The sequence below is a fragment of the Panthera onca genome, chromosome E1 (assembly GCF_046562875.1).
Source record: "Panthera onca isolate mPanOnc1 chromosome E1, mPanOnc1 haplotype 2, whole genome shotgun sequence".
NCBI classification, from domain to species: domain Eukaryota; kingdom Metazoa; phylum Chordata; class Mammalia; order Carnivora; family Felidae; genus Panthera; species Panthera onca.
The window spans coordinates 18,797,231-18,927,163 of NC_138352.1; the positions used below are offsets into that span (position 1 = coordinate 18,797,231).

Below are 129,933 nucleotides of genomic sequence, written 5' to 3' on the forward strand. Positions count from 1 at the left end.
CCCATGAACCGTGAGATCACAACCTGAGCCAAAGTCGGACCCTTAACTGAGCCACCCAGGCGCCCCAAAGATGAATAAATATTTAAAAATAAAATAAAAATGCGCAACCTGAATTTAACCGTAAGAGAAAAATGAGGGGACATTCTGTGCTCTTGTGATTTATACTAAATACAGAATTTCACTCTTGTCCTGATCTCTGGCACAGACCTCCTAAAACCCTTGGAACAATAAGGACAACGGGAGCATCTGTTGGGCTCTTCGGGTTTGTCATCCGGGTTCCGGGGAAATCGCTCCGGAGCCAAAAGAGGTGAAAGGCGTGTCGGGTGTCCTAACAGCCCCTGTCAACCGCACCCGACTTTATGTTAATGAATTAGATTAATGGAAGCTCTTAAAGGTGGGCTGGTTGCCAGGAGGATCCTGGCGATGATAGGGTTGGGACTTTCTCCCCCACCTCCCACCTCCGGGGAGGGAAGAGGGACTAAAAGGTTGAGTCCGGTCACCAAGGACTGGGGATTTAACCCACGGGGCCTCGTGTAATGAAGCCTCCATAAAACCCCCAGAGCCCCTGGGGGAGGTGTGGGGAGGGGGGCGCCCCCCCTCCTACATGCACCTCGCCCGGTGCACCTCTCCCTCTGCCTGTCCCGGAGTCGTGCCCTCTGGTAATAAAACCTTGGTAAGTGAACTGCGTTCTTGAGTTCCGTGAGCTGCTGGAACGGATTAATCAAACCCGAGGAGGAAGTCTTGGGAACCTCCGATAGCCCGCCAGCCAGAAGCACAGGGGCCAACTTGGACTTGCTGACTGTGTCTGGAGTGTGTGGGGGCGGGGAGAGCCCCTCCTTCACCTGCAGGCCCCACAGCTGTCTCTCAGAATGGAGTCGGTCATCTGATGAGGGAGCCTCGGGCCAGCCGAGGGCCAAGTGCAAGCTCGCCCCGCCCAGCCCCCCAGATGGATGCGTGTGACATTCCTCAGGCACTCCCGGCCACCCGAGAAGAAAGGAGGGGAAAGAAAACCGAATGGTTAACTGATAGAGATTACAGTAATCGTGCCCATCAGTTTACAAATACCGTAGTAAATACAAGAAAAAGGCAATCTTATCAATGGCCTCATCTCCAGACACCTGTAGACTGAGTTTCCTGGAGCCCCAGCATCACCCTCCCCTCCACAGTGATGTGGGGAACAGAGGCAGGAAAAAATGGCAGTGACGTTAAATGTCCTGATAACCGGCAGCCCATTGAGGCAAATCCAGAGAACATTCCTCCAGGAAGCCCCTACCGTCCTCCTGTCGATGCCTCGCTGGCGGGGAAAACAGCCTTAGCCTGACAATGGCTGGGCCTTGGGTATCTTAGGAGTCCTCTTTGGCGTATCAAAGTCCTTCTGGAAACCTCCCCAACTCCTTAGTATATAAGCAGCCTTCACAGCCCCAGGGCAGCTCTTTCTCCCCAGGGGAGCTTTAATAAAATCACCGTTTTTGCACCAAAGACGTCTCAAGAATTCTTCCTTGGGTCAGCTCAGCTCCGAACCCCCATCTCTCCAAAAACCCGTCACATGGGTGGCTCAGTCGGTGTCGCAGAATCGGTCGATGGGTGGGAAACCCACGTACCTGCCGTCGGAAGTAAAGCCGTGTAGCACGGAGAGTAGAGGAGACACACGCAGAAGTGAGTGGGTCCCTTACACAGTCTAGAAAACAACAGACCCGTATTCAAAAATGTCAACGTCACAGGGGCTGGCTGACTCAGTCGGTTAAGCATCCAACTCTCGGTTTCAGTTCAGGACATGATCTCACGGTTCATGAGATCGAGCCGCGCGTCAGGCTCTGGGCTGAGAGCCGTGAGCCTGCTTGGGATTCTCTCTCTCACTCTCTTTGCCCCTCCCCTGCTTGTGCTCCCTCTCTCTCTCTCCCTCCCTCAAAATAAATAAATAAACCAAAAAAAAAAAAAAAAAAATCAATGTCACAGGGGCACCTGGCTGGCTCAAGCTGGTAGAAGATGGAGTGCTTGATCTTGGGGTTGTGTTGGGAGTTCCAGCCCCATGTTGGGTGTAGAGGTCACCAAAAATAAAAGATAAACTTAAAAAACATTTTAGGGGTGCCCGGGTGACTCAGTGGGTTAAGTGTCTGACTTTTGCTCACGTCGTGATCTCATTGTTCATGGGTTCAAGCCCTGCGTCGGGCTCCGTGCTGACAGCTGAGAGCCTGGAGCCTGCTTCTGATTCTGTGTCTCCCTCCCTCTCTCTCTGCCCCTCCCCTACTTGTGTGCATGCGAACACTCCCTCCCTCTCTCTCTTAAAATAAATAAATTAAAATTTTTTTCTTTTAAAGCATTCCCAGTGTAAAATACTCTAGGGTGAATTCAGCGATCAATTATGGAATGTGTATGTAAACTCTTGTTAAAAAACAAATTTCAACCAAGTAAATTTGAAGAGCTCATTGGCATTATTACTTTTTATTTATTTATCTATTTATTTAATGTTTTATTTATTTTTGAGAGAGAGAGAGAGACAGAGACAGAGTGCAAGCGGGGGAGGGGCAGAGAGCGAGGGACACAGAATCTGAAGCAGGCTCCAGGCTCGGAGCCATCAGCACAGAGCCTGATGCAGGACTCGAACCTGCAAACTATGAGATCGTGACCTGAGCCGAAGTCAGACGCTTAACCGACTGAGCCAACCAGGCACCCCCACTTTTTTTTTTCTTTTTATGTAATCTCTTAGCTCCACGTGGGGCTCGAACCCAGGACTCAGAGATCAAGAGTCACAGCCAGGCGTCCCTCTCGTTGGTTTCATTAAAGAGAAACCATTCACGAATGGGGCAGCAGGACGGGATCCAGCAAGGAGAGAGACACCGGGAAGGGTAGTACAAAACAGAGGCTTTTATAGGAGGAGGGTGGGGCCAGAAAGTTATTGGCAAAAGAAAGGATTGTTCCAGGCAGGCCTGCTTTCTCGGGTGGCGGAGGAGTGGGGAGCAAGGTGTCTCACTGTGCACAGGGCCTCATCCTTCCCTGAACGACAGGGATGAGGAAGGGGGGTGGTGGCCCTCTCCCGCCAGACCCCAAATCCCTGGATGACGTTAGGACTACATTTCTGGGGGAGGTTAAAAGAAATGATGTACAGAACACTGCTTTGGGGACTCTGAGTGATACCATTTGGGGCCTGCGATGTCTTTTTTAACACGTTCAACAAACTTTTGCTGGCACGGAAAACACGAGGCCAGCGGAACGTTCCCAGCCCCCACCCTTACAGACCGTGGGAAATTCCTTCTCTGCACATAAGCGATATCAATCAAACTGGGCCTCTAAAAACAAAACAAAACAAAACAAAAAAGCAAAACGAACAACAACAAAAACCCCCAAACCCCCAAAGCCTTACTTTCTCTCGTGATAATGGTAGAAACTTTGAGAAGAAACGCGTAAAAAGCCAGAGGAAAACAAATCACAGTGACGGATTTCCTTTCGGTATTTTTCCTACGATTCCCTCTTTTCCCCAGTCACTTCCACTTGGTGTCCAAAGAAATGCAAGTTAATTCTCGCATTGGCCACAAACCAAGAGCAAAAAGGTTAAACGTACTGAATGAATTTTTCAAGCCAAAGTTAAAGGCTCAGAGGGCGATGTGCGGTCTCCAAGGGTCCAATCCCTGTTTTTTTCCATTAGCAGGTGTGACCCCAGGCCTGGTGGAGGCCACATGGCTCTCCCCCGCTCAGCAAGATTCCTGCTTTCTTTTGCAATTTTTTTTTTTCTTTCTACAAACTGAAATGCTGCGTTCACTTGATAGCAAATCCAGCAGAACAGAGATTTCCATGGAAAACAACACTGCCTCACGCCTTCCCATCCAGTCTCACCCCGCCCCACCCCTTCGACCTAGACACAAGCACCGTTAACGGTTCCTGCTCCTGCTTCTTCTGGAAGTTATTTCCGAAACCCTAGCTAAAACGAGCGTACTTGGATTTGTTTTCTATATTGCCTTTAGCGAATATTGACTTTCTGACACACAACGTGAGGCCTTTAACTCACCCCTACTTCTTCGTCCCCTTTTTCCAGTGATCACTGCTTGTATAAATATTTTTGTTTTTGTATTACTCATTTCTCTTAAAGAGGTGAGCCTCTGTTCTAATTTTATCAGTGCCTTTGGCGAGAGAAGCCAGCTCGTAACTCCTCTTTCTCCACTTCCACAGGCAAACTTTTCTTGCCTCACAGTTACAAAGTTAAGATTTTGAGTATCAACAGTCTTTCCTGCAACCATAACCAAGTGTTCTGGAATTTTCTACAGGTTGACTCTAAAACACAAGCCGTACATGTCCTACTTCCTGCATGCAATCCTACAGTCCAGGAGAACGTTTCAAGCATTCAGGGTCATTCATTAAAAGTGTATCAGTTAGGGGCACCTGAGTGGCTCAGTCACTTAAGCTCCTAACTCTTGATCTCAGCGTCCTGAGTTCAGGCCCTGCATTCGGCTCTGTGCTGGGCATAAAGCCTACTTTAAAAAAATTAAAAAAAAAAAAGCATATCAATATTATGTAAGGATTTTCTTTTCTTTTTTCTTTTCTTTTCTTTTCTTTTCTTTTCTTTTCTTTTCTTTTCTTTTCAGGTAGGCTCCACACCCCACATGGATCCCTATATTACCTTTCATTTAAATGAAGAATTTCTTGGGGCACCCAGCTGGCTCAGCCAATGGAGCATGTGACTCTTGATCTCTGGGTGGTGAGTTCAAACCTCACATTGGGAGTAGAGATTACTTAAAAATAAAATCTTAGCAGCACTCAGCTGGCTCAGTCAGAAGAACAATTCTTGATCTTGGAGTCGTGAGTTCGAGTCCCATGCTGGGTGTAGAGATTACTAAGAAAATAAATTAAGAAAGAGCTTCTTCTTCAGTTTTGGAATTTTTCTACTAGAGATTCCAATTGTTTTTCTCTCTTCTTGTACTCTTTACCTATATAATATCTTTTTTGTTTGTTTTTTTAAAGTTTATGGGGTGCCTGGGTGGCTCAATCGGTTAAGTGTCTGACTTTGGCTCGGATCATGATCTCACAGTTCGTGGGTTCGAGCCCCGCATCGGGCTCTGTGCTGACAGCTTGGAGCCCGGAGCCTGCTTCGGATTCCGTGTCTCCCTCCCTCTCTGCCCCTCCACCCCTCATGCTCTGTCTCTCAAAAATGAATAAATATTTTTAAAAAATTAAAACAAAATAAAAATAAAGTTTATTTAAAACCTCAGGGCACCTGGGTGACCAGTGGGTTGGGCATGGGACTCTTGATCTCAGCTCAGGTCATGATCTCACGGTTGATGAGTTCGAGCCCCACATTGGGCTTTGCACTGACAGTGCTGAGCCTGTCTGAGATTCTCTCTCTCCCTCTTTCTCTGTCCCTCCCCTGCACATGTGCGCGCGCTCTCTCTCTAAATAAAAATAAACATTTTTAAAAAATAAATAAAGCTATGTAAAACCAGACCAGTTTCAGCCATTCGCTGCTGACGAATCCAAAGGCAGAGAGATCCGTGGTGGTGAAGCAAGAAAGGACTTTATTTCAGGGAGGCCAACACCAAGAGCATACACAGTGTCTCAAAGACTGCACTGAAAAGACTTGTAGGTTTACGGAAGGAAAATCAGGATAAAAGATGGTGTGTGCGGGCAGGTGGCTGGACCACTGTCTTCGGGTCGGTCAGGCAGGGTCATGCGGGCTCAGGGCAGTACTTATGGTTCAAGGGGATGGTTGGGTTCCCATCTGGGGATGCTTTGCCTCCAGGGTCTTTAGGCCGAGTTAAGAGATGCGCTGGAAAGAGGAACTTCATCAATTAGAACATTCGAGGTCATTGTGGAGGTACTCAAGGCCCTCATTCCAAAACTGCAGGAATTTCTCAGGGCACCCAGGTGGTTCAGTCATTAAGCATCTGTCTTGATTTCGGTCATGATCTCATAGTTCGGGGGATCGAGCCCCCGTTGGGCTCTGTGCTGATGGTGTGGAGCCTGCTATGGATTCTCTCTCTCTGCCCCTTCTCATGCTCTCAAGCACTCTCTCCCTCTCTCTTGGCTCCTGTTCCTTTGGAGACGATTTGTTTCTTCTCTTTAGAAACTTTTAACATCTGGGGCGGCCAGGTGGCTCGGTCGGTTAAGCGTCTGACTTCGGCTCAGGTCACGATCTCGCGGTCCGTGAGTTCGAGCCCCGCGTCGGGCTCTGTGCTGACAGCTCAGAGCCTGGAGCCTGTTTCGGATTCTGTGTCTCCCTCTCTCTGACCCTCCCCCGTTCATGCTCTGTCTCAAAAATAAATAAACATTAAAAAAAAGAAAATTTTAACATCTTCCCTTTATTCCTGATGTTGTGAAATTTCACGAGGAAGTATCTACACATGGATAATTTTTCATTCATTAGCTTGAGCACACAACAGACCCGTCCAGAATGAAGACAAGCCTTTCAGTTCTGGAAATTATCTCTTATCGTTTCCTAAGATATTTTTCTTCCCTCCCTTTTATTCAAATTCATTTCCTAGGATTCCTAATAACCGTATAGTCCTCCTGGATTGGTCCTCTGCGTTTGCTATCTTCTCTCCCTGATTTCCCGCTTTTCATCTTTTTTGCTCTCTACAGTTGTTTTCCTCAACTCTGGTTTTGTTTTGTTTTTTTAAGATTTTAATTTTAAGTTATCTCTTCGCCCAATGTGGGGCTCAAACTTACAACAGCAAAAACAAAACAAAAAAAACAAAAAAAAACCCCTTACAACCACGAGATCAAGAGTCACGTGCTCCACTAACTGAGCCAGCCAGGTCTCTGTTTTTAATCTTTCTATGAAACATTTTATTTTTATGGTGCCGCCTGGCTCGCTTAGTCGGAAGAGTGTGCAACTCTTGATCTTGGGGTGTGGGTTTGAGCCCCAGGTTGAGTGTAGAGATTACTAAAAAAAAATAGGGGCGCCTGGGTGGCGCAGTCGGTTGAGCGTCCGACTTCAGCTCAGGTCACGATCTCGCGGTCTGTGAGTTCGAGCCCCGCGTCAGGCTCTGGGCTGATGGCTCGGAGCCTGGAGCCTGTTTCTGATTCTGTGTCTCCCTCTCTCTCTGCCCCTCCCCCGTTCATGCTCTGTCTCTCTCTGTCCCAAAAATAAATAAAAAACGTTGAAAAAAAAATTAAAAAAAATAAATAAATAAAAATTGTAAACAATTAACAAGAGGCACCTGGTGGCTCAGTCGGTTGAGTCCAACTCTTGGTCTCAGCTCAGGTCTTGACTTCAGGGTTGTGAGTTCAAGCCCTGCATTGGGCTCTGCACTGGCATGAAACCTACTTAAAATTATTTTATTTTATTTCATTTTGCAACCATATTTTTAGCCACTGGGAAATATTGCTTTCTGATTGTTCCTTTTTCATGTAGTATCTACTTCTTATGTTATGAATGTTTTGTCTTCTTCAATCTCTTTAAGGGACGCCTGGGGGGCTCAGTCGGTTAAGCATCTCACTTCCGCTCTGGCTCTCTCTCTCTGCCCCTCCCCTGCTCGTGCTCTGTCTCTCTCTCTCTCTCTCTCTCTCTCAAAAATAAATTAAAAAAAAATAATAAAAACATTAAAAACAACAGCAAAAAACAATCAGGGGCACCTGGCTGGCTCGTCGGGTAGAGCATGTAACTCCTGACCTCAAGGACATGAGTTTGAGCCCCGTTTTGGGTGTAGAGATTACCTTAAAAAAAAAAAAAAAAAAAAGGCTAAAACAAATCAGCTGATTATCAACTGACCGTTTACACTTTAAGAGTATTTGAGCCTCTCACCTTGTCGTGTAAATTCTCCATGATTCCACCCTAACCCTTACCTACCTTAATCAACAACCCCTGTTCCTGCCCCTGCATGGGAACACCTGCTTGAAACCAGACTTCAAGGTCTCAATAAATGTCATGGGCTTGCCCATTTCCCTATGAGGTGTCAGACCTTTGAGGGGCAAGCAATCAAGTCTAATTTGTCTTCTCAACAGTTTGTTCTAGTGACGTTTGGGGAACCAGCATCTGACAAGGTGCTGGGAACATAGTGAATAAAGTCCTCATAGAATTTACCTCCTAGAAATAGACGCTTCTTCTAGAAGCAGAAGCCAGAAAAGATATCATTTTATACTTTACAATGTAGATGGGGAGATAGTAGCCAAATCTATCATTATAAATTGTGAGAGCTGAGAAACCGATAAGGGGTACCAGAACAGAGAATGAGGGAAGTTTGGATCCTGTTTAGAAAAGATGATCTGGAAAACCCTCCAAAATGACTTTGAGCTGGGGTGGTCTGAGTGTCCCAAGTATGGGGAATAAAAGTGACGAGACCCTGAAGGAGGAAGGTAGGTCAGCAGGTTCCAGAACAAAAGGGCAGGACGACACCGAGCCTCAAGGCAGAAGGTTCTCCATATACTTCCCTTAGAATCACTGCTTTATCCTATTTAATTATTCCTCTTGCAACAGAATTGTTTGCTAATCCTTTTTGACTGCAAATGTGCAGAAGTGAATGTTAACAGGTGAAATGCATTCTTTTTAGTTTTTTTTTTTTTTATTTATTTTGAGAGCGAGGGAGAGAGACAGTCCTAGTGAGGGGAGGGCAGAGAGAGGAAGAGAGAGAATCCCAAGCAGGCTTTGCACGCTCACCGAGGAGCCCGGCGAGGGGCTCCAACGCAGGAAACCGTGAGATCACGACAGGAGCTGAAACCAAGAATCCGAGGAGCCACCCAGGCGCCCCATGTGTTAAATGCGTTCTTGAGGGTCCGGCTTTTACCAAATTCACTTATAGGGCTCTCGTAGCTCTCCTTGAGCTCATTTAGGCCCTGTGATTACCGGAAGCAGCCCTTGTGTTTCCAGACCCACGCATTTGGGGAACACTTACGGGGCGGAGGATGACGCAACCCACCGCCAGATGCTCACGTTTTTCAACGGACCACCAACTGATCTGCCCAGAGTAGTGAAAACAGGACCCGCGTTAACCATGTCCTCAGGTTCTTTTCCAGTTCCTCGTGATGGGGTTTTGAAGAGGGCAGGGGGTTCAGAGCTGAGCTGACAGCCAAGAAAGAATTCTTGAGACATCATTGGTGCAAAACAAGATGATTTTATTAAAGCACGGGGACAGGACCCCTGGGTAGAAAGAGCTGCCCCGGGGGGTTGTGAAGGCTGCTTATATACTAAGGAGTTGGGGAGGTTTCCAGAAGGACTTTGATACGCCAAAGAGGACTCCTAAGATACCCAAGGCCCAGCCATTGTCAGGCTAAGGCTGTTTTCCCCGCCAGCGAGGCATCGACAGGAGGACGTAGGGGCTTCCTGGAAAAATGTTCTCTGGATTTGCCTCAATGGGCTGCCGGTTATCAGGGCATTTAATGTCACCTGCCATTTCCTTTTTTTTTTTTTTTAATTTTTAATGTTTTATTTTACACTTGAGACAGAGAGAGAGCAGGGGAGGGGAGGGGCAGAGAGACGCAGACAGAATCTGAAGCAGGCTCCAGGCTCGGAGCTGTCAGCACAGAGTTCCAAGCAAGGCTTGAACTCACAGTGAGTTCATGACCTGACCCCAAGTCGGAGGCTTAATCCACGGAGCCACCCAGGCGCCCCATACCTGCTATTTCCTTCTCGCCTGTGTTCCCCACATCACTAGGGAGGGGAGGGTGATGCTGGGGCTCCAGGAAACTGAGTCTACAGGTGTCTGGAGATGAGGCTATCCATAAGATTGCCTTTTTCTTGTATTTTACTAAAATATTTACAGGCTGATGGGAGACTCAGGTCCTGCACGACTGTGATCTCTATCAGTTAACCATTCGTTTTTCTTTCCTCTCCTTTGTTCTCGGGCAGCCGGGAGTGCCTGAGGAATAGCACACACATCCCATGTCGGGGGTGGGGGCAGGGGAGGGCGGGGAGGGGGGGGATCGGGCTGGCTTGCGCTTGGCCCTCAATGGGCCTTAGGCTCTCTCATCACTTGCACGGAAGTACCGGCCTGCGGTGCAGCCGATAAAGCCCCAACTTGCTCTGGCCCCAACCACACCGCGCGGTGACCTCGGGCAGGAGCCTGAAATCAACTAGACCCGTCCGAGGCGCGGGGGTCCCGCCGCCAACGCCGCCGCCGCCGCCCCCGGGCCGGGTGGAGGCCCCGCGCGCCGCGCCCCCGCCGCCCGCGCCGCCCCCCCCCCCCCACCACCCCCAGGCCGGGGCCCCTCCCGCCAACCCCGGCCCCGCGGGCGCACGGGGCCGACGGCGCGGGCCTCCTCCCGGGGTCCGCGCGGTGCACGCGCCCGGCCGCCCGCGCCCCGGCGCACGAGCAGCGTCCGGCTTCCTGAGCGCTCCCCTCCCCGGGCGCGTCCGTCGCCCCTCCCTCTCCGCCGCCCGCTCCGCCCGCTCCCCCTCCCTCGCCCCCGCGGGTCCCGGGAGGGGGGGGCGGCGCGGCAGGCACAGCCCCCCGCCCCCATGGCCGGCCGTCGGAGCCAGAGGCGGAGGGGGCTCCTGGGGGAGCCGGGCACCGCCCTGCTGGCCCCGCTCGCGCTGGGCCTGGGCCTGGCGCTCGCCTGCCTCGGCCTCCTGCTGGCCGCGGTCAGCCTGGGGCGCCGGCCCCCGCCGCCCGCCCAGGTGAGGCCCCTGCGGCGCAGCCCTCCCGGGGCCGGCCCGGAGCCGCGTCTGCGGAGCGGCGGGCGCGGCCGGGTGGGCCGAGGGCTCGGGGCCAGGAAGATGGGTGGAGGGTGAGATGTCAGGTGGAGGAGGGCTGGGTGACGCTGCCTCCTTCCCAGCAGGAGCCTTCCCAGGGGGAGCTGGTGGCAGAGGAGGACCCGGACCCGCCGGTGAGTGGCCGTGGGCGGCGGGCGCGCGCGTCTGGGCGTGGGGAGCGTGTGCGAGCGGAGGGTGCGGGGTGTGCCCTGGCGGCGCCGGCCGCGCGTGTGCGCGGGGGTGTGCACCGCCGTGCACGGGTAAGCGAGGGGGAGAGAGGGTGACGGCTGCGTGCAAGGGGTCTGGGTCACCCGAGTACGGAGTGTTTATTGGCCGCGGGTGAAGTGGGGGTATGAGACGGGGGGGGGGGGGGGAGCCCGCCGCCGGAGGAGGAGGAGGAGGAGGAGGAGGAGGGATGCTCGTGATGTGTGCGTGCGGGGCGTGTGCCCACCGTGCACACTGACTGGGTGTGGGCGCGTGTGCCATGTGCCGATCGCGCCCAAGGGTCTGTGCTCGTTGTGTGTGGTGGGGGGCTCGGGAGGGGGCGCGGTGAGGGCTGGGGCAGGCCTGACCCCCGGACCTTGCCTCCCCTTGGACCCCCCCCCCCCCAAAGGCTTCTGTGCCTGCTGCTGGCTGGTGCCTCTTCTGACGGGGCCCCCTGTCGGTCTCAGTTTACGTCTCTGCTGGTCCCCAGGCAAGACCCTGGTTTAGCCCTGCCCTTAATTCCCTTAGGAACTGAATCTCCAGATAGAGGAAAGCCGAGATGCCGGGCCTTTCCTGAAGCGGCTGGCGCGGCCTCGCAGAAGCGGTGAGCACCCCTTATCCCACCTTCCAGAATAGGAACAGTGACGGGTCTGCCGTGGCTTCTGCACTCATTATTGCGTTTGTTTGCCCTAATAGCCCCACAAAGCGGGCAGAGCCGAAACCACGAACCTCACTGACAGGCGGGATGGAGAAACTGAGGCACAGACAGTGTTGGGGCGGGGCGGGGGGGGGGGTTCACAGTCATGCACAGTCATGCAGTTGAGGCACGCTCAAACCTAGAATTCTGGCCCTCTCTCTGAAGCCTGTTCCATCACTTGGACCTGCTTCTCATTTCAAACCCTACACCAAATAGGAAGGAGGGACGGTCTGGGGTTAGGAGAGCCCCTGGGGTCCTGATGGAGACACAGAGGGGCGTTGGGGAGTCAGGGGCCCGGACCCAAATAAGCTAAGAAACTTCTGAATGGGATGATCGTATGACTACAGGCCCAGGTTTGCACGGGACTGTCCCAGCTTACAAGTGTTTTGTCAGTGCGATTATTAATAGCAAGACTTTTGCTCTCAGAAACAACCCAGTTTGGATGAGAAATCATATAGTCATTCTACTTGTGGAGGGAGATAAGGCCTGAGGTTCTGAGGACAGGAGCCTGGACCAGAAGGGGGATGCTGGGCTTCTGAGAGGGAGAAGGGGCTGGAGAGTGGCTTCTGGGCACTCTTTTGCCCATCTGTCTTTCCTTGATTCTCAGCACCCAAAGGCCGGAAAGCAAGGGCTCGCAGAGCGATCGCAGCTCACTATGAAGGTGAGTGATGGGGGAGCTATGCCCAGGGAGGGCGGGTGGTGGAGGGGCAGGCCAGGTCTCACCCACCCTTTCCTGTGTCTTACAGTTCACCCACGACCGGGACAGGACGGAGCGCAGGCCGGTGAGACCCCATTCCCACCTGCCCCTGCTCTCCCCTGCCCCCCACAGCACTGACCTCCTGGACAAGGAGCCCCTCAAAACCTTTCCCTTCCCACCATCCTCCCTGCCTTCAGCTGGGGAACCCCAGAAGCCAGTTCAAGAAAATCTTCAGGGGCTCGGTTCTCTCAGCCCCCAAACCTGGACTTTGTCTGTGACCCAGGCGTGGGAACCCAGGCAGTCTGCCCCCACCCAACCATTAGGCCTCGCTCTTGTGCAAGAAGCACATTGGATCCTTCCCTCCTCTCCCCCCGCCACCCCCCTCCCGTATTCTATGAATCTTCACCACTCTGATCACTTTTCTCAAAATGTTTCTACTGGGCTCTTCTTTTCCACCTTTACCCGACCTCCCAACTCAGCACTATGACCTCAGAACCTCAAACCCAGTCTCTGGCCCCTTCCCCTCCCAGACTCTCCCCCCCCCCCCCCACTACTCCATCCCACCTGCGTTGCCAAGGCCTCTAAGTGAAGTAGGTAGATTCGGTATGTGGCTTGAGGCTAGCGGCTTGCTTATGAGTCGGCTGTGCGGGGGAAGGGGAAGGAAGGAATCACAAATGACTTCTCGGTTTTGAACTTGGGCATCTTTGGGAATCGTGATGCCATTTATTTTTTTTTTAACGTTTATTTATTATTGAGAGAGAGAGACAGAGCATGAGCAGGGGAGAGGCAGAGAGAGAGGGAGACACAGAATCCGAAGCAGGCTCCAGGCTCCGAGCTGTCAGCGCAGGGCCCGACACGGGGCTCGAACCCAGGAACCGCGAGATCATGACCTGAGCTGAAGTCAGACGCTTAACCGACTGAGCCACCCAGGCGCCCCTAATGATGCCATTTATTGAGGTGGCGTTAACCAGGGGAGAAATGGGTTGGGAGATACGTAAATTAATCATGAAGTGTTTAATAATCAGCCAGTGGCTTCCACAAATAGCTGGCCGGACATCGTGGGCCGGCTCAGGCTAGGTCAGGACGCGAACAGTCAGGAGTCACAGCCACAGACGTGGTATTTAGAGCTGTAGGGTTGGATGAAACACCGCGAGGAAGAAGCACCCCCAGAGTGAGTTCCTGAGGCTCTCGGGACATCCAGAGGGGAGGCCAAAGACAGCCCAGTGGACGCTGAGAAAAGCAGCCGGACAGAAGGGAAGAAACCGGGGAGGGGAGTGTCCTGTGATCTGGGAGAACACTCGGTCTCACCCAGGAGGGTGTGGCCATCTGTGCCCCATGCAGCTGAGTGGTCACATGAGATGACCGCTGGGTTTGGTAACCTTAAAAGTCAGCTGGTGACCTGGACATGGGCGGTTTCAGTGGCCCGTTAGGATGGACGCCAGTGTGGATTGGGTTAAGAGAAAATGGGAACTAGGAATTGGAGACGGTGACAACCCTTTCTAGAAGTTTCTCTGTGACGAGCGGAGCAACAGGCCAGTAGCTGGAGGGAGCTGTGTATGGAGGAAGGGTGCAGTCCTTCTGGTGGTGAGCAACCCTACAGGGGTCTTAGCCAACGGCTACTGAATGGAACATTCATCCAGTCTCTGCAATAGCCCTAAAAGGAAGCTGTCAGCACGGAGCCCGATGCGGGGCTCGATCTCACGAACTGCGAGATCATGACCTAAGCCAAAGCCGAGAGGTGGGCGCTTAACCGACTGAGCCACCCAGGCAGTCCGGTAGATAGAGGCCACTTAACCTGTGTGAGGCCTCGAGGATACCCAGGGGTGGAGCCCGGGTTTGAACCCAGCCAGTGCGGGCTTGTGTCCCGGACATGCCTGGTGCGGGGGTGGGGGGAGCCTGCAGGGCAGCGTCCAGGAAGGGGGCCAGGGGTGGGTTCCAGAACCGAGAGAGGAACACATCATCCCCTGGAGAGTGTGACAACAGGTCAGTTTTTAGTGCTGGTGGGGGGACGTGAGGGAGCCCTTGCGTGATGACTTCTAGGTCCTCGGGAGCATGACGAGGGTGGGGGGGGTGGTGAGCAGAGGTGGTACAAAACGCTTATCTTGAGGACTACAAGAGCGAGCTTCGTGGGGGAGGAGCAGGAAGGCTGCCAGGCTATAAAGAACGTCCATTTGAGGTTTGTGGTGGTGACATTGGCGGACATCGTGGTGCCAGGGACCCCGTGCCCCCTGGCCACAACCAGCCTTCGCCCAGGCTGGTCCCATAGTGGGGCGCGCCCTCCCTCCTCTCCCCCTCCTCTTCAGGCCCCGGGCCAGCCTTCCTCCCCTCCAGATGGGCCATTTATTTTAGCCCAGACATTCATTCGTCCCCTGACGGAACACACACGCACTGAGCACCTGCTGTTGGTAAGGACCGGGCCGGGCGCCCACGGGGGATGATACCCAGACCTGTTCGCGAGAAAAAGTCACCGTCTCGGAGAGGAGACAGGCATAGGGATTTGCAAGTTACGGTAGGCTGGGACAGGAACAAGAATGAAAGTCGCCAGAGGGAGGCGGTGGCGGAGAGGAAGACACCCAGCTTTACAGTGGAGTCGGGATTCCTGTCTCAAAAAGGCGTGGACCCTGCAGCACGAATGTAAGATGGACCGGGGGTCAAGGGCGCGCCAGGTGGAAGGAGCCGCTTGTGCCAAAGCCCCGAGTCTGGCAAGAGGATGATGAGGCCGGGCGACCAGGAGAAGCCCAGCGTGGTCGGAGGGAATTGGTGGCGGAACAGCATGAGACTCGAGGTTGGACGAGAACGTGGAGCCGGGCCACACAGGCGTTCTGGAAGTCGTTCCAAGGTCAAAGCAAGTAGAGGCAGGCTCACATCTGCGTTTTTGAAACCTCACTCCCCATGGCTGTGTGTAGGGAATATACTGGAGCCGGGGACCGGGGAGACCAGGGCGGGGGGGGGGGGGGGGGGGGGGTGGCCAAGGAGGAAGGAGGCTGGGAAGAATCCCGGTGAGAGTGGCGGAGACCACACTGGGGGGCGGGGGGGGAGGGGGCAGAGAGGGGCCTGGGTACCCCGTGGGGGCAAGAACCCGGAGCCAGATGCGGGAACAGAGACAGAAAGCGAGGCCGGGGTGGAGGGGCCGCGCTCAGTTTGGGTCCGGATGATATTACGGTCCGATGGTGACGGCACAGTGAGCGGGGTGGGGAGGACGCAGGAAAGAGCGGGGCTGGAGGCCCACATGGGAGTCTGCAGGGTGACGGGTATCTCGTAGGTGGGCAGGAGAACGCCTGGCAAGCGTTACCACGTCCTTGCGCAAAGTAGCAAGGACAGCGCCCCGGGGCCGGCAGAGGGGGAAGGCCGCCAGCGAGGCCCGGGACAGCAGCCGCCAGAGCCACACGAAGCCAGAGCCGGGGGGCCGCGTTGGCCACCCCCCTCCTTCCTCCCACCAGTGTCCCCTGGGCGCCCACTCCGAGCAGGCCCAGCCCCGGGGGCCACGGCACAGTAGACAGTAAGGCCGGGTGGGACCCCACACTTCCTCCTGTGTAACTAAACCGGATGACTTCCTGCGACGGCGGCTGCTCCGAAGGCGGGGGGCCGTGGCGAGCAGGTGAAAGACAGGCCGGACTGGCCACGCCAGGGTGGCCGGGGAAGGGTTCCCAGCGGAGTCGGGATCTGGCCGAGGGAAGGTGCCAGGTGTGCGGCGGGAACAGGAAGGAGGCGGGAGTCCTGTGAGCTGGCGCAGCCAGAGAGGGGTGACATTGGAGAGGTGGACTGGGGCGGGCCTGGGAGGACCCGGGAAGCCACTTGAGTTGTGCTCTGTCGTTTTAGTATTTACCTTCTTTGCAATTTGTAACTGGTCCAGTTCTAGAGCGGTGTTTTTTCGTTTGTTTGTTTGTTTTGTTTTTCCGGTACATCTTTATGGAGCTATGCTTCAGGGTCCATACAATTCGCCCATTTAAACTCTATTTTTACAAGTTTACTTATTTTGGGGTGGGGGGGCAGAGAGAGAGGGCAAGAGAGAGAATCCCAAGCAGGCCCCACGATCCCAGAGGAGCCCGACAAAGGGCTCAATCCCACGACCCTGGGATCACGATCTGAACCAAAATCAAGAGTTGGACGCTCAATTGGCTGAGCCAGCCAGGCGCCCCCATAGCATTTCTTTTGGGGGTTGAATAATTTCTCATTGCATGGATATACCACGATTTTCCTTACCCATTCATCGTCTGATGGACACTTGGGTACCACTTTTTTTTAAATGTTTACTTTTGAGAGAGAGAGAGAGAGAGAGAGAGAGAGAGCACAAGCAGGGGAGGGGCAGAGAGAGAGGGAGACACAGAATCCAAAGCAGACTCCAGGCTCTGAGCTGCCGGCACAGAGCCCGATGCGGGGCTCGAACTCACGGACCGCGAGATCATGACCTGAGCTGAAGCCGGATGCCCAACCGTCTGAGCCACCCAGGTGCCCCTTGTTATTTTCAATTTTAATAATCCCAGTAATATATGATTCAAGTACCGTATATGGTCTCAAAACAGACAAACAGTAGAGACACAGGGGCTTCCGGGTGGCTCAGTTGGTCAAGCATCTGACCCTTGCTTTCAGCTCAGGTCATGATCTCAGGGTTCGTGGGATCAAGCCCCTCGACAGACTGCGCTGAATATGGAGCCTGCTTGGGATTGGGATTCTCTCTCTCTCTCTCTCTCTCCCTCCCTCCCTCCCTCCCTCTGCTCTCCCCCCACTCGTGCTCACTCCCCCCCCCAAATAAATATTTTAAAAAATATTTAAAAAATTAGAGACACAAAATATCAACCCCCCCCCCCCCACCTCTCCTTCCATCTGGCTCTTCTCCCCAGAAGTGGCTGGTGACGGGTTGCTCCCGACCCCTCTGGTCACACATACGTTGCATTTCTGCACAGAACTTCCTATGGCACTACAGGCTCCGTGGGCCGTGACTCCACCCGGGGCCTGGGGCCACGTGTCTGTCTTCTGGGCCCAGCGGGCCCCCGAGTCTTCTGTACCCGATGGGTCTTTGGGGAGTGTGAGGAAGTCCTGGAGAGGGACTCTCCCCGATCTCTGAACACCCACATTCAGGTGTGGACGGGACGGTGAGTGGCTGGGAGGAGGCCAAAATCAACAGCTCCAACCCACTGCGCTATGACCGCCAGAGCGGGGAATTTACAGTCACTCGGGCTGGGCTCTACTACCTGTACAGTCAGGTAAGCCCCACCTGGCTCCGGGGGGGGGGGGGACGCGGGAACCGGGGGACAAGGGTCCGGGTCACGGGGCGGGGGCAGCTCCAGGTGGGCGGGGAGCTCGGGCTTTGGGCTGGGGTTGGGGGGGGTGGGGGGGGGTGGATCCCTGGGTCACCGAGGACAGGGGACACGGAGACCGTGTCGCCTCCCCGTAGGTGCACTTTGACGAGGGGAAGGCCGTCTACCTGAAGCTTGATTTGCTGGTGGACGACGCGCTGGCCCTGCGCTGCCTGGAAGAATTCTCCGCCACGGCCGCCAGCTCCCCGGGGTCCCAGGTCCGCCTCTGCCACGTGTCTGGGCTGTTGCCCCTCCGGCCAGGGTCCTCCCTGCGGATCCGCACCCTCCCCTGGGCCCATCTCAAGGCCGCCCCCTTCCTCACCTACTTCGGACTCTTTCAGGTTCACTGAGGGGCCCCGGTGGCGCCCCGGGCCCCACCCTCCGCTGCTCCTCGCCCCAGACCCGCCCCCCCCCCCTGCAGGCTGCTTGGACTGTTCACGTGTTGCCACGCCACGTAGACAACCCCCTTCTCCTCTGACACCCACTCCCCCTCCCCCCTGCACCTCACTAGCTCCTGAATCCCTGGTCTTTCGATGCCCCCCCCCCCCATTTATCTCCTGACTCCCTGCCCTGGCCACAACCTCCCCACCCTGCCCCCGGACACTGTGTCTACTCTACCCTGGGTGAGGGTGGGTCCCCACCGCCTGTTCAGGCACTAAGAGGGGCTGGACGCCAGGGAGACTGAGACGGGGCCAGGAGTTCCCAAACGTGAGGGCTAAGAGCAAGACGAGATCCTTCCCGATAATTCCCTGTGGATTTTTAAAACAGATATTATTTTTATTATTATTGTGACAAAATGTTGATAAGTGAATATTAAAGAGAATAAGCCACGGTCTCTCTCTTTTTTTTTTTTTTTTTTAATGTTTTTGAGAGAGAGGGAGAGAGAGAGACAATGCACGAGTAGGGGAGGGGCAGAGAGAGAGAGAGACACACACAGAATGTGAAGCAGGCTGCAGGCTCCGAGCTGTCCGCACAGAGCCGCACGCGGGGCCCGAACCCATGAACCGTGAGATCGTGACCTGAGCCGAAGTCGGAAGCTTAACTGACTGAGCCACCCAGGCGCCCCCACGGTCTCTCTATTGGGACTTAGGGAACAGTTCTCAGGGTAGCCGAGGGCCACGGCAAGGGGGGCCGGGCATCGAAGGGTGGGGTGCGGGACGGCTGGGACTCCAGGGCAATGTACAGGCTCGGGAATGGGGACCCACATGCTTCTGACCCCTGAGGCATGAACAGAGAGTCAAAAGGCAAACTGCCAGGAAAAAAAATCAATCCTCTGCCCAAGGTCCAGCAGAAGCCGCCTCATTTACCTAGGAGGCGGGCTTCCTCCCGAGGGTGATCCCTGGCTGGGAGGAGCGGGAGCCTCTGGACATTCAGCAGGTGCGGGCCCAAGCCCTGGCCTGGATGTGGGGTGGGAGCAGGCTTGCAGGGGAGCTCGGGGTCAGGAAGCAGGACGTGGCCGGGGGAGTGGGGGGGGGGGGCCTGGGTCCAGGGGAGGAACCTTCCAGCGGTAGGGTGCTTGGGGCTGTCTCTTTCTCTCTTTGACCAGAGCCTTATGTAAGAGCTTTTCTCGGGAAACAGGAAGTCCTGCTTGCCAAGTTCAGCACAGGGAGTAGCGCAGGCCTTATTCCAACACACCCGGCCTGGCCCTAACCCCAGAACTCGGCCAGTTTCTGGCTTCCGCGACCCTGGTTCTCCTCCCCATCCGCCCCCTCCCCTCCTTTTGCACGTTCAGTCATTCCCAGCCAACTTGCCCAGAGACCTCTCCCGTGGCTCAGCCAGAGGGTCTCCCGCCCTCACCCCTTGACCCCCAAGCTGCCCAGCTTGTCCCTCCATCCCTGCTCTTGGCACTGTGCCCCGGGGCAGCCGACCTTCCCTCCCCCACTCCTGGGGCCCTCCCAGGGTTCCCGTGCTCGGGCTGCTTCCTGGGTGTCACTGGCAGTCCCGTCCTTCCTAGACAGATTGTCACCAAATTCTCCTGAGGCTGGAGAAGGGTGTGGGGGGGAGGGGGGCGGGGGAGCGTGTCTCAAGACGCCACCGGCCCCGCAGTGGGGTGCCAGGAGCTCCAGCAGTGCCCCTAGCCGGTTTTCCTCCTCCTTCCTTTTTATTCTCAAGTTCCTTTTTATTTCTCCCTTGCGTAACACTCTTCTTCTTCCCTTCTGCACCCCCACCCTCCCCACCACCTCCTCGCCACCCCACTCCTGAGGCCACTGCTCTCTGCAGGGTCCCCAGCTCATGCCAGCCTCGTCTCCTTCCTTGCCAGCCCCCAGAGGGCCACCGGGAGACATGGGGGGCCCGGCCCGAGAGCCGGCGCTCTCAGTCGCCCTCTGGTTGAGTTGGGGGGCGGCTCTAGGGGCTGTGGCGTGTGCCATGGCCCTGCTGACCCAGCAAACAGAGCTGCAAAATCTAAGGAGAGAGGTGACTCGGCTGCAGAGGACTGGAGGGCCCTGCAAGGAGGAAGAAGGGCATCCGTGGCCGAGCCTCCGGGAGCAGGTGAGTGAGGGGAGAAGGGCGTGGGGGAGTAAGGGATGGATGGCGGGGCCATCTCCGGACCTCTTGGTTCTAGCCTCTCGGTCTGTAAAGTTTTGAGTAGGTGCAAGAGAGGGTCCCAGGTTTGGAGGTCAAGGGAGCAGCCATTCCAGGAAAGGAAATTGTTAAAGATTAATGCTTCTCGTACCTAACAGATCCTGGAGGAGAGCCAGCACCGAGACTCAGGTTGCTGGGGAAAAGTGCATGAGAGATGTGAGGCACTCCTGGGGCGGAGGGAGGGGGCAGGCTGGGAAGAGAGGCTGCCTGGGACCCTTGCATCTCAGCCTAACCCCGACCCTCTTTCCGTGAGCAGAGCCCTGACGCCCTGGAAGCCTGGGAGAATGGGGAGAGGTCCCGGAGAAAGAGAGCAGTGCTCACCCATAAACAGAAGAGTGAGGCCTCGGGGGTGCAGCCGGGGAGGGAGGTGATCCAGCCGCATGGGGATCTGGGGACAGTTATCCGCAGCCAGGGTGAGGGTGGAGGGGCTGAGCACAGGGCGGCCGGGGCAGGTGGGCACTGCTCAGATTCCCTTCTCTCCTCAGAGAAGCACTCCGTTCTGCACCTTGTCCCCATCAACATCACCTCCAAGGGTGAGCAGTTTTCTTCGATAACGGCTTTCGGGGAGGGGCCGGATTGGGGAACTGGGGGGCTGGCACCTGGGCCCAAGAGACTCCTGGGGGCGAAGAGTGTCTGAGAATGCAGGGAGATCCTGACTGCCCCACCCCTCACCCCCAGAGGACTCTGATGTGACAGAGGTGATCTGGCAACCAGCTCTTAAGCGTGGGAGAAGCCTGGAGGCCCAAGGATACGTTGTTCGAGTCTGGGACACTGGAGTTTATCTGCTGTATAGCCAGGTAATCCCAAACATACCCTACGCCTCATGTGGGGGGCCGGAGGTCTGTTCTCCCAGGGCCCGTAAGTCCTGCTACTGAGAATTCCCGACCCTTCTGTTCATACCAAACTTAGAAGACCCTCCTTCCTTCCTTGGCTCTCTTGTCCAGGCTCCCGAGGCCTCCCAGCACTGAGCCATCTCGTTTCTCCTCCGTTCCCTGCCAGGTCCTGTTCCACGATGTGACTTTCACCATGGGTCAGGTGGTGTCCCGGGAGGGCCGGGGAAGGCAGGAGACGCTATTCCGTTGTATACGAAGTATGCCTTCCAATCCGGACTGGGCCTACAATAGTTGCTACAGTGCAGGTGGGAGCCCTGTGGGCGGTGGAGGGGGGGGGGGGTCGTGAGAAGAGCAGGGTCTCTCTGACCCCGGGGGGGGGGGGGTGGTGATGAGGAAGCTCCGGCAGGGGGTTGGAAGCCTGGGTGGAGAGGTGGGTCTGGAATGAAGGACAGAAAGCGCAAAAGAGGTTGAGCTGGAGAAGGGAAGGGAGACGTCAGTCTGCGCGACCGTGACCTCACTGAGCATCTCTTCTCTCCTCTCAGGTGTCTTCCACCTACACCAAGGGGATATTCTGAGTGTCACAATCCCCCGGGGAAGGGCGAAGCTTAGCCTCTCGCCATCTGGAACCTTCCTGGGCTTTGTGAAACTGTGATTTTGAGGTGGTCTCAAGCTCGGAAGACTGGGGTGGGGACATACTGGAGGCAGCCAAGAGCTAACAGGAACAGAGGCCTCTTCCAGGGTTGACTGGAACCCGGGGTTTGACGACTCACGAATCTCCGTGCCTCCCTTTTCCCTTTCCGCCCCCATCCCCTGGACTTCGACTTCACGGATATTAAAGAAGTGTAATCTCTTGCTCTCGTCCCCCATCCAGCCCCACATTCTTGGGGGGTGGGGGGAGAAATGGGGGGCAATGCCAGGCCTTGGTGGAGACCTACTTTAAGTCCCACTGGAATGCTTCCAGAACAGCACCACCATCTAGCGGCAGCTTGAGAGAAGCAGCCTGCCTGTTGGCAGAAGCCCACGAAGCCTCCCTCCACTCAGGAAACTCCTGGTTCCCCACGCCACACCTCTCTCCAGGTACCCGCTGCCTCCTCCCTCCACAAGAAGCTCCGCCCTCACCTCCCTCTCCACCAACGGGGCCCCGGGCTCGGCTCCCATCACTATCTCCAGGGGTGTGTTTATTGTGCGCCCGTCTGGGGGGGGGGGGGGGCCCGACGACGACGACGACGACAGTCCCTTTGCAGACACACCACCCTACGGGTGCCAAGTTCCGCCTTTCCTGCCCTCCGCTCCCCTAGCGTGACGGGCCCTCCAAGCCTCTCGGGGCTGGGACGGGTCGCCGGGCAGCCTCGGGTAAATCTTGGCCCGAATGCTGGTCTTCCTTCACTCCTCGAGCTTTCTTTCTGCTCAAGACCCGCTTAAACTTAAATAGGAGAGTAAACGACTTCCACTTCCCCCGCTGCCTTGCCTCAGCCCCGTCCCTGTACCGGGATCTCCCCGCCCTCCCGGCTGTCCTCCGGCGCGCCGCCGGGGACCGAGGTACCAAGGCCCCGGGGTTCGGGCCCCGCCAGCGCGGAGAAGCGCTACGCAGCGGGACACGCAGCGGTGGGGGACGCGCAGGCGCAAAAGGGAGCGCGATGGGCTAGTCGCGCGCGGCCGGGAGCAGCGAGCGTGCGCAGGCGCAGCCCTGCACGGGGCTCGGGGGCGGGACGGTCCCGTGGCGTCTACGTTCGGGGGTAGGCGGGACTAGGCGCGCGCTGGCCGCGCCGGCGCTGTTCGCCGGCTGTGACGTACTAATCGTGCGCCGCCAGCGCCGGTGGGCCTGGGGCTCGCGGGAGGGGAAGGAGGAGAAGGAGGAGGAGGAGGGGGAGGTGGTGGAGGTGGAGGCTGGAGCAGAGCAAGCGGCGGCCGCGGCGGGGCGGCTCGGCGGCGCGGCGCGCGGCCCAGAAGCGTTGGAATCCTGAATTGAGAGGGCTGCGCCTGAAGACAGCAGGAGTGGCGGGGCCGCCGCCGTCGCCGGAGAGATGAGCCGGGAAGCTTGAGGCCGGAGACGCCCGCCCTCGGGCCCGTCCGCCCGGCTTCCCCGCTCCCGGTGAGGACGCCCCCTACCCTTCCCCCAGCCCTGCCGCGGCCTCTCCCATTCCTGGATCTCATTCCCACCAAACCGGGGCCCAGGAGGCCCTCGAAGGGGCTTCTTCAGGCCCTCGGGCGCCGAACTGTCCAGGACCAAACCGGTGTGGGACGCATTCTGGCCCCCGGGAGCGGAGCAGGAGAGGGGGCTGGGCCAACCTGGCTCACGCGGCTCAGTTCTGTCCCAGCGGCTTGATCCGGCTGCCTGAGCACCGGTTGGGTTCTCTTTCAGTTTCCCTTAACATTCTTCCGTTTTCGTTAGATTTTACTACCTGAACCATAGCCCTGGGATCCCCATTCCCTCCTGCGACGACCTGAGCATGCCCGTACCCTCCCCACCCCACCCCATTCATTCCGAGGTGGTAGAGCACTCTCTCCCCACTCTAGACCCCGGTTTCCCCGTGGAAGCTGTGTTCTCAGGTATCTCTTTATCATGTCAGGAGTCTCCTGCTGAGCCATTGCCCTTACTAGGTTCTCAATTAGGATACTCCTGGTGGCATTAAATACTGACAACAGTGGCTTTAACCTGGGGGGTCCGAGAAATAAGATCCTGCCGCTTAGCCATTCTCCCTTGCTCCTCTGTGGTTGGGGGAGAGATGGTGGCATGGACTCTGAAGGGCCCTGCGGATCTTGTTAACCGAAAAGATCGGAAATTCGTAGGGGTTTTGCGCTTTTTCCTCTTTTCTTAGGTCATTTGTATCTGATTCCAGAGGAGGCATGCTGAGGAAGAGAGGCAGGATCTGGGGTGCGGGGTGTTTGCATTCTGACACTCTAACCGTTGTTTTACAGGCTACCGGAAAATGAAAGAGACTATACAAGGGACCGGGTCTTGGGGGCCTGAGCCTCCTGGACCTGGCGTGGCCCCGGCTTACTCAAGTCCCAGGCGGGAGCGTCTTCGTTGGCCCCCACCCCCTAAACCCCGACTTAAATCAGGTGGAGGGTTTGGGCCAGATCCTGGGTCAGGGACCACAGTGCCAGCCAGACGCCTCCCTGTCCCTCGGCCCTCTTTTGATGCATCAGCTAGCGAAGAGGAGGAGGAAGAAGAGGACGATGAGGATGAAGATGAGGAAGAGGAAGGGGCAGCTTGGAGGCTGCCCCCCAGATGGGGTCAGCTGGGAACCTCCCAGCGGCCTCGCCCTCCTCGCCCTACTCATCGGAAAACCTGCTCCCAGCGCCGCCGCAGAGCCATGCGAGCCTTCCGGATGCTGCTGTACTCAAAAAGCACCTCGTTGACATTCCACTGGAAGCTTTGGGGGCGCCACCGGGGCCGGCGGCGGAGCCTCGCACACCCCAAGAACCATCTTTCACCCCAGGAAGGGGGTGCGACACCACAGCTGCCATCCCCCTGCTGTCGTTTTGACTCCCCTCGGGGGCCACCTCCGCCCCGGCTCGGTCTGCTAGGTGCTCTCATGGCTGAGGACGGGGTGAGAGGGTCTCCACCAATGTCCTCTGGGCCCCCAGTGGAGGAAGATGGATTAAGGTGGACTCCAAAGTCTCCTCTGGACCCTGACTCCGGTAAGGTGGGAATGGGGTGTGGGAAGGGTGGGGGCAGGGTTCAGATCCAGGAGGATTGGGAGCCTCTTGCTGTGGTGAGAGCCGGGTCTAAGGACAGTGGGACGGCAGAGCGAGGGGGTCCAGAATAGCTGTGAAATATCTTAAGCCCCACTTTGAGCAAGATCTGAGTCTGGGGAGACGGTCAAGGCTGGGTGACAGAGTCCCCGAGCCGAGTAGGCGTCCTGTGTATAGATGAGAACGGGAGATGAGGTTTAGAAAAGTTAGTCTTATTATCCACGCAAGCTCCCTTTTCGTTTGGCCTTTCCGAATAAAGGGGCCCTTGCCTGTGCATCTGCGAAGGGTGCTACTCTGGTACTGGGATGGGATTTCTCTGCAGTTACCACCTGTATAGCCGTGTGTGACATTCGCACTCGGGATGTTTCTTTCGGGGACGCGAGCAGACAATGTCGGGCTGTGTTTTTATCAGTCCCTGGAGTATTTATCGAGCCTTCGGTGTGCACCGGGTGCCGTACTCGGTGCTAGGTATACGGTGGTGGTAAATGTCTCGGACGCGTGCCTCTCTCCGAGTCTTAGTCTTTTCTTGCTTCTGTCCTATGACGAGCACCTCTTCTCTTCAGTTCCTCTGTAACCTGTTAGACATGCTTCTCTCGCGCGTTACGGTTTCCATCCCCTAGAGTTCCTATCGGGAGATTCCGTTTCGGTTCCTCCCCGTGCTCTTAGAATTTGTATCGTTTGATCTCACCGTTGTTCCTTGATCTTAGCCAATTTCTCATCCCCATCCTGTTTCCCCTGCGCTGTAGGCCTCCTCTCCTGTACTCTTCCCAATGGCTTTGGGGGACCGCCCGGGCCAGAAGGGGAGCGAGGCCCGGCACCCCCTGACGCCAGCATCCTCATCAGCAACGTGTGCAGCATCGGGGACCACGTGGCCCAGGAACTTTTTCAGGGCTCAGACCTGGGCACCGCAGAAGAGGCGGAGCGGCCCGGGGAGAAGGCCGGCCAGCACAGCCCCCTGCGAGAGGAGCATGTGACCTGCGTGCAGAGTAAGGGAGCCCGGACGGCCGGGCCTTCTCTTCTCTCCGCCAGCTCCTGAGTTGGAGTGCGGAGGCCTCACACTCTCCTCTTCCTCTCCGCTCAGGCATCTTGGATGAATTCCTCCAGACTTACGGCAGCCTCATTCCCCTCGGCACTGATGAGGTGGTGGAGAAACTGGAGGACATCTTTCAGCAGGAGTTCTCTACACCTTCCAGGTGAGGCAGGACAGAGGGGTCCTCAGGAGAGGGCCGGGGCCTGAGGGGCCCGAGGGGTCAGGGGTCGGGAGAGAATGCCGCCCAGAGGGACCGACTCAGGGGAGGAGGAGGGAGCAGGGACCGAGGGGGAGGAATCTGCGGGTGAAGCGCGAAGCCCCTGTGAGCAGATGGGGCGGTCCTTCCCCGGGGCCCTGAAATATGCCCGGTGCTCACGTGCCTCCTTCCCAGGAGCGGGCCCTTCAGCAGGCCCTCGGAAGGCTACGCGAGCCCCGGCGGGGACTAGTTGAGACAGATCCCGATTCTGGGCAGCAGAAGGTCCTTCTGTACGCCCTAGCCCCTCGTCTCTTGTGTGACTCCGCCCTTGGCCTACTCAGGAAGGGCCTGGTGCTGCAGCTCATCCAGTCGTACCAGCGCATGCCAGGCAACGCCATGGTGAGGGGCTTCCGAGTGGCCTATAAGCGGCACGTGCTGACGATGGACGACCTGGGGACTTTGTACGGACAGAACTGGCTCAATGACCAGGTGAGGAGGAGGGAGAAACGGGCCCCGGAGGGGGTTTGGGGAGCGGGGTGTCTGGGGCCCTCTGCTCGGGGGAGCCCTGTGCCCATGCCGCACCCTCCATGGCAAGTTGCCGCCCGTCTTCTCCCCAGGTGATGAACATGTACGGAGACCTGGTCATGGACACGGTCCCTGAAAAGGTAGGCCTGACAGGGTACTTCAGTCCCCAGGAGAACCTCTGCAGATCCCAGCAGCTTTTCACTCCCTTTGATCTCTTCCCTTTTCACGGAGGGAGGATCTTTGTTTGGGGGAGAGGTGGTAAAAGGCGGTCTGTTAAATTCAGACCTGTAACCTAGGTCCCGAACTTCTCTGTTCCTTTCCCCCCAGTCGGCAGTGGTTCTCCCCGTGGCTCACCCCACCAGTTGGGAGGGGTAGCAGGAAGAGAATTGGGTTTCTGCCCCCAGTGGAGTGCAGTGGAGGTTGTTGAAACTGGCCCTCGGAGCCCCAGTGACATGGGGCAGGGACTGGGCGGAGGAGACTTGGCAGGGAGGCCTGAAGCTCTTTTGACTCCATCCAGCTCTTTTGTGTCATTGGCACAGGTGCATTTCTTCAACAGTTTCTTCTACGATAAACTCCGTACCAAGGGTTATGATGGGGTGAAAAGGTGGACCAAAAACGTGAGTTGCCAGTTCACGTGTATGTGGGTAACGCCTTCCCTGTAAAGGATTAGAGTTCCGCTTTCTAGGAGTCCCTTCCCCGAGGCTGCTCACTCAGTCTTTCAAGTAACATGGGTCTTCTGTGCGTTCGGTACTGTCGTGGGCAGCAAGGACTTGGTGTTAAGTAAGGAAGACTTCTCGCCTTCGTGGAGTGTGAATAAGTAAGTTAAATTTCAGCTAGTGTTAGGCGCCATGAACAAATTAAAAGGGAGACGTAGTAGCGTGGAATGTGGGTGGCTCCAGGAAGGCCACTCTTCTCTGAGCCTGGAATGACGAGGGCCTGGTCACGTGTGGCTCGGGGGCAAGAGTGGTTTAGGCAAAGGGGACGGCGAGTACATGGGACACAAGGTGAGACTGGGGGGGGCCCAGAAGGCCCACAGGAGTGTCTGCTGTGGTTGGGGCAGGGTGAGCGGGGGGGGAATATGATCAGAAGCTTGGCCAGGGCTGATCGCGTGGGGCGTGGAGGCCGCTGTCACCGTGTGGCTGAGGCGCCGTTGACGAGCCTTAAGCAGGCTGGGAAGAGCCTCCTGTTTTGTTGGAGATTGGAAGTGGGGCAAGAGTGGCAGCAGGCAGACTAACTAGGAGGCGAGCAAAGAAGGCCAGACAGACACTTGACCAGGATGCTGAGGGAGGAGCAGGAGCGCTCTCTAGGATGGGTTTTGCAGGTAGAATCGAAGTACTTTCTGGCGGGTTGGACGAGGTAACGAAGAAAAGCTCAGAATCAGGGTGATGCCTGGGTTTGTAGCAGACGTTACTGGGGAAGACAGGAGAGAGCACGTTTGGCGAGGGGGAAAAGATAGTTCTCGTTAGTTTCCCTGCCCTGCAATTCCAAGGCCAGGAAACTTCTACAGTGAGGTAGGACCATGGGCTGCAGCATTTCTTAGTTTCTGTCCCCGGGCTCAGGAGCTCACACCCTCCCCGACCTGGCAGGCCTACTGCTCCCGATAGAGGTGGGGGGACCTACAGTGAAAGAACTTGGCCTCTGCATACTGCATCTGAGTCCCACCTCTGCCCCTTCCGTGGCCTTCAGCAAGTTGCCTAGTCTTCTAAGCTGCTGTTTCCTCCGTTAGATCGAGGGAGAGGACTTCCTCAGAGGATGGTTGTGGTAACTGACCGACCACTTGCCGGGGACCCAGCGTTGTCCTCGGTGTGACTTAATTCTCAGAACAAACAGAGGAGGTAGCGGCTATCGTTTCCAGCCTTTTACGGTGAAGAGAACTGAGGCATATAGAGTGGCTCGCCCATGGCCACGAGCTAGGAAAGGCAGGAGCTAGATCTAAACCCCCGCAGTCTGGCTCCAGAGTGCTGAGCCTCGGTCCTTCGCTACTGAGCGCCGGTACCTTTAATGTGTGGAAAGTACCCGGGCCATCCTGGGCTCTCAGGTGTGTGCTCTGACACCGCCCCTTCCGGTGGAGGGCTGGGCCTTGTGCCCTCCCATGCGGCTTCCTGCCAGCGCCTCCACTCGTCTCTAGACCCCTCATGACAGTAGGCAGGACTCTCGTGCCCTCTGACCAGACCCCTGGCACTGCCCCCCTTAGGTGGACATCTTCAATAAGGAGCTACTGCTGATCCCCATCCACCTGGAGGTGCATTGGTCCCTCATCTCGGTTGACGTGAGGCGACGCACCATCACCTACTTTGACTCGCAGCGCACCCTGAACCGCCGCTGCCCTAAGGTCTGAGTGGGAAGGAGGGAGGCGGGAAGAGTGGGGAGGAAAGCCAGTGGCGGCACTCGCGGCGGAAGGGTGGGCCTGGGGGCTCTGAGGAGCAAACCTGGGCTCGGTGCCCGTGACCACCATACCCCGGGCTCCTGTGGGAGACACCGGGCATCGCTCCCTCCTTTTCTCCGTCTGCACAGCATATTGCCAAGTACCTACAGGCAGAGGCCGTGAAGAAAGACCGGCTGGATTTCCACCAGGGCTGGAAAGGTTACTTCAAAATGGTAAGTTTCTAGAGGGAGGAGTACGGGGTGGTGACAGAGGTAAGGCAGGAGGCAGAAGTTGAGGCCACGCCCCTAGGAGCCTCTAAATGAAGGGCCTGCCTTCTTCTCCTTTTCTAGAATGTGGCCAGGCAGAATAATGACAGCGACTGCGGTGCCTTCGTGTTACAGGTAAGCAGATGGCAGTTGGATTAAAGGGCTGGGCAAGAGGAGGGAGGCTGTCCTGCAACCCGCCCCCTGCCCCATTGCCCACAGCCCCTTGTGGAGCAGAGGGTAACCTTAGGTGTCAGAGAGCACAAACCTGGATTTCGTTGGCTCTCCTGGCTTCCCCGTCCCACATCGGGACTGGGTCTCTTGCTCCTTGGTTTCTGGCCCTAAGGAGAGTTGCCTCCTAACCGCCAATGCAGAGTATTTTAACACCGGGCATCTCAGGTACCAAGAGCAGTGATGTTAGACTTTGAGCCCCAGGCTGGGGCACCTTGGCTCCCTTTGTGAAATGTGGATGTTCTCTGAAAGTTCCAGGGAGGTGGATCTCACTCACGCGAAGGGGGTAGTACGGGTCCTGACTTGGGGGGCGGGGGAATGCTCACGGCCTGCTTTGTTAACACCCAGTACTGCAAGCACCTGGCGCTGGCCCAGCCGTTCAGCTTCACCCAGCAGGACATGCCCAAACTTCGTCGGCAGATCTACAAGGAGCTGTGTCACTGCAAACTCACTGTGTGAGCCTTGGATCCCAGGCCTCAAGCCCGTTTATGAATGGGCGTGAGGACATGGGGGACCCTTCCTTCCCAAGAAACTCCCATTCCTTTCCTCTCTTGCCTCTCCCCACCCAGTTCCCTTTTGGTTTTTCATATTTAAATGTTTTAATTGATTTCTGTATTTTTTTTTTCCTTTTGAGAGAATACTTGTTGATTTCTGATGTTCAGGGGGTGGCCGTGAAAAAGCCTCTTTTTTCTCTGTGCCCTGGGGGAGCGTGGCCTGGCGGCCTGGGTGGGGCACCCATCCATCCCCCTTCTGTGTGCAGGGGCGGGGGCAGGAAAATCTGTGCTGGGGGTGGAGGGCGGGCAAAGGGATTCCGGCCTGCCAGATCTTCAAACTTTTTTTTATATATATATATAAATGCCACGGTCCTGCTCTGGTCAATAAAGGATCCTTTGGAGATACACAGTGGTGGTCGTCCTTAAGGGGCATCAAACTAGTGCATATGCTCGCTCTCAGGCTTTGATTCAGCAGCCCCTGTTAGCTCCCCTTTTCGTGGTCATGGAGACCTCAGCCTTCCACCCCTGGCTCGCTGGCCAGCACCCTGTCTTCATCATCCCTAAAGAGTCCCGTAAGGGAGCTTGAGAGGTGCTGGAGCTGGGCAACAGGACACTTAAGAGAGCCAGCCAAAGTTCAAGACAGCGACCCCAAATGCTGGGGAAGCCAGGAAGTCGGCTGTTCCATCCCTGTCCCTCCCTGTGGCCCGGGGGGGGGAGGGGGGGGGCCTGTCGCGGGGGCGTCCCGCCTGATCCCATCATCCCCGGCACCTCCGGAACGGGCGGGACGGTGTCCGATCTACCTTTGCTCCGGGAGAGAACGGAACAGAATGTAGGTCCAGAGCAGACTCAGAGCAGAGGCGAAGGGAAGCGGCGGTCTCTGGAGCCCGGAAGTCCCTGGAGGCTGAAGCCTCGCCCCTCTCGCGTGATAGGGCGCGCTGGGCCACATGACCGAGGCGCTCTCGCCTCCGCACGTGTAGGGGCGCTGGGCCCCAAGATGGCTGCCAGGCCTCGAGGCCCGACTCCCATATGTCACTTCCGTACCGGCGAGAAAGGCGGGCCCCAGAGCCAATGGGGCCGCGGGGCGGGTCTTCCCCTTGACAGATGTCCAGGCGGTCCAATGGTGGCCGCGTGCCGGAGCTCCTGCGAGCTGACGTCACGCCGAGTCGCTGAACGCCGGCAGGCGGGGCCGAGGTGGCCAAGCCAATGCGATGGCTGGGGCGGGGTCGGGCGCTCTATAAGTTGTCGATAGGCGGGCACTCCGCCCTAGTTTCTAAGGATCATGTCTGCGAGTCAGGATTCCCGGTAAGAAACCCTTTTGCAAGAGGTCGAGGCTACTTACCCAGCCGCTCCCTCCCGAGGGCCCCGCGGGGGGAGCTGAGGCCCACCGCCCTGGGCACCCCTCCCCCCACCCGGGGTTGCGGGGCAGCCACGCCGGGAGGCCCGGTCCTGGGGAGCGAGTAGGCGCGGCCCGCCGGGAGGCCGGCGCCGAGCGCCAGGCGAGGCCGCGGCCGGGCGTGGGAGGCGGGGGCGGCCGCCGCCGCGTGTGGCCCGAGCCGGCGGGTCCGGGCGCCTCTCTGCCTGAGGGAGGGCTCGCGCGCGCTCGGGATTCCGGAGGGTTCCGACGGGACCACTGGCCGGAGCGGGGACGCCCGGGTCCTGCGAGCCGGGCGCGTCGTCGCGCGGAGCGATGGGTCGGGGCGGAAGAAGCCGGCCGTTCAGTGTGCTGGTTTTCTTGACGGCCAGGACCGAGCCTGACCCCGAGGAGCGGCCGCGTGAGGCACCGGGAGCCCACCCGGCGCCGGGCGGGCGGGTCCATTTTGCCGCACGAGCCGGGCAATTGGCAAACTGCGGATGGGCAGGTCCACTTTCCTTCGGGGGTGAGCGGCCTGAGGTATGGGAGGGCGACGCCATTTCGCGACGGGGGCGGGCGGGATGTGGATTGTGCCGTGGCGGGGGGCGGGGGGAGACGCCGCTGGGTGGTCGAGGGAGCGAGCACATGGCGGCCCGAGGGGCTCCCCTCCCCCAGCCCGCTTCGCTTTTCAGTGTTGTGCAATCTCCCCCTTCGCTAGCTCGGCTGGGGCTCATTGTGCGCGAGGCCGCCACCGCCCGCGGCCTCCCACATCCGGGCACCGCGAGGGGGGGAGACGGGCTGGAGGGGGTGGGGGAGGGCGCGGGCGGAGTGACGTGGGGGGAAGGGGATGTCCTACCCTCGCATCGGGGAGGTGCGGGGCGGGACTTCCGGCGCGCCGGGGCCGCGGTGGGAGGTGCGCGCGCTCGGACTCGGAGCGGCCCGGCCCCGGACACGTGGGCCCGGCCGCGGGGACCACCTCCGGTCCCCCGGAAGCGCCGACGCCGTTCCTTCCAGCCTCCGGGCCTTCGGGGGTTGGGTCGTCCCCTCGGTGGCGGGGCCAGAGGCCTGATTCGGTTGTAAATTGAGCACTTGTGTCTCCTGGGGTCCAGGATGGGGTCGGGTCGGGGAGCGTGGGCTGATGGCATCGTGCGAGGTCGGTTGCTGGTAGGAAGAGCCTGGCCGTCGGGATTTCTGGCGTCTCAGTCGGCCTACTTCTACTTTAAACCAACAGATCCAGAGACAATGGCCCCGATGGGATGGAGCCCGAAGGCGTCATCGAGGTGAGATGGCACTCCTGCGCCACTGTCTTTAGTCCCTGGGAAAGGCAGTGTCTCTAGCAGCGTCTCCTGGTTTCTGGAGAGCTGCTTGCCTAACTCCCAAGTAGATGACTTCTCCTACCCATCCTAAGTCCTTTCGAGTGATCTGTTCCAAATCGGTAGGTCCCTGAGTGTGTGTGAAACACGTCCTGTGTGTTGAGTCTCCCCTCTCCTATACTGTCCAGCCTCTCTTCTTACAAGTGGACCGGCCCCTTAGAGTGACTTCCCAGACCGCGTAGAGCCAACCAGCTTCCCAGGTGGGAGGAGAGGCTGTGGGCTCTGGAGCTTTGGTCGTTTGCTCCACTTCTGGGACACCGCGTCGCCTCTTCTACCATTTGAATTGTTTTGTGCCCCACAGAGTAATTGGAACGAGATCGTTGACAGCTTTGACGACATGAACCTCTCCGAGTCCCTTCTCCGGGGCATCTATGCCTATGGTTTCGAGAAGCCTTCTGCCATCCAGCAGCGAGCCATTCTTCCTTGTATCAAGGGTAAGAAGATCCCTCTGCCCCAGAATGAGTTCTGCATGGTCCCTGACCTGGGTGGAGTGGCACCTGGTCAGTGGTGCCAGCCTCATATCAGTCTGGGGCAAAGCAATTCCTTGTTTATCCCAGCTTGGCTTTTGGTTTGTGCCGGTGCCTGGTTCATGCCCTGGACACATGGATGGCTGGTTGGATTTCAGTAAGGTGGTATTTTAGCCAGTTCTTCACTGCTGTTGGTATTTTAGGTCAAAGGTCAATTCTGGGCAGTCCTAAATGAATGAATAATCTAACTTGGTTTCCAGATGTTCCCATTTGGGCACTAGGTTGTGGCGCGGTAAAGTCTGGGAGGCACTAAGTGCTTGGCACTTAGCTCTTATCAACTGCTTGTTGATGGAGCAGAGCCTTGAACATCTCCTGATAGCAACACGTACGTACTCTCACGTCAAGTTTCTTCTACTCTGTTTAGGTTATGATGTGATCGCTCAAGCCCAGTCTGGGACTGGGAAAACAGCCACTTTTGCCATATCGATTCTGCAACAGATTGAATTGGATCTAAAGGCCACACAGGCCTTGGTCCTGGCGCCCACTAGAGAGCTGGCTCAGCAGGTGAGCGTGTGGCTTCCCTCCCCTGGAGGGTGCTCTGGGAAGGAGCATAATCAGAAAGTCCGAGGTGTGCTCCCTAAGGGCCACCACCTCAAGATCCGAAGCGTTGGGGAAGAGAGATCTAAAGAAAATGAGCCAAGGACTGCTGGATCTCTGAAGGCTGGCTGGGGTTAATTACATGCCCTTTCCTAACGAACAATAAGCATCGTTTCCTCCGCCCATTTCCTGAGTCCAGGGAAAAGGCAGCTAGGTGGAGCCCGGCTGGCTGAGCAAGTTTGGTGGCTGTTGTGTGAACCAACCCCCTGGTGATGGGCAAAGAGACACCTCGCTGATGGTGCTGCTCTTATATCAGCCTGGGGCAGAGCAGACGCAGTCCTTTGTTCATCCTAGCTTGATGCCTGGGTTGGTGGCCAGAGCTGTTTCATGCCTGGGGCACATGAAATCCTAATGATAGACTTTTCTTGGGTCTTGGAGGAGAGAGAATGAGAAACATTCGTTTCCTAGTTATTTTTAAACCCTCGGTGGGGAAGTAATGGTTTCTCTGCTAACTTGTAGATACAGGTGAAGTAAGTAAAGAAGTTTGGGAAGGATTCCTTAGGGCATTAATGGGCAGAACACACTTTTTTCAAGAGCGAACGTGGCATCTAGCATCGATCGGTTCAGCGGCAGAAGGACGCAGGTAGAGGTCATTCTGTTCACTAAACTGGTCGCTTTGAGATCTAAAGAATGGGTCGCTCTTGGCTTTTAGAAAGGGCCGTTACTGTGAATCCTTGTATTCTTTGGGACCAGACAAGTTCAGATCCTGTGCCTGCCCCTTCTTGGCAGTGTGGTCTTAAATGAAGTCGTCTGCTTGTTTCTTGTCCGGGAAGTGAGTTTCACGGCGCACGTGTGATCTGCAGAGAATGACACGAGAAGCCTTTCCGGTGGGGTCTGGCACGGTTGTAGCTAATCTGCGGGTCCTTCTCTTTCTCTGGGTTCAGATACAGAAGGTGGTCATGGCGTTGGGAGATTACATGGGTGCCTCCTGCCATGCCTGCATCGGAGGGACCAATGTACGTGCCGAGGTGCAGAAGCTTCAGATGGAAGCACCCCATATCATTGTGGGGACCCCGGGACGTGTGTTCGACATGCTTAACCGGAGATACTTATGTGAGTGTCCGCTTTCTGCTTCCCCGTCTTCCCTGTCCTCACCTGACTACAACCTCGTCCCCTAGGCCGTCTGTTTTCGCCCGTGGAAGAGTTGCTCTGTGATGAACCCATGCGTGTCATCTGAGCCTGGCTTGGCTCCCCTGTCTTCTCAGCCCGGGGAGTGTTCTACTTCCCAGGCCTGTCGCCTGGCCTGGCATGGGGGTCCCAGGCAAAGGATCAGCCTTTGTATTCTGAGAGCAGACCTCTCGTCCGTTTTTTCTCTGGAGGTTGAAGCCTGACTTCATAGTTCTCTAGTTTTGTTACCTGTTGTTTTTCCTGTCGTAGCTCCCAAATACATCAAGATGTTTGTGCTGGACGAAGCTGACGAAATGTTAAGCCGCGGGTTCAAGGACCAGATCTATGACATATTCCAGAAGCTTAACAGTAACACCCAGGTGAGCAAGCCGTTAGAGACTGGTGGGGGGTGGGGGGGATAGGACAGCGATGGCAAGTGCCAGAGAAACCATAGGAATTCCGGGTGTCTCGCTTCGGGCCTCTTTACACGCCGGCTTCTGTTTGAGGGGGCAGGCATCGTGGAGGAGCCCCTACCCCGAGGCTTCTCTCTTCCCTTAGGTGGTCTTGCTGTCTGCTACGATGCCTTCCGACGTGCTCGAGGTGACCAAGAAGTTCATGAGGGACCCCATTCGAATTCTGGTCAAGAAGGAGGAGTTGACCCTGGAGGGTATCCGCCAGTTCTACATCAATGTGGAACGAGAGGTGGGGCCCCGGGGCAGGGGGCGGGCCTGGTGGTGCGTCGTTGGTACAGCCCCTGACTGATCTCCCCGCCCCCGCCCCGCCCCCCCCTCCAGGAGTGGAAGCTGGACACACTGTGCGACTTGTACGAGACCCTGACCATCACGCAGGCTGTCATCTTCATCAACACCCGAAGGAAGGTCGATTGGCTCACTGAGAAGATGCACGCCCGAGACTTCACCGTGTCCGCGATGGTGAGTTCTCTCCACCTGGCTCCCGGCAGCGCGTGCGTCCGCGCCCTGCTCACCACTGGTCCTCAGGACGCACCCTCCATTTCGTGTTCCAGCACGGAGACATGGACCAAAAGGAGCGAGACGTTATCATGAGGGAGTTCCGCTCTGGCTCTAGCAGAGTATTGATCACCACTGACTTGCTGGTGAGTAGAGCGGACTCGGGAGAAGACTGGGAAGGAAGAAGGGAAAATCCAAGGTGATTCCCTCTCCAAGGGGCCTACTCGTGCCCCTCTTCAGGAAAGTAGCAGCTTGGAACAGAACCTGGCAAGCCTCAGGCCGTCGGGGGAGGGGAGCTTTGTTTCCTTTGCCTGCCTTCGGCTGCCTACACCGCGCTCCAGTCCCTCCTGCGCCGGGACTGTGCTCCTCTCTTTTCCCTTGCTCGCCTCTCGTTCACACGCTGACCCATCCTCTCCTTTGCCCCAGGCCAGAGGCATTGACGTCCAGCAGGTTTCCTTAGTCATCAACTACGACCTTCCCACCAACAGGGAAAACTACATCCACAGGTAAGTGTGGCTCCAGAACGCGGCCTCCCCTCTCCCTGCGCCGTGGCTCCCCCCCCCCCGCTCCCCTCCCCTTCCCTTCATCCTACCTACCGAGGCGTCCTGTTTTCCGCCAGAATTGGTCGCGGTGGCCGATTTGGCCGTAAGGGTGTGGCTATCAACATGGTGACAGAAGAGGACAAGAGGACACTTCGAGACATCGAGACCTTCTACAACACCTCCATTGAGGAGATGCCCCTCAATGTTGCTGACCTCATCTGAGGGGCTGTCCTGCGCCCTGGCCCTACCCAGGCTTCAGTCCTTGGGGGGTTGAAGAGGAGCAGGAGGGGGGAGGGAAGGGAGCCAAGGGATGGACATCTTGTCATTTTTTTTCTTTTTTTTTTTTTTCTTTGAATAAATGTCACTTTTTGAGGCAAAAGGAGGAACCGTGAACATTTTAGACACCCTTTTCTTTGGGGCAGATTCCTGCCCCAGGCGCCGTCTCTTCTCCCGAAAACACTAATCCATGTCCCGTAACCCACTCAGCCTCCAAACCCCAGAGGCTCTCCCCCACCCAGCTGCCCGCCTCTAAAGAGGATTCAAGGGGCTATAGTGTCACCCAACCTCATTTGCTGGACCAAATCTGGAGAACCCTTGAGCTAGGTGGCCCATGGGGTTGTCCCCAGGTGGGGGGAGCAGGGGAGAGAAAATGGTAGCCATTTTTACATTGTTTTGTATAGTATTTATTGATTCAGGAAACAAACAACAAAATTCTGAATAAAATCACTTGGAAACTGCCTGTTGGGCTTCTCATTTCTTGCCTCCCCTTCCCTCCCACCTGTTACTGGGTACATCTCTGGCTGGGTCCCCAGCTACTACCCTTCTAGATTTCCCTTGTGTCGCTGCTTCCCAACTATGTGACCGGGAAATGGTCACGATGACTGGGTAACATGACCGTCTGTACGTGGTCGGGTGCGGGCACCATCACAAGTGCCTCACGTGTCTCCAAGAGGAAGTAACCCGCCCCCCCCTTCCTCCTAGAGAACGGGGAGGGAAGAGGCCATCTCCCCCCCCCCCCCCAACAGCTTGGAATCCCTCCCCTCAGGGCTTTCCTAAAGCAGACAAGTGAGTCCCCATGGGACAGCTGCCCCCTAACTCCCTGTGGCTCATTCGTGCAGCCAGGGCCAATCCCTTAATTTGGTGACGACAGTTCAATGACTAAGTGGTGGCTGGGGCTGAGGTGCCTGAGTCAGGTTGGGGACAGGCACTGTCTCAGTTGCAGGAAGTCATAAGCTTAATTCCTCCTTTTCCAAAAGAGCGGAGGGAACAGGGTTGAGCAAGCAGCTGGGACTGACTGAATCTACCTGGACGGACTGGGTGAAGCTGTCCTGCCATGAGGCTGGTGGTGGTTTTCTCGGGGGCCTTGTTGGGGCTTCTAGTCGGTAAGGAGACAGGCCCAAAGGGGAGGGAACCTGGGGGAAGCGCGCCCCTGGGCCGCTAACCAGGCTGTTCCTCTGCCCAAAGCCCAGGGGACAGTGAATAGCTGTCCTCACAAAAAATCGGCCACTCTGCTGCCATCCTTCACGGTGACACCCACAGCTACAGAAAGCACAGCAAGGCCTGCGACCACCAGCCACAGAACCACCACCGCGGGCGCCACCAGCCACGAGCCCGCAACGGCCACCCACCATACGGTCACCACCCCCAGTCACGGGAACGCCACGGTTCACCCGACGACAAACAACAGCACGGCCACCAGCCCGAGAGCCCCCACCAGTGCCCCCCACCCGGGACCCCCTCCACCCCCTCCAAGCCCGAGCCCAGGCTCCAAGGGCGCTGTAGGGGACTACACATGGACTAATGGCTCCCAGCCCTGCGTCCGGCTCCAAGGCCAGATCCAGATCGGAATTCTGTACCCGACCCAGGGCGGAGGAAAGGTAAAAGCTCGGGGACCATGGACATGAGGGGAAGCCAGTGAGGCCACAGGCCGTGGCTCAGAAGGAAGAGTGAAGGAGGGCGCAGGGTGGGGATGGAGGAGACCTCGGATGGCACGGCTGCGTTGTCTTACGAAACTGAACTTCTGCAGGCCTGGGGCATCTCGGTGCTGAACCCCAACAAAACCAAGGCGCAGGGGGACTGTGAGGGTGCCCAAACCCACCTGCTTCTCTCGTTCCCCTACGGACAGCTCAGCTTTGGATTCAAGCAGGTACTTCCCCCTCAGCCCTCACCCTCCACGCGCCCTTTCCCTACCTGTCCCTCGCTGTGCTCCCGACCCCACGGACACGGACGCCACTCTCCCCAGCCACCCTGAGCCTTCCCGGTCCCCTTCCCAGGAGCCACAGCAGAGCGCTGTCTACCTGAGCTACGTGGCTCTGGAGTACAACGTGTCCCTCCCACAGGCGGCACGTGAGTGACCTCCCCTCCCGTCGTCCCTCGCACTGGCTGCCTGCGCTCCTGCGAGGGGGTGGGGGGCTGAGCCGAGGGGTGGGGACACGGACACGGAGCTGACCCTTCCTCACTCTTCCAGAGTGGACGTTCTCCGTTGAGAACTCATCCCTTCACGCTCTCCAAGCCCCCCTGGGCCAGAGCTTCAGCTGCGGGAACGCAAGCCTGTCTCTCTCCCCAGCACTGCGCCTTGACCTGCTACACCTGAGGCTCCAGGCTGCCCAGCTGCCCCCCTCAGGGGCCTTTGGGCCAAGTAAGACCTACTCCTTGCCTTACCCGTCCCCCCCCACCCCCCCACCCCCCCACCCCCCCGTGTCCCTGTCGGCCCCGCCCCACCCCAGGCCTCCCTGCTCCCACCCTGAACTTTCCTTCCTCTCTCAGGCTGCTCGTAACTATAGAGCACGTGTTCGTTCTCCAGAAGACTCTGTCCCCTTCTCCCCTTTTATCTACTGCTCAGAGTCAGCTAAGAGAGCTCCTCCCCAGTCCCCCTACTTCCCTACGAGCGCCACCTCCCCTCCACCCTCTTCCCACCTGTCCCCAGCACCGCCGCCACGCCTCCCTGCCCTCCCCTTCGGCCAGGTTTCCCTTGTCCGACTGACCAGTTCCTCCTGCTGCCCCTCGTCATTGGCCTGGTCTCCCTGGGCCTCCTCGCCCTGGTGCTCGCTACGTTCTGCATCGTCCGGAGACGCCCGCCCACCTACCAGCCCCTCTGAGCTCGAGGCCCAGGGGCTGCCTTCACTCCTCACCACTCAGCTGACTCAGAAACAAAGCGGCCTTCCTTCCCTCTCAGTCTTTGAGAACAAAAGTACAGATAATGCAACCTGGGGGGGGGGGGGGGGGGCGAGAGGAAAGAGGTTAATTGAATGTGATGAGTTTCTCCTCCCCCGTCCCCAGAAAAATAAAACCTGCTCCAACCTCTGTCCTTGCTTTCCCCCGTCCTTCTGGCTGGGATGAAAAGCCGTGAGTTTCTTGTCCCGTGCCTTTCTGCGCCTTCTGCGGTTGAGTCTCAGGGAGCCAGACAGCTAGTGAGGGACGAAAACACTATGCGTGACCACATGTCCTCACGGGTTCGCCCCCCCAGCCGCCACCGCAGCCAACCTGGCAGAGGCTGGTGGAGGGTCTGCCTCCACCCCTTCCTCCTCCTCTGGTTCCCCCACCCCTCCAATCCTGTTAGGCAAATACAGGTGAAGCAGATAGGAGATCACACCTGTGCCATTTCCTTTCCCAAGGCTCCTTAGCAACGGAATGCTCTGCCTTGCCCGTGCTCCTCTCTCACCTGCAAAGGGTTTCATCAGCTCTGGCAGCAGCGGGTACTCTGCCCTGCACGTGCAAATCCCCTCTGTGCTCCTAGGAACAACCTGCCTCCAGCCTGAGCCACCCACCAAGCCGACCCTGAAGTCCTCCCAGTGGCGGTCTCCCTGGTGGGAGTGGGTGGCACCCCAGGACAGCCAGTGTCCAGAATCTAGAAAGGGCTCCCGTACAGCCACGGCCTGCACCACGACTGAGGGTCACGGGGCAGTGGCTGGGGAGCAGGACACGACCGTTCCGGTCTCGTAGCCTAGTATAAGGCCCAACATCCACCCCGCTGGGGGCGGCCTGCTCGCGGCGCGTCTCCCCAGCAGCCCCACCACCACCGCGTCCCCGACGTCCCGTGTGACCCTGCTGAGTATGGCCAAGAACGGCCACTCGACAGCGTGGTGGCTGCGGCGGCGCCCGGCCGCCAGGGTGTGACGGCCAGGCCCACCTCCATCAGGAGGGCTGAGAGCTGGGGTCCCAGCGCTGGGGGGCGGAGGGCATCGTTCCCACCCGGCGGTCCGAGGGCCCCTTTCCCAAGAAGGGCTGCTGGGCCCGCCGGCCCCGCTGCTGTTCACGCCCAGCACGCGGCGGGGCCGACGGGGTGGGAGAGAGCCCTCGGGCATGTGCCGAGCCTCGCGGGGCCTGGGCTCGCCTTCCCCGCCGCCTCCTCTTCTGCTCCGCGGTCCCGGCCCAGCAGCTGCCCAAGCACCCAGCCTCGGAGGCCCGGGCGAACCGGGGGAGAGAGAGACACGGGCCCTGCGCGCAGCTTCGGCGCCGACCGTCCTGCTCCCGCCGGCGCCGTTCCTTCTGGAGACGCCGAGAGCACAGGAGACGGGGAGCCACGCCGCCCCCACCCAACGCCCTTTCGCAGACTCCCGCTCCTTCTCTCTCAACTTCGAACAAGGCGAGGTCTGCCGGGCGAAGACAAGATGGCGCCGCGCAGGAGGCGCCGAGAGGAGGCTAAATGTGGCCTCCGAATTGGAAGCGTAAACAAAGGCGCGAAAGATGGAACTGCGCAGGCGCACAGCCTTAGCACGCCGCAACACTCGAACCGGGAGGGCGCGTCCAAAACGTGGTCTCTGGACGAGACCTATTTCACGCTGCAGAAAGTGGGGAGGAGTAAGAAAAAGCGGGGAACAGGGGGCGGTACAGCTTAGTCGCGGGGAGGTAGGGGGCGGAGTGTCCAGAGCGCGCATGCGCACCGTACGTCAATGGCGGCCAGGAGAGACTGGCGGAAGCTAGTTTTGCAACATGGCGGCCGAGGCGGACGGCCCGCTCAAACGAGTGCTGGTGCCGCTTCTCTTACCTGAGAAATGCTACGACCAAATTTTCGTCCAGTGGGACTTGCTTCACGGTGAGTTTAATTCGGCATCCTATCAAAGTTCTGCTCGAGCGCCCTCGGCCGTAAGCGGGGCGTGACCGCGGGTTAGGTGGCCGCGACTGCGGCCCCGCAGTGCTGGGCGGAAGTCACTCCAGACCGGGCCGGAAGTGCCTCCGTCTCCTTAGAGGGAGCTCGCCATATTTGGGCGGGAGGAAGGCGGAACCACTCCTTTGTGAGGCTTGCGCTTTAGCGATGGTCCCGGACCGAGGGACTCAAATTTTACAAAACAAAGTTAAAATCTGACCAAATCGTTCCAGTCTTTAATAGGTCACTATTCTTTCAGGGGCCAAGTTACACTTGTTTCAAAGGCTCCTTCCACCCTCCGCTTCTGCTCTTGGTTTACTTTTGGAACAACCCGCCTTCTTACTCCCGTCTGTCAGGCAGTTGCACACAAAGCCCACCTCAGACACCAGACCCTTTAGGAGGCCTTCCCAGTCTGTTCTGGTCAGTTCCTGGTCCGCCACCGCGCTCCTGGGACACGATTTGGTCGAAGTCATGACTCCCACTTGGCTAACCAGGCTCCTTGGGCGGGTAGAGCTTCCAGGATGGGAAGATGCGGGCCAGGGACAGAGGGTTCAGGCATGAGGGACAGGGAGACCTGTCTTTGGAATGGATCCTAGTTGTTCAGGAGAATAAAGGCTTGGAGGACTCTTGGGCATTGCTCAGCTTTTCAGTGAAGCAATGGAGAGCCTTGGAAGTCAGAAGACCAAGAAGTTTAGCTGTAATCTGCACGGTATAAGCTGTTTTGGAAAGTCACCTGCCTGACAGTGATAGGATTTGAAGCAGGAAGGGCCATACAGCCCAGGGCTTCCTTGTGTGGGTAGGTCAGGGTCTAAAGGAGCAGCGACAAGCATAGGAGCATGAAAATCCTTTATTTACCCCTGGCCTGGGTGCCAGGGACCTCCTTCCATGTACCCCTTTTTCTCTTCTCAGTTCCCTGTCTCAAGATTCTCCTCAGCAAAGGCCTGGGTCTGGGCATTGTGGCTGGGTCTGTGCTGGGTATGTATCTTCTCTTCTCTTCCAGTTGTGGGGATGAGGGTGGAGGGCTGAGAGTCTGTGAACTGGGCGGGTCCCTTGACCAGAACCGGGGTTAACACGCTTCCCAGGCCGCTCTGTAGCTGTTGAGTTGCACTCCCACGGGATGTCGTCTCATCCTTTCCTTGTCTCATCCCTGTCCTTCTCATCCTTTCTCTTAGTAAAACTGCCCCAGGTGTTCAAAATTCTGAGAGCCAAGAGTGCCGAAGGGTTGAGCCTTCAGTCCGTGATGTTAGAACTGGTGGCGTTGACAGGCACCATGGTCTACAGCATCACCAACAACTTCCCCTTCAGGTGAGGGGGGCTGCCCTTTACCCCCCAGGCAGAATGCTGACAACTCTAACGGGGCGTTGGGGAGAGGCAGATGCAGGGGCAGGAAGCCTTAAGATTTCCTCCTGGAAATCTGGCCATTGTTTGTGGCCGTGATGAGAGGAGGTGAGCCTCCCAAGAATGCCCGGGATCTAGACTGAGTCAGTCGGGTGGGGGCTGTTTGGAAACCAGTAGGGCTGTGGAGGACAGGGAGCGATCAGAAGTGTGTCCCCGGATGGACGGGCCGTGGAGGCTCTCCCTGCCTCTTTCCAGGCCCGCCTTTCTTCTTCCCCACTCTTGACTCCGCAGCTCTTGGGGCGAAGCCCTGTTCCTGACGCTCCAGACAGTCACCATCTGCTTCCTGGTCCTGCACTACAGACGACAGACTGCCAAAGGTGCTGAGGATTTACCCGAGAGCGGAGTGTGGCTCTTGGGGGCCCTGCCGGGAACTCGCGCTTGGGGAAGGAAGCCAGAGCACCGGAGAGGTTGATCGGGACTCCTTATCTCCCCGACCCCCAGGTGTCACTTTCCTAGTGTGCTATGCACTGGTCCTGCTGGTCCTGCTGTCACCACTAACGCCCCTGTCCGTGGTCACCCTGCTCCAGGCCTCCAACGTGCCTGCTGTAGTAGGGGGGAGGGTGAGTACCGGGAGCAAGAGAAGGATATTGCATGGGGGGAGCGTGGTAAGAGTTCACATGACAGAACCGAGTCTCAATTCCCCCCCTAGCTGCTCCAGGCAGCCACTAACTACCGGAACGGGCACACAGGCCAGCTCTCCGCTGTCACGGTCTTTCTGCTCTTTGGGGGCTCCTTGGCCAGAATCTTCACCTCCGTTCAGGTGAGTGCACCTTCTGCCCTCTAGAGGGCACTAAAACCTGGTCTCCTGGCTCTCCAGGGAGGACTGCTCAAGTGACCCCGGCTGTCTCTCACCTAGGAGACCGGAGACCCCCTCATGGCTGGAACCTTCGTGGTCTCTTCCCTCTGCAACGGCCTCATTGCTTCCCAGCTCATCTATTACTGGAACGTCAAGGCCCCCATCCAGAAGAAAAAGCAGTAGGGATGAGCCGGCTACTGGAGTCCGCTCCACGTTTCCACCCACCCACCCACCCTCAGGGTCATTCTCATCGGAACCAGGCTGCTGGTGTGACTTCTGATCATTCATTCCACTGCAACTGTAAAATTCTGAGCCAGAGTTTTAGTGGGACTGCAGATCCTTAGAAGGGGTAGGGATTTCCAGGCTGACGTCTGGCAGTTACTGCCCGCTGTCCCGTGCATGTACTACCGGTTCATTTATTTTAGCTGAGATTCCTCCTACTTAGGTATTCTGGGGCCAAGGTCTGCCCTGTCCTCCCCATCTCCCTACTTCCCTGATGGCCTAGAGGACAGAGTCTGGCCAGTGGAAGGAACTAGGGGTTTGTGGCCGCCTCCCTCCCTGAACCTGGTTGGGACGGTCTCCAGGACCCCAGTGCTGGGTAGGGTGTGGGGAAGGGGGACGAGAATGACTCAGGCAGGGCCCCAGGGTGGGGTGAGGAGGTTCCTGCTCTGGCAGGTCCAGGCGGAAGGGAGTGGAGGCTGCTGGTTCCTGCTGCAGTGAAGGGGAACAGAAATGGGGCAATAAAGACTCAGAGACCTGGTTTAATCATAAAAACTGTGTTCGTCCTAAAAAAAACCACGTGTTGTATTTTGGGGGCAGGGCGAGGGAACCGCAGCACAGGCTTCTGAACTGTGGGCCAACAGGGTTCTAAAGAAGGGTTTGCAGCCTGGGGTGGGAGGTTCTGGGTGAAAAAGGAGAGTGAAGCCGTTCCTGGGAGGTCCATGTTCATGAGAGTTAGAGGTGGGTCAGGGGCATGGGGGTCCCTGACAGGGGAGGGTTGTACGCAGTGGGGGAGCCTGGGGGTAGGTAGGGGCTGTAGTGGGGGAGCAGCTCACCCTGGAGCCTCGGGTTACTCTGAGGGAGGGAGCACGGCGACGAGGCCTCTGGTTTGCAGTGGGAAGAGCTGCAAAGAGAGAGACGCTGGGGTTAGAGAGCGCGTTTCTGGGTTGGGAGGGGCCAGCAGGGCCCCCCAACTCACAATTGGGGGCGGGGCGCCTCAGCTCTAGCCAACGGAGGCAGAACCTGTCACCCACGTACCCCTCTCCCTGGCTCTCCGGGCCCCACTGGGTACCGCGGGTTCAGAACCAGAGCCCAGGATGGCTTAAGAGCAGTGCAGCGGCCGTGTCGGGGCACGCTCCGGAGCCGGCTTGCGTGCTGCGCCTGTTTTCCTCTTTCGGGGCAGCAGGCCAGGAAGGGGCAGAGTTGGGCCTGGCCTCTCCTTGCCCCGCGGGCTGGGAGAGGAAGCCGGGTCACGGGAGGGCCAGAAGCGGGGAGGAAACGGGAAATTCAGGTAACCAGAACGTGATCACGTCCGGGGGAGGGGGTATGTCCTGCGGGGCTGCCCCTATCGGGCCAGGATGGAAACATCCTTCAGGGAAACCTGGGCCACCGGAGCGCTCCCGGCCCAGGCTTCACGGGGCACCGGGGGGTGGGGTGGGTGGGTGTGCCCCCGGTCTCTCCTGGGAACGACCTCTGCACGGGGCGTACTCGGGGCCCCTGCCCGTCCCTCACCGCGCGTCCCAGGCACTCACCCGTAACCGGCAGGCAGGTAAGCTGTCGAGTAGTTGGGCGGCTGGTACCCAAAGCCTCTGCTCCCCTGCGTGGTCGCGTACCCGGGACCCCAGACCGGCCCGCCGCCAGCCACGCCGCCGCCTCCCTGGCCGAAGTGGGGCGGCCCGGCGGCCGCGCTCTTGGTCTTGCGCCGAGGCCGGTACTTGTAGTCGGGGTAGTCGCGCAGGTGCCGCGCCCGGAGCCGCTTGGCCTCTTCCACGAAGGGCCGCTTCTCGTCCTCGCCCAGCAGCTTCCACTGCGCGCCCAGGCGCTTGGAGATCTCCGAGTTGTGCATCTTTGGGTTCTGCTGCGCCATCTGGCGGCGCTGCGCGGAGCTCCACACCATGAACGCGTTCATGGGTCGCTTCACCTTCTCCAGGGGAAGCCCCCCGGACACCACCGGGCTGCCGGCGCCTTCCCGCTCCTGGCAGCCCGAGGACGAGTTGGTAGGAGCAGCGGGAGCGGGCGGCTCCAAGCCCCAGGCCTGGTCGTGTGAGGAGCCGGGAAGCGCCATGGGGGCCGGTGGGGTGCAGGGAAGGCTTTAGAGGGCGTCCTACACGCCCTCCCCTCCAAAGTGAAACGCTGATGCCCAGGACCGGTGTCCTGATGACGGAAGGGTCTCCCTGGTCTGGAGTCGTCCCAGAGAAACTCACGGCCTTAAGAAGTATACGTCGTCCCCAAGTTCAGAGTCTTTAGAATGGAGCGCCTGCTCCCAACCAATCAGGCACCCTCTGGAGAGCCAGGCGCTGAATCCGCTGCCCCGTACCCCGCAGGGGAGGGGATGCCCTCTCCGGCCCTTGAAGCCGCGGGGTCCCGGACCCAGCCCGCTGCCCCGCGGTCGCGCTCCCGGTCCCTGGAGTCCTGGAGTCCCGCGGCCGGATCGCCGCAGCCCCTCTCACCTGGCCTCAGCGTCTGTGGCTGGCGGGTGGGCCAGGCCGGGAACGGCTTTTAACCAGACTCCTCCCCGCTCCCTCCCAGCAGACCGCGCCTCCTTAAGGGCGCCAACGTTCCCCCTCCCTTAGGCAAACCCAGGTGTCCCGGCCCTCCCAGCCCCCAACGCTCCCCCTGGGGCACCACGCCCCCTCCCCACCCAAGACCCAGATGTAGAGCCTTCCGCCCCTGGTAGCTCTGATCCGCTTCCCCTCCCTTCTTGAGCTTTGGCAATTTAAAGTCAATTTTTTGGCACAATGGGATCAAGCACAGCAGAATCAAAAGCCCTCAGGGTCACAATTGAGCCTGGAGGAAGTTGGGAACACCCCACCCCCTACCCCAAACCCTTTTCTAGTGCCTACTGCTCCTCCAAACCCCTGACCTGGCCCTGGGGCAAGAAAGGCAGTCGGGAGGCAGGCCATTTTTGCTTCCTGAGTCATCCCAGCAGGTGCTCAAGTGATGATTCAGCCCCTTTCTCCAGGTGAGAAAACTTCAACCCTCCCAACTCCAGCCCCCAAACCGTGGTCTCTCCACTGCCTGTTGTATCTCCAAACCGGAGTCTGAAGGCAGGGAGCCAGGGACCCCAAGACAACCCACCCCCAGGACTGAGCAGTCAGCAGTGTGGATGCCAGAGACAAAGCCTGCATCCAGAGCAGAGAACCAGCAGGAGCGAGAGCTGGCCACCTAAGTCGCAGAGGCTGTCGTGAGGGAACCCTGCTCCCCATCCCGCCCCAGGCCCAGCCCAAGCCCCAGGCCTCAGGTAATCGGATTAAACAGCCGGCCTTGGCTCTCAGCAGAAACGGGCTGGAGCCCGAGCGCGGAGCAGCCCTACCTAGCCTGCGGTGACTCAGGGTGAAGGAGTGGCCCAGCTCTCCTACCAGCAACCCTGGGGGAGGGGAGAAGCCAGAAGCCACAGGCCACGGTCCTCCGGACTTGAAAGCGACCAGGGCCTGGAGAACCTAGGCATGTCAGGAATTCCCAGAAGTAGACAATCTTTGGAACCCTAGAGAAGCCAGGTGTGGAGAAAACGGAAATGAGGGCCGGGGCAAGTCAAGCCTAGAGAAACCGATGTGCCAAACTTGGCACAAGGAAGGCGCGAGAACCACAGAGCCATTTGGATTTTTTTATTCTCTTTTTAAATACTGTACAGTGAAAAATAAATACGCCTTCTCATCCACCAGACAAGGTTGGTCCCCCCTCCCCTGGGGGACCTTGTCACCCCCCTTCATACACACCCCTGGTTCTACTCCAAAACCTTCCCCATGCCTCCCACCCACTTATACCCTTACTATCCCCGTCTTCCACAGTGATGAGGCCCCAGAAATGGGGGGTACAGGATGGGAGGAGGGATAGCAGGGGAGCCCCCCTGAACTGTCAAATCTGGGTGGATCAAGGAGCACCCCGCACCAGCAGGCGGAGAATGGGGGTGTTCAGAGAGATCGGGGCATTGGAGGATAAAGGCACATCCAGTCTGATGGGGAAGGAGAGAGGCTCCCCTCACCCTGGGGGTAAGGGTGGACAAGAGGGAGGGGGGTATGACCCTGTTACACACCCCTCCACGAGCTCCTGGAGGTTGAGGGGGGACCCAAGCTGCTGTGCCACCCCCCTCCCCCCTAGATAAGAGCAGCTCCAGCGCAGGTCAGTCGGGCCTGTGAGGCCATGGTGTTGGGCAGCAAGCGAGATGGAGAAGGGAGGGATGCGGGCTGGAGGTTTTATGAAACCCCATTCACCAAACTACCCAACTCCAGGGGGGCGGAGAGCTCCCCGTTCTCTGAGGGGCCCTTAGGAAGCTTGCTGACAGAGTCGCCCTGGGGAGGAAGTGGGAAAGGAGGGAGGATGGTCAGTAGAAATTCAGGTAAGACATCCCTCACCATCCTAGTGCTTTGGCATCTGGCGCCCCAACGGCTTGTCCCCTGACCGGAGGCTCTAGTACTCTTACAAAGAGTCCAGAAGCACCCTAACAAACCTCCCTCTGTCCTGCTCAAACTTTCCACTATTCTAGACGGCGGTCTAGACTGCAGACATCGCTTCCTCTGCGATTTAGCAAGAGGTTCCTTTGCGAATTCCTTGTGCCCGCCCAGCGGAGAAAAGGACGTGGACTGAAGGACATCTCGCCCGCCTACCTTCTGTCCTGAAAGAGAGTCCTCGGAGGGTTTAGTGCGTTCCAGGGGCGGCCGCTGGCGGCTCTGAGACTCTGCTCGGGAGATGTAGTCAGCCACAGTCACTGGGAAAGGCAGAGGACCAAGAGTTTCAGAAGGAACCAGGTGTCTAGCTCCCGGACACCCACCAGACCCCAACCCCCCGTTTTCATACGGTGGGAGGCAGCCCGTTCTCTCAGCTCCGAGGAAGGACGCCGGCACCCAGTGTGAGCTGACCTGGCTGCCGGTCTCCACTGATGGAGCCATCGGTCCTGTTCCCACGGTTACGGCGACGGCGGCTCCGGTTCCGACGCTGGGGTCTTGACTCGTCTTCTGCGGGACAGAGAAAAACCAAGCCGTGCACCTCATCTCCCACACCTCCGTTCCTGCCCAGCTCGAACTCTTTGAGACCCCAGGCGGAGCCCTTACCCAGGCCATTCTCCGTCATGCTGGGCCCGTCCGATTCCAGGCCTCCGTCCATGACAGTCCTGTCGTCGTCTGTGCGGCGGCGGCGGGAGCGGCGGCGCCTGGCGCTTGCTGGGGGGGGTTCCCCGGGCTCTGAATCAACCGGGGGCTCTGGTTCAGACGTGTCCAGTAGGCTGTAGGGGTTACTGTCTGGATCTTTCAGCACTGGTTACAGGAAGAGGAGGACCTGGTCATCACGTGTCCATCATTTTCCCTTTCGGCCTACGCTCTCGAACCCAGCTGTCTGATACTGGTACCTGAGCTAATAGACGAAGCGTTGTATCTTGTGGTGGGCCGGGGGGCAGGTGGGGGCCCCCTACCCCGGCCCCCAATCGGCCGCCTCCGGCTTTCTTCCCCCCGGGTTGGGGGGTCCCGGTCACCAGGCCCAGCTCTGTTGGGCTCCTCCCTCTTCTCGGACTCAGTCTCAGAAGCTGTGGATGGGTCTGAGCTGGGGCCTGAAGGACACAGCGGGCTTCAGTCAGGGTCACTCACCCCACCCCTCCCACTCACAAGTCCCCCAGCCAACCGCATCTTCAATGTGTCCATCGCCCTTCCCTGGAGATTCCGCCCAGACCCCTGCTTCTCCAAGGCCCACCGCTGTTCACCTCCGGCAGCCGTCTTACCGTAGGCGGGACCGCCCGTCCTCCGGCCGCGGCCCCGGCCCCCGTAGCTGCCCCCGTAGGTTCGGGTGGTGTGGAGGGAAGAGGAGGAGCTCTCATCCGTGGTATAGCCAGCCTTGTCACTGCCACCGCTGCCGCGCCCGCTCCCGGGAGGGCGGAAGCCCAGCCCGATCTGGCGAAGCTGTTCGTCAATCTGCAGCCTCTCCAAGCGAAGCTGCTCCACCTCCTGGTTGGGTGGGAGATGGAGAAAGATACCGAAGGGGGAACAGACGTGAGCTCGACGACCAATCCTCACTCAGGCTTCTCCGCCCCGACCGTCCCCATAGGCCTAAACTCTCGGGAATGCGAGACGGAAGACACTGGCTAAGCAAGGAAGATTCTGCAGTCCAACCCTACAGCCCCAGATCTCCATTCAGTGCTTTCTGTTCTACTCAAGATACAAACTGGGCGTCACAACTGCTAACTTTAGCCACCAGTAGCCTTCGTCTCCTTCCTACACCCAGATCTCTCCCGTCCCAGGCTTCCGGCTTGGGTACCTGCAGGTAGGAGAGATGATATTCCAGCAGAGCCTGGGCATTACTGATATTCTCCCGGGTGCCAACAAATATGAAGGGAACCATGCCCTGCGCGGCAGAGAGGACGGGAGGGTTAGGAGGGTCGATGCGAGTAGTAAGTCCACCCTGGCCCCTCCGGAAGCTCAGCCAGTGGGACCGCTCTGGGCTCTGCATCTCCTGGAGGACACGAGTCCCCATCCTCCACCCCTAGAGATCCCGGCCCACGGAGAGGGGGCTCTGCGAACAACCCCACCTACTCCTGGAAACCAATCTCCAGATGCAGACGCCCCGTACCTCCTCCCTGGGGTTCTTCTTGTCATTGTCACCTTCTACGCGAACCCTCACCACACCAGATTTATCCACAATCTCCTGGATCACTTTCCCGTTCTTCCCAATCACTTTGCCTGAATGGGTAAAGGAGGAATTAGGCCTTTTTTTTTAACAGAAAAGAAAAAAAGTAAAAACAGATCAACAGTTTTCCAGCTTCTATATATGGATTCGGTTTAAGTCTTCTCCTGCTTCTAAGTCTCTGGTGAGTTTTCACAGGACAAGTTTACGATCCCTGGAAATCCGTTCTTCCATTTCCGTCAGTCCTACAAGACTGCTGGCCCTGTCCTTGTGAAGCTGGGAGTCCGCAGGGAGGCGCCAGGCCTAGAACCCCTTCAGGGAATCTCACACCGAGCCCCGCCTGTATCCTTTTATCTGCACACACCCTCCACTCACCAACAAGGTTCCTGGGCACTTGCACGGAGTCCTCAGAAAACTCCAGGTAGCTTCGGGCCTGGCGGCACGCCTCAGGAGTCTACAGAGAGCAGCGGGGAGCAGTTACTCACACAGGGGCCCTGGATCTCAATCGTCTTCCTGCCACCCTCTGCCTTTGGGAAAGCGTGCTGCCACCAAGTCAGAGAAGGAGGTGGACAGGACTCGGGCTTCCTTGCCACCGCACCCTTTCTTCTCTCTACCCCCAAGCCACCTAAGCGACAGCTGGCTTTTGCTGACCTCCCCATAGATGCGGAAAGTGCAGGTCTCTTCACCCAACTCAATGGCGGTCACCCCAGGTACTTTTCGGGCCTGCTGGATGTTGGCACCGTGAGTCCCAATCGCCAGTCCCATCAGGTCCTCTCGCACCGTGAACTCCTCCTGGAAGGCTGCCGCCAGCTGCTTACTTGTCTGAAAGGAAAAGGCGCTGCCGGATCCCTGGTGGCGGAACCCCACACACCCGTCCCAGGCACCTGACGCTCGGCATGACTTCGATGAGAGAAAGACGTGTGGAAACAAGTCAGAACTACCCCAGATCCACTGACCCCAGGACCTGCACAGAGAATTCGGGAATCTTTCATTCCACTCCTACCTTGCGGACGCCAATGGCCTGGCGGGGAGAGGAGGTAAATGAGGGCAGAGTTTGGCTGGCAGCCGCCAAAGTTCTGGATTTGGCTCTAACGTGATCTGGCTATGTGATCCTAAACAAAACACGCTCTCTGCGTCTCTATTCTGTCACCTGCTAAATGATTACACCTGACTTACCCCATTCCCAGACTAGCAAGAGGATTAAGTAAAGTCAGTGAGAAAGGACCTTTCACAAGGTAAATGCAAGGCTAAGGAACTACTGTTACCTTAACCAAACTATTACCAACCCCCAAAATAAAACCCGACAAGTGGAGTAGAAAGCAGGGGTTGAAAAAGCGGGAAAGGAGCCGTGGACCACCACACGACCTCATTTCGCAACCTGCTCTTAGAGAGACACCTGGGTACCAGGGCAGGAAGACAGGGAAGGTTCTAGAAGAGGGAGTCCTAGGTTGGAAGCCCCAAACAAGAAAGATTTCTGAAAAGGGACACTCCTGATTGCAGTCCACTACTTCCTACTTCCACGACAGATGAGGTTGTGCCACGGCAACAACTTACACTGAGGCAAAAAGAGAAAGCTGAATAAAAGGGACTACACTGGGCATTCAAAATAAAAGAATTAGGGAGGGAAGAAGAGGATTTACAATGATTTACAAATGTCCTCTAGAGAAGTTCGCCAAGGGTTTTATTTCTTAGACGGCCTGATGAGTACATGGGCGCTTGTATTTTTTCCTTTGCAATGTTTCAAAACAATTAGAAAAAAAAAAAAAAAAAAAAGGCCAAAAAATAAGAGCAATTCTCTCAAAAACAAAGACATGCTCCTATTCTTTTTTTTAAATGTTTATTTTTGAGAGAGAAGAGCACACATGCACACATGAGGGACAGGCAGAGAGAGGGAGGGAGACAGAGGATTCGAAGCAGGCTCCGTGCTGAGCAAAGAACCCGATGTGGGGCTCAAACCCACTAACCTCGGGGTCATGACCTGAGCCAAAGTCGGACGCTTAACCGAGTCACCCAAGCACCCCTATTTTTTTAATTTAACTTTTAATGTTTTTATTTATTTTTGAGAGAGAGCAAGACAGAGTGTGAGCAGGGGAGGGACAGATAGAGAGGGAGACACAGAATCCAAAGCAGGCTCCAGGCTCCGAGCTGTCAGCAGACAGCTCCATGCAGGGCCCAAATCCACAAGCTATGAGATCATGACCTGAGCCCAGGTCGGACGCTTAACCAACTGAGTCACCCAGGTGCCCCCTATTTTTTTTTTTTTTTTTTTTGAGTAAGCTCCACGCCCAACGTGGGGCTTGAACTCACAATCCTGAGATCGAGTCGGATACTCTACTGACTGAGCTAGCCAGGCGCCCTGACGTGTTCCTATTCTTAAGACCTTGCACATATGGCTAACTTAGTATCCGGCACACTTTGCCACACTGATCAATACACCCAGGTCCTAGGAGAGTTGAACAGTCTACTTTCGGTCACCAGAGAATCTGCTCGCTGGGACCTGGAGCAGACAGAATTTGTATCATCTGGGGGAAAAGGTGAATTTTTAACTGCCAGTGCTCTGAGTAGCATCCCTGCAAAAGTGAAAGATTAGCATGATCCGGAATTTGTTCAAGCTCAGAGAAAAGCCTCCCCAAGAGCTCAGTTCTCTTGATAAATGGAAACACACACACACACCCTGCTTGTTTAGGACAGTATACTACCTAAGGAAAGAGAATCTGACCATAAGATATCAGAGCTGGAAAAGACCTTGTAGGAATATTCTAGTCTAACTACCTCATTATCACAGATGGAGACAAAGCCCACAGAAATCAAATGATCTGCCAAAGGTCAACATTTGACAAAACAAGACTTGGGATTCCAAGTCCAGTGGTCCTTCCAGCGTACAAATGGTTCTCACATATATCCTGCAAAGCATTTTGATTCCCAGAAGGGACATGGGGGAGGCTGGTGGAAGTCGAAGCCACACCCCCTCTTCTGCTTTTAGACAGAGCTGCTCTGATTGATCTGTTTTATGCATTGCGTTTTCAAGTAAAATTTCACTTGATCAAAAGGTCCCACAGTTAAGAAAAAAGTTTGAGAACGACTGTACTATTATAACACGATGGAGCTCTGCCATCTGGAGGAGTCTGGGATAACACAGTAGACGCAGGTTTAATGGCCCAGAAAGACCTTAGTCTTTCTATTCTGTAAACACAAGAGCATGAGTGAAGGATGGAGGTGGGACAGGGGGAGGACAACAATAGCATTCAGCAGGAAAAAGTGGAGCCAGAACTCACCTCTAGGTGTTTGGTAGCTTCTTCGTTGCGGGACATGAGTAGCAGTTTGGTGCGCAGGCTTCGAAAATGCATATCACCCAACAGGGACGCCCGCTTCACGGGAGCCTCTGTGGTTGACTGGAAGAAACCAATGGAAAAGTCATTTAAAAAAAGACTGAATACACACGGGGGGAGAGCCAAGAGCTGGGATATCTGGATGCCTGAATATCTAGAAAAGGACAGGTGGTATGAAATGAAGCTAAGGAAGAGAAAAATCATTGTCCGTCTCACAAGGGCCTACCATCTGAGGACCTAGGGGAAGTGATTTTAGGTAGCAAGCAGAGCTGAGAACCGTACAGTCTATTTGAGTCCAAATATGCAACGGAGGGTCCAGCCCAGATGGCAATACAATAGACAGGTTAAAAAAATAAATGATGGTTCTACACGAGGGAAACTAGGGAAACGTGGGCTACCTGGGCCCTCGGGGGTCAGGAACAATAAAGTCTCCTTTGACAAGTAAATATAAGCACCTCTGAGCTCCTTCCTTTCTGCAAAGGAGTTAAAAAGGTAGAAGGAAAAATTGCTAAAAGGGCTTACGTGAAACTCAGGTGGAGTAACTCACCAGAATGAAGAGCTCACTATTTGTGATGTTGAGAAAGATGCAGTTCGCTCCCAGCGCTTTCTTGAACTCTTTATGGACGTTTTCATTTGAGCAGCTGCAGAGGAAGAGAAGAGCGCTCAGAGGCACAGAGCAGAGTGCAGTCAGAGGCTCAGGGAAGAGGGGGGGATGACAAAAACAAGAAAAGAGGAAGGACTGAGGTAGAGAACAGGGACGAAGAGAGGAACTGGGAGCAGAAGGGGCTCTGGAGAAGACAGGACGGAGAGCGCTGGGAGAAATCAGGGCGGAGGAGGAATGTCAAGGGGGCCCCCTCGCGACACCAATAACTCACGCCTCTCTCAGATCCTCAGGCACGGCCATGGTCACTTTGAAGAAGCTGCCTTTGGTTGCAAGAGGATTGGGATTGACTGGCCGGAGCCGCTCCAGGGTGACAATCTCATTGTAAGTGGCATCACAGGCAGCATATTCGATGACATAGAACTGGGAGAAAGGGAGAAAGAATGGAGAAGTTGGGGATGACCTGAGCACCTGTCTCCCACGTGGTCACCTTCTGTGACCACGGTCTTTGCCTCAACAGCTCTCCAAGGGCCTCCGAGTCAACTTACATCTCCCTTCATCATCCGCACCCTGGCCAGCCACCAGCCGCAAGGTTCCTGTTCGTTGGCTCGAGAATAAACCTGAAGAAAAGTTGAAAATAAAAGACTTACTGAGGACCATCCCCAAACATCACGAGTTGAAGAAGCATTCAGACACCTGACTGGCGCGCTACGCCAAGACAAAGGAAACTAGAGGAAGGAGCAAACTAAAAATCAGACTGTGATTTTATGTGCCGTTACCATAGATGGAGGAAAAGTGACTCCTCGAAACTGGGAAGCCCCTGAGAGTCTGGTTGGACACACAGTGACAGGGAACCGGTGCATTTCACTTTTTCACAGGCCACCGGGCTGGGTGTAGCGGCTCAGCATGGAGAGGGAAGGAGAGTGAACCAAGCAGTGAGGAGCCTAGGGTACGAGTATCAGGGCAAGGAAGATGGCAGAATCCTGGGAAAAGTGACATCTAGAAAGGGTGGGCCCCGTGGCCCTTACCTCAACCTCATCCCCTTCTGTGATCTCTTTATTATAGTCAGCTGGAGGCGGTAGCCGGACGTCCCCAAAGGGAATCTGTCTCTCACTCTGCCAGCTGCAAGGGAAACCGTGACATGAAAGCCATTCGGGCCAATGTGGTTGCCCGTTTCTTCAGGAGGGGGTTATGGCCTCTTCTGGGCAATTGCCACCTTCTCTGGTGATCAGAGGCTAAATGCCAGGTCCTCCTCCATACTGGTGTCTTCTGTCGCTTGCTAGCACCTAAATACTAGGTCAAATGTCCCCCACCCTCACCTGGGATCCACAGAAGTTGACCGCCCCTCCCCCAAAGCCCTGGCTCTCTCCCACCTATTACAGGCCTCATAGGACTCAGCCACCCCTTCTTCTCCACTCTCCTTCTAGGACCCAGTATGCTGCATTCTCTATTCCCAAGGTCTTACTTGTTTTCAAAGAAGATGGTGACAGAGTCTTCATGGACATCCTTCACAAAGCCCTAGAATGGATTTTAGGACAAATTAGAGAAAAAAGAAAAGAAAAGAAAAGAAAAGAAAAGAAAAGAAAAGAAAAGAAAGGAAAAGAAGGAAGGAAAGAAGGAAGGAAGGAAGGAAAGAAAGAAAGAAAGAAAAGAAAAGAAAAGAAAAGGAAAAGAAAAGAAAAGAAAAGAAAAGAAAGAGAAAGAAAATGACAATTTACCACCACTGTGGCCATCAAGGGAACAGAGATATTTAGAGGCCGTTACCTAGAGTATTAGATGGGGACAGAAGCAATCTAAAGATAGGGCCGGAAAAACCTGTACTGGGGAAAAAGTACGAAATGTTGAGATAGAGACAAAGGACATGGTACTGGCATGGAAAGAAAAGTGGCAAAATCCACAGATAAGATGAGACAGAAGTTAAATAGAAGGGGGACAAACCACCTCCATCAGAACAGCTTGGAAACCGACGGTCTAGCATGGCTCCCACAGGGGCCTCCCTATCTGTCTGTCTCCTGTTGTGCTGAGCAACTTGCCAGAGTTCAATTAAAATACCAACAACACTCAGCAGGGCTAAGAATATCCCATGAGACAGTGTGAGGCTGTCCTGGAACACCTAGAGGACATCAGGATCCGCCAAGAGAGAGGAGGGTCTAGCGCCCCGATGCAGCAAGAGACCTGAGCAAACTTGGTGCCTTCACGGCTGGGTCCTAAGTGGATAATCAGGACACTGGTGTTCAAAACGATGAACACAATTTACAGAAGGAAAAATCGTGACTTCAGTGATCTGAGATTCTGGAATCCTAGACTGTGATACACTGCCATGAATATGAAAAGGATAAAATTTGTAGAAAACCCCAATCTTGAGATCATGACATGGGAGAGGAACAGGGATGACGGACTAGCTGGTCTACTTCCTACCGCCTGTGTCCTCACTGAAGAGGCCAAGGCTGTGTGTTCCCCCATTTTTCTACCTTCTCTCTCGATTTTTCACATACTCAAAATTAGGGACTAACTCTGAAAGTCTAACTGATCAATCTGTTCTTTTAGAATTGAGCTTTTAGTTTCCTAAGAAACCTTTGCCTAATCTAAGGCGACAAGGTTTTCTTATATTTCTTCCTCTGAAGTTTCATAGTTTTTATTTTACATTTAGGTTTGTGATCCACTTTGAGTTGAATTCTGCATATGGTGCAAGATATGATCAAAAGCCATTTTTTATCCATGAATAGCCAGTTATTTGAACACCATTTGTTGAAAAGACTACCCTTTCGCTACTGAATTGCCTTTTCACTTTAGTTCAAAAATCAGGAAGTGCAAATTAATTTATTAATGACAGAAAGCAGATCCATGATTGACAGGGAACTTTTGGGAGTGAAGGAAATATCTTGATTGTGGTCACGGTCTGACATAGATCTATACAGATATTTAGAAAGATATACGTATGTCAAAACTTTAACAAACTGTATTTTGAATACAGGTACTTCACTGTTTATACCTCAATAAAGCTGTTTCTAAAAATTAGGGGTTTCAGGGGCACCTGGGTGGCTCAGTCGGTTAGGCGTCCAACTTCGGCTCAGGTCATGATCTCACAGGCCGTAAGTTCGAGCCCCGAGCCCCGCGTCGGGCTCTGTGCTGACAGCTCAGAGCCTGGAGCCTGCTTTGGATTCTGTGTCTCCCTCTCTCTCTGCTCCTCCCCCACTCATGCTGTCTCTCTGTCTCTCAAAAATAAAATAAAACATTAACAAAAAATTTTTTTAAATAAAAATTTAAAAATTAGGGGTTTCAAAAGGCTAACGCACAAGAACTATTCCCAAGCTTTGCGGCTAGGCACAAAAGCTGAGCTCAGGAGAGAAAATACCAAAAATGCAGACTCGTCTCCCTCGCACCTGCAAGAACCGGTCAAGCACATTTTACTGTACTGCTGTTTCCTTACGGTGGGAAAAGCGAAATCCAGATTTCACTCTCGATACCGGCTGACCGCCCTTCCCTTCTTTCGGCATAGATCTTACGGCACCTTCCTACTGTCCAGGGAACTTAGTACTCCCGGGGCTGCCCGGCCTCTTCCTCACCCGTACTTTACTCTTCTCTGTCATTCCCCTCCCCAGACAGGTTTTCTCCACTCTTCATTCAGCTCCATCAATACCCACTCCTACTATTCTCCACGCCAAGTCTTCTGACACAGTTTTGCTCCTCAGTTATTTGCCCAAGTCCTTCTTGCCTTTTGGGTCCTCCTCCCATAAACACTCACACTGCATCTCTGGCTTCCCTCTTCTTTTCTCCCTTTATGAGGGTCTGTCTGGATTTCTAGAGACATTTCAACCAGCCTCTTCTGCTGACTTTATCCAATTCTTTGTCCCAAAACGTCTATCTCCAACCTTGGAAAATAGTGTGAGAGTGAGAGCTATTCTCAAAACATTTAGGGATGAGATACAAGGCAGTGGAAGAGACAGAAGAAGAGAACCACTTGTCTTCTCCCTTGGGAAGAGGTTCCCACTCCTAGATATACTCACCCACAAAAGATATGCCTACAGCCCTAATCCAGTTCTCCCCCAATATGTCACGGTTGGCCCTCGGGCAGAAGTAGCAATCCCTGTGTTTTCAGCTACCATCATCCCCAAGGCAGAAACGTAGAGCTCAGAAATGGAGTTTCTCTACACATTACTCAGCAGTTCAACCAAATGCCACACACACTCTTATACTTCCAGGGTCTTTTTCCTTCAAATATTCTCCCAAACAAGCTTGCTCCTCGACTTCATCTTCCAACCCAGTCTCTGCTCCTTACTCTCACCTGCATCACCAGTCTGTTTTCCTCCAGAGATACCAGTGGAAGAAGGTGAGCTCCCAGTCCTGCTCAGTCCATGCTCATTAAGAAGATAAGCAGGTGAGGGCAGGAGCAGGTGAGTCAATCTCTACAAGGCCAACTAGATGCAAAGATGACTCAATTCGGCGGCCATGGCATATGGTGGCTTTGGCTTATAGGGCCTAGGACCAGACAGAAGAGTGACCCAGGTTTCTAGATGCTTGTTTCCTCAGATTACAAAGTATGCAATTAGCCCTCACCTCCATCCTAGTCCTGGGCTCTGAGAGGAGGGACTTCTGGGAGAAAAGCAGGCAGGGCCTGGGTAAAAACCACAGGTTGAGGCTGAGGATGCTAAATTTCTTGAGAAAGGAATGGAAATTTGGGTACCCAGGCAAGGCCTGGGAACTTGATAACTGCGCCCTGAAAGGTGAACAGACATTTCATCTGACAGTACAGCTCAGAGAATAAAATACACTTAAGAGCCGGCAGAAAGAGAAGACTTGGCGGGATAGCTACAGGAGAAGCGAGGTCCCAGACCCGACCTCTGTCCTGACTTGGGAGGATCAACAGCAGGACCCAATTCTAAGACAGGAGAAAGGGGCCTTCCCAAATTCATAATTCTAGAAACATGGTAAACACTCTTTGACCCACACCAAAGTTTGCTGAGTCATGAATATTAAATCAGTAGCAAGGTCAGAATGGCTAAGTATCTATATGGCACTGAAAAGTTGAAGAAAGATTAGTCTGAATTTACGGATTTGTTTGTTTTTAACTGTGCCATGGGGCACAAAATGCTAACGTGGCCTGAACAGAAAACCCACATCACCTGGCTTTCAGCTCAACTGCAAACTCTACTCTCTGATTTCAAAATATCCTCTCCCTGATTCTCCCAAGCCCATCACTGCCAGGGCCCACAGCGGAAAAAAGGAAAAACTCAGACAGAGATTTCAGTCTGACGCTTACACGTGGAGAGGGAAACGTCTCCCTTCCCATTCGTCTCACACAGTTAATCTGAACTAGGTACCAATCTTTCCCAGCGATGCTTAGCTCCTATGCTTCCTAGAACAAAAGCAAACGTCGTCTCTCAATCTCAAACACTAAGCATCACTTTTCTTGGAACCCAGAGTTTAGGAGTGGGACAGACCAGGATGAAGGACAAAACAGTGGGGAACACGGGGCTAAAATCTTAGCAGGAAGGGCCTTTCAACAAAGGTAACGCAAGTTTGAAGAAAAAGGAGACAAGAGACAAATGTACTCGATCGGAATCAGAAAGGAATTAGAGACTTTTGCCAAAGAAAACAGAAATGCTATGGAGGCAGGCTAGAAGAAAAAGTCTCATGTTAGAAAAGTATGCAGAAAAAGATGACAGAAGAGATCTTCTGGGAGTTTCCTTCAGACTTGGAATAAGGTGGTTCCTGGGGGAATACACTGGAACACAGAAGTGGTGGATAAAACGCCAAAGACTGAACTTGATGGGATAAGTTAAGACAGATAAGAGTAGCCAGAGGCACTGACTATAAAGAAATCTGGGGAGGGAGGCCAGGCAGAAATGCACAGGCATTTAGGGTGGGTAACAAAGGCTGCACTGAACTGATCACCTGAAGCTGGGGCAGAAACCTTCCACCACAAGGGCAAATTCGAGACCCTTTCCACCTACACGCCTTCACAGGAGAAGAGCTGGAGAAAGTCATTTCCAAGGGCATGAAGGTGGAGCCATCTACTAAGGGAGAGAAGGCACGAAAAGAAGTGAAAGAAAGGGGGCCCTTCTCCAGACCTGTGATGTTACAAGAAGCTATCTCTGCTGTTGCTCCTCAGGGCAAAATGAAAGGCGGCGGGGAAATCAGAAAAGTCTCTGCGGCGATTCCAGGCACAAAAGTCCAAAGGAGGCTCAAAATAACAACAGTCACACAAAGAAAAATTCCTGGGCGGCAAGAGGAGTCTCCCTCTGGCTTCATCTAAATGAGGGGAAGAAGGAAAAAAAAAAAAAAAAAAAAAAGTCCTAGAAAATGGATTTGGAATAAAGAAGGTGGTAGTAAAAGGAGTTGTAAGGAACCCAACAAGGACCCTTTACAACCCCCTTCTCCAAAAGAAGGTGGATCAGATTCCCAAATTGAGAGAGTCGGCCAAGAAGTCTTCTAGAAGTGGAAACCCTTAAGATCCTTAAGGAAAATCCCCACACGTTCCCCCCTTCAGAGGTTACAGATGGTGAACACGAAGCCTGCACCCGCCGAGATGCGAAGAACCTACAAGAACGATCTGAAGACCTCGGAGGTCAAAATGAGATGACAAAAAGAACCCCATCCCCGTAGAACCGTAGAGCAGCTAGCCTTGGGATAAAGGGGTGGGGTAAGACACTCGTGAAAAGATGCCACCTTACGGCTAGGAGGGAACTTGACCGGCACAACCCAGAGTTGCCGAGGTCACAGATAGCAAATGTCACAAATGGATTCCAACCGTTTCTCCTTGGGTTGGGAGCAGAAACGTAACACGAAAGTGGGGTGAGTCTTCCAGGGCCAGGAGGCAGAGGCCTCTGTTGAGGAAGATAAAAGGATCTAATATGGGACGGCCTTCCCAAGGGGGTAATAGGGAAGAAGAAAGAGAATTCTCCATGTGCTTGGACCGTGCGGAAGAGGGGGGTGGGGGGTGGGATGTGATGCAGGTCTAAGGCAGGTCTCCTACTAGGAAACAAGAAAAGTCAATGAGAAGCGGGGAAAATGGGGTCTCGGTTGCGGGGGAGGGGGGGAGGGGGGGGTGGGGGGGGGAGCGGACGCTGATCCAAGCACAATAATGAACACCGATGTTCATTCTCTCCGAGACCGGGGTCAAGAGCAGGTGTAATTAATAGAGAGACCAAAAACAGGAGGAAGGGGGTGAACTTCCAGAGGTCTCCCCGGGAGGGCTGCGGGTGGGAGCGTGGGTCTAAGGTTCGAAGGGCCAGGACTTCGCTCCAGAGGCGCGATCCCGCCCCACTCTCCCCCTCCCTGGCTGGGGGGAGGGCGCCGAAGACCGGTGTCCCCGGCCGGCGCGCCGCCTCACCTTGTAGAAGGCCCCGTTGGAGCCGCGCACCTCGACGGGCAGTCCCGGCTCCACGTCCCCCCCGGAGGCCAGGCCGCCCATGGCGCCGCCGCCGCCTCCGACTGCCCCGGCGGCGGCTGCAGCGGCGGTCTGAGTCCGGGCCGGGCCGGGCCCCCGGCGTCTCCCCGGGGGAGGAGCCGGAGGGGGAGCCGCGGGGGGCGGGAGCCGGGCCGGCCCCACGGCGGCCCTGCCACAGCCAACGAGCAGGGGGCCGGGGCCGGGCCGCTCCCCGTCCGCCGCCGCCGCCTTGGTCTCCGCCACCGTGAGGGAAACGGCCGCCGCCGCCGCTGCCTTCGTCACCTCAGCTTCCGCCTGCCGCCGCCCCCGCTGCTGCCTCAGTCCCGGGACCCGCTGCTGCCGCTGCCGCTCCACGGCCTCCACCTCCCCCTGCCGCCGCCGCCTACTGCGCAGGCGCACCGGGCACCCGCCCGCCGCGCGCGGGGCCCCGAGGGCCACGGCGCAGGCGTCAAGGCTGGCGACCCAGCTCGCGCTCGCCAGCGCACCAGGGCTTCCACACTCCCTTTTGCTCTCTCACGCCCTCTCCTGGTCGCCCCCTTGCGCCTGCGCAGAGCCAGACGGCTCTCTTTCTTCGCCACCCCCCCCCCCCGCCCCACTGCACCGCCCACATCTCTTCCTTTCCCCGCCCCACAACACTGATAACTAACCAATCGTGCGGAGGGAGGGGCCGAGCCCACTCAGTCGGATTGGGTTTCTGCTGCTCCCGGGCAGGCCACACCCACTTCGCCGCTGTGAGCTTCCCGGGGCTGGGGCAAGTGAGGGATGGGCATGCGCCTGAATGACTGCTTGGTCACTTTCCCCACCTTTGTCTTTCTCGGTGCGCACGCTCCAAAGGAAAAAATAAAAAGAGGAGTCAAAGGAAAAAAAAAAAAAAAAAAAAAAAAAAAAGGCCTGGTGCGCGTGCGCTGTGCTTAATCGTCCATAAGCGCGTATCGACTCCCGGGAGCATGTGTGACTCTGTGCTGTAGATTGAAGAGTCGCGTTCTTGCCCGGAGAAGATTCCGATCATGCATATAATGAAAGGTTAATTTCAAGGCAGTACCAAAAAGCAAAGGCAACTTAGATTGGCACAAGATTTGGTATCCAAATGCTGAGGATGTTCAAAATAGGAAAAAATGTTACGGAGTAAGGGTAGTAGAGGGAAAACTCCGGATTCTTGAACTGAGATAGGGAATTTAGTTGCAGAAATAAATAAAGTAGCACAGAAATTAGGATCACGTGTTGTGCATTTGATCAGTTAGCAAGTGTTTATATCGACCTCACTGTGTTCCAACAGCCTTAATAAGTGCCAGGGATACAAAGACAAGATGTAGTGGTTCCCCCCCCCCCCCCATAAGGATTTTATAATACATTGGGGAAGGGACTGACAAGTTTAAACAAATTAACAAATAAGTGCATCGGGTTCCACTGACGTTTTGATAGAGATAAGGACTAGGTAGAGAGGGAATCCCAATGAGACAATGAAAAGTTGTTCTTCAGAGTAACCTTCAGGAAAGTCTTCAGGAAAGACTGAGGAGGGGAAGTGAATGGAGAGGTGGGGGCTGAGTAGGCGTTTGCTAGAGGAAAAGTGCAGTAAAAGGATTCTTGAGATATCAGGAATTACAGTGATGCAGAGAAGCAGAAAGCATGTCCTTTGGGGAACCACGACCAGTTCAAGTAGCATTTGGCTTGAGGAGCTACGGGAAGGTAGGCTGTGAGGGACTTGTAAATCAGATGAAGGAGAATGGCTTTTCCCTTATCAATACTGAAGAGCCACTGAAAGATGTTAAGCAGTGTGATCGGATAAGATTTTCATTCTACAACTATGGAGGATAAAGAGTAAGGGTGGTCCCAAGGTGCGGGACCCCGTGAAGACCTATTGATTGCAGGTAAGAGAGAGGGGACCCCGTGAAGAGCTATTGATTGCAGGAAAGAGAGAGGCTGAGGACCTAACTTGGATGAGGGCTGCCAGCAACAGAGGGACAAGCTGGTCTGAGCCTGTTCCGTTTGCAGCGGGATCACTGAGAATTGGTGATGAGGGTGGAGTGGGGTGGGGTCAGGAGTCCATGAAGAAGTACTCAGGGTTACTGAGTGAATGGTGATGCCAAACATGGAAGAAAGAACTCAGGAGGCAAAGTTTTGGAAGACACGTTGATGAGTTTGAGGGTCCACCATTCAGGGGGACATCTCTTGTCTTCAACAAACGTCTCGTTCAACATATATAATTTCTTTTAGTCTTCCACTGTGCCTATACTGGGTTGGTTCTTTCATCTCACACTGCCAAAGCATCCTATACTCCTTTGGGGTGCTCATCGTGGTTGTACTATTAATAATTTGTCCAGCGTCTGTCTTCTGCTATCTGTGAGGTCCGTGAGGCCAGAGACTGGGTTCCGTGTCTGCCTGTCCCCACCATTGTATACCCGGTACCTAGCACAGTTCCTGGCCTGGCAAATATTAACCGAAATGAAGGGATCAATGCTCTGCAGGTCAATCGACACACATGTGCTTCCTCCAGGAGAGGTCTCGGCTGGAGAGATGGATGTTGGAATCATCGGCATATGAGTCGTAGTTAAAGCTATAAAACAAAAATAAACCTTGGGGTGCCTGGGTGGCTCAGTTAAGCATCTGACTCTTGATTTCACGGTTCACGAGATAGAGCCCCGGGTTGGGTTTAGGCAGTACAAGAGTTCAAGCCCCAGGTAGGGCTCTGTGCTGCCGGTTCGGAGCCTGGAGCCTGCTTCGGATTCTGTGTTTCCCTCTCTGGACTCCTCCCCCACTTGTGCGTGCTCGCTTGCGCGCTCTCTCTCTCTCCCTCCCCCCCCCCCCAAAAAAGAAATAAAATTTTTAAAAAGGAAGAGTACAGGCCGTCAGACTGGAGACTTTGAATTTGGGCTCTTAAGCAATAGCAGTAGCTGAATTTTGTTTTAGAAGTGACACCGTCACCAACTTCCGAGCCTCTGACACCAACAGTCCTTTCGGGTTTAACTTTTGTTCACCGGCTGTAGTCATTGTTCATTCAGGCAAAGGACAGGAGTGGGAAAAAGGAGAACAACATTTCCGATGGGGAATGGCATATTCACAAGGCCCAGAGGGGAGAGTACAGTGCCTCTGAGGTACAGAGGTTAGACTGTATAGAGTCTAACATGGTTATAACCAACATGGACGGGAAACACGTGGCCGGAAGGGTTGGGCCAAAGTTTGCAGGGACTGGAACATATTTAGAAGTTTGGACTTTCTACTGAGAGAAGTGGGAACCATTACAGGACTTTCAGCCAAACTGCCTTTTAGTAAGATTACTCTAGCTGGATGATGAAGGATGTGTCAAAAGAATGGCCCAGCTTGTCTTTGGACTTCTAAGTACATAGGGATTGGGAGGAAGACAGAATGATGGATAGATTGCTAGATGAATGTTGGCTAGATACTGAAAATGGGAACTAAATGGAAGTTTACATACTGAATGTTGAGACTTGCCTCAGATTTCTTCTTCACCCAGCTCTAAGAATATGTACAGACTGGGCCGCCCAGCTGGCTCAGTTTTTGGAGCACGAGACTCTTGATCTTACGGTTGTGAGTTCAAGCTCCTTGTCGGGTGTAGAGATTACTGAAATAAGTAAAATTTAAAAGAAGAAGAAGAACATATATAGCCAAGCTTCTACCTTCCAAATGGGAGTCTGGGGGGCGCCTGGGTGGCTCAGTCGGTTAAGCTTCCGACTTCAGCTCAGGTCACGATCTCGCGGTCCGTGAGTTTGAGCCCCGCGTCGGGCTCTGGGCTGATGGCTCAGAGCCTGGAGCCTGCTTCGGATTCTGTGTCTCCCTCTCTCTCTGCCCCTCCCCCGTTCATGCTCTGTCTCTGTCTCAAAAATAAATAAACGTTAAAAAAAATTTAATTTAAAAAATTCAAATGGGAGTCTAGAAGAGTCTTCTGGTAAATCTGATCAGATGAGAAAGAAGGATACTGGCATTAGGGGTTCCTCAAAGAAATGGCCTAGTGGATCACCCTAGAGTGAAGTCCACAGTCAACACACCTACTTATCTGCCACACACACACACACACACACACACACACACACACACACGAGTTTCTACTTGTACCTTAGCATCCCAATCTTAAATATGAGCAGACAACTGAGGACTGCCTGACATTTGAGGAAAGCCTCTAAAGTGAAAGATTATGCAAGACGAAAAACTTTAAAAAAAAAATATCATATCCTCAGAAAGATGAAAACATATATCCATGAAGCAACAGAATGTTTTTAAAATGCAAAGAACAAAAAACAAAGAAAGATCTCCTAGAAATTAAAAACATGAAAGCAGAAATAAAAATTCAATAGAAGTGTTAGGAAATAAAATTTTAAAAATCTCCCAGAGGGGTACCCAGGTGGCTCAATTTTTTTTTACATTTATTTATTTCTGCTAGAGACAGAGCACAAGTGGGGGAGGGGCAGAGAGAGAAGGAGACACAGAAACCGAAGCAGGCTCCAGGCTCCAGGCTCCCAGCTGTCAGCACAGAGCCCGACGCGGGGCTCGAACCCACAGACCGTGAGATCATGACCTGAGCCAAAGTCGGACGCTCAACTGACTGAGCCACCCAGGTGCCCCAGAAACAATAATAATTTAAAAAACGTTTTTCTGTAACTGAAGAACATGAGTTTCGAGATGGCAAAGACCCAGTGGGTCCACACTAAAACATTTCCACATAAGATGTCAGAAGGCGAGGAAAAACTGAAGATCCTAAAAGTTGTGGTTGGGGGAAAAGAGAAGGAGAATAAAAATAGGCTTCATACAAAGACTCCAGAATAAGAAACTTTTCAGGCTTCTTGGTAAGAGGCAACAGCAGAAGCTTGAAGGCCATGGAGAAATGCCTTCAAAATTCTTAGGGCAAATTATTTCCAACCTAGTGTTAGATACCCAGCCACGCTGTCAAGTACAAGAGTAGAACAAAAACATTTTCAGACTTGCAAGGTCCCAACAAATTTTTTTTTGTAGTTTTTATTTAAGCAATCTCTACACCCAACGTCAGGTTCAAACTCACGACCCTGACACCTTGAGATCAAGAGTTGCATTCTCTTCCAACCCAGCCAGCCAGGTGCCCCGAGGTCCCAACAAATTTATCTCCCAAGTATCTTTTCTTAAGAAGCTCCATCAAGGGGCACCTGGGTGGCTCAGTCGGTTAAGCAACTGACTTCGGCTCAGGTCATGATCTCACGGTTTGTGGGTCGAGCCTTGCATCCGGTACTGTGCTGACAGCTCAGAGCCTGGAGCCTGCTTCGGATTCTGTGTCTCCCTCTCTCTGCCCCTCCCCTACTTGCGCGTGTGCGTGCTATCAAAAATAAATAAAATGTAAAAAAAAAAAAAAAAAGCAGCAGCTCTATCAAAATAAACTAAGGAAAAGATGGAAGAGACAGGTATCCCGCAAGGGAATCCAGAAGGCCAGAAGGCGGGCGCCCGGGTGGCTCAGTTGGTTAAGTGTCTATCGATTTCAGTTCAGGTCGTGATCTCACGGTGTGTGAGTTCGAGCCCCACGCTGGGCTCTGTGCTGATGGTGTGGAGCCTGCTTGGAATTCTCTCTCTCTCTCTCTCTCTCTCTCTATCTCTCTCTCTCTCTTTGTCTCTCTGCCCTTCCCCCGTGCTCACGCTCTCTCTCAGAATAAATAAATGAAAACTTAAAAGAAAAGATGGCTGTGCAGGGAGAACCCGCAGTGTGGTCTAAAGATCAGCCACTCTGTTGGAGCAAGCAGGTCTAAAGGCTCCGCCAGAAGATTCTTCAAATGGAAGAGATCGAATTCCTTACGTGTTTGTATACCCTTAGAGCACAGGTAACACAACTAAAGGAGAATTTGGGGGGCGCAGTACACAGAAAACGAAGCAAACAAAAAGGACAAAAAAAAGTATCAGTTCCAGAAAACACGTAAATGGCTGGGGGTGGGGGGAAGGATCCACAGGGCTCGACTGTGCAGAGCATTTGCATAATCACGGCAGTGTAAACACCCAACAGATCCATCCGGAATTGTGATACAATGTTGGAAGCACGGGCAGGCTGGGGAATGGGGGTGGGGTGGCGGTGGCGGCGGCACAGAGAGTGAGCGGTGGGAAGTCAGTGCTCGTGCTAAAGCAGAAGCATGGAGAAGCTGCAGCATTTGGGTGCTATTTTTAGTCTGACATATACAGATGAGTCCAAGACAAAACATAGTAACAATTTAAAGACTCAATTGAACCAATGGTCTTTCGAGAACCTCGGGAGTTGTAAGACTACTGTTTTTTTCTATCAGCGGTAGAGCAGTATGGGACTCTTTAAATAGTACCAAGTAGGGGCGCCTGGGTGTAGCTCAGTTGATTGAGCAGCTGACTTGGGCTCTGGTCGGGTCTCAGGGTCTCAGGGTTGGTGAGTTCCAGCCCCGCATCTGGCTCACCGCTGTCAGCGTGGAGCCTGCTTTGGATCCTCTCTGTCCCCTTCCTTGCCCCAACCCGCTTGCACTCTCTCTCTCTCAAAAATAAATTAAAAAAAAAAACAAACCCAACATTTTAGATAAATAATAGATAAATAAATAACATGCATAACTATGATTAAAAAAAAAAAAAAAAATACCGGGGCCCCTGGGTGGCTCCGTCAATTAAACATCTGACTTCGACTCAGGTCATGGTCTTGCGGTTTGTGCCGAGTCGGATTCTGTGCTGACAGCCCCGAGCCTGCTTTGGATTCCGTGTCTCCCTCTCTCCCTGCCCCTCCCCTGCTCGTGCTCTCTCTCTGTCTCAAAAAATATGTATTAAAAAAATATTAATAACCTCATGGAAGGGGGCTCTTACAGGAGGGGGCTGGGAAGTCAGGAGGCTACGGCAACTTTCACAGAGTGGTGACAGCAATGTGCAGGTTTGACAGATTTGAGAGTTGTCTGAATGATGCTTTCTCAAGGCTGCCTTTAAAAAGCCCTCCTCCTCAGTGCCCTCCCCTCTGTTCTCCCGGCCATGGCCAGAACCCAGGGCCTTATCACCTCATACAGATCAGCCCGAACGTCTAACAGAATCACCTCGCAGGAGGCTCATACAGTGATGAGTGGGCAGGAACCCAAGGCCAGCTGTGGCTGCAGGACAGAGCGATGCTGGAGTACAGACATCCTGCCAGAACTGGCCGAGAGAATAACATGAAAACCGTGCACACCAAGAAGCAAAGGCAAAACAAGATGGGGACAAGAGAAATTTGGGAAACGTTACGTTTCCTAGTTTATGCCCTTTTCTTCTGCATTAAACATTTTTTTTTAATTTATTTATTTATTTTGAGAGAGGGAGAGAGCGCAGAAGCAGAGAGGAGAGACAGAATCCCAAGCAGCAGAGCCTGATGCGGGGCTCGAACCCACGAACGGTGAGATCATGACCTGAGATCAAGAGTTGGTCACTTAACCCCACGGAGGCACCCAGGTGCCCCTGCATTGAGTTTTACTTATGTAGCCTTTTGTTTGAAGAAGAAGAAGAAAAGAAGAAGAAGAAGAAGAAGTGAAACCTGGCATGGCAGAAAACTCAGGAAATCTGAACTAGCAAGTGGGAAAATCTGTCCCCTGGACACCCAGACCCCTTCCTCGGAAGCAACTACACTCTCTTTATGCATCTCTCCAGAAAGGATGCATTCCAATGCAATTGACATTTAAAAACAGCCCCATCACTAGATAAGTTGATCACGTCCAAAAGATATAAATCCTGTCAGATTGAGATGAGCCAAGGAGCCATAGGAGAATGGATTTTTCTGGCTCCCATCTGGGGGAGGAGTTGACCAGCTTCATTATCTCCTGATCAAGATTGTCCTAAGGCCCATCTGCTCTAAATTGGTGTGAAGGGCCCAAAATTGGAATCATTCAAGAAGAATTGAGCCCCTGATGTGTTCTCTTTGGCTGAATCTTTTTTTTTTTTTTTTAAGATTTCATCTTGAAGTAATGTCTACACCCAACGTGGGGCTCCAACTCACGACCCTGAGATCAAGAGTTGCACGCTCTTCAGGCACCCCTCTTTTGTTTTTATAATTTAGATTTTAAGGTGGATCGTCAACCTTTTGTTTTTGTTTTTAGTGTTTGCTTATTTTTGAGAGACACAATGGAACAGAGAGAGAGGGAGACAAAATCCGAAGCAGGCTTTGCACTAACAGCAGACATGGGGCTTGAACCCACAAACCACGAGATCATGACCTCTGACCTCTGATCATGAGCTGAAGATGGACACTCAGTCAACCGACTGAGCCACCCAGACAGCCCGGATCTTCAATTCTTTACATTGCCATAGAAGTCTCGAGATTGTGTTTCTTACAGTTTATACGTTTATGTCACTTGCCTGCCCTCATTCAGTGTCTAAATTATGACCAATGGTTCATCAACAAAAAGAATAATATGCCATCAGGGGCGCCTGGGTGGCTCAGTCAGTTAGGTGTCCTACTTCGGCTCGGGTCATGATCTCACAGTTCATAGGTTCGAGCCCCGCGTCAGCCTCTGTGCCGACAGCTCGGAGCCTGGAGCCTGCTTCGGAATCTGTGACTCCCTCTTTCTCTGCTCCTCTCCCACTCACACTCTGTCTCTCTCTCTCAAAAATAAATAAACATTAAAAAAAAAACTTAAAAAAAAAAAGAAGAATATGCCACCCACAAAAGTGACGACGGATGTACGTTTAATAGCACAGGGAGATGGGTCTGATATATTGTTGGAAAGTATACGATCCCACCTCTACTCACTTAACTACTCATGTGTATGTATGGACATTGAAAATTCTAAAGAGTTGATACCAGAGGATTAATAACAGTTATATAAGTAAGATCACAAATTCTGCTTTTTTTTTTTTTCTTTTTCAGTGAAGCCCAACATAGGGCTTGAACTCACAACCCTGAGATCAAGACCTGAGCTGAGATCAAGAGTCAGATGCTCAACCGACTGGGCCACCCAGGTGCCCCTACGCATTCTATTTTTATTTCACGCGAACATTCCACGTTTTCTACAACGAACCCGCGTTATCTGCGTAATAAGATAGTACGAAAGTAGGACGTAAGCTCGTTTCCTTCCTTGTCTCCACGGGTCCTTTGGTTTTGCTGAACTGAAAATACGGACTTTGTGACTTCTGGGGAAAAGAAAAAAAAAAGCACTGGCAGGCTGAGCAGACTTTTTTTTTTTTTAAGTGGAGGCCAGTGGTCCTTCCCAGGGCCCCCGAAACACCACCAGCAGGTGGCATCCTGCTCCAAATGTTGAGCCAGCGGGCCAGCCTCAGTCCCGCGTCCTGTAGCGTGCAGTTCGGACACTGGAGGCCTTTGTCTGAGTCCCAACTGTGACCAACAAGCCTGATGTGCCAAGCTGGCACTTTGCTCTTCTTTTCTCCATGTTCCACAGCCCGGAGCCGGGGCTCTGGCCCACGGAGGGTGAGCGAAAGTCACCTTGGGCCCACCTTTCCCCCCCCCCCCCCCCCGCAGCAGCCTCCACCAAGCAGGGCACTCGAGAAGGGTCCTGAAGGGGCCGGAGCTTTATTGCACCATCAACTCCTCCTCCACCAGCACCACATCGGGGCTCAGCAATCCTCATCCTCAACAGGGAGATGGAAGGGCCTCTCCCTCAATTCTGCTCTTTCTGTACTTCCGGTTGAGCGGCTCCCAACCTCTCTTCCTTCCGGGAGGCCTCTGTCAGTGCCTGAGCAGGTGGGGAGGGAGGAGGCCAAAGACAGATGCCCAAGGAACGGCGTCACTTTCCTGCCAACTCCCTCATCGCCTCTTCTTCGAAGCGGAAGGAGTGCCAGCCCTCGGCTTCAGTCAGGTCTCGGGCACCCAGGGCCTTGTACAAGTCCATGGCCTCCTTGTTCCAGTCCAAGACTGTGAGGCGCAACTGGGAGCAGCCCCTTTCCAGGGCCACCTGTGGGAGAAGACATCACTTAGTCTTTCTCTCAAAAGGAAGCTTTCCTCACCATTCAACCCGAGGGGGGGTTGGGCTCCTCTCATACATGCTTGCTTTTCCGGAACCCGGCCGGTGGCCCCATCCCTCTCCTCACCTCAGCCACCTTTTTGATTATTTTGGAACCAATCCCCTGACCTGTTGTGGGGGAAAAGAGACCAAAAAAAAACAAAACAAAACAAAGAAGATTGTTTCAGTTGAAGGGGATCTGAAAAGGCCATAAGGCTGGGATTAGGAGCCAGGGGATGCTGGTGGGTCTGGGTTGATTTCCTACCACCCCAGCCTCAGCCCCCCCCCCCCCCCCCCCCCCCCGTACCCCGGTATTCGGGCTTCACATAGATGTCTTCCAGATAAACGTTGCGCCCCTTCCAAGTGCTATAGATGAAGTAGTATAGCCCATAGCCCACCACCACACAGGGCCCTGAGAAGGAGAGAAAAAAAAGGGCTCAGGCCTCTGCGCCCCTGCGGGAGACCTCTGAGAGGGACAGGCGAGGGGAACCCCCCAGGTCCCAAGGTTCTTACCCTGTGGCTCCCCGGGGGCGGGAAGAAGTTCAGCCACCAAACAGCAATAGAAAGGATTCTCTCCGAAGCCGTCTGCTCTCAGGGCTGCGGAGATCCGAGTGGTGGGAAAGAGAGAAAAAGCCTGGGTGTGTGCCTGGCCTGGGAACCCATCCATCCCTTACCTCCTCCCCAGCCTCCATCAGGATGCCGGTGCTGGGCCCCCACCTTCCTCACTGATCTTCACCTGGTCCGAGAGTTTCTCGTACTCGGCTAGTTCCTAGGGTGTGGGGGACAGAGGCTGGGTCAGGGCAGGGGGTCCCGGCGTGGGGAGAGAGGCTGGGTCAGGGCAGGGGATCCCGGCGTGGGGACAGAAGCTGGATCAGGGCAGGGGGTCCCGGCGTGGGGACAGAGGCTGGATCAGGGCAGCACCCTCCCCAGGCGCGCCCCTCCCACTGCAGCCTGGCCTCCCCGCCCCCACCCGCGGCCAGGCTACCGGGACCCCCTCCGGGCCCCCGGTTTCCGGCCCGCCGCCGTCACCCGAATCAGCTTCAGGATATTTCCACAGTCTCCCTCCTCGGCCTGTCGGATCCGCACGGAAGCCATCGCCATCCCCACCGTCTGGGACTGAAGTCCGGGACCCTCCCTTCCGTTCCGCAGACGCGGCTGAAAAGCAGGTAGCTCTCGAACGGGCCCGCACACCGGGCCCCGAAGAGCTGGGGGCGCCGCGGGCAGCGGCCGCGGGAGCGGTGGGCGCCCCCCTCCCCCCCGCCCCGCACCCTGCCCCGGGCGCGCCCCCGCCAGCCAATCAGCTGGCAGAGCAGGCTCGCCCCGCCCCGCCCCCCCAGCCCTGCCCCCCCCCCCCCCCCCCCCGCCACCGCCAGCCCCGTGACTGGGCCCCCGGGCAGGGGTCAAGGCTGGACTGCGGGCTCCCTCGCTGTGGTTGCCTGGGTGCTGGTCGTCCCGTGGTGCTGTTCAGCCTCTGTGGTTGAAACCGCATGGATCAAAAGTCACCTGCCACCCGGCCCCGAGTCCCCCCCCAACCGCCACCACCCCTGCTCCAGCTGTGAGAGCTGTTTCCTAGGGGTCTTGAGTGGCTCCGAGTGGCCCTGCCCTCGGCAACAGTGGTATTTCAACACGGGTCAGGGAGGGGGTGATGAATTTCTATCGGTACATGGTAAGATAATGAGGAGCGGCGGACGGGGACTCTTCTTAGTAGCCACTAAATCACCCTTCGGGAAGGTACCTCCCCGCTGAGGCGAGCCTCCGAGGCCTGGGAAGATAGTGAGGGAGGAGCTCAGAGCAGATACCAGGCCCTGTGCCTGCATGATCTCCATGAATCGTCATTCGCAGTCACCCCGTAAAGTAGGTATTATTTTTCACATTTTGTCCGCAAGGACACTACAGCACCATGGTGGAGGGACTTGTGCAGAGGCACCCAGCTAGATATTTGGTATTCCACATTTCAGCTGTATTTCTTTCTGTCTGTCTTTCTTTCTTTTTTTAAATTTATTTGTGATGTTTATTTATTTTTGAGGCAGGGGAGGAGCAGAGAGAGAGGGAGACAAAGGATCCCAAACAGCCCGTGGCTGATAGCAGAGAGCCCCAGGTTGGGGCTGGAACTCACCAATGGTGAGATCAGGACCTGAGCTGAAGCCGGAGGCTTAACCCACCGAGCCACCCACCCAGGCGCCCCTCCGCTGTTGTTCTGATGGAGGATGCTGCTTGGGGTGCAGGGCAGGACTGTGTCTGGACCTCGGGCCTGGGGAGGCGGCCTCCTCAGGTGGGCAAAAGACTTCGAGGACCCAGGTCAGGCTCTAGAGGAGGAGAGGGGAAAATGGGGTATCTGTCCTGGCTCCTACACTTTCCCAGCAGGGGGAGCATAAGTGGACGAGCCCTGTCCCTCCCCCGATTTGTCCACAGAGGGGGCGGAGGGTGAGTGCCCAGTCTCCTGCCCCCCTTCTTTCCACCCCGCCCCTGCCCAGGGACAACCTTTAACCCAACACCAACTGCCTGTTCCCAACACATTCTCCCCAGGGTGATCTGAGCCACAGAGAGGACCGCGGCCGATTATGGAGAGCAGAGGCCCACTGGCCGCATCGCCGGGGCTGCTGCTGCTGTTGCTGCTGCCGCTGCCACCTCACGGCCACCAGGTACGGGCCCTGAGACAGTCTCTCTACCCAGGTGCAGGATTAGGACAAGGTGCTCAGCCCGTGTGTGTGTGTAGAAATGAGCTACCCTTCGGCTCTGCCCTCTTCCTTCCTCTCCTCTTCGTGCGGTAGCCTGTGTCTCTCCTGCTGTCGTCGCTGGGTCGCTGGGTCTCTGGCGTGTCTTCCTACCTTGTTTATTTTCTCTCTCTGATAGAGGATCCAGGACCCTCCTGCTGTGCACCTCAGCAGTGGTTCAGGACAAGAGCCTATCACCATCATGACCTTTGACTTCACCAAGATCAGGAAGTATGAGGTTGACATAGCCCCTTGACCTGGTCCCCTGACCCTACCTTCTGTGCCTCGGATCTTCTCTTCCCTGCTTCCCTCTCCGCCGCTTCACCATTCCTGACCCCGCTTTTGTCCCCACAGGCCATGCCCCACGCACCATCTTTCCTTCTATGTCCTTCCAGAACCTCTTCCTCCTTTGAGCTTCGAACCTGGGATCCAGAGGGAGTGATTTTTTATGGCGATACCAACCCCCAGGAGGACTGGTTTGTGCTGGGGCTTCGAGATGGCAGGCCCGAGATCCAAATGCACAACCACTTGGCCCAGCTTACGGTGGGCGCCGGGCCCCGGCTGGACGATGGGAAGTGGCACCAGGTGAGCCAGGTCCGGGCCCGCGCTGGCCTGCGGAAGGGGAACAGAACCGGGTCTCTGGGCAACCCCTTACCACCGTCGTCTTATTTGACCCGCAACAAAACCGCCATGGAGTTGCGATTCTTGTCTCCGTTTTTTGAGAGGGGGATTTGAGGCTCAGGTCCCGAGTGAGCCCAGGATGCTAGCTGCCTCCACAAGTCCACGTTCTTTCTGCTCTACTTGGCTGCCTCTGCGGAAGGCGGTGGAGGCAGGCCCCAGGGGCCTCTGATTCAGCTTTGCTTCGCCCCGTCCGGCAGGTGGAAGTGAAGGTCCTCGGGGATTCACTGCTGCTGAGTGTGGATGGGGAGGAGGTGCTGTGCCTGAGACAGGTCTCTGGGCCTCTGGGCAGCAAAGTCCAGCCTGTCGTGAGGATTGCACTGGGGGGACTGTTGTTCCCTGTCTCCAGTCTCCGTTTGCCGGTAACCGACAGCACGAGGGTGGGAACCCACCCCAGGTGGTAAAGTGCTGCTGCCCCGGGGGGACCACGGGGGTCTAAGTCCACACTCTTAAAGGAGAGGGGACAGCCTGATAGCTGCGTGGGAGAGGCCAAAGGCTTGTGTCTCAGAGGAGAATAAACTGAGCGTGGAGAGGCTGGGACAGGGGTTCACGTGTCTTGATTGCCACATCCCCACATCTTCCCTTCCCTGCGCCGGCTCCAGCTGGTCCCCACCCTGGATGGCTGTCTGCGCCGGGAAAATTGGCTGGACCAACAGGCCCAGACCTCGGTGTCTGCCCTTACCAGCAGCCTCAGAAGCTGCGCTGCAGAGTCCCAGCCTGGCACGTTCTTCCCTCCGGGGACTCGAGCAGAATTCAGTCTCCAAGGTAAAGGCGGTTTTTCCCTCCATGGCCGGGCCTGTGTTTGCCTTCCCCTGTCTCCCTCCACCACTAGTTTGCCTCCTTCCTTGAGTCCCCAGCCTCGAGTCCTCAGAAAGGGTCACTTCTCCCCCCACCCCAGACATCCCCCAGCCTCATGCAGAGCCCTGGGCCTTCTCTCTGGACCTGGGACTCCAGCTGGCAGCAGGTTCTGGCCACCTCCTTGCCCTTGGGACCCCAGAAAACCCTCCTTGGCTCAGCCTCCAGCTCCAAGATCAAGTAAGAGGGGGTGTTGCCTGTATTCAGTGGAGCCTGGGAGTGGCAGGGGGAAAGGCGGACCCCAAACTGTCAATATTAGGAAAGCTTAAGGTGGAGGGTAGGGACATATCTTGACACGGACCAGGGGCGCCTGGGTGGCTCGGTCGGTTGAGCGTCCGGCTTCAGCTCAGGTCATGATCTCACGGTCCGTGAGTTCAAGCCCCAAGTCGGGCTCTGTGCTGACAGCTCGGAGCCCGGAGCCTGCTTCGGATTCTGGGTCTCCCTCTCTCTCGGCCCCTTCCTTGCTCGTGCTCTGTCTCTCTCAAAAATAAATAAACATTTAAAAAAAAAGAAAAAAATAAACTGCCCACAGCAAGCAAATGGCATTTATTTATTTATATTTGTTATTTATTTATTTATTTATTTTTTAAGATTTATTATTTATTTTAGAAAGAGAGAGCATGTGCATGTGCTAGTGGGGGAGAGGAGCCAAGAGGGGGAGAGAGAGAATCCTGAGCAGGTTCCATGCTCAGTGAGGAACCCACCGCGGGGCTCGATCCCATGATCCTGGGATCGTGACCTGAGCCAAAATCAAGAGTCGGATGCTCAATGGATTCAGCCTCCCCAGGCGCCCCAAGATTTTATTTTTAAGTAATCTCTACACCCAACGTGGGGCTTGAACTTATAACCCCAAGATCAAGAGTCACATGCTCTACCGAGTGAGCCAGCCAGGTGCCCCTACAAATGGCTTTTATCTGGATCGTATTTACTTGGGATCGGTGTGGTTTTATGGAACATCAAGCCAGGAAGATTGGGGCAGCACGTAGGGGGCGGAAATGGTTGGTAGACAGAAGGTACCGCTCAGAGGCCCGACAGAGGCAGCAAGGGGTGTGGGGCCACAAGGGTCCAGGCGGTTTGTTCTTTCCTCCCCCGGTCACGTCCCTGTTCCACACACTCTGCAGAAAGTGGTGCTGTCCTCTGCGTTGGGCCCACAGCTGGATCTGCCTCTGGTCTTGGGACCCCCTCTTCAGCTGAAGCTGGGCGAGTCTGGGGCAGTCTTGAGCCAGAGGCCTAAGAAGGAGATCCTTGCCCTGCCTCTCTTGGATCCTGCCTCCCTCCTCAACCTCTGGGTCCAGCCACAGGGGCGCCTCTTCCTGGGGGCTCTGCCAGGTAAGAGCGATGTCCGCGCTCCTCAGCACGCCGTTGGAATCAGCTAGAGGGAGAGGAGAAGACAGGCAAGGCCGTGTTTTTAGGGAAAGGAAACTTCTGGGAGCCTAGAAGAAAAGGCCACAAGAAGAGAGGGGATAAAGGACCAGTGAGAGGAAGTGCTTTAGAAAATTTAGGTCAGAGAGCTGGGGTGGGGAGGAGCTTTGTGGGTCCAAGCTGCCCTCATGACCCCTCTGTGTCCCCTCCCTCTAGGAGAGGCTTCTTCGGCCTCCTTTTGCTTGGATGGCCTTTGGGCACAAGGCCAGAAGTTGGACATGGACCGGGCCCTGAGCAGAAGTCAGAACATCTGGACTCACAGCTGTCCCCAGAGCCTAGGCAATGACACGGACAGCACCCATTAAACCCCCACCTAAGAATCCCCTCGAATGTCACTCGTTCATTTACTCGACACATCTTTACGGGGTATCTGCAACGTACCAGGCACTGCGCTGAGTGATGGGCTGTGCTGATGAGTAACCCCCCCACCCCCTTCCCACCCCCCCACCCCCCCCACCCCCCTTCCCCCCCCCCCCCCCCCCCCCCCCCCCCCGCCTTGGTTCCTGCCCTCTGGCTGCTCAAGGTCCCCTGGGGGAGGCAGACATCCATCAAAGACTAACAAGTAAGTGGATAATCGGAAACTGATAAGCGCCGTAGAGGGAATTGTAAAAGCTTGGAGACCAGGGGCCTTAACCTAGTCTGGGGGTCCAGGCAAGCTTCCCGAGGAGGAGGAGGCCGTGACTTCTCAGCCTGGGAGTTCAGCAGCACCGACAGGCAGACGTGCGCACCAGATACGGGTCACTTTCTGGGAGCCAGGAGCCCCCCTCCTTCCCCAGCATTTCCTGCCTGTGGGGCTTTAGCATTCCCCTCGTGGAGCCTGGTCCTGAGAGGCCTGGAAGGAAGGGAAGAAATGGAATCCTGCTGTTCCCTTAGCCGGGCCACTGCTGTGCAAAGAAGGAGCAGCAGGGGGCATGGGAGAGCCCTAGAGGGAGGGGGGCAGGGGTTCTGGGGACCGGGGCGGAAGCAGCAGGGAGAAGGAAAAAGGGAGTGGGGCAGAGGGCGAAGCAGCCGGCATCTCTCCTAGTCTCCGTCCCCTTGCTGCCTTCCCAGACGAATCCGTCTCTAGTCCATTCAAGGAGAGCTGGTTTATGCTGGTCCCAGCTGGGAAAAACAGATTCAGGAATATCTCTGCCCTCAGAGAATGTGGTGACCCAGTCCTCCGCCCCTTCCCGTCGCCTTGGCAGAATCTTGGTGTCCCAACCTCTACTTGGGGCACCCTCGGGAGCCCTGGCACCTGTTCTCCATCCTCTCCTCTCGAGGACTGTTAGCCCATCCCCCAACCCCACAACCCATGGGGATCCCAGTGTCCCAGCCTCCTGGCTTCTTAAAATGATTTTCCTACCAGTCACCCTGTTGCCAGGGGTGACTCACTCATTGGACCTGTCATCCCCTTCTGCAGGGATCAGCCAGGACCTAAGTGACCCCAGGGTAAGGAGGCTCCAGGACTGTGTCTGGGGTGGAAGACAGCCTAGGCTTCTCCTTGGACCCTCCCAGTCTCGAGTTTGCTGGTCTACAGCTGCTGCCACACGGGCAGAGTGCCTTTGGAGCGTCCTCAGCATGGCCAGGAAGCCCAAATTCAACTCTGGTCCCCTGGGCAATGTTTGGGGCCCACCTGGGCCATTGGGTATGTCCATTCGACCGATAGTCACTGAGGACCTACTGCGTATCAGGCATCGTTCTAGACACTGAGGATGCCTGGATGAGAAAGTGCCTGCTTTTGTGGAGCTCACATTGGCGGGGAGGCGGGGGTGGGGGGGATGGGCGGGGGGTGGTGGTGGGCAGGGGTAGACGGCCCGTAAGAAAAATAAATAAGCAAGATCATTTCAGATAGTGGTTAGTGCTATAAAGGGAATAATATCCTGTAACGTAATAGAGGGCGGCAGTCGACAGACAGCCTTAGCCGGGTGGTCAGGGAAGGCCTCTCTAAGGCAGTGTTACTTGAGCAAAGACTTGAATAATGAAAAGAAACCAGTCCCCGCGGGGGCCTCGGGTGTGAGCCAGTGGGGGGTGGGGAGGGAGAGTTAAAAGATCCACACACACCTGGGTTCCCATCAAGGGGTTGTTCTGAGCGGCAGCTTCGTGAATTTTTGTCCCTGAGGGTTCTTCCCCGGGGCTGGCTTTTCTCTCTCGTCCCTGCACCCCGCCCCGTCTGGGACACCGAGCCCCCAACCTCTCTTTCTCCAGGCTGTCCTAGATTCCAGGATTCCTGATTACCATCCAGAGCTGTCTACACTCTTTCATTAAGACTGACTTTGCTCCGACACAGACCCTGCCAGGCCCCCACCAAGGGCACCTACGGCGTCTGCCCAGTGTCCCCTGCCTCTCCCCCACCCTTGCGGACCTTTCCGGAACTTGGCAGGATACCCCACAGCCTCCCATCCTGAAACACCGAAGCTCTGTCCCCGTTAAATAATAACCCCCCACCCCCACGCACACGCACACACACGCACCCACATCTGTGTGTTAGAGCCCGCTTCTTTCCTTGTTCTTGTCTCTGCTCAGGGCACGCAGACCTCATGACAGACTCTGGATCTGGGAGAGGGGCCGTGGGAGTTTTTCTTCCCTTCCCTTGTTTCTGGAGATGCCGGAGGCAGGACTGGGTTCCGGGAAGAGGTTGGTTCTTTGGCCCCCATTCCTTCCTTCCTTAGCCAACTTCCCCGTGAACACCGATGCAGCAATTAATAGCAATGCTCCCTCCATCACACCCCTCCTCATGCTGACCCTCACAGGGGAAGATGTGCAAGGAACAGCAGGTCCCACAGCCTTCCCCTGAAACGTACAGACGCGTTCATTCTTTTCCGAGGGTGCACAGGGCAGAACTGAGCTAGCAGTCTGGAGGGCATCCCCAGGCCAGTGTCTGCCAGGCTGTGTGTGTTGAGGGTAGGGTCTAGGCCTCATCTCTCCAGATCGGACCCAGCTCATTTTGATTCTCCTTGTCTCATGGAGGAAAGGGCAAGTTGCTTCCCCGCAGTTTCTAGCAGAAGGAGGCATTCCATGTCTAAGTCCAATTCGGCAACCGGACGCTGTTTTCCATAGCTCTGTGGAGTGCTCGGGCATAGAGGATATATACGACAGGGTATATAAGACAGAGGCCTGTTCTCGAAATGCTTGCAACCTGGTTGAAAAGATAAAATACCCTAAGAGTCAGGGCGCCCGGGGGGCTCAGTGGGTTAAGCATCCAACTCTTGATTTCAGCTCAGATCATGATCTCACGGTTCGTGGGTTCCGGCCCCGCGTTGGGCTCTGTGCTGACAGCTCGGAGCCTGGAGCCTGACTCAGATTCTGTATCTCCCTCTCTCTCTGCCCCTCCCCTGCTCATGCTCTGTCTCTCTCTCTCCCTCTCAAACATAAATAAACGTTTAAAAAAAAAATCCAAACTATGCCCTTTGGCCTACAAGGACCTGTATGATGTGCCTACCTCTCGGATCTCTTGCTGCATTAATCTTGCTTTCCCTCATTTGAAGCCCAGCTTTTGCACTTAGACTTTCCTCCTCCTGGAAGATTCTTCTCCTACAGTTCCCCGTGGCTCCTTGGGTTCCTTGGGTCTCACACTGAACGTTAGCTCTCCAGTAAGGCCCTCCCTGCCCATGCAGGGGCTCTCTGGCACACCACCCTGTTTTATTTTTTTCTGCGTAATATTATACTACGTTGTTTTAGTTGTTTGCTTGTTTTTTTCGTTTATTGGGACGAGAGTCCCAGGAGCACAGGGACCAGAACAGGGCCTGGCTCTAAGTAAATGCTCATTAGATACACACTGAATGAATGAATGGGAGATGCGGCTGGACTCTGAAGGGCGGGCAGCCTTCCGGGACAAGGGAATGAAATGGACAAAGGTGTGAAGTCAGGAGTCAGCACAGCCTGTCCTAGGAGTGGCCGGCTCAGGCTCAGCTCCAGCAGAGGATCAGTTGGGTCCTGGTGGGAAAGGGGGCTGGGGACACAGGCTGGGGCCGGGCACTGGAATGCCCTGAGGGTTAGACAAAAGAATCAGGACTCCGTCCTGCACAGGGTGACAGGAAGCCAGTGAAGACCTTTGAGCTGAGGAGTGGCCTAATTAAAACTGTATCTGGAGAAAATTAATGCGGAGCTTGCAGAAGGGGCTAAGCAGAGCCCGCTGTATAATTTGCAGGACCCGGTCCAAAACGAAGATGTGGGATCCCTTGTTCAGAAAGCAGGAAAAAAGTGCCGCTCACGGTACTGAAAGAGAACATGTTTTCATTTCTTCTGTGGTTCTTTTCTCAACTTCTCATGGTTTTTTTTTTTTTTTTTTTTTTTTTTTTGCTATTTAACGTTGTTTGAAATAAAGAAAAATCAACTTTTTTCTGCCCTCGGCTTACTAATGAGCACGGAAGGACTAGAAGCCAAAGGAATTATGGGCAGCTCAGCTTTTCCCTCTCCTTCCCTGTCATCGTCGTCAGCAGAAGTGGTTGGCTGAATCAGGAAACAGCGGGACCCAGAAAGGGGAGAAGAAGAAGATGCCTCAGTCACCCGTGTCTCCTAGAAGGCCATCGCCTTCTAGGGTTCAAGGTCATTCAGCTGGATGCATAACACGCTTGCTGTGTCTTAACTCTGAGTCTTGCTGAGCTCGCATGCACGATGGGTCCGCTGGAGTTCTACACTGGGTGGCCTCTCGGATGGCACGTTACATATATCTCCTCGCTCACACACGTCCTCCATTGTCCCGTTGGACTTCACGCACAAATTACAAGTTCAAAGATAAAATTATGAAGAGTTACGAGATGGTGAAAGCACCAAACCAGCCACATGGGCCATTCTGAGTGGGAGCTTTGGTTGAACAGACCCCCAAGTCCGTAAAGCTGGGCTGGAGGGAGAGAATTTGAGGCGGAGGGCGAGAGTCAGAACCCGGCACTGGTGAGGACTAGAGCCAAGGAAATTGGGTGAGAGGCCGAAGGAGAAGAAACCCCTCTCCAAGGCAAAGCGACAAGATCTGAAGAGAGATGAAAAGAGAGAGATCATGATTCTTAACTCGAGGTCTTTAGAGGCTCTTGTACCCCCCCCCCCCCAACTAGACTGTGGGTCTCTGGAGCCCCGTGAGAACTGCGAGGTTGGTTTCCCAGGGCTAGAGTTGCACAAAGTCTCTAACAGGTGCTCAAATGGGCCATGTCTGTGGACCCCAATGGGCAAATGGGGAGGGGGAGTTCACGCCTGGGGGTTGCGGGGGGACACAACACCTGAGGAGATCTGGATCCCGGCTGGGGTCTCCGGGCAATGCTAGGGGCTAGGGATGTGGTGACGGGGAGAGTTGGGTGGGGACATGGGGAAGCCCCTAGGCTTGGAGAGAACCAGGGGCTGTGGGATTGGAGAAGGAGGTGTTGGGGGGAGCTGGTAGCGGCTCCCCCAAAGGGAATTTCCCTCCTGTGGTGGCCTCTCTCCATCCTGTGTGGCCTGTTCTAGCTTCCATCCCGGCGGGTCTAGCGCCCTGGCTGGTGCCTTCTGTTTTTCTTGGTCTCTGGCTCTTTCTCTGTCCCTCTCACATTTGGCCCTGTCTGTCTCCGGATCTTAGTCTCCAACGGCCGGCCTGGGGCCCCTTCGCCGCAAAGATCGGCTTCCCTCTCCAGCTCTGTCTCTCTCAGGGGTTCCCTTTCCCTCCACTCCGCCGGGACACGCCCTCCATCCCCTTCTTCCACCTGATCCAGTGTGGTACCTGGGGTGGGGGGAGGGGAGAGACCTCCGGGTCTTAAAGAGGCGGCAGGGGGGCGGACCCAATCCCTCTCTCCATATTTGCATATGCATGAGGTCGCCCGGGCCAGCGGCGAGGAGGCGGGGCTTCTGGGGGTGGGAAGGGGGCGGGCCCCCCACCGCCGCCGAGTATAAAGACTGCGCGCCGCGACTGCCGGCCCCGCACTGCTGAGGAGCGGAGCCTCCGCCCGGGGGACCCCCATCCCTGGCTGTCCCCCAATTGCGCGTCCCTGCCCCACCCCCGCGGCCGAGCCACCACTGGTGTGGCGGTCTCCGCTTGGCGGAAGAGCCTTGAGCGGCCACCCGGTCCCTCCCCACGGCCTCTTTGCATCTTGGATTTCGGGGCAGCCCCCTCCCCCACCCCTCCCTCGCCTCCTTGCACCCCTATTTTTTCTGCGCCTCGCTCGGGTTTTGCAGCCGTCTGTTTTTGCATCCCTTTTCATTTTGTTTCTAGAAGGTTTGGGGGGTGAGGCTGCGTCGCACCCCTTCCTCTTTCTCACCTCCCCTGCTCTGACAGCCCCCTTTTCATCGGAGCCCGGGGGCGGGGTGGGGGGGCGCTAGGATCGGTGCATCCCACGCCGCGCTGCCAGCACCCCGCAGCGCGTGGCCGTGCACCCCGGAATTTGCAGCGGCTGCCCATCTGAGGAGGGTCTCCCTCGCCCCCGCTGCCTTCGCTCCCCGCGCGTTCCGGAGCGTGGCGGGGGGGCTTCTGCGCGCCGCACCCCAGCTTCTCCGCAGCCCCCCGCCCGGCGCGGGACTCGCCCCCCGCCGCCGAGATGGTCATCCAGAAGGAGACGAAGAGCTGCGGGCAGGTGGTTGAGGAGTGGAAGGAGTTCGTGTGGAACCCGAGGACGCACCAGTTCATGGGCCGCACCGGGACCAGCTGGGGTACGCAGGGCGGGCCGCGCGCGGGGCGGGGCGGGGGTCCTCCGGGCGACGCCCCGGGGGGCACCAGGTCCCGCGGGCTCGGCCCCGGTTCCCTTCCCGGGTCCCCGGCGTCCTGCCCTGCCCCCCCACCCCCCCGCCCTGCCTGGCTCCGGCCTGGGAGGGGGCCGAATCGCCGGTCTAATCTCCCCGGCCGGCCGCTGCGGAGGCGGAGAAAGTAGGTCACTGCCGCCTTCCCGCCCCCCGCGGAGCCCCCTCGCGCGGGGGGTCGCGGGCTCTGCGCGCGTGTCCGCGCCGCGGCGCTGGCGCTCCCTCTCCGGGCAGGTCCGCTGCACACGGCCGCCCCCCCCTTCCCCAGAAGAGCGCCCCTTCCCTCCCTCTGGCTCTCACTAGCTCGCCAAGCCCGTCTATTTTTAGCTCGTGCCCATCCCCTGGACCCTGGGAACATTCATGAGGGGGCGGGTCTTGGAGAGGTGGGGGGGACCGCGGGGGGGGGGGGGGCTCTTCACAGCGGAAGTTGTCAGTATCCCGCTGCTGTTTGGAGCTTTCTCTGTGGCTGCTTTGTGGGTGGGGGGCTGTTGGAGAGGGGTGGCCCTGGGAGGTTTTGGAGGTTGGAGGTCCGGCTCCGATGTCGCAGGCGGAGGGAGGAGTGGTCACCAGTGGTGAGACGTGCGCATACATCATCCGGCAGAGTGTCCAGACCTTCCCAAGCCACAGCGGGACTGCGAGACTCGGGTGTAGAGGGAGTTGTCCCCAGGCGAGGGTCTGGTGCTGGGCTTGAGTGCAGGTGAAGGGTGACATTCTTCCAAAAGGGATTGTTAAGCTGGGAGGTCAAGCATAGGGGAGCCTGTTGTGACCCAACCTACGATTCCTCCACACCCGTTGAACACTGTTCCCATCAGCCCACCCACCAGGGCAGTCCTCGCCTTCAGGAAACTGGGGAGTCCGGTCCCTGGGGTTGAAGGGATCCGTGATGGCTCGGGGGAAACCTAGAGAAGCTTCATGGGGACAGTGTCGTCTGAGATAGAAGGACAGGGGTTCCTGGGTGGTGGCAACAGCAGACACTTAGGCTGAGGAGTGACGGAGTTACATGTCACATACAGCAAGGACCTGCTCCCCGCCCGGAAGCCTCCGGGACATTCTACCTTTGCTCAACCGCCTCTCCCCGGGTGCTGTGCGTGAACTGGGGGGTGGGGTGACTGCTGAAGGTTCCGGGCAGCTCTGAGAGATTTCGTAGCTAGACGGCAGCTGCGTCCAAGGTGCCACTTCTGTGGGGCACCAGCAGAGAGAAGAGTTTGCTGTCTGAACGTGAGGGTCCGCGCTCTGAGGGGTGGGGTGAGAGTTTGGTTGCGAATGGTGGCCAGGGCCAGCTTGGAAACTCATTGCGCCGGACAGCTTTAAGCACCAGGACCCATGAGGCAGTAACAGGTGCTGTGCCTTTGTAGGGCCGCGAATGGTTGACAAGTTGGGAACGGAATCTGATGCCGAATGACCGCGGCCTGTACTTGGGGTTGGCCCAGCAACGAGAAGTTAGGTCTCTTGCGGCCTCCACGAGGCTGGGCTTCACTATGGGACCGGAGGGGGTGGGGGTCATGGCTGGACGCCAGACACCAGGGCCTGCTTCCAGCTCGTCTCATTTTGCTCCCAGGGGCAGGCTCTCGGATGTCCCCGAGACTCTGTGACCCGTCCCGGTGCAGGACGTCTGAGTGGGAGAGGGGTCTGCGGGGAGAGGTGAGGTCATCTTGGAACCCGCTGACCCTGTTTCCTCCTCCCCAGCCTTTATCCTCCTCTTCTACCTCGTCTTCTATGGCTTCCTCACGGCCATGTTCACCCTCACCATGTGGGTCATGCTGCAGACGGTCTCTGACCATACCCCCAAGTACCAGGACCGACTGACCACACCGGGTGAGTGATGCGGCTTCTGATGACCCGGTTACCGCGTGCGGGGAAGTCCTTGAAGTCCGCCTCCTTCCCGTTTCCCGCAGCTGAGAGCTTTGTGATCTGGGAAGGTGCTGTGGGGTCACAGGAGATCTCCCCCTGTCCTCACCCCGGCCATCACCCTGCTGCTCCCTGTGTCTGGCTTCCTCCCTCCGTGTGTGGTCCCTCGTCGGATATGCATACGTATACGTGTATCTACTTGTCTGGTACAGGCTTGATGATTCGCCCCAAGACTGAGAACCTTGATGTCATTGTCAACGTCAGTGACACTGAAAGCTGGGACCAGCATGTCCAGAAGCTCAACAAGTTTTTGGAGCGTGAGTGAGGGGCCGCTGATGTGGCCGTGCAGGGGCTTGGGCAGGCGATCGGGGGACCCTGGAAGCAGAACACTGGCCCCGTGACTCTCTCTCTCTCTCCCCCGCCTCCTTAGCTTACAATGATTCCATCCAAGCCCAGAAGAATGACGTCTGCCGCCCTGGGCGCTATTACGAACAGCCAGACAATGGAGTCCTCAACTACCCGAAGCGTGCCTGCCAGTTCAACCGGACCCAGCTGGGCGACTGCTCTGGCATCGGGGACCCGACCCACTATGGTTACAGCACCGGGCAGCCCTGTGTCTTCATCAAGATGAACCGGGTACGTGTGACCTTGGTCACCAGGGAGAATGAAGGAGGGGGCTGGGGTCATCATCTGCGGGCAGTTGCTTCCTTTCACTGGGGCGATCTGGGGAGGTTTGAGCGGCTTCGAGAACCAGAGGCGTGGGGCCGTGGGAGGCCAGGTTCTGTGGAGGGCGGGAGGCTGGACACGTGTGTCTTCGCCACCTTGTTTCTCTAACTCCTCGTCCTCTCTCTTCATTCCAGGTCATCAACTTCTACGCGGGAGCGAATCAGAGCATGAATGTTACCTGTGTGGGGAAGGTGAGTTTGTGGGGCCCTGTCCACCTGCCCATCTGTTTGCCTTTCTTGGCCTGCATGTAATTCACTCGTGTCTTTCTGTCTCCTTCGCTGTCAGAGGCCCCGTCACTCTAGGGACAAGGGGGTAAGAGGGCGCGCCAGCGTGGCTCCAACTCCCAGGGGCTCCCACCACTCTCGCTTCTCTCTAGATGCTCTCGCGTGGCTGGACACCCACCTCTCTGAGCCCACCCAAGCAGAAGCCTCGGCCTCTGCTTCTATGCCTGACCCCTTCCACCTTCTCCAGTCCCTGATCACCGTGTCTTCCGCTCCCCCTCCCGTGTCTCACCTTGCTCTTCAGTTCTTTTTAGGTTTCTGGTAGTTAGGGCCACCTGCCACCACTCAGTTGTCCTGGGAACCCTGCGGCCCCCTCCTCTGTCCTCTCTAGAAACTTCCCGTCCCCCTTCACACACGCGCACGCACACACCCTCCCCTTCCTTCCGAGCCCTTACTCACTTATCTGTTCTCTCTTGGCTCTGCTCCAGAAACCGATTGCTGAGACCGGGGTAAGAAGGTGGTGTGGGAGGATAAGGGGGCGGCTCCAGGGTCATTAACACCCTTCAGGACTTCCCAGTCTGACGGAGAGACAGGACAGCCCCTGCTGCACACATGCACACACAGACTCACAGCCCAAGGGAAGCAGATTGGAGCCAGAAATCACTTGGGGCGAAGGAAGAGTAGAGGGCAGTCTGGAGAGCTTCTGGGTTCCTGCCGCCCCTAACCCGCTCTCCCCCTACCCTCCTGCTCCCCCACAGCGGGACGAAGATGCTGAGAACCTCGGCCACTTTGTCATGTTCCCTGCCAACGGCAGCATCGACCTCATGTACTTCCCTTACTATGGCAAAAAGTTCCACGTAAGTATCGTGGGAGGCCCGGCCCGGTGGCTCCTCCCGGGGAGCGGGGTCCTTGGGGAGGAGGCTGGAGTTGCCAAGGGCCTGGACCTGTGCTCTCCTCCTCTGGCCCAGGTGAACTACACGCAGCCCCTGGTGGCCGTGAAGTTCCTGAACGTGACCCCCAATGTGGAGGTGAACGTAGAATGCCGGATCAATGCCGCCAACATCGCCACAGACGATGAGCGGGACAAGTTCGCGGGCCGCGTGGCCTTCAAACTCCGCATCAACAAAACCTGAGGCCCCTTCCTCCTGCCCCCACCTCTTTCCTATGGATGCCTCTGGAATGTCCCTGACCCTGCCTGATCCCTCCCTCACCCGCCCCAAAGGTATTTTTTATAACAGAGCTATGACTTGTTTGAGCCTCACGCCCCTTTTCTTTACTTGTGAACCCAGCCTGATGGCCATTGTGGTCCCCTGACTTCCCTCCCGTCTCCACCCTCCCCTCCGGATTCCAGCTCCGTCAGAGGCAGGGAGGCAGGATCCCAGGAAGGCCGGCCCGAGGAGTTGGGGGCCATTCTGGTTCTGGCTTAGCTGTGAGTGGGGGGTCTCCACCCCCGCTGTCCCCAGAGAGCAATAGAAAATGCCTGCCTGCCCGCCCACCTTCCCACCTGCCCACCTTCGCACCTGCCTTCACCCTCATCCGCCTCCCCCCCACCCCCCACACATCTCATTCCATCCCTGGTTTGCAGACACGAACGTGGCCCTCCATTCACCTTCCTCTGTCTCTCCCACGCTTTCTGCTTCATCGACACCGTCACCGTCTTGGTGGCTTCTGACTTTACCCAGCTCCTCCGGCATTGGCAGGGGTGTCCCCATGTCCTCTCCATCCCCGTTCCCTCCTCCGAACGACAGCTGTCTGTAACTGAGGACGAGGTGGCTCGGTGGCCTTTTCCCTGTCTTCTGGCACATTTTTCTCCTCACCCTGCGGTGACTGGCGCGAGCTGGGAACGAGGGTCTGGAAGAGGAGTCCCTGTTGGTTCTTCTTGAAAGTTCTCTTCCTGTCACCCAAACAGGCACTCCTCGGAGGGATGGGGTTGACCTAGGCTGAACATCCACTTTGTTTTTTTGCCGCCGACGGCTCACTGTCTCCCTGTTTGTGTTCCCAGAATATCCTTCAAGTTCCCTTTCCCTGGAGCGCTGGGGGAGGGCAGCCATTTTGGCTGGGTCCCCAGTGGCCACCTTGGAAACGTCAGCTGGCTATGGGACTGTTTCACCTCCTTCCCCTGGGCCCGGAGCCACCCCCTCCTCCCTCTGGCTTCTCTTAGCACGTTATCAACTAATCACTAGCTCCTCCCCTCTCCTCTGCCCCTCGGCCCTAAACGCTGCCAATAGCTCCCCGCCCCCCCAGTCTAGGCTCTGAACTTCTTGGCCCATCTCCTTCGGGACCCCTTGGCGTTTTTAGACGACCCCGTAGTGCCCATAGAATGTCACATGAGGGGCCTCTGGTGTTCTTGAGTGATCGTGCCCTTAGTTTCTGCCCTCTCTAACTCCCCATTTCTTTTCTGACCCTGCAGCCTCCACACCGCCCCCCCCCTTCAGATGGACCCTTCCCTCCTCCCCTCTCGCTGGATCTGAGTCTCTTCCCTCGGGGTCCCCATGTTTTCCTGCATTCCCCTCACCCCAGTGGTCTCTCTCTGCAGTTATTTAATGCCTGTGTCGGATCTACTGTAAAAAGAGGATAAAGTACAATAGAATGAAAGCAATTATATATATAAATATATATCACACACGGAGCCCTGCGTGTGGGTTGTTCCTTTCTGAGCATTCGGAAGAGCTCTGGGAAGGGGAGGGAGGCGATCTGGGTGACTTGGGGGTCGCCTGGGCCTCGGGGGTCCTGCTTCCCAGCTTTGACTTCTTCATCCAGTGTCCAAGCGTCTACCTTCCAGATCGCTCCTTCTTTCATACTGTCTTTGAGATGGCCCAGGGCAAGAGAGGCAGGAAGCCTACATCCCTTTGTTGGGCGATACTTATGAAGTGCCTACTGTGTGCATTCTAGGCGCCATGAAGATACACTTATGAAAGAGACAGACTTCCTGCTCCCAAGGAGCTCCCCAGTTTAACGGGAGAGGTGAGGAATACACGAGAAACTCTCCTGCCAGGTGGACCTCAACGTGCCTCCAGGGAGGGGAGAAAGCCAGTGAGGAGAATATTCAGAACGGTCAACGGCTTTCTACTCAGGGGCTTCCAATGGCAGGTTTCTTAGAGCCTTAAAGGGTGGGGTGGTTGGGGAGAGAGAACAGCCTCAGCAAATGCCCAGGGACATGGGGAAAGTGGACCGGAAGAAACAGATCTCAAAAAACAATGTGAACCGTTAGGACCCTGATTGGGGGTGAAAGTATACACACAAGCGTAGGAAAAAAAAAAAAAAAAAAAGGGACGGACAGGTGCACAGTACGGTGTTTACTGTGACATACGTGGATGGGTTTAGAGCTACTTTTTATTTTCTTGGGCTTTATTTCTGTTGGTTTGCTTGTAACGAGTTAGGATTTGCCTTGAAAGATAGCTTTATTGCACAAGCATCCATATACACAATTTCATCACGAATGAGTTGTATACGCACACGCGAATGCACGCGCACAACCTGCTGGGGTTTGCTCGTTTTCATGCCAGAACTGGATCCTATTAGACCCACTTCTGTGCATTTCACTGTTTTTCACTCAATAAATTTCTTGTGCCATTATGTCACCTGGTAGAGCTCGAATGCGTATATTTATTTATTTATTTAACTTATTAAACATTTTTTTTAATGTTTATTTATTTTTGAGAGAGACAGAGACAGAACGCGAGTGGGTGAGGGGCGGAGAGAGAGGGAGACACAGAATCCGAAGCAGGCCCCAGGCTCCGAGCTGTCAGCACCAGAGCCCGACGCGGGGCTTGAACTCACAAGCTGTGAGATCATGACCTGAGCCGAAGTCGGACACTCAACCGGCTGAGCCACCCGGGCGCCCCTGCATATATTATTTTTTAGATGGCTGCATGGTATTTTTTTCCGTTGGGTCATTCTTCCCTGAATCTGTTCAAGCTCCTTGACAGCTACAGATAGAAACTGTTTTCTGCATTGCAAAATTCTGCCCTGCCCCCCTGCCCTAAGCAATGTTTGCCTCTTTGTTAAAAAGTGTTAGGTCTTCCTTCACATGTCTAGTTTTTTTGTAGTTTCTGGGTGTCCAGTCACTAGAGTATATTCCTATTGTCTAGATTTTTGTGGGTGTTGGCGGGGGGGCGGGGGGAGACTGGATTTTAATTTCATTAAAATTTTTATTTTCCCTTCAATTCCCCTGATCTTTATTTCTTTTTATGTGTGGTGTAATTCAGAGTCCGGTTTTACTTTTTAGTTTTCTCAACCTCACTTTACTTTTAAAAAAATCTAGGGAGCCTGGCAGGCTTAGTTGGTAGGACGTGTGGTTCTTGACCTTGGGGTTGGTGAGTTTGAGCCAAATGTTGGGCATAGAGTTTAGTCAATAAGAAAACTATTTATTTATTTATTTATTATTATTTAGAAATCTTTTTTTAAGTTTATTTACTTATTTTAAGAGAGAGAGCATGGCGGTGGGTAGAGAGAGAGGAGAGAGGGAATCCCAAGCAGGCTCTGTATTGACCGTGCAGAGCCCAATGTGGGGCTCGAACTCATGAACTGTGAGATCATGACCTGAGCTGAAGTCGTATGCTCAACTGACTCAGCCATCCAGGAGCTCCAAGGGGGAAAAAAAAATTTTTTTTAATGTTTATCATTTATTTTGAAAGAGAGAGAGACAGACAGACAGAGAGTGAGCAGGGGAGGGGCAGAGAGGGAGGAAGAGAGAGAATCCCAGGCAGGGTCCACGCTATCAGCCCTGAGCCCGATGCGGGGCTCAAACTCATGAACTGTGAGATCACAACCTGAGCCGAAATCGAGAGCCAGACTCTCAACCAACTGAGCCATGCAGGCGCCCCATACGCCAAGGTATATTCATGTGATTTCGGTAGTTTCACAGTGTATTTTCTGTTACGTGGCAAAGTAAGTAGGTTTCCCTCCATCCTTTTTTTTTTTTTTTTTTTTTTTTAAGTAATCTCTACATCCAACACAGGGCTCAAACTCATGACCCCGAGATGTTTAAAACATTTATTTATTTACTTTTTAAAAAGGTAATCTCTACGCCCAACATGGGCTTGAACTCACGACCCTGAGGTCAAGTGTTCGTGCTGTTCTGAGCCAGCCTGGTTCCCCTCTCTGTGACTTTTTGAGAAGATAAAAAATATTTACCTACTATCTACCTTATTAAATTCTAACTCCAAGAGTTGTTTATTATGGTCTCTAGAGTGCTTAGGCGCATAGTCCTGTGATCAAAAAAGCAAAGAGATACTTAACCAGTGTTGTTTTCTTTCTTTCTTTGATCCTCTTGAATGCATTGTAACATTGTCCGTATGCATCCCTGTATAGTTCTTTAATCGAAATTCTCTTAGTGTTTAGCCGTTAGGATATCTCCTGTATTCTTAATTTTTTTTTGAAGGAATGGATGCTGACATTTAATCAAATTCCTTTCAGCATTTCTCGACATGATCATATTTTTCTTCCTTAATTTGTTAATGTCACGAATTATGTTGATAGCTTTCTCTATAAAATCAACTTTGTGCCCCCGGAATGAACCTTTACTTACAGCGTTAATCTTCTTTTAATTCATCAATGTATTCTGATACTATGTTGAGAGTTTTGCTTCTAAGTTAATTTAGCTTCTAGGTTTTTACAGTCTTTATTATCAGGTTTTATATTAATGAAACCACAACTTTACATAAATTGGAGATTTCATTCTTTTCCTGTGGCACAGAATAGTTTAAGTTGCATTGGGCCAATCAATGGTCCTTGCTGTGCTTTCAACAAGCCCTTGAGTTTTTTAAAATTATTATTTCATTTTTAAGTAAACTCTACGCCCAACGTGGGGCTCGAACTCATAACCCCGAGATCAAGAGTCACATGTGCTGACTGAGCCAGCCAGGCGCCCCTTCTTTTCCTTTTATAAATTTATCTTTTTTCTAAACTCCTGCTTTTGGGGGTGCCTGGATGGCTCAGTTAGTTGAGCGTCCAACTCCAGCTCAGGTCATGATCTTTCTTGCATTCTGTGAGTTCCAGCCCCGCGTCAGGCTCTATGCCGACAGCTCAGAGCCTGGAGCCTGCTTCGGCTTCTGTGTCTCCCTCTCTTTCTGCCCCTCCCCCCTCACGCTCTTTCTCTCAAAAATAAAATAAAAACATAAAAAAAAATAACCTCCTACTTTTGGATTTTACCCTTTCAACCAAGTTTGCTTTCTCTTTCAACAATTTGTATCATTTTTAGGATGCATGCTAGGTTCCTTTGGTTTCTCTTTCTCCTTTTTTAATATTTATTTATTCTTGAGAGAGACAGAGCGTGAGCAGGGGAGGGGCAGAGAGAGAAGGAGACACAGAATCGGAAGCAGCCTCCAGGCTCCCAGCTGTCAGCACAGAGCTCGATGCGGGGCTCGAACTCACAAACCGTGAGATCATGACCTGAGCCGAAGTTGGACGCTTAACCGAGAGAGCCACCCAGGCATCCCAAGAAATATCCCAAATCCCAGTGGTACAGGGCTTGGGCTCTGAACTTGAGAGCAGGGGCCACGTCTGCCATGGGCCCCCACGTTCTAGAACAGAGCCAGGCAGAGGAAGGCACCGGTGAGTGCCTGTAGCCTAGACAGATGCCTGGATGAACGCGAGGGAAGGAAGGCAGGTAGGACCAGAGAGTCAGGGACCCAGTACAGGTCACCTCTGCCCATCGCAGAGTTGGCCTGCGAACCCAGCCTTGTTCCCAGCCCAGTGATCTATCGGCTCACGAGGCTTTGGGCAGAGCCGGATCGGATCTGCTTTCTGAAGGAGCAGAGCAGAAACAGACCCGGTCCCGTTGCTGGGGACGCAGTCTAGGAAGATGCGAGTCAGGGGTGCCGGGTGCTGGTCAGAAGGCACTTTCAAGGTGACCCATCTGGAGGGGTGAGGAGAGGGAAGAAGTTTCCAGAGCGCTGGTTTGCCAAGGCCCCGGAGGGTGGGGAGAGATGGTGAAGCGTAAGGTCTCTGAAAGAGATGGTCCCAGGTCTCCCGGGGAGCGTTTGGCGTTCGCCGGTGAGAGAAAGAGAAAGAAGGTGGTCTTGAGGCCAGGGGGGCTGGTGGGTGCAGGGCCATCTGGGACCCTTGGGGCAGGCCACGCCGCTCCCCACAGGCACCCTCAGCCTGGTTGAGGAAGCTGAGAGGACGCTGGCCCCAGAACCCTCTCTGGACCTTAGCACCCCTCCCTCTGCCTCCAGGGAGGAGGTGGGCCAAGCCATGTCCCCAGTGTCTGGCCGCCCCTCCAAGCGCTGGCTCTGGCAGCAGTGGGTGATGGAAAGAGCTCCCCCCCCAGCCCCCCTCCCTGGGAGCCAGCAGCACCGAGGAACAGGACAGGCGGGGGAGCAGAGCTCCCCAACCTCAGCTCTCCTCCCTACCCCAAGAAGCCCTTTGAGGTTTTCCTGGCAGAGTTTAAAGCTTCAATTCATTGAATTGCCTGGCCTGAGGCCCAGGATGAGGGGATGCCGGGAAGGCCCCAGCCCCGCACCCCGGCCCTCACCTTAGCCGCCCCCACTTTCCTGGGACCCTGGCTGGCAGGCCTCCCCGGCTGTCTTCATCCAACGGCGCCCACCATCTTCCTCCTCGGGGACCCAGGTATCCTGCCCCTTTCTTGTGAGCAGATGGCCACCCCAGAGGCTCAGGCTTGCTAAATCAGACATTTAAATCCCATAATCCTTGGTGAGAGGCTGACAGAGGGGGGCAGCAGCCCAATCCTAGAAGCAGGGGCAGGAGAGAACCTTGTGCCAGCCCTGGTAGGGCAGGGGGGCGGGGGAGGAGGGACAGTTGGTTCCCGAGTTATGAATGGAGTCCCCCCCTCCCTTGTTGTCATGCAGCCCGCAGACTGACCCAGTCTCCAGCTTTTGTTCTCCTCCCGGAACCCCGGCGTGGCACCCCCCTTCCCCCCCCCCCCAGCCCCCACTCCCCGGACACTCAGGTGGCTGCCTCCCAACATCACCTCCTGACTCGCCCCTGCGGCATGGCAGGCCCCACGCAGCCTCCACGGGCACCCGCCCCTCAGACACACAGGTGTTAGCAAAATTTTATTGTAAAATAAGAAACCGATATAAAAAGGGGATATAAAAAGGGGAGAGGGGGAAGGGTGTGGGGAAATACGCAGATGTGCCTCAAAGAGTGCAAAAGAAATTGATCCTGAGGAGTCGGGGGCAGGGAACAGACCTTGGTAGATACAGACCCTACACCAGGGATCGGATCCCTCGCGGGTGTAGGACAGAGTCAGACTTCCTTTTAGGAAGCGAGGTTCGGCGAAAGGGGAGACAGGATTCGGCCGGGCCAGCAAGGAGGGGACCCCTGACCAGCTGTCCCGGTCGTAGGAACTTGATCATCCCATCCGCCAACAGGGACGTTAGGGAATCAGCACCCGTGAAGGCACCAAGTCTCAGACATCGTGTAATAAAAAAACTGTTTGGGGGCAAGACATATATCATTTCATTAACCCTCACAACAAACACCGTGAGGTAGGTATGGTTATTAGCATTTCATAAAAATGGACAATAAAATCAGGACAAATTCAATAGCTGGTTAAAATGGTAGAGAACTGGGCTCGTGGCCCAGCGTATGATTGGTTCTAGAACGCTCTTTATAGGCAGGAACATTCTCCTACCTCCCTCGCGGTTCCTCATAGTAAAACATCTTAAAAAACTCGGTTGGAAGGTCCCACCTCCCCCTACTAACCAACTACGTGGGCCAACTTTGTTAGCAGAGCCTTAGGCTAAGGTAAGTGGAAAAATTCATGGTGTTTCTGAGGCATACCTGTACCAAGCAGGGCAACAGACCAAGCTTGTGTGTTCAAGCTCCCAAGTCCCAAAAATGCCAGGGAAGGAGGACAAGGGTGAGGGGGCCGGGGGGGGGGGGGGGGGACCGGAAGCGGAAGGACATCAGTCTGAGTCGAGCCCCTCTCTCTTGAACATTGGCTTTTTATGGCGGGAGGTAGACTGCCCCTTCTTAGCCTTCAGGTGGCTGTTGGCGAGACAAGGGGCAGGGAAAGAGATGACGTCAGTGAGTGGGAGGTGTGTCTCAGATCCAGGTTCTGAAGGGCCCCAGGCAGGAGCAGGGGAATTTAAGCTGAAATGGTCACCACCACCCGCGGATGTGTTTACTGAGCACCCGGGGTACTTCTGGGTCGTGTCGTCGTCTTTCCCCACCCCGTCTGACAAACAAGGAAACTGAGCCCAATAAAGGGAGTCGCGAAGCCACGCAGACCTGCTGGTGGTCGGCAGGGCTGGGGGACTGTCTCAACCCTGCGGTGTCTCATACTCCCACACGGTTATCAGGCCTCTATTTGGGACCCCAGCTCTGAGCTAGGGGTTGCTGGAAATGACCAAGAGGCACGAAAGGGGGTGCAGGATACAACTGGGGGAAGACTGAAGGATGACTGAGCAGGGCAGGTCCCACCTGGTCAGGGCACCAGTTCCTTTTTGCCTTGAAAGTGGGATTAGAATGGAGTCCTGTGGCCTTTCGCGGCAGGAAGGCAGGGGAGCGGGGCTGGGAGAGGGCCCAGGTCACTCACCTGGAGTGAGCCCTGCTTCCGCCTGGCTCCTTCCCACTCTGGGCATCCTTCAGCTCCAAGGCCTCATTCAGCTCTCGGAACATCTCGAAGCGTTCACGCCCCCGGATCTGCGGCAGGGGAGGAGGGGGATAAAGAAGTATTACAGTACCACTTAACGCACCTTGTGACTGGAGATCTGAAGTTAGGCACAGCCTTGAGCCATTGTCTTGAGGCACCACCGCCCCCTACTGGCAAACGCCCTAATTGCAAGCAAAGCAGTCCAGCAGAAAACCACATTTTGAAACAAATCTTCAACCCAGTAATATTAACTTCAAAGGAATCGGGGCACCTGGGTGGCTCAATGGGTTAAGCATCCCACCCTTGATTACCTGAAGGGTGAAATATTCTCCATCCAGTGGCTTCTTCTTTTGTGGGGGAGTAGAGCTGGTGCTGGGGGGCAGTGCTGGGAAAGAGGTGAGGAACGGGGAGAGAAGAGTAAATTTTGAGCCGAACCGCACCCTCCCTGCCTCCTCTTGTCCTGCCCGCTTACCTCGCTTAGTGCTCCCAGGGGGCGGCTCAGGGCAAGGCTCCCCCTTCTTGCGGAAATTTTCCTCCTCCGTGCGCCGGTCTCTCCCGGGACAGGCACAAACTCGTACCTCGAAGCTGTTCCGTCCCAGCAGCTTCCCACTACCCACGTAAGAAGACAGAAGCTGGAGGCAGTGAGGGAGATGGGGCCCCCCTTACTCCCCACTTCCTTCATCCTATGTGGAGCCTAAAAGCCTAAGGAGTATTGAGAAGCCAGGTAAGAGAAGGTCCCAAAGCCAGAGAAAAGAAAACTTGGAGGCGGAGGGTGGGGGACAGCAGAGGAGATTCCACAGGCGGGTATGGGAACGAGCGGGAAGGACGGGACGGGCGGTAGCACGGGAGAGAGTGGCCTGGGGCAGGGTGGCGTGCGGGTCCCTACTTGGAGTCTTCCAGGGTGATGATGGTGATGATGGGCCTCCGGTTCATGCCCCCCATGCAGGAACTGTTACACATGAAATTGTAGTGGATGGTGGTACAGTCAGAGCCGACCTGGGAGAGACGATCGGGCCGAGTGAGGCCACCCAGGGCCAGGCAGGCCTGCAGTGTGTAGGCTGGTTTCCTCAACCGTGGATTGGGGATCACCCGGCTGGCGGTGCACACCGCACGCGGCCGTGGGGAGGTTGCATAAGAAGGAGAAAGCCCCCCCCCCCACCATCTCCCACCTGGACGGCCGCTGACAACCCCCCGCCCCCCCGAGACCCCAGACGCCAAAGCAGACCTCGGGCGGCTCGTAGGGCACCACGACGCTATGTCGGAAAGTGTTTCTGTCGTCCAGGTACTTGGCATGCAAGTTTCCTTCCACTCGGATGAGATGCTGGGGAGGCGCCAGACCTGAGAGCGATCGGGGAGGAATCAGGGGCCGGGGGACCCTAGCAGCAGGCCCTGCCCCATCTGTAGCCCCCGACGGCTCACCATCGCTACTGTCAGGGCAGCGCTCGTGGTGGGGACAGCGCCTCACGACCTCTGTCATGAACTCTGACTTCTTATAAATGGCCATGGCGCGGACACAGGTTCCCGGTGGGGGCGGCGATCGGACCCACAGCTGGACGGGGCAGGTCTTCGCCAGCTGGCAAAACAGCTTGTTGAGGGGAGGGGAGTACTGTGAGGGAAGGAGAAGGGATGGACAGGTCAGGGGACGAGTGCCCGGGGTGGGGGTGGGGGTCACATGCACCACTTACACACCAACTGGAAGCCGTGGGGGAACGGTGGCTCCGGGTGGCGGGGTTGGGGGCCTTTATCCCAGAAGCTCACTTACAAAAGCCAAGAAAGGAAGGAGTGGAGGAGAAAAGAAAAGTTCCACGGCCCCGTGAGCGAGGCTGACTGGAACAGGACGGGTGACGGAAGCCCAAGGTCAAAGGGGAGATGTCAACTTTGGGACAGGGGCAAGGCCAGAGGTCACGGGGCCAAACTAAATAGGTCAGATGTAGGAAGACTGACAAGCAGGTAAGAGAGGAGGAATCCCGAAGTTCTGAACAGAGAAAGCCAGGGGGGCTACGGCCCGGAAACCGGCCCCTCAGGGCCACTGACCGTGCAAGTAACAGACTTGGCTGTCCCCGACTGCAGGAACCCTAAATGGAAACCATAGGCGCCCGGGTAGGTCTTCTGCGAAGGGACAAAGGATGACAGGGGCCAGGAGATGGCTGGCGCAGGGGTGGCTGGCGCAGGGGCTGCTGGTGCCGGAACCGCTGACATTCCGGAAGCATCATCTGGCGCTTCATCCAGCCAGTTTGCGACATCTTCCGAGAGCGGCAGCTCATTCATCGCCGAGGACAGCTCGGAAGACTGCAGGGGGGAGAGGCAGGAGTCAGAGGGCCAGGTCTCCGGCCCCTGTCCCCATAGTGTCCCCCCCCAGCAACCCCCCACCTCCAGTCCTTACCAGAACATTGTTTTCGGGAAGTCTGAAAGAGAAGAGCAGAACGTCAGTGCTGGGGTTTGTTTTCTACAGAGGCTCCACCGGGGGGCTGGGGAATGGGGCGGGTGGGCAGGACTGGGGGGTCCTGGGGGGCTGGCAGGGAGCCCGCCCCGCCCCCCACTTACAGGTTCCACAATTCCGAAAACGTCTCCTGGCTCAGAGGGGGCTCGATGGTGAGTTCCAACGGCGGCTCCTGCATTGTGGCTCCTGGGAGGACAGTGCGGCGGCCACTGTGGAGGGAACGAGGGTCCGGCCTGAGACGCACCCAACCCCGGGGTCCCCCGTCTTCCCGGGAACAGGGCTGCCCCTGCCCGACCCTTTGCCAGCCCCTCGCACATGTCCTCCAGACACAAAGGTACCCAGAGAGGGAATCCCAACCTTCCCACCACTGAACCCACGAGCCTTCGTGGAAGGGTACCCTACTTCTGCTCTCTTTCCTGGTAAGAAGGATGAAGTGACTGTCAGCCACTCCCTCCACCTGGGCGACGATCCCTCCATGGACCCCTGACATTCCCCGCCAGATCCCTTCATCACAAAGCCTTCTTCTTTCTTTGTTTTTTTTTAAATGTTTATTTATTGTTGAAGGAGAGGGGGACAGAGCGTGAGCAGGGGAGGGGCAGAGAGAGAAGGACACAGAATCCAAAGCAGGCTCCAAGTTCTGAGCTGTCAGCACAGAGCCCGACGCGGGGCTCGAACTCACGAACGGTGAGGTTCAAGAACCTTTGACAGGTGTCCTGTCAAAGAACCACCAGCCAAACTCTGTCATCTGACTCTAATTCCAGTGTGGTATGCCATCAGACACCTTTTCTTATTCCTTTCGGCTGTTGCCTCTGGGGGACTAGAAACTTCCTCAGTGCAGCCACGTTATCTGTTGTGCTCACCTCAGTAATGTAGGTAATGCCAGATGCCTTGCATCTGGTTGGGCTCTTTAACTGTAAGTGAATCGTCATGCCCAAGCCATGAGCAAGCGGGCTGTGAGTGGTCCAAGGGGCAGGCGAGTTCAGAGGGGTGGTCCCAGTCCGGGCCGGGGCACTTGCCACCATCTCGTGACACCTTCCCTGACTCCAAGTTTATCAGCTTTGCGAGAAAACACACCAGCCGCGTGGGTCCAGATTCATTGCTTTTTTGTTGCTGTCTCGTAGGGCCCTGGCAAACTATCACCCCCCACCCTCGTCCCAAGCAGCTTTTTCCATTATAATCTCCCTTAACATTCGCCTCCACCTGCGTGGGATCCAGGGCGCGCTTTCTTGTGGGTTCGGTTTGTGAAATCCTTTCAAGCGCCTCGTCTCATTTGTCTCGGTCACCTGACAGGCGAGGAAGCCCGAGTCCCAGCGAGAGGTGAAGTGAACTGCGTGCCCGACACACAGGCGAATGAATGAGCTTTTATTAAAAACGACCGTTCAAACGTCTAGGAGTAAGATGCTTACTTCGTCACAGACGACTCTGCAGAGCCCTCTTTTGTAATCGGTTAAGGCTGGAGGTGCAGACTTGGGCTGACAAAAGTCCTTGGATTAAGAGGTTGGCAAAGGGCTACTTGTCACGGCGGCTAACGCTGGCTGACGGGGGTATTGGCTACGCACGTGCGTGGAAGGAAGCAAGAGAGGGCCCCAGCGGGGAGTGATCCCAAACATTTAATTTGTGGGGCCGGACCAGGACCCCTCCTCCATCAGTGATCAAAAGAACTTTGAGATTTTATGGAAGGGAGCTCGAGAGAACGGCGAGGGGGCTCAGAAGTCAGAAGGGTTGAAATTGCACTGTTACATTTGCTGGGTGACTTTACCTGTCTTAACAGGCTAGCCTTTTGGCTTCCCTGCATACAGGCAGTGAGTTTTTGTGTGTTTAGTGAAAAGTCCCCAGGACCAGGGAACATAGAGCAGCTGTAGCAGACAGATCACGGGCTCGGGAGCCGGAGAGGCTAGGCCTGCATCCCAGGCGCACCACCTAATATTCGCAGGATTTGGGGAGGTGAGGGTTAGGGTTAGGGTAACTTAACCTCTCGGAGCCTTAAGTGTCCTTTGCTCTAAAACTGCACCTTACTTATTACGGATGATGTAAGGAGCTGAGAAAAGTGCCTGGCGCGTAGGAAGAGCCCAAAATGTGCCACAACGGGCTGTGTGGCAATGGTTAAGTCCGAGACTCAGTCCCGCTGGGAGGGACACAGCCCCACGGACAGAGGTCTCCCTCTCTTGGTCCCGGGCAGCAACTAAATTCTCAATGTTTCTCTCTCGAAAATGCACGATCACTAGGAAACCTTTTCAGAGCAGGTACTCCCCACGGAGAAGAGCCTCAAGGGCCATTAAATGAAACTGTCAGAAGCGGAACCAGACTTTCCGAATGGCTGGGGAGGCAGCACTTGACAATGATATCCCTGGCGGGAAGGCCAGAAACTCAGCTGGGGCTCCAAGGGCAGGCCCTCCCCACAGGGGCCCACTGCTTTCGCTGGCTCATCTCATTAATCCTCTCAAGAAGCCTATAAGGTAGGTGTCATCAGCCGAGGGAACCCAAGGTTAAAGTAATTAAGTCACTCACCCGGGCTCAGGGCCAGGGATTTGAACCTGGGCTGCCCACAGCCACCTCCAAGCTCTAAATAATTGTCCCCCCCCCCCCCACCCCCAGGGGCTTCATCCAGAGGCTTGTGCCAAAAACATTTGTTTTGGCTGAAAGCTATTTGATTGGGGGGGGGGGGGAAGAAAAAAAGAAAGAGGGTTCTGGAAGGTAGTCAGGGCAGCATCTGGTAAAACGGAACACCTTAATACTTTGTACCAGGAGGCTAGCGCAAAAATGTTCGTCAGTATGGTTCCCAGACGGCAGGTGATAAGAGACAATGTTACTGTCTGTCAGCAGGGAGTGGCTAAATGACAGTGGTATCCTCACGAGAGAAATTTACTACAGCAATTTAAGGAAATTGAATTTATTGGTATATGTGTAACTGGATATAGCTCAGAAACCTGTGGATTAAAAAAATACAATTTGCAGGGCGGGAGGCGGGGAAGAGTCAAACACAGGAAAATATACGTAGTTCATGTAAATTAAAAATACAAAGACTACAGTTGACCCTTGAACAAGGGTGGGTGGGGGTTAGGGGTACCAACCCCCTGTGCTGTTGAAAATCCGAGTGTATCTTTTGACTCCCCCCAAGTTTAACTACTAATGACCTACTGGTGAGCTCTGATCGTTTTGATAGGATAGTAATGGTTTCAGAGAAAGGGGGATATGTATGCTTATGGGAGGGGGGGTACTGTCAAAGGGTTCTAGCTTGATTAATGAAGAAAAAAAGGGGGTGCCCCGGTGGCTCAGTCGGTTGAGCGACTGACTTTGGCCCAGGTCACGATCTCGGTTTGTGAGTTCAAGCCCCACATCGGGCTCTCTGCTCTCAGCGCAGAGCCCGCTTCGGATTCCTCTGCCCTTTTCTCTCTGCCCCTCCCCTGCTTGCACGGTCTCCAAAAAATAAAAAAAAATTAAAAAAAGATGGTAGTCATACATGTGTAATTAACATACGGACTCAGATAAGACAAAATATTGTTATAATTATTTGGTGTACTTATTTGGTGGGAATATAAGTGTTGTGTATTTTTCTAAAACAAAGCTAAAGAAGGAAATGACATAATACTCTGGACAATTTCACAAACGTGTGTCTAGCTGCTCCCCAGAAGCCCACCAATGTTTCTGAGGTAAAAAATCTACATAAGTCGAAATGCATAATTTTACCATTTAGATAGCAAAATTGGACAAATTGATACAAGCTTGTGACCCAGCCCTATCAAGCCCAAGATACTTTGCCATATTTCCTTCTAACAGTCGTACAGCACCATTTATTCAGACTTTCCTTTCCCCACGGATTCATTTTGGGGCCTTTGTAGAGGACCATTTGACCACACTCATGTGTCTTTTCCTGGGCTCTAGTCTGTTCGTGGTTGTCGTCCGACTGTAGCTTTATAGGAATCTTGAGGTCAGGTAGTTTAAGACTTCCAGCTTTGTACTACACTTTCATTTCGGAGTCAGCTTATCAATTTCTACAAACGAACCTGCTAGGATTTTGAGTGGGATTGAATTAAATCATTTTTGACCTCTCAACACTATTGAGTGTTCCATCCATGAATATGGTACTCTGTTATCTACAACTTCCGTAAATTCTCTCAGCAATATTTCGTAGTTTTTAATATAGAACTCTCGTCCCTTTTTTGTTCAATTTATCCCCAGGATGCCATGTTTCGGATGTTACTATAAGTGGCATTGTTTTTACAATTCATTTTCTGACTTCAGATTCAATGGTTGCTATTATATAAAAATACAGTTTATGTATATTACCTTTAAAACCTGTGACCTTGCTATAATCATTTATCAGTCATGGTAGCTTTGCTTTTTTTAAGATTTTAGGGGCGCCTGGGTGGCTCGGTCGGTTAAGCATCCGACTTCGGCTCAGGTCATGATCTCACGGTCCATGAGTTGGAGCCCCGCGTCGGGTTCTGTGCTGACCGCTCAGAGACTGGAGCCTGTTTCAGATTCTGTGTCTCCCTCTCTCTCTGCCCCTCCCCTGTTCATGCTCTGTCTCTCTCTGTCTCAAAAATAAATAAACGTTAAAAAAATTTTTTTAAGGATTTTATTGTTTAAGTAATCTCTACACCCAACGTGGGGCTCGATCTTACAACCCTGAGGCCAAGAATTACATGCTTTAGCGACTGAGCCAGCCAGGCAGTGCCCTTCATGATAGTTTTTCAATGAATTTTCTATTAGCCTGGCTAACACCTTCGGTACAATGTTGAAGGGGTGAGAGGCCAACCCTTTTCTATTTCCTGGTCTTAGAGGACAAGCATTCGGTCTCTCACTATTATGTATTGATGGTAACTCGACTGGAGGTGCCTTTGAACAGACTTAAGTTTTCCTTTTTCTGGTTTGCTGGGGGGTTGGCTTTTCTATCATGAAAAGGTATTGCATAATGTCAAGTGTTTTTTATGCAGCTGTTGAAATCATCATAGGATTTTTATCCTTCAATCCATTAATGTGGCAAATTACACCGATCGATTTTTTGAATGTTAATCATCATTGCAGTCTAGAGATAAACTCCACTTGGTCAGGATGTTTTATCATTTTTATATACTATCGGATTTGATTTGCTAAAATTTGTCACATTTTTGCATATATATGTGCTAGCAGGAATATGGGTCTAAATGTTCTTTTCTTGCAATGTCCCTGTCTGGTTTTGGTATCAGGATTCTGAGGATTATCATAAAATTAGTTTGGAAATGTTACCTCTTCTTTATTCTGAAAGAGTTTGTGTTAGATTGGTATTGTTTCTTCCTCAAAGTTAGAGAAGAACAAAGGAGAGATAGAATAGAAAATAGCATTAAGATGGCCAACTTAAACCCAAATTTTACAATAATCGCATTACATTTAAATGGGCCAAACACTCCAATTAAAAGCAATTTAATGGGGAAAGGAAGGCTGTTAGGAGCTAGAAGAACTGTACACCCATATAGGAAAAACCAAAAATAAAAACAAAACCTTGACCCGTATGTCCCATCATGATAAAAATTATTTTAAAATTAGTCAATTAATTACGGCTCATAGACCTAAGTATAAAGCCTAAAACCCTAAAGGTTCTAGAGAAAAATATCCTAGAGTATCTCATGACCTTGGGGTCAAGCAAAGGTTTTTCTAAACAGGTCACAGAAAATATTTGAAAGATAAAAAGAATCTTCTGCTGCTCCTCTTCAACAAACAGGCAAGCAACAGGTCAAACACAGGAGAAAACACTTGACAAAAGACTCCTATCCAGGATATATAAAGAACTGCCTGCAACTGAACACAATTTTTAAAAAGCACATACACCAACTTAAAGAAATGGGGGGAAAGATCTAAAGAGTCACTTCCCTTAAGACGTAGGAATGGCCAGTAAGCAGGTGGAAATGGATCATAGTGCAGAGGACTGCAAATTAACACCACAACGATGTACACAATATGAGGAAGACTGACAAACCACACACATGTGAGGAAGGACAGATCTTGCTGGTGGGAATGCAAAACGGGACAACCGCTTTGAAATATAGGAATTTGCAAGTTTACATCTCCTCTCTTACCTAGCAGTTCCACTCCTAAGTAGTCGTCCAAAAAAAAAAAAAATGGTACAAGAATGTTAAAAGCAGCTTTATTAAGAATAGCCCCAAACGGGAAACATCTCAAAAGGTCATCATAAGAAGAATGGATAAACAATCCATCGTTTATTCATCCAATGGAGTAGGCTACATACAAAGCAGCAAAGCATTGATACAAGACTGATACACGCAGGAATGTCACACGGGTGAATGTCACAGGCATTACGCTGCAGGCGAGAAGCCTACACAAAGGAGCACATACTGTGTGATTCCATTTACAGGACGTTCTCCAAAGGGCAAAACTGGTGACAGAACCCAAAGATGAGGGTCAGAGATCGACTAGGAAGAGAGGCACGTCCACCTTCTCCGGGGCGATGACAATGTGTATTTTGACGGGCTTTACGCGGTGGTTAGTTGCCACGACTCGTCTAATTGCAGTCGGCGGAAACGCTACCCCAATTTCGGAACAAGCAGCACGCAAGCACCGCGCGCGGTGTCCAGGACGCAGCAGGTGCGCGGACCGCGAGCGCAGGCTGGAAACACCGCGCCCCAAGTGACTGACAGGCGGGAGGCCGGCCCCCCGCCCCCTCGGCTCGGCGGGCCCCGCCCCCTCCAGGCCCGCCCCTTCCGCCCCCGCGACGTTCGCTCTGCGTCCGAAATCGGAATGGCTGGGCTGCAGCCGGATGCCGGAGAAACCGTGTCTCCGCCACAGACGGACGGCCCATCGTCGCCCGCTTTCACCATTTAATTCTCAAACGTACCCGTTCTCGAAAATACCCAGGGCTTGCCCTCGGCACGCTTTTTAAAACCCCGTCGCACGCAATGGTAGCGTCCGTCCAGATGGCAGGCAACGGGGTGGAGCACACCATTCAAAGAGGGGGAGGGACTGAGGTTTGCATCAAAACAAATACCCCTTCCCTCCCCAAAGCGGCTGCTAAGTAGCTCGGGAAGGACAGAAAAAAAGTAGAGGAGGGGGCTAGTAGCCTCCCTCCGCAAGTTAGAGGAGCCTGTCGGAATGACATTTTCTCTCTACGCCCTCTCATCGGGTGCACAGTGAGCTGCTCCGGAAAAAGAAACCGGAAGCGCTCCTGTAAGTGGCAAAATGTAAATGCAGAGCCAAACAATAACAGGGCTCGTGGGCCTCTCCGGCCCGGACAGTCCTCCCGGGCTTCGCGGGCAAGCCTCTCGTTGAGCACTTCCCACTTCCACAACTGACAGTCTAATTGGATTTGCTCCATCTAGCGGAGCCGGGGACCGGTTGGAAAGATCACTCCAGGAAGGACAAAGGTCCGGAAGTTATGGGACCCGAGCAGCTTGGGCTTCCCGGATCATCCCCCCAATAATCATTTGGGAACGGAGCCCGAGGTTCCACCAGGATGCTTTGGGCCCAAAAATCTCGGATCACGGGTCCCCCAACCAAATTCCGAGATCCGAGCGTCTCATATCCTGATGCTTTGTGCGTCCTGTTTCAGGGTTCCCCACACCCAGCCCTGGGATGGGGGTGGGGTGGGGGAAGAGCCCTTTAGGCCGGCTGAAGGTCCCACTCTCCTGTTCAGCTCTGAGTTCGGCTGATCCTAACATCCCCATCATCCACACCGAGGCCTCCCAACATTGCATTCCTATGTCGGTGCCGTCAACCAAGCGTCCATTCCCCCAAATCGCTAAGTCCCCAGTGCCCCATCCCCAGACCCCACAATTCTCCCAAGCTGAAAATACACGGAGCCAAGAGCCGGTGACTCAGAGAGGACTCATCTGGCTCAGTCAGGAGCTTACCCGAACCTCAGGGGAGCGTGTCACCGTCCTGGGAAGCACGCTCCGAGGCCGGACGCCAGAGGACCCCGGAGCCCAGCAGCTACCTGCGCCTAGGATGGTGGCTCTGGACTTTTGAGAAGCTCAAAACTTTTAGCGCCAGACAGAGCACATGGGAGGGGAAAATCCCAATCCCAGCAACCCCCGCGAGGCTCCTGGCACAAAGCTGGACAGTCGCCATGACAAGTAAGGGCAAGCAGTTCGCCGGGGGGCGGTGGGAGTGAGACAGGATTCTCGTCGTGCTGGTGCTGCAGCTACTTGACACTGGGGTGGGGAAGTTCGACCAGCCAGAACTGGGAGGGCAGAATCGGTGGAAACCATTTTGGAAGACTCCCGCCACTGTGTCAAATATGAAGGTGGAAGAAAGAAAGACGCTTGCCATCCCTCTCCCAGATAGCTGGATAGTTTCTTCTCATCGGCTAAGATGCCACCTTTTTAGGAAGGACTTCCTTAATATCCCAATCCAACGTATTCCTTCAGATACCCTGTATCACACCATCTTGTTTAATTTCCTTCACAGCCCTTGCCGCTCTCTGCAAAGATGTGTTCCTTGCCTTAAATACACAGCAACGTCAGCCTTTTAGGGAGGGCAGAACCCTTGTGCTGCTCTCTTACTCATTGTTGTATTTCTCAGTGCCTGGTACAGTACTGGGTCGCAAGGAAGAGCTCAATAATAAATACTGACTGAATGAATGAAAAGGGACGGAAGTGTGAGGAATTTGGCGAATGAGAAGCAAAAGGATCAAAATCAAGTATAGCGCTAGCGCCCTCTTGCAGGTGAGGGGGGAGTAGGTGCTTTAAGAGTGACGGAGGGAGACGGCAGGGGGAGCTCAAGCCCTTCAAACAGAGGCGGAAGCTTTCGGACTACGACACCCAGCAGCCACCGGGAGCCCCAGGGCGTGATGGGTACGGTAAACCCTCGTAACCTGTTACGTGCTTGCCCCGCCCCTCTCCCGGGTCGCCCGCGAAATCCGATCGGGAGGCGGAGGTCCAATTGAAAGGTGCGGCCAAATCCCGCGAGAGCGCGTGGCTCTTAGGGACCGAGCGGGTCGAGGAACGCCGAGCTTGCCACCTTGGTGTCCCTGTGTCCGCCTCGCCTTCCCGGGGTCTTCCGCCCCCTCCCGGAGGCAGGAGGCAGGCGCAGGTAGGTGCTCCAGTTCGGCGTCCGGAGCCTTGCGAACTCTGCGGCGGGGCGAGGGTTGCCCGGCCGAGGCCAGTGTGGCCGCGCGTCCTCGGCAGCATGAACGCGCCGGAGGCGCCCGTGTTAGCCCCGGACCCGGACCCGGCCCCCGCCCCGGCCCGCCTCTCTCCTCAAGCTTCCCTGACGGATAAAGACCCGGACCCTGAACCGATACCACCGCCGGCCGATGGGGACGAGCCGCCCCGCTTGTCCCCAGATCCCAAGGCCGGTTCAGCTGGTTCCCAGGAGACGGGAGAGGGAGGCCCAGCTTCTATCTCCGCCCCCCCGGAAACGGGGTTCGGTACTCCTAGGGAGCCGAGCCCTCCAGTCGAGGAGCCAGAACTTTCTGAGAATGTGAGCCCTCCTGCAGAAGAGACGGACAGGCCGGAGCTGGGGCCCGGAGAGCCCACAGCAGGTGTGTCTGAGGAAGCTCCTCCCGCGGATGATGGATTCAGGTAAGTGGTGATGGCGTGGACGCAGAGATCCGAGGAGATGGGGAGCGTGAGAGGTGTGCTTCTTCGCGGGTCTTGGGGCCCACTTCACCAGGCCCCTTTCCTCCTTGCCTTGTTGTCTCCCCATCTTCCTTCCAGCACCTGGAGCTATAGCTTCTCCCAGCTACCTCGATTTCTCAGTGGTTCCTGGTCCGAGTTCAGCGCCCAGCCCGAGAACTTCTTGAAGGGCTGTAAGTGGTAAGTTAAGGGTAATGGGGCGGGGGGACAACCGTGCCCAGGATTTTTACCATAAAAAGACCTCCCTCCAGTTATCTTGGAGAAGAGCCCATCGAGGTGGGAGTTGGGAAGAAAGTAAAAGTTCCTCTTGGACTGAGCTTACGTTTCACCTAGAAATATGTGTCTTCCACTTTTCTCAGGGTCTTGGGGTGCTTACCTACCCCCAGGGGGAGCCTGGCACTTGGAAAATAGAGCCCTGCCCAGCTTTCTAACTCTTTCCTATTTCTAGGGCCCCTGATGGTTCCTGCATCTTGACCAACAGTGCTGATAACATCCTGCGTATTTATAACCTGCCCCCAGAGCTGTACAATGAGGGGGAACAGCTGGAATATGCAGAAATGGTAAGGGTAGGGGCTGCCTCTGTCCCGTCACCGGACGCTGCACGGGTCAGCCCTGCGCATGGCTGGAGAAAGTTGAGCCCACGTGTTTCCTGACCGCAAACAGAACGTTTCTTCACGAACGTTCACAGGTAGCACGTTCTACCCTGGACGCGGAGATATTTAAGGCGGTGTTTGCCCGTTCTTTACTCGTGAATGTGTGTTTTCCATCAAAGAACGGTGGGTTTGTCGTGGCGGTATTTAGTTGACTTACAGGTAATTATTGAACGACTGCCAATGTGTCAGTTACCGTATTTGGTGCCGGCATAAAGTGCTGAAGGAGACAGAAGAGTTGGTTTGCTGTCTTGTGTGGGAGACAGACAACAGACGTGGAAACTGACAAACGAGGAAGTTCGTTATAAAGGATAGCAAGTGGTGTGAAGGAAATAAATAGAACGAGGAGGAAGTAACGAGAGGACGCCACTTTACTTACTTATGTATTTTAAGTTTATTTAGAGAGAGCTTGAGCACGAGCGTGCACAAGTGGAGGAGGGGCTGGGAGAAGGAGAGAAGAAGCCCAAGCGGGCTCCGCACCGTCGGTGCAGATCCCGACCGCGGGCTCAAACTCATGAACTGTGAGACCATGATCTGGGCCGAGATCAAGATGTTGAAGCGAGCCAGCCAGGTGCCCCTAGAGGAGACCACTTGAGATAAACTGGTCAGGAAGGAGCTCTGAGCAGGAGACGGTTGAGTTGAGACGTGAAGGGTGATGGGGTCAGTTATGTGAAGAACGTCCCGGGAAGAGGCAATGATTTTACAGAGGCCCAGGGCTAAGAGGGAGCTTTGTGTGTTCCAGGAACGGGAAGTAGGCCAGTGTGCCTGGACTGAGGCCAGTGAGGGGGAGAGTGTGGTGAGGACGGATTCCACAACCCATATCGGGTTGGATCTGGTGGGTAGGCCATTTGGGGTTTATCTGGGAAGCCAGGGGAGAGTTTTAAGACAGAAGAGTGTGGGGCGCCTGGGTGGCTCAGTCCGTGAAGCGTCTGAGTTCATTCAGCCCAGGTGAAGATCTCACGGTTCGTGAGTTCAAGCCCTGCATTGGGCTCTGTGCTCCTTTTCTGCTCTCTCTCTGTCTTTCTCTCAAGCATGAATAAATGTTAAACACACACACACACACAGAAGAGTGAAGGGAAGGCCAAAGTTTAGAGAGCGGATGGTGGTGAGCAAGAGTGAAATCGGGGGGATCCATCAGGATGAGTTTATCACGGTCCAGGTGAGAGACGGTGGTGGCTGGGGCCAGGCGGTGGCAGGAGACGTGGAGAGGTGTGGATGGGCTTGAAGCGTATTTTGTAGGACGTGGACGGTACAGGGAAGGAGGCGATCACTGGCGACGTCCGGGTTCTCGCAGCCCCGGGGGGACAGGGGTACGATTTACTCAGAGGAGGAAACAGATAGGAGGAGGCCTCAGACAAGTGAAGCGTTTTTAGGTCTGTGTGAACCGTGAAGCCAGGGGAGAAGGCGGGGCTGGGATGTACTTTGGGAAGTGGAGGAGCACGTGGACGGGATCTGGCCTCTTGTGAACGATTCAGTGTCAGGACCGTGTGGCTGGAGGGGGAGGAGGCTCACACAGAGCCCGGAGCGCTCGAGCAGATGGGGGTGGCGTGCAGGACGGATGGCAGAGGCCGAGGCAGGGTCAGGTCCGATGCCGCCGAGGGCGAGACGCAGAGAGTGGCGGAAGGCGTTAGTGGCCTTAGCGGGAGCGCTTTGAGAAAAGCAATGGAGGCAGAAGCCCAGGTAGCGTGGGTAGAGGAGGTACAGACGGTTCTTTGGAAAGTTTTCTTGCGGAAGGGTGTCGAGAAACGGAATGGCGGCCAGAGGGAACGTGGGGCCAAAGAAGGGTTCGCGGGGTGCTTCTGCAGCGTCAGGAATAACCCCGTAGACACGGAGGAATGGATGCTGAAGGGGAGAGGGGGGTAACAGGTCCCTGAGAGGCTGGCCGAGGGCAGGATCCGGAGCCCATCAGAGGACTTGGTTCGCTGGGGAACGCTCTCTCGAGGTAGGAAGAGAGGCAGCCGTTTGGGGGTCGGAGGGTTTGTGGGTCTCCTCTCTTGGCTTCTCAGGGAAGCAGAGAGGGAGCTGACCTGCTGAAGGAAGGGGGTCTGTGGGGAGAGAGCAGGAGGCGGGGATGACTGGTCCCGGCGAGTCGAAGATCCAAACCGGCGAGGAATGCGGTAACGGCGCTGTTCTGTGCTCAGCGCCCTCTAGGAATTTGTTGCCGTCCGTTTAAGGTGAGATCCGTTAACTTCCTTGTGCGTCGCTTCCCAGCAAGCGAATCGAGCCCGTTTTTCCTGTGTGTGACATGAGGATGACGGCAACAGCACCCACCCCACACAGCCGTCGGGAGCAGCAAAAGAATTAGCGGGCCGTGTACGAACCAGCGCCTTTTCTGTGTTCGGTGAACACCGCTGGCGGGTGTGAGCTGGGTCAAGCGCGGCAGAGGAGGCTGGTGTGGCTGGGGTTTGCCGGCCGAGAAAGGCGGGTGTCTTGAGAGCGTCTGCAGGGGCATCCGGGTGGCGGCGGACTCGAATGGAAAGCGGACAAGGAGGTGGATCGTAAATGTGTTTTTGATGAAGCAGAATAATTGTCGTGGTGGAAAGAGAGCAAGTTACCTGGCCAGGTGGGAGACGGTGGCCAGAGATGGTGCGGCGACAGGAGCATCTGCGGGGAGCGAGGCAGTGAATCGGAGAGGGTGACAGAAAGGTGGGGGGCCGGTGTGGTGGCAAGGAGTACGGCTGGGGCTCCTGGCTGGCTCAGTAGAGCGTGGTGAGCCTTGATCTCGGGGTTGTGAGCTCGAGCCCCACATTGGGCGTTGAGATCACTTAAAAATAAAATCTTAAGGTGCACCTGGGTGGCTCAGTCGGCTGAGTGTGTGAGTCTCGATTTTGGCTCAGGTCGTGATCCCAGGGTCATGGGATTGAGCCCCAAGTCCGGCTCCGTGCTGAGCTTGGAGCCTGCCTAAGACCCTCTCTCTCTCTCTCTCTCTCTCTCTCTGTCTCTCTCTGTCTCTCCTCCCACTTTCTCTTCCTCTCTCTCCCATCCCTCCCCTCTCCCCTGCTCTCACGCGCGCGTTCTCTCTCTCTCTCTCTCTCTCTCTAAAATAAAAGTAAAATCTTAAAAAAAGAGCTTAAGGCAGTGCCTGGGTGGCACAGTTGGTTAAGCATCTGACTCTTGATTTCGGCTCAGGTCACGATCTAGTGGTTCATGGGATGGAGCCTGGAGTCAAGCTCTGAGCTGACAGCATGGGACCTGCTTGGGATTCTGTCTCTCTCTCTCTCTCTCTGTCTCTCTCACATACACAAAATAAATAAATAAATATTTTTTAAATGCGGAGAAGCTGGAGTTTGGGGAAGCGAAAAGATTTGGAAATGGCTACCGTGAGCAAGGTTGACACTCACCCCGCCCCCTCCTGTCCCTGAGGTGTGCCCTGGGGAGGAGGAGAACGAGAGAAAGTGGCGACGGCCGCCTTGAAGATGGGGACTGAGAGAAAGTGGTGACGGCCGCCTCGAAGATGGGGGCCCAGTCCCAGGGACGGCTTGGTCGCTCACCTAACCGGCAGAGGCCGCCCCTGTTGGCGATCTCTGTGCGACATGCAGGGCGCTCCAGGCCCCGTTCTTGCAGGTGTTGTCTCGGGGGCCGGGTGGGCATGGTGGGCCGTCCGGAAAGAGCTCAGGAGCAGGGGTCGTTAGAAGAGCTTCTGGAAGCGCGGCAGGGTGAGAATTTATTGCACCATTCGTTTAGGAAAAACGGGAATGGTGAAAGAGAAAAGGCATCATTAGCCACCACTGTACAAAATTCAGCCTTGAAATTATCCCCTCTTCTTTCGGCCTGTACAGTACGGAGGCTTTTTATGTGGTTGTGTTCCTACAGTAGCTGGTTTTGTACGCTGCTTTTTTGTTTTGTTAACAGTCGGCTCCTAAGTGATTTCCGTGGTGCTTCGGTCTCCATAGTTACCGTATTTAATGGTGTATGAGACTACACCGAGTGCCCGCGATTGATGATTTTCATACCTATTCCCCTGCTTTGGGCATTTGGGTTGTTTCCAGGATTTTTGTATCCTAAATTATTCAGTGAACATCTTCATGTGCTTTGACGGAGATTCTTTTCCTAAGAGAAGTTTGATGAGTAAGAAATACTCTAGGTCAAAAGTATCAATATTTGTTCTACATCTTGTAGACAGATACCCAGTCTGTTTTCAAAAGCTCTTCTTTTTTTTTTTTAAACTGCTGTTAGCCGTGTGAGTGTACGAGTTGTATCACAAGTGCACGCATCAGATGATTACACTTCATGTGTCTGCAAGTTTAGGATTTGGAAATGGATACAGTTAGTGTAGGTGGGGAAATGGGAGGAGGTCACTTTTGAGTATTGTCATACACTCGTTTCTTTTTTTTTTTTTTTTTTTTTTTTTTTTAGTGTTTATTTATTTTTGAGAGACGGAGTGCGAGCAGGGGAGGGGCAGAGAGAGAGGGAGACACAGAATCCGAGCAGGCTCCAGGCTCTGCGCTGACAGCTCAGATGCGGGGCTTGAACCACGAACTGTGAGATCATGACCTTAGCCGAAATGGGACATTTAACCAACTGAGCTACCCAGGCGCCCCTCCCTCCATGCACCTGTTTCTTCTTCCTAGCATGCTTTCTTAATTCCTCTCCTCCCTTCTGTGCCTTTTCACGGAGCTTTCTGGAACTCCTATCCCTAACTCCCCAGCCTCAGTCCTGAGTTCTGTCCCTGCCCTGGGGCCCTTGCCCGAGGCTTTCGCTCCCTATAGCCCTACCCAGGGGAACCTGCATATCTCAGGTTTGGAGGGGGGCTGTCCTCATCCCCCAAATGCTGCATCCAGATACTTGTGCTCTCTCTTGTAAAAACTTTTCCTTTGAGGCTTGTGCCGTTTGGTTCTCCCTCATTCACCAAGGACATGGGCACCTCATGGCTGTCCTGTGCACCCCAAGTCTTTCTACCGTCGTGGTGACGTCAGGTATCCACACCAGAAGGCTGGTCTCATCCTTTCATTTTCCCTGACCCTTCCCCCCCCCCCCCCCCCCCATCGAGTCCCCTTATCTCTCGGTTCCATCTGCTTCTCCCTACTCCACTGTCCCCGCTTTAAGTCAGGTCACTATTGGGGGCCTCACGTTACTGGAACCGTCTTCTGTCTTCGCTCATCAGAACATTACTTTCTGACTGCCGGTGATACGCTAGGTGTTGGGGAAAACGTGGTGAGCCGGACAGGTGTGACTGTTGCCTCCTCAGATGGGTACGACGCAGGGCGAGGGGCAGAGGGCTGTAGGAACACGGAGCAGGGCTCCTTGCTCCGCAGGAGGGGTTAGGGGAAGCTTCGCAGGGGAAGACGCCTCCAAGAGACCGGAAGTGTGATCGGCATTCAGCCAGGAGGAATTGTTGAGGGGAGCGAAGGAGGAACATTCCAGACCTGGATGCTGGCGTGTGTGAAAGCCTGTAGATCGGGAGTACGGTACGTTGGCACCTTCTGGGAGCTGGGAGTCCCACCGGGATGTGGAGATTCTAAAGGGGTGAGTACGGAGGGGTCCGCCATGAGAGGTGGGTAGGGGCCAACACCTGGTAAGGAGATCGGGTCTCGTACTGAGGGTTACCCGGAGTCACTGGACGTTTTAAGCAGGAGAGTGACGCGGGGCCGGATTCCAGCCCGATGAGGTCTCCGTGGCCCACTCGTGGCTGCAGCGTGGAGAACGGGCGGGCAGGCTGGGGTGCGGCGGTGCGGGGAGGCCCGGAGAACACGCAGACTCGCACAAATGCTGGCAGGAAGGCGGTGGCTTCGGTGGGAATGAAAGGGCGTGGACACGTTCGAGAGACCCCGGGGCGGCGGACCCGGCAAGATTTTGGATCGCCGGCCGCTACTTGGTTTTGCGCGGGCTGGACCAGGAGTGGAAAGTGGGTGAGGGGTAGGAGTGGTCAAGGCTGCCGCTCAGATTTGCGGCTTCCACACTTGGATGTGGAGCCCCGGCCGGGGGGGGGGGGGGGAGGGGGGGGGGAGTAGGTTTGAAGGAGGCGGAAGCCGGGTCTGTCACAGACAAGCCGAGCGTGAGGTGCCCGTGGGATGTGTGAGCGGAGCGTTGTGCCAGGCGGCCTGACGTGTGTGTTCGGAGCGGGGGCTGAGGGCATGGGTGCGTGACGTCGCGCCGAGGGCCAGCAAATAACTGACAAAGGGCTGTTACCCAGACGATTGAAAGACTCCCTTCCGATCAGTAAGGAGAAGCCAGTAACTTGGAAAAGTGAGCAGAACTTACGAAGAGGTGTGCCTAAGCGGATACTGAACGTAGGTGAACGTCTGACCCTAGTGGTCATGGGGGAAAGGCAACTTCGTAGTCCAGTGAAGTTCTGCTTCACAGCCTTTAAAAATAAGTTTTTTTAAATGCTTATTTTGTATTTGAGAGAGAAAGAGACAGCACGAGCAGGGGAGGGGAGGGGCAGAGAGAGAGGGAGGCAGAGAACCCGAGGCAGGCTCCAGGCTCCGAGCTGTCAGCGCAGAGCCCGACGCCGGGCTCGAACTCACGAACCGTGAGATCGTGACCTGAGCCGAAGTCGGACGCTCAACCGACTGAGCCCCCCAGGCGCCAGCACAGCCTTTTATTGGCAAAAACTTGGAGGTCTGGCCACACCAAGGGGCCACGGGCACTCCCTTGCACGCCGCACAGCGGCGGTGGGAGAGTGAATGCGGATGATCCCTCTGGGCCAGCGGGTGACCCCGATCGGCAGAGTTGGCAGAGTGGGTGCCATAGAGCCCGGTCATCTGGCAGAAGCTGCGGAGAGGCCCTCCCACACGCGTACCGGAATGCTCAAAGCCCTCCACCCAACATATGGAAAAACGTGGGTGACTGTCAGCAGAGAAGGATAGTGTGTGGGGTGCTGCCCGGCGGTGAAGGTGCCTGAGTTAGAGCTAAGCGTGTCACTGCGGTGAAATCCCCCAGTCACAAAGGGATGCAAAAGGTCTGGTGCCTTCGGTATTAAAGGTAAAGGCCACGCAAGACCACGGTAGACGACGTCGTCTGGGCGTTTCTCGTATGAATACATTTCTAAAGAAATGCACGAATACCTCTGAGGGAGGGTGTCCTTGGGAAGAAGTTTTAACTGCCTTGTATTTTCCTTTTTTAAGCTGGGTGGAGGAGTCACAGGAAGTTTTAAATCTACTTCTTTGCATGTTTGAACTGTTTAATACGATTTTTTAAAGGATCTAACGGCATCCAGTCGGTGCTCGGTAAATATTGGTATCAGTGGTTGGTTTGTAGTTTTTGTTTCTTTTCTTTACTTTTCTCTTTTTTCTTTTGTTTTTTCCTTCCTTTTTTTCTTTAAGTTTATGTATTTTGGGGCACCTGGGTGGCTCAGTTGGTTAAGCATCAGACTTCGGCTTGAGTCATGATCTCACGGCTTGTGAGTTTGAGCTCCATTTTGGGTGAGCATAAGACCTGCTTCTCTCTCTCTCTCCTTTCTCTCTCCCACTCTCCCTCTCCGTCTGCCCCTCGCTCATGCCCTCTCTCAAAAAAAAAATTTAAAAAATAAAGTTTAAGAATTTTTTGAGAGAGACAGACATCACAAGCAGGGGAGGGGCAGAGAGAGAGGGGGACAGAGGCTCCAAAGCGGGCTCCCCTCTGACAGCAGAGGGCCTGATGTGGGGCTCGAACTCATGAGCTGTGAAATCATGACCTGAGCTGAAGTCAGATGCAGGCTCAACCAACTGAGCCACCAGGCTTGTTTCTTCTTAACTGTTTAAAAAGCAAAAGAAGAAGTCTGTATGGCATTTGGTGGCCCAAATCCGACACGACAGTCTGAGCTGATCCTTGACTGTTGAGATCAGGATTCTGTTCTTCGTATCGACACCATCTGCCTTCTCCCCCCGGTTAAGTGCCGACAGACAGTCCCCCTTTGGCATAAAGCTTCTGTAGCACGAGTCTGCCTCCTTTTCCTGCCAGTGACCCAGGCGTTCCTGCATCTCTGTCCAGGCCCCCGTCCTTCGAATGGTGGAAGGTGACACCATCTACGATTACTGCTGGTATTCGCTGATGTCTTCAACTGAGCCAGACACCTCCTAGTAAGTGATGTCCTTTGCCTCCCCTCCGCCTTCCCCTCTCAGCGTCCCTCCCCACCCCCACAAGTTTCAAGGGGATCCTCTACGGAGAGCGAGCGAGGGACTGGCAGGGGGCTCGGGAGGAGGGAAGGCTGCTGTACCCTTCGATGCGGGCTGAGAGGGCCGGCCAGTTGGCTTCCTCCCCTTCCTTCGACAGCACCGGGGCCTCAGTGTCCGTGTCTCTCTCAGCGTGGCCAGCAGCAGCCGGGAGAACCCCATTCACATCTGGGATGCGTTCACCGGACAGCTCCGGGCTTCCTTCCGTGCCTACAACCACCTGGTAGGGGCCTCCCCGCCCGTCCCAGGGCTCGTCCTCGCCCAGCTCCTTCCCGGGGGCCACCTGAGGCTGTTTGCACGGCTTTCCTGCCTTTAGGACGAGCTGACGGCAGCCCACTCGCTCTGCTTCTCCCCGGACGGCTCCCAGCTCTTCTGTGGCTTCAACAGGACCGTGCGTGTCTTTTCCACGGCCCGGCCTGGCCGTGACTGCGAGGTCCGAGCCACGTTTGGTGAGCATCTGTGCCTCCCAGGAGAGGAGGAAGGGGGAGGACACTGCCACGTGCAGAGGGGCCTCGTGTGAGCCGGGGGACCGGGCCCGTCACGTCGTCTTCAGTACAGCCCAGGGAGGCAGGTCCTACTCGGGGGGCAGAGGAGAAAACAGATTCAGGGAGGGGGCGAAACTCTCCCAAGGTCAGCCTGGTTCACTCCTGAGCCCGTGCCCTGTCGGCCGTGTGCCTCTTGATCTCTAAAATCTTGGTCTCTCTGGGAAATCGGAAGTGAGGTGGATTTCATTTTCCTATAAGCCTTTAGGTTTCCATCCCTTCGAGGAGAAACAGATTTGAGAAGGAAGAAATAAGTCTTGAAGAAGAAATTTAGGTCCTTTGCGGGGATAGAAGGATCTGGGGAGCATCGGGATCTTTAGCCTGCTTGAGGCAGACGGGACAGGGGAGGCCCTGGTTCCCTGCACGTGGAACAAGAGACAGAGATGCACCCCTGATCAGCCCGGTTAATGTCCGGTGTCCTTGCCCCGTCCCCAACTTTGTTCCGTCCCTTTCTAGCAAAAAAGCAGGGCCAGAGTGGCATCATCTCCTGCATAGCCTTCAGCCCAGCCCAGCCGCTCTATGCCTGTGGCTCCTACGGCCGTTCCCTGGGTCTGTATGCCTGTGACGACGGCTCCCCTCTTGCCTTGCTGGGAGGACACCAAGGAGGCGTCACTCACCTTTGCTTTCACCCCGATGGCAACCGCTTCTTCTCAGGAGCCCGCAAGGTAGGGGTCACGTCCTGAGATCGCAAAGAGGGCGCACAGAAGGCAGCAGTGGGGATGCAGTCTGTGACGTGTTGGGGTCGGACGTGGGAAAAAACTAAGCCAAGCTAAGGGAGTGTCTGCAAACCTTGGGGACGGGGACGTCCCCAAGCGGGGGACGAGCGGGGACGTCTCGTGCGGGAGGGGGAATGGACCCCAGGCCCCTGGTCTGTGTCTTCAGGATGCTGAGCTTCTGTGCTGGGATCTCCGGCAGCCCGGTCATCCACTGTGGTCCCTGAGTCGAGAGGTGACCACCAATCAGCGCGTCTACTTCGATCTGGACCCGTGAGTGACCGAGTCCTTCCTGCCCAGCGTCCCAGTGCCCCCGGGATGTCAGAGCCCAGCCGTAGGTCCCAGCCCCTGGCCGTGAGGGGTTCCTGCCCCCGGGGGTGATGACTCCGTGTCAACAGGCTTCTCTTCTCCCCAGGACTGGGCAGTTCTTAGTGAGCGGAAGCACCAACGGGGCGGTGTCCGTGTGGGACACCAGCGGGGCCGGACGCGAGGGGAAGCCGGAGCCAGTGCTGAGTTTTCTGCCCCAGAAGGACTGCACCAACGGAGTGAGGTCGTCGGTTAATGCCACAGATCTTGGGGCTCGGGTTGGGGAGGGACGGGGGTGCCGAGGGAACAGGCATCCTCTCTCAGGATGCTGACAGGCCCTGCCTGTCTCTCCCTGCAGCCTGCACCCCAGCCTGCCATTGCTGGCCACCGCGTCGGGTCAGCGTGTGTTTCCGGAGCCCACGGACAGTGAGGACGAAGGGGAGCAGCGGGGGGACCTTCCTCTGCTTTCCATGCGACACGTCCGCTTTGAAAGTCAGCTTCAGCTCTGGTGGTGTGGGGGGGGCCCGGACACCGGGGTCGCTGACGCTCACCGGGACGGGCAGGGACAGGGAGGGACAGAGGAAGGTGGGGGCGAGTTGATATAAAAAGGTTTTATATGGTACCAGAGTCTTCGTGTCTTTGGGGGGAGGCAAATGCTGGGGATGGGGCCGGGTGGGGTCCAGGTGGGCCCCCTTGTCCAGCAGCGGTGGGGGCTGGAGGCTCCTTCCCGACACCGACACCGGGGTTGAGAGGTGGGACTAGGCGGGAGCCAATGGGGCTGCGGGGCTCGGTGTGAAGTCAAGGGAGTGGGGGTGGGGCTTCATGCCATTGACTGGCCAGTTGCTAGGCAACTCGGTAAACTGAAGGGGGGGGAACCTGTTTGAAATCTCGGTCCCAAGGTGGGGGCGGCAGGGGTCAGGGTGAGCGGTGGCTGAGCAGGAGTGGCAGGAGCGGTGTGTCAGACTGTTGGGTGTGACTGCGTGAGACTGTGCAGACGGTGACAGACAAGACACCCGCTCACTCGCGCTCGACACTGTTTACCACCATCCGGCAGCAGAGGGACCATTACTCAGCTCTGGGGGAAGGGGAGCAGGAGCACCCGCCTCTCCCCTGGACTCCCCCAGGAGGCAGGCGACTGAGTGGCCAGAGTCAAGGACACATACGAAAGAGTAAAGGTGCCTCCCGAGAAACCACAGGCGTCACATTCCGTATTTCGGATAGATGCGGGACAAGGGCGGGAGCCTTCCATTGGGCAGCTGTCCCTGGTCCCGCTTCTCCATCCATCCGCTTGATTGGGGGTTGGGGTGGGGGGGGGGAGAGTATGTTATTTCAGGCAGTGCCTCCGCCCCACCCCCTCCCTCGCCAGACACTGAGAAGGGGGCTCTGAAGAGACTGTCAGCGGGGGATCTGCTTTGGGACCTCACCATCAGAGGGAAGGGACTGGGGGCCTGTGACGGCAGAGGGGAGAGGAATGTCACCTCTGCCCAGAGATGCTGAAAGCGAGGGAGGGTTCTTACACCCAAAAAGGCAAACCCTCCTCCCTTCCCCCAGGATAATTGGAAACAGCCCTTCCGGCTGAATGTGGGTTTGGGGAAAGGTACTGCCTTCCCTCCCCCAGCCCCGCTTCTCCCCACAGCCGTCCAAGAAGGGCCCGAGTTTACCCCCTTAAACCCTCGCCTTCCACCCAATCCCAGGTAACAGGAGAGGGCCCAGGAGCCCGGGACCAAAAAAAAAAAAAACAACAAAAACAACGACCCCAGGACGAGGAGTTGAGCGACCTGGGTTGGGTTTCCGCCTTTACCCCAGACTCCCCGTGTGACCTTGGGCAAGTCACGGGGCCTCCCCGAGCCTCAGTTTCTCTCCCCCCCCCTGCAATGGGGAGCCTGCGGCTCTGCCCCTCCCACTCGACACAGGTAGTCGCGACGGCCAACTCAGCCCACTTCGCAAAGTGCGGAGCCTTCAAGGTTATTACTATTCTCTCCAGACCCGCCGGGAGCCGCGGCGGCGCTCCGGGCTGGGGGAGGAGGCGGCGGCTGCGGGAGCCACGGGGACCGGGCTCCTCCGGGTGGCGAGGGCGAGGGCCTTTCTGGATCCGAGAGCGGAAGGTTCCAGCCGCTCGGGCGGCCCGGGGGCCGGCGGGGGAGACGCGGCGGGGGGCGGCGGGGACAAAGGGGGCGCGGGGGGCCGCGCGGGCGGCCGGGGCGGGGCGGCGGGGCGCGGCGGCGGCGGCGGCGGCGGCGGCGGGGCGGGCGGGAGGTGCGCGAGGTGAGGGCGGCGTGGGGGGCGTGGGCTGCGGGCTCCGCCGCCCGCTCCGCCGCGCGCTCCAGCTCCGGCTTTTCCCTCCGCCAGCCTCTCCCCCTCCCCGCCACTCCTTTAACTCCCCCCTCCTGGGCTCGGGACTGGTTTCCTCCCTTAGCCCGCTGCCCTCAATCCCGGCGAGGCTGGGGCTCCGGCTCGCGCCCCTCCCGCGCTCCCTCGTGCGGCGCCCCATGCCGCCCCCGCCCGGGCCCCGGCCGCCCCAGTCCCCCACTTAGGCCGGCGCTGCGATCCCGGGGCGCTGGAGCGTGGGCCGGGGGCGTAGGGCGCCTGCAGGCGGCCCCGGGAAGGGCTCTAGCGGGCTGAGCGCTCCGCGGCAGGGGCGCGGGCAGAGCAGGAAGCGGGTCCGCGTGGGAGCAGGGGGGCGGCCGCCACCGGGGTGGTCGGGGCCGGATCGCCGGGGCAGCCGAGGCAGGCACGGCAGGGGGGTGAGCGACTTTGGGGGAGTTGGTGCCCCGCCCCCCCCCCCCAGGCCTTGGCGGGGTCATGGGGGCCCCCCGTTCTGGGCCGGGGGGCGTGCGAGTCGGGGCCCTGCTGCTGCTCGGCGTTTTAGGGCTGGTGTCTGGGCTCAGCCTGGAGCCTGTCTACTGGAATTCGGCGAATAAGAGGTGAGTGGCCCCGGGCTGGGGAGACCCCCACACCCTTCGGGCAGGGAGGAGGGAAGCTTCGGGGGTTCGGGGTGGGGAGCTGACTTCTCTGAGCTGGGAGGAGGCTGGAGGGAGGGTGCCAGTGCTCTGATGCGAGCCGATGGGTAACGAGACAGAGGTGATCTTGGGAGCCAGACTCCTGGGTCGCCAACAGACACGGCTGGATGTGGGTGGTGATCACCATGTGTCGGGAGTTGGAAAGACCCCACAGGGGGCAAGGATCGCAAAGTTCACGGGTAGCCGCGGGGAGGGTAGTGGAGTGGTTATTTGGGTTTGTGAAAGACGCGTGTCCTGTCGGGGGCTGGGCTTGGAGGGAGCCTGGTTAATGTCAGCTCTCCGGAGAGCCGCGGAGTAGGTGCCGCTGAGCGCGCTGGGGAAGGGGCAGGGTGCCTCCCTCCCCAGAAGGGACTCGGCCGCGGGAGGGAAGGGGGCTCAGTTTGGGGGCTCCGGGGGACAGCTCACCCAAGGCTTCTCGGCTCTGTCCACACCGTCTGTCCCCTAACTCTTGCCCACAGCCAGAGGGTCAGTGAGCCCTTGGCAGATCCAGTTCCCAAACCAGAAGATACTCCTGCCTTCCTGGCTTGGAGACTTTTTTTTTCTGGAAGAAGCCTGGAGCCCCCTAAAGCCTCCTTCTTTCTCTTGCATCTGGAGTCCTGAGGACTCCTTTGCCACACCCCCCCCCCCCCCATCTGTGTTGCAAACTCTTCCATCAGACCCCTCTGTTCCTTGGCATGCTTGCTTTGCTCTGAAAAAAGGCCAGGGGTCACATGAAGCTTCTCATCACACAGGGTAAGACAGAACCCCTGGGAGGTCATCTAGGACCCTGGCCTCCATGCAGATCCCACTCCCGCTGGGCAAAAGAGTTCTGTGTTTTGAAAACTTCCTGCCTCCCTGGGGAGCCTGTGTGAGGCCAAGGGAAGGGGGTCGGCTTCGGAGCCCATCGGATCCGAGGTCTTAATCCGAGCTCCGCTGCTTTCCGCTGTGTGGCCTTGGGCCACTTAACCTTTCTGAGTCTGTAGTCTCCATCCTTACACCTTTTATGAGGATTAGAGGTAAGGTGTTTGAACGTATTACATGCTCATTAGAGGAGAACTAGAATTATCGGTTGTGTTCTCTTGACTTCCCAGCCTCCCCTCCCTCCCTCCCTGCTATGTCTCTTTGGGTATAATCTCAAATGTCTTTCCTCCGGCTCCTACCCACCAACTCCCAGCTGCAGTTTGAGTTATCAGGTGCAGCCTGAGGAAGTAAGTTAGGCTTATTCTGATAGGGTTGAGGAAAGGGGGGGTACGGTGTTCTGGGGGCTCTTTGGGATGTTGGCGGGGAGGGGGTGGGTCCTTTGGGAGTCTGGGAAGATAATGAGCAGCGGTCCCCGGGGACCCAGCTCTGAGACCTCGTGGCCGTTAATGCACAGGGAGGGGTCACAGGCGTTGGCAAGTGGCAGTGCTGGGCCAGCGGATGGCTGGGTTGAGGGAGATGTGGGCTCTAGGCTGTGGTTAGAAAGGTCAACTCCCTGAATTCCACAGCAATAAGGCACTTTCCCTAGGAAGTCCGAGACCTGGAGGAGGATGGGTAACTGAGCAGGGGGGTGTCTGGGGCACCTGGCCCCCAGACCGTGGTTCCCGTTAGCCTCACGTAGGGCCATGGCCAGGCCAGGCATTTAACTCCTGGCGCGTCCCCTGGCTGACTTGGGACGCTGGTCTGGATTCCCCTCCCCGACCCACCCCTGGTGCCTCCCTTGCCCTGAGATCCCTCAAATTCAGTGGTGGCCTGGGGGAGGGGAGGCTCTGCCCCCATGGCCGTGCAATAGTGAAATCACCTGGGATGGGTGGGCTGTGTGGTTCCAGAGAGGCCAGCTCCTTGGTAACTGGCATCCTGTTGCCATGGCAACGGGGCTAGTGATGGAGGAGAGATGACAGTGTGCATGTGGTGAGGGCGGGCTGGAGAGTGCATTTGGGCACCGAGGGCCTAGAGACCTGTGAGCCTGGCCTCCCACCGCTTCCGAGCCCTGAGCGCCTGCCCTGTCGGAACAGACTTTCCACTCAGACGAAGGCCGGAGGCCGGCCTGCCAGGGATGTGGCGTGAGGGAGGCAAAGCTCTGGGGGCCAGACCTTTAACACCTCTCCTTGTCCACCTCGCCCTCCTGACAGATTCCAGGCAGAGGGGGGTTACGTGCTCTACCCTCAGATCGGGGACCGGCTTGACCTTCTCTGCCCCCGGGCCCGGCCTCCTGGCCCCCACTCCTCTCCTAATTACGAGTTCTACAAGTTGTACCTGGTAGGGGGTGCCCAGGGCCGGCGCTGCGAGGCGCCCCCTGCCCCAAACCTGCTTCTCACTTGTGACCGGCCGGACCTGGATCTCCGCTTCACCATCAAGTTCCAGGAATACAGCCCTAACCTCTGGGGCCACGAGTTCCGCTCACACCACGATTACTACATCATTGGTACTGCTGGGCGGAGGGCGGGGTCCGCGGGGAGGCTCTCCCCCACCCAACCCCAAGACGGAGGGGCAGGGGAGGAGCCGCCGAGAGAGACCCCTGATGCCCCCCGGGGTGGTGTCAGGGCCAGGGAATGGGGACGGAAGAGGGGCTCGACTCTGGAGTGCCAACTTCTCCGTCTGGCTCTTCTCTCCCAGCCACGTCGGATGGGACCCGGGAAGGCCTGGAGAGCTTGCAGGGAGGTGTATGCCTCACTCGGGGCATGAAGGTGCTTCTCCGAGTAGGACAGAGTGAGTGGGGGGCCGGGGCGCACCTCCTAGGAGCCGAGGGAGGTTGGGGCAGCACCGTCAGGGCCCGGGGGCTGCTGTCTCAGCCCCCGCTGTCGGGTCTCCCCCATTTCCAGGCCCCCGAGGAGGGGCTGCCCCCAGAAAGCCTGTGTCTGAGATGCCCATGGAGAGAGACCGGGGGGCAGCTCATAGCCTGGAGCCCGGGAAGGAGAACATGCCAGGTAGGAACCGGGGGTCCAGTCTCCTGCCTTCCCCCCCCCACCCCACCCCAACCTCCTCTGCTCTCCGACCCCAGCTGCCCGCCTTCACCCTCTCCCTCCGCCTTCAGTTTTTGTTGTTTTTTTTTTTTTTTGGGGGGGGGTGATACAGGAAACAGAAGAGGGGATGGGAGGGTGGGAGGGGAGTGGAAGCCGAGTGAGGAAAAGACTCAATTAGAAGTAATTACCCGAGCCAGTGTTTCAATCAGTGCAGTCAGAGAAGTGGGGGAAGGCTGCTTCGCGCCCAGCTGAAGGGCTGGACCCACCTGGATTCTGAGTGGGATTTCGGGGGGAAGGGGAGGCGGGGTCCCCAGGGGGCTCGGGCGCTGCCGGGGAAACCCACGGGGACCCCCGAGGCCGGGTGTCCGGAGGCCCAGGTGGCTCCTTCAGCCCCTCCCCCTCTTTCCTCCTTCACCCCTTCCCTGCCAGGTGACCCCACCAGCAATGCAACCTCCCGGGGTGCTGAAGGCCCCCTGCCCCCTCCCAGCATGCCCGCGGTGGCCGGGGCCGCGGGGGGGCTGGCGCTGCTGTTGCTGGGCGTGGCAGGGGCTGGGGGCGCCATGTGTTGGCGGAGACGGCGGGCCAAGCCTTCGGAGAGTCGCCACCCTGGTCCCGGCTCCTTCGGGAGGGGAGGGTCTCTGGGCCTGGGGGGTGGCGCTGTGATGGGACCTCGGGAGGCCGAGCCTGGGGAGCTAGGGATAGCTCTACGGGGTGGAGGGGCTGCAGACCCCCCGTTCTGTCCCCACTATGAGAAGGTGAGTGGTGACTACGGGCACCCTGTGTACATCGTGCAGGATGGGCCCCCCCAGAGCCCTCCAAACATCTACTACAAGGTATGAGGGCTTCTCCTCCCCGGCTCTCCTGGATCCAGCCCTCCTCGGGTGCTCCTCCGGTTTAAGTCCCGGTTGGAGGGCCACCTCTGGCATCTCCTCGGCCCCTCTGCGCCGCCCCCCCCCCCCCCCGGCCCCATCTCCTGTGCTCCTGGCTGTTGTCGCCCTCTTCTCCACTCTTAGGATTCCTTAAGACTCCTGCCCTTGGTTGGCCACGTGAGCCCCCTCTCCGTCTCTGTGCTCCTGGGTCCTCTCTCCTTGGGGAGGGGGCAGGGACTCAGCCTCCTCTCCTGACCGCGACCCGGCGATCCCTGTGCCCCTCACACGCCGAGAGCCAGGGGCGGGAACAGTCTGTCTTTTGTCGGCATCCCTTCCTTTCTGCCTCTCACTGGTTTTCTCTTCTTGTCTCTTCTCTCTCTTATTCTGTCTCTGTCTCTCTCTCTTCTGCCTCTAGGTCTGTTCCCCTTCCCTAGCACCCCCCTCCCTACGCCTCCTCTTACCCTCTTGGCTTCTTTCCTCCGCCTCTCCCATCTCCCCCGGGTGGGGGTATGTAAGCATTCGTGCCCTCGGCCCCCTCTTCTGACCTCTCTCACTGACCCTCCCCTCAGTCTGCCAAAAACGGGGGCCTTAATGGGGAAGGCTCTGGCACTCCACCCCAGCTCTCCGGGCGTGGGCAGCGGGGCCTCCTTCTCTGCCCTGCCCCGGGCCCCCACGTACGTCCTCCAGCCATGTTGGGGTGGTTGGGTCATGACAGCCGCCATGAGAAGAAGTGTCCTGTTTTGTCAGTGGCCCATAGCAAGATGCGAACCGGTCGGGGCACGGCGTGGATTTGGTCTGACGCCGAGCGGGCCACTGGGGACAGGAAGTGACTTGCTCCAGACGGGCAGTGGCAGAAGCAGTGCGGCAGAAACTGGAAGTGCCTTCGTCTGAAATAGGAAGTGGTCCGGCTGGAACTCCAAGTGGCTTAGTCTGGGGGGGGCTCGTTGGGAGGGGGCGGGGGGGGGCAAGGGGGAGGCGGCTGGTTCTTACTCTGTGGGGGGGGGGGCGGGCAGGAAGAACTTCCTGTTTGAGGAGGAAGCTGGAACTCACGGACTGTGAGAAGGTAGGGTGGCCTGAGAAGGATCTTGCTTCCCCGGATCTCCCTTCCCTGTTCTCTGCGCTGCTTTCGGGACAGCGAAAGCGACTGCCATCAGCTGTGGTGGGCCCAACTTGTCATGTTCTTCTTCCCTTTCCCTACCCCGGTATAATCTCTGTCAATCAACGGGACTGTCCCAAGAACCCACGTGTTGTCCCCAGTAACCCGGAGGGCTGTCTTGTTCAGCACACCCTCTTACCTTCTAGTCCTTTCCCTTCTTAGTGACCAAAATGGTGGCCTACTGACCGGTCTAGCTGACCGTGGTACCTAGCAACCGTTTCCGTAGTGGCCAGCTTGTACCTCTTCCTGCCCTCTAGTGCACCGTGGGCCTCAGTTTCCCCCCAGCTCAGTCTCATGAGACCAGAGCTGCCCTTGGGCACCGAGTCGGCCACCTTCATCACCAGCCAAGACGGTTACTTTGTCCGCCAGAGGTCACGTCACCTCTCTGGTGCGGTAGCTCCCAGCTCCTTCCTGATTTTTCTGTACCGCTCCTTCCAGAGAACAGGAAGTTGATATTGCCATGGGGGAGGTGGCGGGGCATGGCCGTCACCTCGATAGTTTTACTGTAAAAGGGAAATTTGAACAACAAAAACCAAAAAAAGAAAAAAAAAAGGAATAAAAAAGAATAAAAAACTTCAAAAGTTGACAAGAAGGCTGGAGAGTGACTGGGGGTGAGTTGGAGCAGAGAATTGGTAGCGGGCGGCGGGGTGGGAGGGGCGCTTTCCAGCTGAGCTGGATCTCATGAAGCCAAGGGGAAGGGTAGGGAGACAGCTGGGTCGGAGTGGGGAGGTGGGCAGTACGTGGGGAAGGGGTGATGGGCTGGGTGAGAAGGCCGAGGCAGGGGAGGGAGAGATGGCCGATACATCCGATGGGGATGCACGTGGACACGCGTTCACGCGTGTCTGTTGCTAAACCAAAGCACCAGAGACGAGGCAAGTGGCGGTCAGAGACAAAGTGCACCAAACACGTTCGCAGGTTCAGGTCTCCCCGCCCAAGGCACCTGTGACTTGGGGAGTTTTGCCGTTGGGGACCAGTGTGGGGAGAAGCGCCGTGTGAGTACCCGCAAGACGCAGGGACCCGGGCGTCACGCTGCCCGCCCCCCTCCCCGGCTCCCTGCGTACCCATCACCCGGGCTCTTCTCCCCTCCCAAAAACCCTGGTGCCCAGCCCCCTAGACTCAGCCCCATTCTCCGACCACAAAAGCAGCCTGTCAGGAGCATGGCTGGAGCCGGTCGGCAGGGGTCACAACCTCTGCCCCGCCCGCCCCTCCCGACTTTAGGTGCCCTCCCGCTGTCTCCCATCTGCCTGGAGGTCAAGGGGTCCTCCTGCCCGGCTCTGTCCAACGGGACCCCTGCCCCTCCTCCTGTTTGAGCAGGATGCCTGGGTCCTGAGAGGCGCAGGTGCTCTGGGAGGGGAGTCGAAAACTGAGGCCAGGTGCTGGGCTGTCTGGAATTCACTCCTGTCTTCTGAGCCCCTCACTGGAGAAGCCCGAGGTGGGGAGGCTCGAGGGGGGTGGAAAGGCTGGTCCCTGCCCCTTAGTGGGGGTTGGTGGTCATGGCAACATCCCCTTCTCCACACAATGGGAAGCCCCCCTCAGCCTCCCGCGTGGATGGAGCCGACAGCCCCATCGCTGGCTATCAGCCTCAGGGACTTGGCAACCGTCACCATGGCAACCCAGAGCCCAGCAACAGGGCCCAGTGTGAAAGGGAGGGGTCCCAGACCCGGGCAGGGCTGTGTGTGTGAGGGGGCAAGGGAGCCGAGGGAGGGCCCCCCCCCCTGCACCACACACACACGCGCGCGCACGCACACACACACACACACACACACACACATCTAGAGACACAGGTGGAGGAAAGAGAAGTGGGGATAAATACTCTGTGACGAACACCTCGCCAAACAAGACATCATAACGTGCTGAGAGACAGGAAGACACCTGGGGACAGATGCACAGCTGGGGAGAGGAGCAGCACGTTCAGCACCACCCCCTGAAGTACACCCCCTCGCCACTCTGGCATCCGCGGACTCCCCCCTGCACGCACGCCCGTTAACAACACGAGACCTGCCGCCTGCCCCACGCGTGGCGGCTTGTGCATCTCCCGAGCGATTTGAAAGCACTGGTGACTTCCACACGGAACGACACATGCCGTCCTGTCCTCTTTCCGGGTACAAGTACGCAAACATGCTCCTCGGGCGATAAGCACAATAAAGCCAGGAGAGGGGAGGGAAGACGTTCCTTTTCTGTTTTTTGGTTTTTTGTTTTTTTTTTCATTCACTTATCCACTCAGCATCACGTAAAGTGTCTATTTGGTCCCAGGCACCGTCTCGGGCACTGAGACTATAGATTAAATAAAGTCCCTGCTTTCACAAAGTCCGCATCCTGGTGGGGAACAACATAGTAACATCTCCGGGCAGTGACAAGCGGTGTAAACAAAACGGAGTAACAGCGTGGAGAGGATAGAGATTCGCAGGGAAGATGCTTTAGGAGGTCAGGAAGGTCCCTCTGAAGAGGTGACCTTTGAGTCAGACCTTGAGTGAGGTGGGGGAAGGGCACGCCCCCGGCGGAGGGAACAGCAAATGCAAAGGGTAGAGGTGAACTTGGGACATGTTTGGGAACATCCACAGCCTTGTGGATGTTCCAGATGTGTCCTGTCCTTCCCCAGCCTCAGCCTGGCGGGGAGCAAGTCACGTAGGGTCTAGAATCCACATGCAGGAAGCTGGTCTAATTCGGTATGCCCCCCCCCCCTTTTGTTTCTTGGGCGTGCGGTGTGTTTTCCTCCAGTAGAGTTTAAGCGCTGGGTGGGCAAGGGTGATGCTCTGAGCTTTTGCAGGGGGCTGGGGGACCGCTGCTCGTAGAGGGTCTAGAGCAGGGAGGCAGGGAGGAACTAAAGGGACTGAGAGGCTGGAGACCACGGATTGTGAAACTGCCCCCACCCCTGTCCCAAACAGCAGAGCCTGTCCTGGCTGGGGGCTCACACTCTGCAGTATGTAAATTAGGTTCAGGTGTGTGTGTGTGTGTGTGTGTGTGTGTGTGTGTGTGTGTGTGGTTTATGGTGGGGGTTTTCAGGAAAGAGCTGCGGTGGGAATTTCTGATGGGGAATGGTTGACATTGTAAGTGGGGTTTCAGTTAGAAAGAAAAATGGAGTTTCCTAAGGGGCTATACGGGGAATCAGGAACATAGGGCGCACCCCCCCCCGTTCCCCCCCCCCCCCCGCCTCCCGGGAAAGTTTCAAGATCGGGCTGGGAGAAATGTGGCAGGCTGGGATACGCTCAGAGAGTGGGGGGGGGGGGGTCTGAAGAGGAGCGAAAACCTGGCAGGAGGAGAGAGGTCAGAAAGGTGGCAGGGAAGGTGGGGTCCTCAAACGAGTTCTGAGGGCACCGGGTCTGAGGAACCCCCCGACTCCCGCGGTGGATTGAAGCATCTGGGGTCCTGGTTCCCCCTCTTCCCCCAGTTGCCCTCAGAAGCCCAGGCATCAGCTCCCTGCAGCCCCAGTGCTGGCGGTGAGAC

General features: G+C 55.9%; 15 protein-coding genes, 1 long non-coding RNA gene and 4 other non-coding genes across 30 annotated transcripts; 14 read left to right on the top strand and 6 right to left on the bottom strand.

Moving 5' to 3' along the window:
- Nucleotides 1–10,144: 10,144 nt before the first annotated feature.
- TNFSF12 (TNF superfamily member 12) lies at nt 10,145–18,345 on the top strand. Of its 2 annotated transcripts, none has more exons than XM_078437841.2 (7): nt 10,145–10,540; nt 10,699–10,749; nt 11,348–11,423; nt 12,124–12,177; nt 12,263–12,298; nt 17,293–17,417; nt 17,609–18,345. In XM_078437841.2, the coding sequence occupies exons 1-7, from the start codon at nt 10,382–10,384 to the stop codon at nt 17,858–17,860; spliced, it is 753 nt and encodes a 250-aa protein (XP_078293967.1). In that variant the 5' UTR covers nt 10,145–10,381; the 3' UTR covers nt 17,861–18,345. The 2 variants fall into 2 exon arrangements, with proteins under 2 accessions (XP_078293967.1, XP_078293968.1); XM_078437842.2 differs by having other exon boundaries at nt 10,147–10,540; nt 10,702–10,749.
- Nucleotides 18,346–18,404: 59 nt separating this feature from the next.
- Nucleotides 18,405–21,787, top strand: TNFSF13 (TNF superfamily member 13). Of its 2 annotated transcripts, XM_060647418.3 has the most exons (7): nt 18,405–18,887; nt 19,771–20,000; nt 20,350–20,428; nt 20,579–20,626; nt 20,772–20,890; nt 21,093–21,231; nt 21,469–21,787. In XM_060647418.3, the coding sequence occupies exons 2-7, from the start codon at nt 19,794–19,796 to the stop codon at nt 21,576–21,578; spliced, it is 702 nt and encodes a 233-aa protein (XP_060503401.1). In that variant the 5' UTR covers nt 18,405–18,887; nt 19,771–19,793; the 3' UTR covers nt 21,579–21,787. The 2 variants fall into 2 exon arrangements, with proteins under 2 accessions (XP_060503401.1, XP_060503398.1); XM_060647415.3 differs by lacking the exon at nt 18,405–18,887 and having other exon boundaries at nt 19,081–20,000.
- Nucleotides 21,788–22,794: 1,007 nt separating this feature from the next.
- SENP3 (SUMO specific peptidase 3) lies at nt 22,795–30,136 on the top strand. Its single transcript, XM_060647410.3, has 11 exons — nt 22,795–23,018; nt 23,846–24,571; nt 25,372–25,611; nt 25,707–25,818; nt 26,193–26,340; nt 26,469–26,516; nt 26,916–26,993; nt 28,571–28,708; nt 28,891–28,974; nt 29,092–29,142; nt 29,584–30,136. Exons 2-11 carry the CDS (start codon nt 23,857–23,859, stop codon nt 29,692–29,694), a joined length of 1,725 nt encoding a protein of 574 aa, XP_060503393.1. The 5' UTR covers nt 22,795–23,018; nt 23,846–23,856; the 3' UTR covers nt 29,695–30,136.
- LOC132688380 (uncharacterized) lies at nt 25,163–30,899 on the bottom strand. The gene is made up of 2 exons (XR_009614513.3): nt 30,530–30,899; nt 25,163–27,786 (listed from the first exon to the last, which is right to left on the bottom strand). It is a non-coding gene; the product is annotated as an uncharacterized LOC132688380 (long non-coding RNA).
- Nucleotides 30,900–30,958: 59 nt separating this feature from the next.
- Nucleotides 30,959–36,931, top strand: EIF4A1 (eukaryotic translation initiation factor 4A1). The gene is made up of 11 exons (XM_060647411.3): nt 30,959–31,031; nt 32,312–32,360; nt 32,755–32,887; nt 33,345–33,484; nt 34,462–34,630; nt 34,955–35,064; nt 35,243–35,386; nt 35,479–35,616; nt 35,709–35,798; nt 36,079–36,158; nt 36,272–36,931. The coding sequence occupies exons 1-11, from the start codon at nt 31,009–31,011 to the stop codon at nt 36,414–36,416; spliced, it is 1,221 nt and encodes a 406-aa protein (XP_060503394.1). The 5' UTR covers nt 30,959–31,008; the 3' UTR covers nt 36,417–36,931.
- On the top strand, nt 32,925–33,059 carry LOC132688678 (small nucleolar RNA SNORA48). The gene has a single exon (XR_009614657.1). It is a non-coding gene; the product is annotated as a small nucleolar RNA SNORA48 (small nucleolar RNA).
- On the top strand, nt 33,780–33,921 carry LOC132688681 (small nucleolar RNA SNORA48). The gene has a single exon (XR_009614659.1). It is a non-coding gene; the product is annotated as a small nucleolar RNA SNORA48 (small nucleolar RNA).
- On the top strand, nt 34,724–34,868 carry LOC132688687 (small nucleolar RNA SNORD10). Its single transcript, XR_009614666.2, has one exon. It is a non-coding gene; the product is annotated as a small nucleolar RNA SNORD10 (small nucleolar RNA).
- LOC132688666 (small nucleolar RNA SNORA67) lies at nt 35,845–35,985 on the top strand. Its single transcript, XR_009614645.1, has one exon. It is a non-coding gene; the product is annotated as a small nucleolar RNA SNORA67 (small nucleolar RNA).
- A 241-nt stretch (nt 36,932–37,172) lies between the features above and the next one.
- CD68 (CD68 molecule) lies at nt 37,173–39,292 on the top strand. Of its 2 annotated transcripts, XM_078437840.2 has the most exons (7): nt 37,173–37,259; nt 37,451–37,576; nt 37,659–38,071; nt 38,221–38,340; nt 38,468–38,540; nt 38,662–38,832; nt 39,159–39,292. In XM_078437840.2, the coding sequence occupies exons 2-7, from the start codon at nt 37,528–37,530 to the stop codon at nt 39,290–39,292; spliced, it is 960 nt and encodes a 319-aa protein (XP_078293966.2). In that variant the 5' UTR covers nt 37,173–37,259; nt 37,451–37,527. The 2 variants fall into 2 exon arrangements, with proteins under 2 accessions (XP_078293966.2, XP_078293965.2); XM_078437839.2 differs by having other exon boundaries at nt 37,187–37,576.
- A 1-nt stretch (nt 39,293) lies between these two features.
- On the bottom strand, nt 39,294–41,178 carry LOC132688376 (uncharacterized). 2 transcript variants are annotated; one of them, XM_081791161.1, is made up of 2 exons: nt 39,495–41,178; nt 39,294–39,400 (listed from the first exon to the last, which is right to left on the bottom strand). In XM_081791161.1, the coding sequence occupies exon 1, from the start codon at nt 41,069–41,071 to the stop codon at nt 40,088–40,090; it is 984 nt and encodes a 327-aa protein (XP_081647287.1). In that variant the 5' UTR covers nt 41,072–41,178; the 3' UTR covers nt 39,294–39,400; nt 39,495–40,087. The 2 variants fall into 2 exon arrangements, with proteins under 2 accessions (XP_081647287.1, XP_081647286.1); XM_081791160.1 differs by lacking the exon at nt 39,294–39,400 and having other exon boundaries at nt 39,412–39,601; nt 39,787–41,178.
- On the top strand, nt 41,069–44,248 carry MPDU1 (mannose-P-dolichol utilization defect 1). The gene is made up of 7 exons (XM_060647419.3): nt 41,069–41,229; nt 42,190–42,255; nt 42,453–42,585; nt 42,910–42,995; nt 43,120–43,238; nt 43,328–43,438; nt 43,535–44,248. Exons 1-7 carry the CDS (start codon nt 41,127–41,129, stop codon nt 43,655–43,657), a joined length of 741 nt encoding a protein of 246 aa, XP_060503402.1. The 5' UTR covers nt 41,069–41,126; the 3' UTR covers nt 43,658–44,248.
- Nucleotides 44,249–44,344: 96 nt separating this feature from the next.
- On the bottom strand, nt 44,345–45,773 carry SOX15 (SRY-box transcription factor 15). The gene is made up of 2 exons (XM_060647420.2): nt 45,226–45,773; nt 44,345–44,597 (listed from the first exon to the last, which is right to left on the bottom strand). Exons 1-2 carry the CDS (start codon nt 45,756–45,758, stop codon nt 44,429–44,431), a joined length of 702 nt encoding a protein of 233 aa, XP_060503403.1. The 5' UTR covers nt 45,759–45,773; the 3' UTR covers nt 44,345–44,428.
- A 1,510-nt stretch (nt 45,774–47,283) lies between these two features.
- Nucleotides 47,284–62,066, bottom strand: FXR2 (FMR1 autosomal homolog 2). The gene is made up of 17 exons (XM_060647409.3): nt 61,563–62,066; nt 55,695–55,747; nt 55,258–55,351; nt 54,778–54,849; nt 54,504–54,652; nt 54,176–54,269; nt 53,575–53,691; nt 50,951–51,121; nt 50,675–50,753; nt 50,246–50,355; nt 49,934–50,020; nt 49,401–49,623; nt 49,035–49,232; nt 48,742–48,942; nt 48,550–48,645; nt 48,298–48,398; nt 47,284–47,982 (listed from the first exon to the last, which is right to left on the bottom strand). Exons 1-17 carry the CDS (start codon nt 61,641–61,643, stop codon nt 47,887–47,889), a joined length of 2,022 nt encoding a protein of 673 aa, XP_060503392.1. The 5' UTR covers nt 61,644–62,066; the 3' UTR covers nt 47,284–47,886.
- Nucleotides 62,067–70,493: 8,427 nt separating this feature from the next.
- On the bottom strand, nt 70,494–72,760 carry SAT2 (spermidine/spermine N1-acetyltransferase family member 2). Its single transcript, XM_078437838.2, has 6 exons — nt 72,542–72,760; nt 72,230–72,281; nt 72,026–72,109; nt 71,820–71,924; nt 71,601–71,641; nt 70,494–71,464 (listed from the first exon to the last, which is right to left on the bottom strand). Exons 1-6 carry the CDS (start codon nt 72,611–72,613, stop codon nt 71,297–71,299), a joined length of 522 nt encoding a protein of 173 aa, XP_078293964.1. The 5' UTR covers nt 72,614–72,760; the 3' UTR covers nt 70,494–71,296.
- A 216-nt stretch (nt 72,761–72,976) lies between these two features.
- Nucleotides 72,977–77,503, top strand: SHBG (sex hormone binding globulin). 3 transcript variants are annotated; one of them, XM_060647404.3, is made up of 9 exons: nt 72,977–73,366; nt 74,039–74,154; nt 74,366–74,457; nt 74,622–74,811; nt 75,105–75,266; nt 75,507–75,669; nt 75,803–75,939; nt 76,881–77,088; nt 77,338–77,503. In XM_060647404.3, the coding sequence occupies exons 2-9, from the start codon at nt 74,074–74,076 to the stop codon at nt 77,484–77,486; spliced, it is 1,182 nt and encodes a 393-aa protein (XP_060503387.1). In that variant the 5' UTR covers nt 72,977–73,366; nt 74,039–74,073; the 3' UTR covers nt 77,487–77,503. The 3 variants fall into 3 exon arrangements, with proteins under 3 accessions (XP_060503387.1, XP_060503388.1, XP_081647288.1); XM_060647405.3 differs by lacking the exon at nt 72,977–73,366 and adding an exon at nt 73,671–73,784; XM_081791162.1 differs by lacking the exons at nt 72,977–73,366; nt 74,039–74,154 and having other exon boundaries at nt 74,364–74,464.
- Nucleotides 77,504–83,020: 5,517 nt separating this feature from the next.
- ATP1B2 (ATPase Na+/K+ transporting subunit beta 2) lies at nt 83,021–89,277 on the top strand. Of its 4 annotated transcripts, none has more exons than XM_060647400.3 (9): nt 83,021–83,766; nt 85,540–85,668; nt 85,914–86,018; nt 86,132–86,337; nt 86,562–86,618; nt 86,713–86,739; nt 87,137–87,157; nt 87,407–87,505; nt 87,617–89,277. In XM_060647400.3, the coding sequence occupies exons 1-9, from the start codon at nt 83,655–83,657 to the stop codon at nt 87,779–87,781; spliced, it is 921 nt and encodes a 306-aa protein (XP_060503383.1). In that variant the 5' UTR covers nt 83,021–83,654; the 3' UTR covers nt 87,782–89,277. The 4 variants fall into 4 exon arrangements, with proteins under 4 accessions (XP_060503383.1, XP_060503384.1, XP_060503385.1 ...); XM_060647403.3 differs by lacking the exon at nt 83,021–83,766 and adding an exon at nt 84,285–85,191; XM_060647401.3 differs by lacking the exon at nt 87,137–87,157.
- A 5,376-nt stretch (nt 89,278–94,653) lies between these two features.
- TP53 (tumor protein p53) lies at nt 94,654–98,883 on the bottom strand. The gene is made up of 10 exons (XM_060647399.3): nt 98,755–98,883; nt 98,594–98,615; nt 98,245–98,499; nt 97,630–97,816; nt 97,436–97,548; nt 97,097–97,206; nt 96,683–96,819; nt 96,522–96,595; nt 96,154–96,260; nt 94,654–95,603 (listed from the first exon to the last, which is right to left on the bottom strand). The coding sequence occupies exons 1-10, from the start codon at nt 98,826–98,828 to the stop codon at nt 95,522–95,524; spliced, it is 1,161 nt and encodes a 386-aa protein (XP_060503382.1). The 5' UTR covers nt 98,829–98,883; the 3' UTR covers nt 94,654–95,521.
- A 6,837-nt stretch (nt 98,884–105,720) lies between these two features.
- WRAP53 (WD repeat containing antisense to TP53) lies at nt 105,721–119,159 on the top strand. Its single transcript, XM_060647397.3, has 10 exons — nt 105,721–108,165; nt 108,301–108,399; nt 108,668–108,779; nt 116,781–116,869; nt 117,095–117,185; nt 117,279–117,411; nt 117,961–118,169; nt 118,387–118,490; nt 118,633–118,767; nt 118,882–119,159. Exons 1-10 carry the CDS (start codon nt 107,771–107,773, stop codon nt 119,126–119,128), a joined length of 1,614 nt encoding a protein of 537 aa, XP_060503380.1. The 5' UTR covers nt 105,721–107,770; the 3' UTR covers nt 119,129–119,159.
- Nucleotides 119,160–120,484: 1,325 nt separating this feature from the next.
- Nucleotides 120,485–126,266, top strand: EFNB3 (ephrin B3). Of its 2 annotated transcripts, none has more exons than XM_078437837.2 (5): nt 120,485–121,447; nt 123,634–123,926; nt 124,118–124,210; nt 124,324–124,428; nt 124,894–125,865. In XM_078437837.2, exons 1-5 carry the CDS (start codon nt 121,326–121,328, stop codon nt 125,301–125,303), a joined length of 1,023 nt encoding a protein of 340 aa, XP_078293963.1. In that variant the 5' UTR covers nt 120,485–121,325; the 3' UTR covers nt 125,304–125,865. The 2 variants fall into 2 exon arrangements, with proteins under 2 accessions (XP_078293963.1, XP_078293962.1); XM_078437836.2 differs by having other exon boundaries at nt 120,501–121,447; nt 125,749–126,266.
- Nucleotides 126,267–129,933: the final 3,667 nt, after the last annotated feature.

Coding starts and splice junctions, on each gene's coding strand:
- TNFSF12 (XM_078437841.2), top strand. CDS start 10,382: ATGGCCGGCCGTCGGAGCCAGAGGCGGAGGGGGCTCCTGGGGGAGCCG. Junction 10,541..10,698: donor GGCCCCCGCCGCCCGCCCAG/GTGAGGCCCCTG, acceptor CCTCCTTCCCAG/CAGGAGCCTTCCCAGGGGGA. Junction 12,299..17,292: donor ACAGGACGGAGCGCAGGCCG/GTGAGACCCCAT, acceptor ACCCACATTCAG/GTGTGGACGGGACGGTGAGT.
- TNFSF13 (XM_060647415.3), top strand. CDS start 19,743: ATGCCAGCCTCGTCTCCTTCCTTGCCAGCCCCCAGAGGGCCACCGGGA. Junction 20,627..20,771: donor CATCAACATCACCTCCAAGG/GTGAGCAGTTTT, acceptor CCTCACCCCCAG/AGGACTCTGATGTGACAGAG. Junction 21,232..21,468: donor CAATAGTTGCTACAGTGCAG/GTGGGAGCCCTG, acceptor CTCTCCTCTCAG/GTGTCTTCCACCTACACCAA.
- SENP3 (XM_060647410.3), top strand. CDS start 23,857: ATGAAAGAGACTATACAAGGGACCGGGTCTTGGGGGCCTGAGCCTCCT. Junction 24,572..25,371: donor TCCTCTGGACCCTGACTCCG/GTAAGGTGGGAA, acceptor CCTGCGCTGTAG/GCCTCCTCTCCTGTACTCTT. Junction 26,994..28,570: donor TGAAAAGGTGGACCAAAAAC/GTGAGTTGCCAG, acceptor TGCCCCCCTTAG/GTGGACATCTTCAATAAGGA.
- EIF4A1 (XM_060647411.3), top strand. CDS start 31,009: ATGTCTGCGAGTCAGGATTCCCG. Junction 35,065..35,242: donor AGCTTAACAGTAACACCCAG/GTGAGCAAGCCG, acceptor CTCTTCCCTTAG/GTGGTCTTGCTGTCTGCTAC. Junction 36,159..36,271: donor AGGGAAAACTACATCCACAG/GTAAGTGTGGCT, acceptor GTTTTCCGCCAG/AATTGGTCGCGGTGGCCGAT.
- CD68 (XM_078437840.2), top strand. CDS start 37,528: ATGAGGCTGGTGGTGGTTTTCTCGGGGGCCTTGTTGGGGCTTCTAGTC. Junction 38,072..38,220: donor CGACCCAGGGCGGAGGAAAG/GTAAAAGCTCGG, acceptor GAACTTCTGCAG/GCCTGGGGCATCTCGGTGCT. Junction 38,341..38,467: donor TCAGCTTTGGATTCAAGCAG/GTACTTCCCCCT, acceptor TCCCCTTCCCAG/GAGCCACAGCAGAGCGCTGT.
- LOC132688376 (XM_081791161.1), bottom strand. CDS start 41,071: ATGCGCGCTCTGGACACTCCGCCCCCTACCTCCCCGCGACTAAGCTGT.
- MPDU1 (XM_060647419.3), top strand. CDS start 41,127: ATGGCGGCCGAGGCGGACGGCCCGCTCAAACGAGTGCTGGTGCCGCTT. Junction 42,586..42,909: donor ACCAACAACTTCCCCTTCAG/GTGAGGGGGGCT, acceptor TTGACTCCGCAG/CTCTTGGGGCGAAGCCCTGT. Junction 42,996..43,119: donor CAGACGACAGACTGCCAAAG/GTGCTGAGGATT, acceptor CCCGACCCCCAG/GTGTCACTTTCCTAGTGTGC.
- SOX15 (XM_060647420.2), bottom strand. CDS start 45,758: ATGGCGCTTCCCGGCTCCTCACACGACCAGGCCTGGGGCTTGGAGCCG. Junction 44,598..45,225: donor TACCTGCCTGCCGGTTACGG/GTGAGTGCCTGG, acceptor CTCTCTTTGCAG/CTCTTCCCACTGCAAACCAG.
- FXR2 (XM_060647409.3), bottom strand. CDS start 61,643: ATGGGCGGCCTGGCCTCCGGGGGGGACGTGGAGCCGGGACTGCCCGTC. Junction 55,352..55,694: donor ACCATCTTCTTTGAAAACAA/GTAAGACCTTGG, acceptor TTTCCCTTGCAG/CTGGCAGAGTGAGAGACAGA. Junction 54,850..55,257: donor CAGAAGGGGATGAGGTTGAG/GTAAGGGCCACG, acceptor ACTTTTCTTCAG/GTTTATTCTCGAGCCAACGA.
- SAT2 (XM_078437838.2), bottom strand. CDS start 72,613: ATGGCGATGGCTTCCGTGCGGATCCGACAGGCCGAGGAGGGAGACTGT. Junction 72,282..72,541: donor ATATCCTGAAGCTGATTCGG/GTGACGGCGGCG, acceptor CCCACACCCTAG/GAACTAGCCGAGTACGAGAA. Junction 71,642..71,819: donor TGTGAAGCCCGAATACCGGG/GTACGGGGGGGG, acceptor CCCCCACAACAG/GTCAGGGGATTGGTTCCAAA.
- SHBG (XM_060647404.3), top strand. CDS start 74,074: ATGGAGAGCAGAGGCCCACTGGCCGCATCGCCGGGGCTGCTGCTGCTG. Junction 74,155..74,365: donor TGCCACCTCACGGCCACCAG/GTACGGGCCCTG, acceptor TCTCTCTGATAG/AGGATCCAGGACCCTCCTGC. Junction 77,089..77,337: donor CTTCCTGGGGGCTCTGCCAG/GTAAGAGCGATG, acceptor CCCTCCCTCTAG/GAGAGGCTTCTTCGGCCTCC.
- ATP1B2 (XM_060647400.3), top strand. CDS start 83,655: ATGGTCATCCAGAAGGAGACGAAGAGCTGCGGGCAGGTGGTTGAGGAG. Junction 83,767..85,539: donor CCGCACCGGGACCAGCTGGG/GTACGCAGGGCG, acceptor CCTCCTCCCCAG/CCTTTATCCTCCTCTTCTAC. Junction 86,338..86,561: donor TCTTCATCAAGATGAACCGG/GTACGTGTGACC, acceptor TCTTCATTCCAG/GTCATCAACTTCTACGCGGG.
- TP53 (XM_060647399.3), bottom strand. CDS start 98,828: ATGCAGGAGCCGCCGTTGGAACTCACCATCGAGCCCCCTCTGAGCCAG. Junction 97,207..97,435: donor TGCCCTACGAGCCGCCCGAG/GTCTGCTTTGGC, acceptor CGTCTCTCCCAG/GTCGGCTCTGACTGTACCAC. Junction 96,596..96,682: donor CCCTGGGAGCACTAAGCGAG/GTAAGCGGGCAG, acceptor CCTCTTTCCCAG/CACTGCCCCCCAGCACCAGC.
- WRAP53 (XM_060647397.3), top strand. CDS start 107,771: ATGAACGCGCCGGAGGCGCCCGTGTTAGCCCCGGACCCGGACCCGGCC. Junction 108,780..116,780: donor AGCTGGAATATGCAGAAATG/GTAAGGGTAGGG, acceptor ATCTCTGTCCAG/GCCCCCGTCCTTCGAATGGT. Junction 116,870..117,094: donor ACTGAGCCAGACACCTCCTA/GTAAGTGATGTC, acceptor TGTCTCTCTCAG/CGTGGCCAGCAGCAGCCGGG.
- EFNB3 (XM_078437836.2), top strand. CDS start 121,326: ATGGGGGCCCCCCGTTCTGGGCCGGGGGGCGTGCGAGTCGGGGCCCTG. Junction 121,448..123,633: donor TGGAATTCGGCGAATAAGAG/GTGAGTGGCCCC, acceptor CCCTCCTGACAG/ATTCCAGGCAGAGGGGGGTT. Junction 124,211..124,323: donor GCTTCTCCGAGTAGGACAGA/GTGAGTGGGGGG, acceptor CCCCATTTCCAG/GCCCCCGAGGAGGGGCTGCC.